Source organism: Dendropsophus ebraccatus, chromosome 3 (genome assembly GCF_027789765.1).
Source record: "Dendropsophus ebraccatus isolate aDenEbr1 chromosome 3, aDenEbr1.pat, whole genome shotgun sequence".
In the NCBI taxonomy this organism is placed as follows: domain Eukaryota; kingdom Metazoa; phylum Chordata; class Amphibia; order Anura; family Hylidae; genus Dendropsophus; species Dendropsophus ebraccatus.
Window position 1 is genome coordinate 108,237,059 of NC_091456.1, and position 117,062 is coordinate 108,354,120.

A 117,062-nucleotide genomic window follows, 5' to 3' on the forward strand; every position below is an offset into this window, starting at 1 on the left:
AAAGTCCAAAGTGTCTCTGCTGAACTGATGAGTCGGCTTGATGTTCTGATTGTTGTTATTCAGTTGCTTTATGAAATCCTCAAGATCCTGGCTGGTCCCCTGCCAAATAAAAACGATATCATCAATGTACCATTGCCAAAGCTTTACTTTCTCAATCTGTGGAACTGGAGAAACAGCAAAGATGTCCTTCTCCCACAGCCCCAGGAAAAGATGAGGAAGCAAAGCGGCACCCATAGCTGGTCCCTGGAGCAGTAGAAGGCATGGCAAAGGCTCTATCTGTACTGATTTTGTATATAATTTGTACAATAATGGGACAGTGCCTATTCTCAATGGAGATGTTGGCAGCCCATGTCACTCACTCACAGTCATGCATGTGGTATGTGGTGTTATATCCTATATCCCCCAATACACAGATAATTCATGGGCATAAGCTTGTGTACATAATAGCCACATATACACTTTTACTCTACTCTTTTACTGAATGTTATATCTGGTTTTATTACAGTTGTATTTCAGTGTAACATCAAACTCAAAGATCATCTGGTGCTATCCTATGACCAAGGAACTTGTACCACATCTAGAATATTACCACCCACGGCATAGAAGGAACATACTTGACTAATGTAATGAATGTAATCAGTGCTTAAAGCGGCCAGTGAACCTGCTGATATGCTCCTGCCGCTCTTTACCTCAGAATCCCCGGGCTGTCTTCTTTATTCCACTGTGGTCCGTTAACCCGTTGTTTTCGGCTAATTACTGATATGGTAATTAGCGTGCTCTGAGCATTTGGGGCGTTCCCCATGCTCCCCGAGCACCTGCTAGTCCCGCCTAACCTGCCCCCTTCCGGCCCGCACCACTATGCATATTAATATACGCATAGCTAGGCTGGTTGTTACGGCGAATGTGCAGGGAGCAGCCCGTAACAACCGGCCTAGCTATTCATATTTGAATATGCATAGTGGGCGGGTCGGGAGGGGGCAGGCTAAGCGGGACAAGGGGGAGCTCCAGGAGCATGGGGAACACCCAAATGCTCCGAGCACGCTTACCATATCAGTAATCAGCCGAAAACAACGGGTTACCAGACCGCAGAGGAATAAAGAAGACAGCCCGGGGATCCTGAGGTAAAGAGCAGCAGGCGCATATGAGCAGGTTCACTGGCCCGCTTTAAAGGGGTTGTCCAGCGAAAAACTTTTTTTCTTTCAAATCAACTGGTATCAGAAAGTTATATAGATTTGTAATTTACTACTATCAAAAAATCTCAAGTCTTACCATAGTTAATAGCTACTATATGCACTGCAGGAAATGTTGTTTTATTTTCAGTCTAACACAGTGCTCTCTGCTGACATCTCTGGCCGAGACAAAAACTGTCCAAAGCAGGAGAGGATTTCTATGGGGATTCATGGAAAACCGAGACTCGGCCAGAGATGTCAGTAGAGAGCAGTGTCAGACTGAAAGTAAAACCAACACTTCCTGCAGGACATACAGCAGCTAATAAGTATTTGAAGACTTGAGATTTTTTTTAATAGAAGTAAATTACAAATCTATATAACTTTCTGACACCAGTTGATTTGAAAGAAAAAGTTTTTGCTGGACAACCCCTTTAACCCTTTAAGGACGGGGCCAATTTTCGTTTTTGCGTTTTCGTTTTTTCCTCCTTGTGTTTAAAAGGCCATAGCACTTGCATTTTTCCACCTAGAAACCCACATGAGCCCTTATTTTTTGTGTCACTAATTGTACTTTGCAATGGCAGGCAGAATTTTTGCATAAAGTACACTGCGAAACCAGGAAAAAATTTGAAGTGTGGTGAAATTGAAAAAAAACCCTGCATTTCTTTTATTTGGGGGGTATTTGTTTGTTTGTACGCCATTCGCCCTGGGGTAAAACTGACTTGTTATGCATGTTCCTCAAGTTGTTATGATTAAAACGATATATAACATGTATAACTTTTCTTTTATCTGATGGCCTATAAAAAATTCTAACCATTGTTAACAAATATATGTCCCTTAAATTGCTCACTTCCCAGGCTTATAACGCTTTTATCCTTTGGTCTATGGGGCTGTGTCAGGTGTCATTTTTTGCGCCATGATGTTTACTTTCTATCGGTACCTTGATTGCGCATATACGACTTTTTGATCGCTTTTTATTACATTTTTTTCTGGATTTGATGCGACCAAAAATGCGCAATTTTGCACTTTGGGATTTTTGGCGCTTACGCCGTTTACCGTGCAAGATCAGTAATGTGATTAATAGTTCAGGCGATTACGCACGCAGCGATAGCAAGCATGTTTATTGATTTACTTTTATTTAAAACATGGGAAAAGGGGGGTGATTCAAACTTTTATTAGGGGAGGGGGGGGGCGTGGTTTGCCACTGAGGAGCTCGGACGCACGCTAGCTGAGCTCCTGCCCTTGAGCAACTTTTGAAGCGATTTTCCCCACAAAAGCCTTGATATTTTCCACTACTGGGACTACTACTGCAACATCCACCCTTTCTGAAATGCGGACGACTTTTAGAAAAGCTACAGCGGCGGTACGGAGGAAGACACAGGCGTCTCTCCCCTCGGCGGCTGTGAAACAAAATGGCGCCGGCAGCCTTTCAGATCGGCTCCTGGACTTTCTGCTTGCAGATGCCGGAGCAGCGTGGCATCAGGTGAGCCCAGCAACCAGGCAGCCAACTCCGAAATCAGCTAAACGGAGGAACCGGAGGAGAACGAACAAAGACATAAGCTCCTGTCAGCTGCGCCCCGCTGACAGACCAAGTCAGCAGTGCTGTCTCACCTCTCCTACTCACTCCCCGATCCCCCCTCCTTCTCCTCATGCCGCCACTGCGCTGAAGCGCTCTTACTCTGATCTCTGCCTCCCTGAACTATTTGGTGAGGGGACCTCCTCAACCTCTCGACCTTGGATCAGCCTCTTCTTTCATGGCAACGACTTCTACTGCTGGGAGCTTGCCCAGATCTATTTACCCACCTCTGAACTTTGATATCTCAGTGTCACCCGTGCAGGACCCCCTAGATGTTCTACTGAGCTCTGATGACTCCCTTACTAAGCCTTCACTCAGACTGATGCTACTTGCCCTTAGAGATTCCATAAGAGCTGACTTAGACCGCACCATTTCAGCCATGAAAGCCTCTATTAACACTTTAACTGCCAGAGTACAGCGTCTGGAGGAAACTATGTACAACGTCATTAATGAACACAACTCTTTGTTAAATTCTCACAAGCTTATGGAAAAGCGGTGGTTGATGACCGCTCCCGCAACCACAATATTAAAATGCGCGGCATTCCGGAGGCAGTCCCTCCTTCAGACCTACCTGACTTTGTTAGGGGCTACATTAAAGAAATGTTACCAGAATGCCGCCCAGACTATCTTACAGTGGACTGGGCACGACGTCTACCAAAACCCTCCCAGATCTCCCCTGATATGCCGAGTGACACTCTGATACGGATACGCCACCTACATGTGAAAGAAGCCTTCCTGACTGCTACTAGGCGTGGATGCGCGACCTCCCCTGCCTATGCCAAGATTTTGGTCTATCCTGATCTCTCAGCAGCCACCCTTAACATGCGCAGATCATTTATCCCTGTTACCTCTATCTTGAGTAAAAAGGGAATGGTGTATAAATGGGGGCGTACAGCTGGCCTTATAGCGATGACTACCTCCGGTCCTATTATACTTCCTGACGTTGAAGCCGGCCTCCAATTTTTACGAGACTGGAGTGCTGACCGCATACCGTAAAATACCCGCGATATTGCATAGCCTCCTCGGAAAGAAGCCACATCTCAAGGATCCCTGTTCCACTGTGGATGTTATTTATCTTTTTTTAGAATCTGCAGACCACTATTCGGTGGACTTTAGCTTCTTTTAGACGTATTATCCTCTCCTCAGTTTAAACTGGACTCATTACCCCCATTGTAGGTTTGCTGCTACACGACGGTCCGCATGTTGTGCTGTCGGTAGCACGCTGTTGTGTCTCTTCAATAGCACTGTTAACACTTCTTATGGGCTCTTTAGTTTTATGTCTACGTATTACCTTACATCTTTGCTATTGTTAGTATGTTACGTTTATTCTGCAACTAAGGTTCACTCATTTCAATGTACCGTATTTCCTGTGCGTCCACTGTGACTTTTTCTGTGTCAGTGTTGATCTGTCTTGTCTTCTTAGTATGTGTTGTTCGTTTCCTGCTGATCATACAATAACGTTAGGCACCTATCTTAGTTGTGGTTATTACTTGCTTACCATGCCCTCGCTCAGCTGTTACTAATTTTAGCGTTATCTCTGTGCTACTAATTCTGATATATACGTATTTACAACTAATACCCAGAGAGGGCATCGACACTTACTTATTACACCACTGTCTGTTCATTTTCAAAACCATTCTTTTACCGATTGTTACTCACATCTGATACTAATAATTGACTTATTTGACCCGCAACATGTCTATTATTGTCGCTTTCCTTTCTTTAACACGTATTAGAGAAACTTCGCAAACACACCAAGGATGGTTTGTCTGTTTGTTTTCACTTGTTGTTTGTCAGTGTGTTAATTTTCAGCTGTTAACAATTCAGCTTATATTAGTTTATTAGCTTGTTTATTCAACCTCCTTGTTTAACGTTATCTCGCTTAAGTATATGCAAGTTATGTTTGTCATAAAATATGAAAAAATCCTTTCAATAAATAATATTGAAACATTAGGGGAGGGGGCTTTTTACTAATAACAATACTTTTTTTTTACACATATACTAGAAGCCCCCCTTGGGGACTTCTAGTATATACACTTTGATCTCTCATTGAGATCTTTGCTGTATAGTTATGCAGCAAAGATCAATGAGATCGGCACTCGTTTGCTTTCGGCTGCTGCAGCCGAAAACAAACGAGTGCCAAGCCGGGGTCGGCGCCATCTTGGAGCGGACCCCGGCTGGCACAACACACCCACTATTTGTATAGGAAAGGAGTATCACTCAGTAGTGTGTAGAGGTGGAAAAGAGGTAAATCTAGTATAGATAATAATCCACCGGTTCCAAATGATGGAAATAAGGACAATATAGTCTTGAGTAATTAATTGCAAGTGCTTTTGTGCATCTTTTATTGCGTAACATTGATGAAAACAGACATATCCCGACGTTTCGGTGAATGCACCTTTCTCAAGGAGTCTATAAATATGGAATACAGAGATCAATATCAGATTTGTCGTATATGAATACAGTAGATATGATACACAATTAATGGTGGCATAGGTGTGCATGATGATAAAGATGTGGGGGAAAAAACCCCGTGGGAACATAATACATAAGCAATAAATGAGAAAAGGGGTCTATAAACAAAGAATGTACAGAAAGGACAACAATAGGATATGGAGGATGTTCTAGGTCTATGGATGAGTAGAGAGAGGGACGATGTAGTCCATGGCTACAGGAAAAAACATATACAGAAGATTAGTCATATATAAATATACAGGCATGTCAATATCCTGATAATCGCATGTACCGAGTAGAACAGTGCAAGGTCGGGGTGTAATGGTCAGAGGCGGAAAGGAGACAAACAGGGGGGAGGAGGTGAGAAATATATAGAGGAGAAGGGTAGTACCTGGAAATGGATATCAACAGGGAGTGGAAGGAAGATGGGGCTGGTGAGGCAAGGCTGCGCCTGCTGAGGGGAATAAGGTATATTAAATCATGAATGATGAGTGGAGAACCTGTATGAGTGTGCAGGGTAGGGTTATAAGTTACCATGAAGGAGCGGTTCCGGGCAGAATGTAGGCTTCCACACTCGTGTGTGATGAGGCACCGGACAGTCCAGCTGGAAGGGTAAGGGTGGAGGTAAATAGTGGTGGCCAATTTGGTAGGAAGGATATAAGGGGAAAAGTATGGTTACCTGGGCGTAGATCTGCCGAAGGGCTGGTGATGTTGCGAGGCTATGTCGCGGGCTGATGACGTAGTGAAGCTGCGCCGCGTCGCTATATATAGGAGCGGCGCGTGCGCAGTAGGTCATGGGAGGGGCTGGGTGACGTGCGGCCGTGGAGGAGCGTGAATGGCTGATGCTCCATGATGTGGATGAGATGGGCGGAGTAAGATAGGAAGGGGGCGGATATGCCGGGTGACTGTGGGCAGTGTGACGTATGAGTCAGGTGACGCTGGATATAGTAAGGCCGGGGAGGAGCTATGCTGATGGTGGAGGGGGGACAAAGTGTGGGCGGAATGTAACTGAGTGGAGGGTATGAGACGGAAACAAGGATAAGTAGAGAGGGGAGTGGCCTAAATGTGTAAACCACTGGGGACGGGGGAAAAAATAATAATCAGTATATGAAGGATGGGGCTGCAGAGGGTATATATATGGGAAAGAGATAGATCTATAGGGAGATAGTATAATATAAATGGAAAGTCAGAGAGGATCTGGGAGGAAAAAAAAGAGGGAAAGAGGGGAGGATAGAGAAAAGGCTGTCGGGGTATGCACTGTTCATACTACCTGTCAGCTGCAAGAGCGGGCATGGGTCAAACCTGTGAGGAGGTATAATGATGTTAGTAATAATCAAACCGCAGGGAAGTGATGGTAATAACATATCGCATCATAAGTCAAAATAGTAGAGGCATAGACAGATACACTAGGGTCAAGTCAGACTCTTTCTTGCTTAATTGTACATGAGTTCATACTCTCTGTTTAGTCCATTAGGTTCCAGTGTTCCCAAGGTGTGGATCCAGTAGGCCTCTCGTTCCTTCAGTCTCTGGATCCGATTGCCACCCCGGCGCGCCGAGGGGATCTGTTCAAGTACCTGGTAGCGTAGTTGGGAAATATTGTGTTTGGCTGAGATAAAATGGGCTGGTATGGGTAGCAGAGTGCGGGCGCATCTAATGGTTGATTTGTGTTGTGAGATGCGGTCCCTTATGTGTTGGGTGGTTTCACCCACGTAGCCAAGGCCACAAGGACACTTGATGAGATAGACGACATAGCTGCTATCGCATGTATGGAAGCCATTGATATTGAATTTCTTGCCTGTGCGGGGGTGAGTGGCATAAGGACCCTTAGAAATATTGGAACACTGGTGGCAGTGGAGACAGGGGAAAGTGCCTCTTTTCTGTGTTGCTAAGAAGGTCTGTTTGTTAAGTTTTTTGATTGATCCTATGTCAGCCCGTACTAGGCGGTCACGGAGGTTGGGTGATCTTTTGTGGCACATGAGGGGTGGGTTCTGAAATTCGGTAATATCAGGATAGGCCTGGGTCAGAATGTTCCAATGTCGTCTGATGTTTTGTTGGATGAGGGGTGAGAAGGGATGGTAGGTGTTTACAAATGCTATACGTTTGGTGTCTGATCTCACCCTTCTGTCCATGAAGTTGATCCTAGTGTGGTCGGTCGTGTGGTGTGGGTAGCCTCTGCAAGTAAATTTACTAGACATCTCATCCAGTCGTGTCTGTCTGGTAGTGGAGTTAGTAACAATACGATTAACCCTGCAGAATTGAGATTTGGGTAGGGAGTTTTTAACTGATCGTGGGTGACAGCTGGAGAAGTGTAGGAGGCTGTTCCTGTCAGTTGGTTTGACGTAAAGGTCTGTGGTGAGTCTGCCAGTGTCGTCCTTGAAGACCTGTGTATCCAAGAAGCTGATGGTAGAGGTGTCATGATGTATAGTGAATTTCAGTCCTGGTGTGTGATGGTTGATGTCATTGAAGAATTCTAGCAATGTGTCAGTGGAGCCTGTCCAGATACAGAAGATGTCGTCAATGAACCTTTTCCAGAGTTTGATATGGTGTGTCAGATGGTGTGTATAGACAAATGTATTTTCAAAGTTGGCCATAAATGCATTAGCATACGGAGGTGCCACGTTAGAGCCCATCGCGGTGCCAGACGTCTGTATATAGTACTGGTCACCAAACAGAAAAAAATTTTTTGTCAAAATGATACGGAGGAGTTCAAGGCAGAAGTCCTTTTGAGATTGTGTTAGTGTGTGATCGTTGTTAAGGAGAATACTGGTGGCAATGATGCCGTCGTTATGTGGGATGCATGTGTACAGGCTACAGACATCAAGGGTCACAAGGATACTATCAGGGGGCACCGGGCTGGCTATGTTTAGATGAGTCAAAAAATCAGACGTATCTAACAGAAAGGATCGTGTTTGTCTGACTAGGGGGGTAAGGATTTTTTCCACAAATATGGCAAGAGGTGACAAGATTGAGTCAGTGGAGGCCACGATAGGACGACCTGGTGGTTTTTGGAGGTTCTTGTGAATTTTGGGTAGGGTGTAGAACACCGGGGTCACTGGGTTGTTGTTCGTGAGAAACTCTTGTAAGTGGTTATCAATGGTGTTGTTATGGATGAACCTATCTAGGATGGATTGGATGTCCCGAGAGATCTGTGGGGTGGGGTCACTATCAATGGCCATGTATGTATTAGTGTCATTAAGTTGTGTCTGAATCTCAGAGATGTAGTAGGAGCGATCTAGGACTACAATGGCCCCGCCCTTGTCTGCCGGTTTAATAATGAGATCCTTGTTTTTGGCCAATGTGTCGAGTGCCATGCGTTCCATGTGGGGGAAGTTGTTTTGTAGACGGTAATGTCCCTTATGAATTTTGTCTATGGTATGATTAATATCTCTTTGAACTAGAGAGATATATGTTTCGATGGGGTGGTGGGTCCTAGGTGGGTTGTAGGAGCTACGATTGCGAAGACCGACCCCTTTCAGGGTGAACATCCCTGTTGGTGTTGGTCTTGCGGTATCTGTAGGTAGTTTGTCAAAGTGGGCCCTCAAGCGCAATGTCCGGAAAAACCGGAAAAGTTCTTGATCGAGCTTGAAGCTATCAAATCGTGGTGTTGGACAAAATGAGAGTCCCTTCTGTAGGAGAGACATCTCAGCTGGTGATAAAGTCTTAGAAGAAATGTTGTAAACAAGAGGTTCGGTTCCTACCTGGGAGCGGGTCTGCATCCTGGGTTGATGTCCTCTGGTGGTAGTCTGGTTGGTGCGGTTGCCCTGGCGGTTGCGGTTCCGTGGGCCGTGGAACATTCTGCCTCGATATGACCCAAGATCACTACCCGAGCTAATATTGAAACATTAGGGGAGGGGGCTTTTTACTAATAACAATACTTTTTTTTTACACATATACTAGAAGCCCCCCTTGGGGACTTCTAGTATATACACTTTGATCTCTCATTGAGATCTTTGCTGTATAGTTATGCAGCAAAGATCAATGAGATCGGCACTCGTTTGCTTTCGGCTGCTGCAGCCGAAAACAAACGAGTGCCAAGCCGGGGTCGGCGCCATCTTGGAGCGGACCCCGGCTGGCACAACACACCCACTAGACACCAGGGAACGGATGCCTACCTTATTAGCGGGCATGGCGATCACACCGTGCCCGCTAATAGCCGCGGTCCCAGGCTACTCGCGGCACCCGGGATTGCGGCGGTTCTGAGCGGGGCCGATACGTCATATGTCCCTAAGAGGTTAAGGCCGGGTTCACACTACGTTTTCGCAATCCGTTTTTTTCATCCGTATTTTGCAAAAAAACAAATGAAAAACAGATGAAAAAAACGGATGCAACTGTGTGCATCTGTTTTGATCCGTTTTTACATTGACTTCCATTATAAAAAAAAATAAAAATTGATCAAAACGGATTTAGCGTACACAAAAAAGTGGTCATTTTTGTGTCCATTAAAAAAAGGGTCCACAAACTTGTAAGCTCCCCTGTATGGCCTCATTTACACTGTCCATGCATGGTCCATATATTCAGTTTAGGTGTATTTTGGCCACCAAAGTGAATAGACCTTAATTGCCAAACATTTGCATTTTTTTGGCACACTAGGCTTAGTAAATAGGTTATTTACCTAAATCTATTCACCTAAATACTAAACCTCTTCTATTGTATAATACTTCCTTGTTTTCTAAGTGGAAAATTCCTAACCTAGTACTTTCATTTTCTCTTTCCTGCTTCTCCTTATGTCCTCAGCAAACAAATCTGAACAACATGGATATGTTTTCTCATTCAATAACTTTTAATAGCAGTAAGGAACTAAGTGAAAGGCAAGAAAAGGACCTAAAGCATTATTTTTCTTTGAGGAAAAGGTCTAATGGAGGAGAATGTGAAGTTGTCAAGCTAGGATCCTTCTTGTACAGCGTGGCCTTCAAGAAGAAAGAAGGTAAGGTGTGTCTCCTGTATTTGCAATCTTTAATCATAGCAGAAGGAAGAGATTGATGGTACACAATGTTTATTAGGGGCCACAGAAGAAAACACAATTAAATGTGGGACTGATAACCTTACTACAAAATAATATAAGTTATTTTTGAAACATACTTAAAAAGGAACGATTGGAATGAATAACCTGGTACGCACATAAATACAAGGTAAAAAATAGGCAGAAAAAAACAGGCACTACACTAAGATGTATAGGAAACATGCACAAAACCTGCAAAATAGAGATGGCTGGTGAAAGCATACAAAAGGAAGCAAGCATGATAATGGCTACTGGATATTGTACGTCCCCCTGAGACCGCACTGATGGCATATAAACTGTATAAATATATATGTTTAGGTATTACACAATTTTCTATGCATAAGGCCACCACCACACAGCGTCTTTTTTCAGCTGTTCCGGTGCTGTTTTTGGACGGCCGTAATTTTTTACCTTAATAACAGCTGTGCTTTTGAAATAATGGGCATTATTTGGGTGCAAAATGACGGCCGTCCAAAAGATGGCTGCGAAATGGCAAAAAAAAAAAAAAAAGATGTTTTGTGGTTATAGGCTAGTACTATATATCCCTAAGGAAGGTTCACCCTGTGTTTGTGTTTTGATTATGTTGACTAAATTATTGAATTGCATCCGTTTTTTGCATAAAATGTGATTAATAGTAACCAATTCAGGTGTGGTTTTCAATAAAAAGGAGTTTCCGTTGGTCAGCCTTTTTTAATATATTGCTACCGGTGCATATAAAAGAATAAACATTTTATCCTTACCTGTCTGCATTCCCTCGGTGTCTCTTATGGTGCTGCCGGTGTCCCCTGCCGACCACAGAGTCTTCACATCCAAGACGGAAATAAATCATAAATGGACGAGCACTTGGAAGGTCAATTCATAACCATAAACGACCATAACCATAAAAAACGACCACAAAGTGATCCGAAAAAAACCTTCAATTTATTGTGAATAAGTATGCCTAAATAACACACACACAAGTTAAAATAAGACATAGTTGAGTGAATTGTCAAGAAGTGACAGAAGTAGGTAATCGTATGGAGCAGGGCTGTGGAGTCGGTAAGCCGCAGCTCCGACTCAGACTCCTGCTCCTTCATAAATGGCCAGTCATATACCCGGGGAGTTATTTATCACACTGGATCAGCTTCTCCCTAATGTCCTACATGATCCTGGGGCAATTTCTGAAGGAATGAGGAAAGATATAAAGCAGCTTTTCCTGTGTGTGCAGTGGATGCAGCCAGTCTCCAGCCTCCATGTCCTGAACAACTCACCACTAGACTAGATGGAGCAGATGGTCTTTTTCTGCTGACAGTCTTCTATGTTTCTAACTAAATATTCACCATAAACACAGAAACACTGCTAACAATGCCAGATCCCTGTAATATAGAGGTCAGTCATAGTGATATAGAGAGGGGGGTCACACATAGTGATATAGAGAAGTCACACATACTGATATAGAGGGGTCACTGTGGGTGTGGGGGCACGCCATAGCACACACACACACAACCTGCTGCAGCCATAGCATACACACACAGCGTGCTGCAGCCATAGCGCACAAACACAGCCTGCTGCAGCCTTAGCACACACTCACACAGCCTGCTGCAGCCTTAGCACACACACAGCCTGCTGCAGCCGTAGCACACATACACACAGCCTGCTGCAGCCATAGCACACACACAGCCTGCTGCAGCCATAGCATACACACACAGCCTGCTGCAGCCATAGCATACACACACAGCCTGCTGCAGCCATAGCATACACACACACACACAGCCTGCTGCAGCCATAACACACACACAGCCTGCTGCAACCATAGCACGCACACACACACACAGCCAGTGGCGGATTAAATATACCCTGGGCCCTGGGCTGTCCACCCAACCTGGGCCCCCCCCCCCCCACAAGTCAATTCGCCCACATTATAATCCGCTACTGCGCCCCCCCCCCACTGTCCCCAATAAACACTGCCTGCCTCCCCTCCCTGCTGGCCCCAATAAACATGTTTGGTCCCTTGCTGGTACCTCCAGTAAGCATTGCCCACCCCACCTCCACTGCCCCCAATAAACATATTGCCACCTCACCTGGTCCCCTGATGTTGCCCCCCCCCAAGGTCACAGCAGCACAGTGGATGTCAGGAGAGGAGGGTACTGATCTTATAGGAGAGGTCCGAGCAGCACAGAGGATGTCAGGAGAAGAGGGTGCTGATCTATAGGGGAGGTCACAGCAGCACAGAGGATGTCAGGAGAGGAGGGTGCTGATCTATAGGAGAGGTCCGAGCAGCACAGAGGATGTCAGGAGAGGAGGGTGCTGGTCTTATAGGGGAGGTCGCAGTGCCCAGCAACACAGAGGATGTCAGGAGAGGAGGGTGCTGATCTATAGGGGAGGTCCCAGCAGCACAGAGGATGTCAGGAGAGGAGGGTGCTAATCCTATAGGAGATGGTCCCCCTTTATAGATGGTCTCCCTCTTTCCCCCTCTATAGATTGTCCCCCTCTTTCCCCCTCTTTAGATGGCCCCCCTCTTTCCCCCTTATAGATGGTCCCCCTCTTTCCCCCTTTATACATGGTCCCCCTCTTTCCCCCTCTATAGATGGTCCCCCTCTATAGATGGTCCCCCTCTATAGATGGTCCCCCTCTTTCCCCCTTATAGATGGTCCCCCTCTTTCCCCCTCTATACATGGTCCCCCTCTTTCCCCCCTTATAGATGATCCCCCTCTTTCCCCCTCTATAGACGGTCCCCCTCTTTCCCCCCTTATAGATGGTCCCCCTCTTTCCCCCTTTATAGATGGTCCCCCTCTTTCCCCCCTTATAGATGGTCCCCCTCTCCCCCCTCCCTTATAGATGGTCCCCCTCTCCCCCCTCCCTTATAGATGGTCCCCCTCTCCCCCTCCCTTATAAATGCCCCCCTCTTTCCCCCTCTATAGATGGTCCCCCTCTTCCCCCCTCTATAGATGGTCCCCCTCTTTCCCCCTCTATAGATGGTCCCCCTCTTTCCCCCTCTATAGATGGTCCCCCTCTTTCCCCCCTTATAGATGGTCCCCCTCTTTCCCCCTCTATAGATGGTCCCCCTCTTTCCCTCTTTATAGATGGTCCCCCTCTATAGATGGTCCCCCTCTTTCCCCCTCTATAGATGGTCCCCCTCTTTCCCCCCTTGTAGATGGTCCCCCTCTATAGATGGTCCCCCTCTTTCCCCCTTTATAGATGATCCCCCTCTTTCCCCCCTTATAGATGGTCCCCCTCTCCCCCCTCCCTTATAGATGGTCCCCCTCTCCCCCCTCCCTTATAGATGGTCCCCCTCTCCCCCCTCCCTTATAGATGGTCCCCCTCTTTCCCCCCTTACAGATGGTCCCCCTCTTCCCCCCTTATAGATGGTCCCCCTCTCCCCCCCCTTATAGATGGCCCCCCTCTTCCCCCCTTATAGATGGTCTCCCTCTTTCCCCCCTTATAGATGGTCCCCATCTTCTCCCCTTATAGATGGTCCCCCTCTTTCCCCCTTTATAGATGGTCGCCCTCTCCCCCCTCCCTTATAGATGGTCCCCCTCTCCCCCCTCCCTTATAGATGGTCCCCCTCTTTCCCCCTTTATAGATGGTCCCCCTCTCCCCCCCTTTATAGATGGTCCCCCTCTTTCCCCCCTTATAGATGGTCCCCCTCTTCCCCCCTTATAGATGGTCCCCCTCTCCCCCCTCCCTTATAGATGGTCCCCCTCTTTCCCCCTTTATAGATGGTCCCCCTCTCCCCCCTTATAGATGATCCCCCTCTTTCCCCCCTTATAGATGGTCCCCCTCTTTCCCCCTTTATAGATGGTCCCCCTCTTTCCCCCCTTATAGATGGTCCCCCTCTTTCCCCCTTATAGATGGTCCCCCTCTTTCCCCCTTATAGATGGTCCCCCTCTTTCCCCCTTTATAGATGGTCCCCCTCTCCCCCCTCCCTTATAGATGGTCCCCCTCTCCCCCCTCCCTTATAGATGGTCCCCCTCTTTCCCCCTTTATAGATGGTCCCACTCTCCCCCCCCCCTTATAGATGGTCCCCCTCTCCCCCCCCCTTATAGATGGTCCCCCTCTCCCCCCTCCCTTATAGATGGTCCCCCTCTTTCCCCCCTTTATAGATGGTCCCCCTCTCCCCCCTCCCTTTATAGATGGTCCCCCTCTTTCCCCCCTTTATAGATGGTCCCCCTCTCCCCCCTCCCTTATAGATGGTCCCTCTCTCCCCCCTCCCTTTATAGATGGTCCCCCTCTTTCCCCCCTTTATAGATGGTCCCCCTCTCCCCCTCCCTTTATAGATGGTCCCCCTCTTTCCCCCCTTTATAGATGGTCCACCCCTATTTTCCCCTTTATAGATGCCCCCCCCCGTCAGTAAATAACACAAAAATAACAAAATATAACTCACCTACCCTGCGTTCCCCCGTCGATCCTCTCTCCTTCTGCAGTCTCCGGCTGATGCGCGGCTGCCAGGAGTGTCCCGTCCTCTCCCCGGCAGCGCGCGCATCACACAGCTCCTAGTGCCGCCTGGGCCCTGACTTCCGGTACGTGCGCTCCCAGTACCGGAAGTCAGGGCCCCAGGCGGCACTAGGAGCTGTGTGATGCTTGCGCTGCCGGGGAGAGGATGGGACACCCCCGGCAGCCGCGCATCAGCCGGAGGCAGCCGGAGACTCTTGTGACCACAAGCGAAACAATCCTTGCGGTCACAAGAGCCTGCAGTGGCGGGGGGAAGGGGGCCTCCCGGGCGGCATTATAATGTGGGCGGCGTGGCATGGGCCCCCCCGGAGCCTCGGGCCCCAGGCGGCCGCCCAAACCGCCCACATTATAATCCGCCACTGCACACAGCCTGCTGCAGCCATAGCGTGTGCACACACACACACACACACACACACACACAGCCTGTTGCAGCCATAGCATACACACACACAGCCTGCTGCAGCCATAGCATACACACACACAGCCTGCTGCAGCCATAACACACACAGCCTGCTGCAGCCATAGCACGCACACACACACACAGCCTGCTGCAGCCATAGCGTGCACACACACACAGCCTGTTGCAGCCATAGCATACACACACACAACCTGCTGCAGCCATAGCGCACGCACACACACACACACACACACACACACCCTGCTGTAGCCATAGCGCACACACACACACACACACACACACACACACACACACACACACAGCCTGCTGCAGACATAGAATACTGAAGAAAAACACCACAATGAGGACAGAGGTTATGGCTACACTACTTATGTCTTCTCCTCCTCCGCTATATTACACAGGATATCTTCATATTACACTGCTGCTCATATACAGTCATCCAGCATCCAGAAAGAGAACAGCACAGGTCTCCCCCACACAATGGACTCTTCCAGCTCAGAAACAAACTGCCAAATAGTGACTGTCAACTTTTTCCCGACAGCCCTTATCTAATAGAGCCATTGTCCTTTTACTGATATACTCCCTGACCACCCTTATGTTATAGGGCCAGTGTCCTATTAGAATGTTGCTCATAATATGTATTGATGAGCAAAACTTATAAAATTCATATCGAAACTCAATTCTAAATTGTTATAAGATTTTTTTTAAAGCTAAAGTCGGAGTTGGTACTTTTTTTTCCCCGACTCCAGCCAAAACTAGCTCCGACTCCAACTCCACAGCCCTGGTATGGAGAATCAGAACATACAAGTTATCCAACCTGACTAGTTGAATTAGGACACTATGCCAATAATGGCCACTGGGGGTCAGTGTTGTTTACCAATTCTCAATATAAACAAGATGTAACTTTGTTCAAAAGATCTAGATTGCAATAACTAATTTAATATGAGTCAGGCTGCTATACAAAAAATAGCCACTTGAGGTCAATGTTGATCACAGTGTGTAGATCGCACTGGCTCCGTTCAAATGTATCTACACGTGCATCATTCATACAATCAACCCCTGCAACCACCTGGCCAGCGTCCAGTGCCTGTGGACACTATTGTGTGCTGATCACACTTACTTAAAGTAAATATATATAGTAGATAGCAGCAAACTGCATACAGACATGTTAATACCAAGCCTCAATATTCCCGTATAGAGCGAACAGGACAGTTTCTTGTCAGCCCCTGGAACACGGGCTGGGGCGTCATTACCTCCTATTTACGATCCTCCAGATAATAAATAAGGTAATAGGTAAACAGCGACTCTGCTGCAGACAGAATCACTCGGCTGAGCACTCAACTATGATTCATTAAAAACGCAAACAGGCCCCCTCTACATGTTTTGGCACCTATAGTGCCTTTGTCAAGAGGCTATATGCCCATAAAGTTACATCTTGTATATATTGAGAATTGGTGAACAACACTGACCCCCAGTGGCCATTATTGGCATAGGGTCCTAATTCACCTAGTCAGGTTGGACAACTTGTATGTTCTGATTCTCCATACGATTACTTACTTCTGTCACTTCTTGACAGTTTACTCAACTTTGTCTTATTTTAACTTGTGTGTGTTATTTAAGCATACCCATTCAAGATAAAGGTATCTTTTACTATTTTCAGTCACTTGGTAAATTAAAGGGTTTTTTGGACCACTTTGTGGTCTTTTTTTTTTATATATGTCCACTTCCAAGACAAACTCATCTCGGGAGTAACTTTCTGCTCTGCCAATCACTGGCCACGGGGCAGTCATGTCTAAGTCAGTGATTGGCTAAGCAGGCTGTCACTCACTCTATGGTCAGCCAGGGACACCAGCAACACCCGAGGAATACACTGAGGGAGAGCAGACAGGTCAGGATAATATGTTTATTCTAATAAATGCGCCAGCAGCAATATATTAAAAAAGGCCAACCTTTAAGCTCCATTCACTTTAATGGAACTGAGCTGACAACCCCACCCAAACTGGAGACAACACTCTTTCTCTGGAAAAAAGTGGCCATGTTTTTCTAACTCTGGATAAACCCTTTAATCTGTGGGGGGGGGGAAAGAAATTCCCATTTAATTACAAAATTTCTTTCTTTAATAGTGAGGGAGAGGGTGTTAAATCAGAAATACCACTGTGTGGAGTCACAGGGAGAAGTTATACATTTGACACTCAAGGAAGAGGAAGCAAAAGACCAGGTAAGGTAAATCAACCACACATATCTGTAAAAATGAAACAAAAATCAGATCAAACTCAAAAACAACTTCTTCTGTTAGAACATAGAGAGCAGAAGCATTGCTAGGGGTTCAGCACAAAGGGGGCAAAACACTTCTGGGGCCTGAGTGGGCCCCCAACAGAGCCGAGTGGAACGAAAAAAGAATCCCTGGCACACAAACCCCACCAACCTATGTACTATAGCACTTCATACCCCTACCAAAAACAAAAGGTGTATATATGGGGGGGGGAAGATTTATGAAGAAATATTAGGCCCGCCCCCTTTTCCCTGGCAAGTGTCACACGCCTTATAGGCAATCCAGCAGGGTGCCCGAACCTGCGCCCAGCGTACTAAATCTACACCAGCTTCCAGCAGGTGTAGATTTGGATCATGATTTACACCTGCGAGCATGATAAATGAGGCGCGGGAGGAAGCCACACCTCCTCCCCGCCTTGTCACCCCCCCCTCCAAGCTCCCCCTTCCCGCCCCTTCAGGCGAGCAGGGCATACGGCAGGCGACTCGGTCGAACGTTTCATAAATGTCCCTTTCCTTCCTTCTCTTCACTTCCCTTTCCACGTTCTGAAATATGTACACAATGCACCAATAAAACCAATAGTACTACAATCACAGGCAGAATACATGATTATTATAGAAGAGAACACAGCAGTGGCCGGGTGCAGTCACAGGTAGGATACATGACTGTTACAGAAGAGAACACAGTAGTGATTGGGTGCAGTCACAGGCAGGATACATAACTACTACAGAAAAGAACACAGCAGTGATTAGGTGCAGTCACAGGCAGGATACATAACTACTACAGAAGAGAACACAGCAGTGATTGGGTGCAGTTACAGGCAGGATACATAACTATTACAGAAGAGAACACAGCAGTTATTGGATGCAGTCACAGGCAGGATACATAACTACTACAGAAAAGAACACAGCAGTGATTAGGTGCAGTCACAGGCAGGATACATAACTACTACAGAAGAGAACACAGCAGTGATTGGGTGCAGTTACAGGCAGGATACATAACTACTACAGAAGAGAACACAGCAGTGATTGGGTGCAGTCACAGGCAGGATACATAACTATTACAGAAGAGAACACAGCAGTGATTGGGTGTAGTCACAGGCAGGATACATAACTATTACAGAAGAGAACACAGCAGTGATTGGGTGCAGTCACAGGCAGGATACATAACTACTACAGAAGAAAACACAGCAGTGATTAGGTGCAGTTACAGGCAGGATACATAACTATTACAAAAGAGAACACAGCAGTGATTGGGTGCAGTCACAGGCAGGATACATAACTACTACAGAAGAGAACACAGCAGTGATTGGGTGCAGTCACAGGCAGGATACATAACTACTACAAAAGAGAACACAGCAGTGGCCGGGTGCAGTCACAGGCAGGATACATGACTGTTACAGAAGAGAACACAGCAGTTATTGGGTGCAGTCACAGGCAGGATACATAGCTATTACAGAAGAAAACACAGCAGTGATTAGGTGCAGTTACAGGCAGGATACATAACTATTACAAAAGAGAATACAGCAGTGGCCGGGTGCAGTCACAGGCAGGATACATGACTGTTACAGAAGAGAACACAGCAGTTATTGGGTGCAGTCACAGGCAGGATACATAACTATTACAGAAGAGAACACAGAAGTGATTGGGTGCAGTCACAGGCAGGATACATAACTACTACAGAAGAGAACACAGCAGTGATTGGGTGCAGTTACAGGTAGGATACATAACTGTTACAGAAGAGAACACAGCAGTGGCCGGGTGCAGTCACAGGCAGGATACATAACTATTACAGAAGAGAACACAGCAGTGATTGGGTGCAGTCACAGGCAGGATACATAACTATTACAGAAGAGAACACAGCAGTGATTGGGTGCAGTCACAGGCAGGATACATAGCTATTACAGAAGAGAACACAGCAGTGATTGGGTGCAGTCACAGGCAGGATACATAACTATTACAGAAGAGAACACAGCAGTGATTGGGTGCAGTCACAGGCAGGATACATAGCTATTACAGAAGAGAACACAGCAGTGATTGGGTGCAGTCACAGGCAGGATACATAGCTATTATAGAAGAGAACACAGCAGTGATTGGGTGCAGTCACAGGCAGGATACATAGCTATTACAGAAGAGAACACAGTAGTGATTGGGTGCAGTCACAGGCAGGATACATAACTATTGCAGAAGAAAACACAGCAGTTATTAGGTGCAGTCACAGGCAGGATACATAACTATTACAGAAGAGAACACAGCAGTGATTGGGTGCAGTTACAGGCAGGATACATAGCTATTACAGAAGAGAACACAGCAGTGGCCGGGTGCAGTCACAGGTAGGATACATGACTGTTACAGAAGAGAACACAGTAGTGATTGGGTGCAGTCACAGGCAGGATACATAACTACTACAGAAAAGAACACAGCAGTGATTAGGTGCAGTCACAGGCAGGATACATAACTACTACAGAAGAGAACACAGCAGTGATTGGGTGCAGTCACAGGCAGGATACATAACTATTACAGAAGAGAACACAGCAGTGATTGGGTGCAGTCACAGGCAGGATACATAACTACTACAGAAGAGAACACAGTAGTGATTGGGTGCAGTCACAGGCAGGATACATAGCTATTACAGAAGAGAACACAGCAGTGATTGGGTGCAGTCACAGGCAGGATACATAGCTATTACAGAAGAAAACACAGCAGTGATTAGGTGCAGTTACAGGCAGGATACATAACTATTACAAAAGAGAATACAGCAGTGGCCGGGTGCAGTCACAGGCAGGATACATGACTGTTACAGAAGAGAACACAGCAGTTATTGGGTGCAGTCACAGGCAGGATACATAACTATTACAGAAGAGAACACACCAGTGATTGGGTGTAGTCACAGGCAGGATACATAACTATTACAGATGAGAACACAGCAGTGATTGGGTGCAGTTACAGGCAGGATACATAACTATTACAGATGAGAACACAGCAGTGATTGGGTGCAGTTACAGGCAGGATACATAACTGTTACAGAAGAGAACACAGCAGTGGCCGGGTGCAGTCACAGGCAGGATACATAACTATTACAGAAGAGAACACAGCAGTGATTGGGTGCAGTCACAGGCAGGATACATAACTATTACAGAAGAGAACACAGCAGTGATTGGGTGCAGTCACAGGCAGGATACATAACTATTACAGAAGAGAACACAGCAGTGATTGGGTGCAGTCACAGGCAGGATACATAGCTATTACAGAAGAGAACACAGCAGTGATTGGGTGCAGTCACAGGCAGGATACATAGCTATTACAGAAGAGAACACAGTAGTGATTGGGTGCAGTCACAGGCAGGATACATAACTATTGCAGAAGAAAACACAGCAGTTATTAGGTGCAGTCACAGGCAGGATACATAGCTATTACAGAAGAGAACACAGCAGTGATTGGGTGCAGTCACAGGCAGGATACATAACTACTACAGAAGAGAACACAGCAGTTATTGGGTGCAGTCACAGGCAGGATACATAACTATTACAGAAGAGAACACAGCAGTGATTGGGTGCAGTTACAGGCAGGATACATAACTATTACAGAAGAGAACACAGCAGTGATTGGGTGCAGTCACAGGCAGGATACATAACTGTTACAGAAGAGAACACAGCAGTGATTGGGTGCAGTCACTGGCAGGATACATAGCTGTTACAGAAGAGAACACAGCAGTGATTGGGTGCAGTCACAGGCAGGATACTTAACTATTACAGAAGAGAACACAGCAGTGATTGGGTGCAGTCACAGGCAGGATACATAACTATTGCAGAAGAAAACACAGCAGTTATTAGGTGCAGTCACAGGCAGGATACATAACTACTACAGAAGAGAACACAGCAGTTGTTGGGTGCAGTCACAGGCAGGATACATAACTACTACAGAAGAGAACACAGCAGTTGTTGGGTGCAGTCACAGGCAGGATACTTAACTATTACAGAAGAGAACACAGCAGTGATTGGGTGCAGTCACAGGCAGGATACATAGCTATTACAGAAGAGAACACAGCAGTGATTGGGTGCAGTCACAGGCAGGATACATAGCTATTACAGAAGAGAACACGGCAGTGATTGGGTGCAGTCACAGGCAGGATACATAACTATTTAAGATGAGCAACCTTTTTAATAGTTCGGTACGCTTGCTGAAGATTTTTAATCAAAGTTTGGATTTGTCCGAACCTTAAACGAACCACACTAAAAGAGCTAAGTAATTGCAGGTGTTAAGCTGCTTTAGTGCAATTCAGCAAGTTTGCTTATCACTAGTTACCTGTCCGTGCTCCCCCCGCGCTTATCTCTAATAACTATTAGGGTCAATACACCGGGAGTCTCACACACGAAATCCGCCGCTAATCCGCAATACACGTATTAATAATAATAAGAATAATACGTGTATTGCGGATTAGCTGCGGATTTCATGCGTCTGACACAGTGCTCTCTGCTGACATCTCTGTCTGAGACAGGAACTGTCCAGAGCAGGAAAGGTTTTCTATTGGGATTTGCTGCTGCTCTGGACGGTTCCTGTCTTGGACAGAGATGGCAGCAGAGAGCACTGTGTCAGACTGAAAAGAAAACACCACTTCCTGCAGAACATACAGCAGCTGATGGGAAGACTTGAGATTGTTAAATAGAAGTAAATTTCAACTCTATATAACGTTCTAAAACTATTGATTTGAAAGAAAACAATTTTAGCTGGACATCCCCCTTAAAGTTATGCTAAGAAAACTATTCTGGAACAGCTTTCCTTAGAACTCGGTTTCCTTGTTATTCCTCCTGGAAATCTATACACCGAAGAATGTGTAGAATGTCCACAGATATCATGCTGTTTCTTCAGCTGTAATACGGTTGGGAAAAAAAAAAATCCGAAAATGGTCTTTGTCTGGTTTGTTTTTAACCTGCTTTGTTAGTTGTTTTCCGAGCATCTCCTCAGAATATGTCGGACATAACCTATTTAGTAACACCTGGAAGCCAAAAAAACCTTTTTGTAGCTACCGACTGATGTTGTTTGAATACCTTATAAACTTTAGTCCAACATCTATCCATCAGATTAATGTAATGTTAGCAGGGCCTGCATTTGGCATTTGACAGTTGTAAAGGGGACAGAAGAGCATTTTTTTCTTTTTTTTATAATCTCAGGTGGGCAATTCTTTTAAACTTTAAAAATCTTTTTAATTAAAAGTTAATTTAAATATGAGAATGAATGTATTAATAGTAAAATAGTAGAAGCATAAGAATTATGTCAGCTGACATGATTTTATTTATTTATTTCACAGACAAATATGCAATCCCTAGAAGTGGCTGGTAAGTAAGATGATGGTGCTTACCGTTCAGTTTGCATACAAATTGCAGTAGTGTAGCACTAACAGCATTGTTTGATGTTTGTTTTGTTCTTGCACTTTGTTTTATAATGTAGAACAAATAGAGCTTACACATTCTATAATGGAAAGTTGAGTAACTCTCAAGATAATTGTATTATAATCACCAAAATTGATCAAGAAATTAAAGCAAGGAGGATATTAAAACACAGCAGAACATTTAATTCTATAATAATTAAACTGTACCTTAAAATTTCAATCTGAGCACTCCCTTTTAGGCTATGTTCATACAGTTCAAAATACAGCTGTAATTTTGAGGTAAAAATAACACATTTTCAATATAATAATGCGCTCAATTGAGGTGAATGAGAAATTGGTCGGCAGTGCACACACAAGGTAGGACTGGTACCTTGGGCCCACCAGGGAAACTGACTCTAGGGGCCCACCCTACATATACAGATGTGAACAGTGCCAAACTGTTGACATTAGCACACTTTGCATATAGCCATGTATGTGACCAGCAATGCTAGCTCACTGCCAGTCACTTGTACAATTGTTTCTGTGACACCATATGCAAACAGCACAGAGTGACACATACATTATTTGAAGGAGTATTCTCACATTCAGAAATGTAGCTTGTCACTGCTTTCAGTTTCTGGTTTCTGGTACAGTTAGAAAAACATTAAAGGGGTATTCTGACCTACTAAGTAAAGCAGGGTCTCTTATCAACCTTGAGAGGAGTTCCTTTATCTTTTAGTAAACTACCAGGTGTAGAGAATTCTCCTGTTTCTAATGCTGTATTCACAAGAAGAATTATTTTCTCATTCAATTTTGCCACACAATTTCTGCAGATTTACAGTAAAACTCTGCTATGAAAAAGCAGTGTGTGTATTATAGCATAGAGCAATGTTTCCCAACCCTTTTCACTTCAGGGCACCCCTACCAGAGAACCTGCCAATCAAACATTTTAGGCTCCACACTTTTCCAGCAACTTTCTCCCCTTATTTCCACCCATAGGGTAACCCCTGTATGTATGATCCACTGCTGTGCCCTCCATATAGTAATAATGCCTCCTGATGTGCCCCCTATATAGTAATAATGTCCCCTGCTGTTCCCCCTGTAGTAAAATTGCCCCCTGCTGTGCCCCCGATATAGTAATAATGCCTCCCGATGTGCCCCCCAAATAGTAATAATGTCCCCTGCTGTGCCCCATATAGTAATATTGTCCCTGCTGTGCCCTCCATAAAGTAATATTGCCCCCTGCTGTGCCCTCCATATATTAATGTTGCCCCCTGCTGTGCCCTCCATATAGTAATAATTCCCCTGCTCTGCTGTGCCCTCCATATAGTAATAATGACCCCTGCTGTGCCCCCATATAGTAATAATGCCGCCTACTATGCCCTCCATATAGTAATAATGCCTACTGCTGTGCCCTCCATATAGTAATAATGCCCCCTGCTGTGCCTTCCATATAGTAATAATGCCCCCTGCCCTGCTGTGTCTTTATTGTAAATGCCCCCTGCCCTGCTGTGCCCCCCATAGTATATGCCCCCTGCTGTAGTGTGTCCCCCATAGTATATGCCCCCTGCTGTAGTGTGCCCCCATAGTATATGCCCCCTGCTCTGATGTGCCCCCATAGTATATGCCCCCTGCTGTAGTGTGCCCCCATAGTATATGCCCCCTGTTCTGATGTGCCGCCAAAGTATATGCCCCCTGCTCTTCTGTGCCCCTATAGTATATGCCCCCTGCTGTTATGTACCCCCATAGTATATCTATCTTCTTTCTTCTTGCTCATTCCTTCAGCCTGTCAGCTGGGGGACAGATCCTCCAGCAAGCGTGATGATGTCACATCACCACACCTGCTGGAGAGATCACATCCAGTGTGAGAGTGTCTGAGATCTCACTGAGTAGAGCTGCAGTATCGATTAGAGGGGAGGGGGAAAGCACTATCCTCAGCTGTGTGGGACGGGGAGTGGGGGAGGGCAGCATTTGAAAATCTTTGCTCAGCTTAGTGAGGTCATGGGGGAGTTAACCCCTAGACGACCCGGGATGTACAGTTACGTCATGGAAGTCTTTCACCAGACGACCCTGGACGTAACTGTACGTCCTGGGTGGTTCTCCCGCTATGAAGCGCGCTCAGGAGCGGAGCGTGCTTCATAGGGGGTGGGGGACGGCTGTAGTGAGCAGCTGGGACCTCACCGGTAATGACATGCTGCAGCGATCGGGCTGCCGTGTGTCATTAACTCCTTAAACGCAGCGATTGCGGCGCGGCCGCGGCGTTTAAGTGTAAGTGACAGGGGGAGTCCCCTGTCACTTACCATTTGTTGAAACGGACCGCCGGAGGTCTTTCACCTGCCTCCGTGCGGTCCGATCAGCGATCTGCTACACTGAGCCTGCACAGGGAGGCTCAATGAGCAGATCGCCGATCACACTGATCAATGCTATGCCTATGGCATAGCATTGTACAGTGTGAGCAATCATAGTACTGTATGTAAAAGTCCCCTAAAGGGACTTCAAATGTGTAAAAAAAAAAAGTTCAAAACACTATTACACTACCCCAAAGCCCCTCCCCCAATAAAAGCCGAAATCATCCCCCCATCCCATTATATAAATAAAATATATAAAAATAAATAGATAAACATATACTATACTGTAGTGTGCGTAATTGTCCGATCTATTAAAATATAACAAGCATAATTGCAAACGGCGTACACGAAAAGAGGGAAAAAAGTGCGCGGATTACCGATTTTATGTTACATTATATATAAAAAAAAATCTATAAAAAGTGATCAAAAAGTCCGATCTTCACAAATATGGTATTAATAAAAACTAGAGATCATGGTGGAAAAAATGACACCCCATACAGCCCCGTAGGTGAAAAAAATAAAACCGTTATAAGAATCATAATAGGCCCATTTTATTAATAATTAATTGCCAAAAAAAGGATTTCATAAAAAAATATATATATATAACATTAGAGAATCTGTGTAACCTGCATATGGTTGTGTTCGGACTGACCTATAGAATAATGGTATCTAGGGATGGTCCGAACCCGCCGAGGTTCGGGTTCGGCTGAACCCGAACGCTCGGCATTGGATTACCGCTGTCTGCCCTGCTCCGTGCAGCGGGTGGATACAGCGGGAGGACCGCCTGGAAAACTGGGATACAGCCTATGGCTATGGCTGTATCCCAGTTTTCCAGGCGTTCCTTCCGCTGGATCCACCCGCTGCACGGAGCGGGCAGACAGCGGTAATCATTGCGGATGGTTCGGGTTCGTACGAACTCCTTACGAACTCGGTTCGGACCATCCCTAATGGTATCATGTCGCTTTTACCATATAGTGCATACGTAGACACATGAACCCCCCAAATGTTACCATATTGCATTCTTTTTTACGACCTATTTATATCTTCATAAATAATATATTTGGGGTTCCATCATACATGTTATGGTAAAATGAAAGACGCCATTACACAGTACAATTATTCCTGTAAAAAACAAGCACTTACATGGCTTGTAGATAGAAAACTGAAAGTGCCAGAGCTCTTAGAAGGGGAGGAGGGAAAAACGGAAACACTAAGATCAAAATTTGCACGGTCCACTGGGTCATTTTGGGCCTGGTCCTCAAAGGGTTAAGGGCAGGGATTGTTGGGTTTGGCTGCTATCCTGAGGTGAACACTACTGATTGGCACTGATTGAGGTGTGGAATAGGGGTTTGTGCTAACAGTGCCCCGGACCTTGACAGGAAGCCTCCCATTGGGGGCCCATCGGAGGGGAAAGGACCCACTGGGGGTTTCCCCGGGTCCCTGATGGCCCAGTCCGAGGCTGCACACACAGTATAGAACAACTGTAATTGATTATTTATGACCATCTAAATAATCATGCTCATTATTTACCACCTGCTTTTGGAAAATACAGACTTTTCTTCATCTGTTCACATGTTTTATTTCACTGAAACTTATGGCCATATTTAGCTTTGATTTCACTGTGTGTAAAGCCAGAAAACTGCATAAGCCACATGCTACATACTCTCAATATGCAGTGGTGTCAGATTGTTTTCTTTTTGACTGAGACAGTCCACTTGGTAGCAGATTATTTCAATTTCCCCCCCGAACCACTTGTACCATTTTAGCATGAAATCACTGCAAATGAGCACCGATCAATGTTTGACACCAGCCTTAAAGTATTTAGAGGTGTTTTTCATATTGACATGTTTATTCATAAAGTAACAAAGATTTAATACAAATTGTCTTATTTAATATCTGATTATTTATTATTATATCAGGGCCATCTAGTCTAAAGGTGAACTGGCTCACATTCTTTAACAGATGCAATATTTTTCATTCTGTATTAGGTAATTTAACAAGTTTAGAAGAATCATTTATACCTTCACAATCCACAGGACTGAAAGAGATTAATTCTCTTGTGCCCTTAGACAACAATTTTCAGTATGAAGTGGTCAAAGATAAAATTGGTGCCTTATGTCAAGCTTTTCCATCCTTAACAATTCAGTGTGAGAACAGGGAACTGGTATTGTCTGGTAAATTAGATATATCACAAATCAGAGCTTTACGTGAGAAGATCAAGAATATAATAAGTTCAGTTGAAGTTCGCAAAATTGAAATCTCAAAAGCTAAAGCAGATTTCCTTACTCTTTGGGAAAGTAAGGATATTTCCAAAAAGTTATTTGGTGACATACTTAAAGGCATGGTGATTTTGGATGTTTCCAGAGGATTTTGTCTATATGCTCCTTCTGTAAATCTTCTAAATGAAGCTGAAGCCATTTTGCAAAAACATCTTCTGCTTGGCAGTATGAGAATTCAGGCAAATGAGAAAGATATTGTCTCATCAGGACCTTGGAAACAAATGTGGGATAAACTGACGGATAACATACATATTAAAATAGGTTTTCAGCATGATGACAACACTGATGATCTAATCCTGACCATTGTGGGTTTTACTGAAGAAGTGAAAAAAGCTTTAAAGGAATGTGAAGATCTGTTACAGCAGAGAAAAAAGATTAAAGAGGACGTTTCTTTGAATAATCAGATTTTGATAGAAAACCTAGACGATTTGCTTAAATGCTGTAATCTTGGAGCATTATCAGTAAATGTTCAGATTTTAAAGGCCAATAGTCAAACTGTAACTTTGGTTGGACCACGTGAGGAGGTGGAAAGATCTAAAATTGTACTCCAAACATTGAGCCAGAAGCAGATTGATAAGTTTTGTATGACTAAGCATGGGGCAACACGCTTTTTTAATAACCAAGGAAAAACGCTATTAGATGATGTTGAAAAGAAATTTGGCTGCCAGGTCTTCATTTGTGACGCTGAAAACATAAACCAGAAGGCAGAAGGTATAGACACACCTAAGATGAAGTCTGGAAGCATCAATGACAATAATAAAGAAGTGAGAACACATGCCTCATGTGATAAGGGGGCTTACAAAGATGGAGACAGTCAGAAAAAAGAGAGTCCAATGGAAAAGCTACCAGATGTACTTCAGCTGATAGTGAGCCTTGGAACCCTTGAAAATAAAAAAGTAAGTTTGTCCATAAAAACCTGTTGCTATGCATAATGTGTAGCAATAACAAATGAAACGTTGGTGATAGAATTCCTTATACTGTATATGCATTACTATTTATATTTTATCAGTATGAGGCTATGTTCCCACTATGCAAAAACAATGGCCGTTATTTGGCGCTCAAAACTGCCATTGTTTTTAGTATCAAACAACGGACGCTGTGTTAAATAAAAAATTGCACTTAAATCTAGGGACAGCGGCCAAAAGCTATAGCCCAAAACACAGCTATTTGAATTTTGGACATATTTTGGACCATTTACAGATACAAGGATGAATAAACAGATGTATTTTGGGCAGAAACAGCTAAAAGAGGACAATGCACTTAATTTTACATTTGTAAAATGTATGGCTGTAGTTTTGAAAGCAAACACGTGTAAGCCAACTTTTTTGTAAAACCTACTTACCAGCAAAATATAATATAATCTAGTTTAAGAAAAAGTCTGTCACTGCTTGCTTAGGGATACCTAAGAGAGACTGCAATAAACTGAGAAGTGCCACAGTCTATTTCTCTTTGAACTGTATCTAATGTTAGACTAGTAGCTTTCACCTAACTTTGAACTCCTGCTTCCCATCTCCTGTTCACATGAAAATATAATTTCTTAAAAGCGCTTGTCACTCATTTTCCTTGACTAAAAAATGAAATGCGTTAAAAATGTTTTAGTGAACAATATACTATGCATCATATTCTGCAATTAAGGGCCGGAAAATGTCATAAACCCAAATAATCAGTATTTGGATTTGTATTTCTTTTATAGGCAAAGGCATTTATAGCACCTCTGCTTTCTACCAAACCACAACTTGAAGCTTTGAATGTAACAAAAGGGCTGAAAAATAAAGGAGGAGATAAGTTCTCCAAACTGTTTTCAGCAATTTTTGGTCATCAAACCAGTCTGCAAAGTGGAGAACATGTTGTGATGCCAGTTACTGGTGATAGCTACTCACTGAACTGTGACCATGTCATTTTTATTGCATGTCAGCCATGGGATGGACCTGATGGCTCATCTGTGAAGGTATGTTCTACATCATCTTTGCAGGGCCATATTTACCACTAGGCATCCGTGTACCGGTGCCTAGGGCAGCGCCTTGCAGGGGGCAGCACCAGGTAGCAGGGGGAAGGAAATCCTTGCCGAAGTAATGTATCAACAATAGTGTTTATTAAAAGCTTTTATCAAACACTATTGTTGATACATTACTTTGACAAGGCTTGATATCTACTACAGTCAGAACAAGCTCTCTTTTATCTGGATATTTACCTGTCACCTGCGCTGATCCTTGAGAGGGGTTTAGTCCGGTAATAGGGGTCTGTTGGCACTCCTCACCACTCCTTCCTCCTCCCTCTTCTTCAGGAATAATCAACGCTGCCCGGCCTCCTGCTCGCTTGGTTGTCAGCCAGTGTCTGATGGCAGATCAGTCCTCTGTAGGCAGTTTATGTCTGAAAGAAACACTCAGATATAGTTACATCTCTGAACCCAGATGTGTTGGAGTTGTGGTCTAGGGGTAACTCACCTGTCTAGAGATCTGCCAGGAGTTCATTCTCTATTTCACATCCCCTGATGAAAATGAAATCCCCCCCCCTTTCATTATTGTATCATTTTAAGGCTGTATTCTCACACTGTTGAAATTGAGTGGATTTTCACTTTTGCAGAAGATCCTCATTCTCTATGATGTTGCTAAATGACCCCTTTAAAAGGTATAATGTACTGTGCCCCCTCACCCCCAACTAGGTATAATGAACTGTACACTCTTAATGCAATGTACACTTGATGAAATGTAATATAGACAATACATAACACAAAAGTGTGAAGAAATTTGAGCTGATGATTCCCACAGAAAATAAAAGTCTTTACAATGTAAGTGATGTCTGTTACTTAATATTTGGCTATGTTCACACACAGTTTTTTTGCTCAGTACTTTGGTCAGTATTTTGCAACCAAAACCTATTGTGTGGGGTGACGTGCATTAGACCATTGCTTTCGTTATTGTGATTTCTCAACCTGTTAAAAGACCATGATCAGTAGACATTGTGCATGTTGGCTGATCGTGGTCTTTTAACAGGTGCTATTTCACTAAATGATTATTGGCCGGAGCATCGTCCTCATAGCATCATACACTTCGCCCTGTGAATATATTAGTGCCACACACTGTGCCCCTGAATATAATAATGCCACACACTGTGCCCCTGAATATAATAGTGCCACTTACTGTGCCCCTGAATATAATAGTGCCTAATCCCCTGACACCCACCCCCGCCGCCTCTGCTAACACTCCTTAATAATGAAAATAGACTAAATGCTGCAGCTAGTCTGCACACCGTACTTCCTCCTCCTGCTCCAGACAGACTCCCCCCCCCCCCGCCCCCCCATTGATCATCCACCTCAGTCCCCCAACCCATCACTTGGGACACAGCTTCAAGGTGGACCCTATGATTTTTGTGCATGTGCTTGTTGTATAGGTCAAATATGGATTGAATTAGTCTTTTAGGGTGCATTCACACAGAGTAAAATCGGTTGAATTCTGCGGAGGAACTCTCCACAGCGGAATCCCGTCTGCCATTTCTTTAAATGGGATGGCTCGCATGACATGTCAATTCTTTGAGCGGAGAGCGGCAGAAGCAGAGGCACGCAAGCCGTCCCATTGCAACAGACGGCAGGTGGGATTCCGCAGCAGAGAACTACACCCTGGAATTCCACGGATTTTACTCTGTGTGAACTGGCCCTAAGAACGTATTTAGAAAGTACTGTCTTTTGCAGGCTCTGAAGAAAGGAATTTGTGATACTCTCAACTATTGTCAAGCTAAGCAGTTGCATTCTGTGGCTATGTCAGTAATAGGTCCTGGAAAGAGACTTTGTTATCCCCCTGAGGCAGCCACACGTATCATTGGGGAAGAAGTGAACTCCTTTGTGGATAGAGAACCAAACACAAGTGTGAAGAAAATTGAGCTTGTGATTCCCACAGAAAATAAAAGTCTTTACTATGTAAGTGATGGCTGTTACATAATATTTATCTGTTTTTCTCTATAGTAAACTATAAGTAGTACTAAAACAAGAGTACAAATGTGACAATTACCAATATACTCTATCTGTAAAATATAGGTAATCATCTATAACAGCAGACTCAAATTTAATATAATTATATTATTTATTGTAATGTATTGTATAATATTCATAGCAAATACACCAGAAGATTATATGATTTCATGTTAATCTCTGTCCCAATTTGATAAGAATTGAAAAAGGTAAACATGTCCTGGATTAGCATTTGTGATGGACAGCACGGAGGGTAATAAATTGTGTGGAGTACAGTCAGTTCCTAACCTACTGGCTCTCTCCACACTAAGAATTCCCTATCAGTATATGTAAACCAAAGCCAAAGTTGGACCAAAAGTCAAATTAAACTGTGAACCCCATCTGTAATTTGGACCCACCCCAGGTTAATACTAAATAAGTAAATACTAATACAACATTCTAGCCTAAATAAGGCCTTGTGGAAGTAGTGGACATTGGGACAGTGAGAAAACCTTCTAGGTTTCCTGATGAATATGCAGACAAAGAAGTGACATTCTGGAGATATGTGCCTAATGCTCATATGCCTAGAAACAGGGACAGGGACAGATTCTTCTGTATCATAGCTTTCTGCACTCCCATCTTCAAATATACCTTTAACATGTACCTGTCATTATAACTTTCAAAAGCTAAATCAACAGTAGATGTGCTATAAAGCAAGTTTTCAATATACATCCCTTACTTTTTTTTGTTGTTATCATGCTGTAAAACAAAGCTGAACTTACCAGAAATCCAGGTCCAGTCTCCAGAAGGCAGATTTTCTGACTTGTGCTGGTTGAAAAAAAAAAAAAAAAAAAGAGACTAAACACAGAAATTCCGTCCAGTACAGAGAGTCATGGCTCAATATATCTGTCATTCATGTGACTGCCTTCTACATGTGGATACACAGGACTTCCTGTTTTCTGACTGTTTCCTGTTTTTTTTAGAAAAAAAAGAGTCAGAAAACAGGAAGTGCTGTATTCTTCATGATAGCTAAAAAAATAAATAATGAATGTAAATTGCAAACTTGCTTTATATCACATTTACTTTTAGTTTAGATTTTTAAAGTTATAACGACAGGCACACTTTAATATCATGTTAGTAAGCAGTTATTGTCTAATGGCAGCATTGCTACTTTTAGGCAGCTGCTATTTTATTTTCATGTTAAGAATAAATGAAGTAATTTATTAGGAATGTGAATTAATATCAGTGTTCTATATTTTACTAGGTCTGTAGAGAAAAACTGTTGGAAATGAATTTCAATGACCGCATTCACCTTTGCAATGAAGATGGGGGTAATAGTTTCTTACAAATTACAATGACTAAATATGGCCACATTCACACATCAGCATATTTTCAAAGATGAGATCTTGATCCGCAAATTTTTATCCACATTCGTATTGCATTTGAAGTGTGCTCCATATATTGCAGATTTATAGTGTGCTCCATATATTGCAGATCCACAAATTAAAGGGGTAGTTCTAAAAAAAAACGGGGAGGCAGAAAAATGAGCTTGGTGAAGTCACAAAAATGCAGTTGGTTTGGCAGATTGCACTGTGCTCTCCGCAAATTTTTCACTTTCTCGTAGACTTCTATTGCAGTGTCCGTTTCACAATTGCGGACTGCATTACAACCTTTTCTATTTTTTTGCGTTACGGATCCACAAATCTACAGGATATATGAATAGTGTCACAGAAATTAATGGGTTGCTAAGGATTTAGTATTTGCTGATCAGTAAATACTCATGAAAAATACTGACGTGTGAATATTTGGCAAAACTATATGATTGATACAATATAATGTGATAAGTTGATCTGGCCCAGATTACTAGCACCAGCACAAACAAAAAGTAGAAAATTCCACTCACTTAAGATTTGTAAGTGACTGACTTAAAGGGAAAGCTACAGTAAAAGGTGGTGTGAAAGAGTTACTTTGCAGATGCTTTCAACACCATATTTGGCAAGCGGTGACACTTTTCTGACACATGTCCTGAATATTGATTTTTTTTTTATAATCAATTCTTTATTTAAGAGTTTTATAGAACGAACATAAACAGTAAACTGTCAGGTATGTACCAATATGGGAAACAAAAAACAAATGATAGCATTATGGCAATCCAGTGATATATCCAGACAAATAACGTTATGGGAAAATAACAATCTGTTTGCGGAGTTAGGGAGGGGGTGGGGGGGGGGGGGGGGTTGCAGCATTGCAGGTCCACAGAGACGGATATATCAGTTTACATGAAGAGAAGGTACGCTGAATCATGTCATGGGTCTGTGGAGCCTGAGGCCTCTTGGTGGTCGCAAGAACCCTCATGTTTGTAATAACTAACAAAAGTGTGTGTATGTGTGGGGGGGAAGACAGACTTACTAACAGCACCGACAAACAAAGGGTGTGGGGTGGGGGGGTCAGAGGGTAGGTGAGGTTGGGGGGGATTCCCAGGTATCTAGCTGTTGACAGCTATGCCCTTCCATCACAATCCTTCTCGGCCTGTGCAAAGTGTGAGACTCTATACTTTAGCCAAGGGGTCCAGGTCTAGAGGTATTTGTCTCTTGTGTGGGAGAAATCTGATTTACCTTATCAGTCCATTGTTTTTCGGTGGGTGGTTCCTGGCTCAGCCAATGTAGAGGTATGAGGAGTTTTGCAGCTGCAATCAAGTGTGCCCCTAGGGACTGCTTATGCAGCGCTATATCTTTTGAAGGTTGGTCCATCATGACTATTTCTGGCGTTAGGGTAACTGTTGTGTTCATAACCTCCGTCATGATGCGCTATACCTTTTTCCAATAGTCTGCAATAGGGGGACACTGCCACCAGATGTGGAACAATGTGCCTCTTTCTGCTTGGCATCTCTAACATGGGGCCAAGTCAGACAGACCCATCCGAAAGAGATGTTCTGGCGTTTTATACCATCGTGATAGGAGTTTAAAGTGGTTTTTGCTTATTTTGATACATGTAGAGAATCCCTGAGAGTTCTTAAGTATTTTAGTGCGTTCCGATTCAGAAAAGGTTCTATTTAATTCCTTTTCCCAGGATAGAAGGTAGATTGGGGGTCTGCTAAGTTGGGTTTTTAATAACTGATCTATATATAAAGATAGTTTGTACTTGAGGCCAGCTCTGAATATTGATCTTTTTTTTTATGTAAATTGTTTTACATAACTTTTTGAGAGCATTTGTGAGTATTTAAGTGTTAATCACTTAACCCTATATACAGTAACCAAAAATGACCACTCTAACTATATTGTACTTGTGAACTCTGCCAGTTTCTTTAAATCGTAAAGTATAACATCAGTGCCTCAAGTCTGGTCTTTTTTTTTACAGTTGATTTTCCAAAAATATCTATTGGTGAACACTCTGAAGTGAAAATTGGAAATTTATCTTTATCTGTGACGTACAATGATATAACAAAGGAATCTACAGATGTCATAGTAAACTCTACAAACTTTTCTCACTGGAACAATGATAGTAAGTACAAGTTGTGCACATTACCAAAAGAAATTGTTAGTGTTTAACAGGGGCATAGGCACAAATAATACCACCACACCACCAAATAGTGTCTGAATATTATCACCATACTCTTAGTACATAAAAAACACTATCTGGGAGATTTGTCAAAAGGGGATTTTTCTGTGCACTGTATATTTCTTCTATGGCAAGAATAGGCTGGTCTATTGAAAGTGCCATTTACTATCAGGGGTAAGCCTAGTCTATTTTTTGTGGTTATTTGTCTCTGAATTGTCCCAAAATGGTCTCATACTTGTCAAGCTGACTTAGGCCCCCTTTCAATGTTTGTGCCAGTTTTACTGTCAGAAAATCCTGATCGAAGCCCTTGAAAGGCTTCAGGAAAGCATCAGAACTTACTGACAGTAATCTGATTTTACCTTCAGGAAATCATCAGGAATTGCCTTCAGTATTTCCTGATCAGGAAAAAAAGTATTTTCAATATGGTCTGGTATGCCAACATACATTTGCACATTAAAAAAAAAAAAAAAGCCTCAGTTCCCAATAGCCAGATATCCCTCCAGGGAGGGAAAACCTGTTGCCAAGGAGTGCCTCCCAGTGGGGAGATCACCAAACCACCCTGATACATAGTCCCCTCGCAACCGAGAAAGACTTTAAGTGATACTGTCACCCCCTTTTTGCATTCTGACTTCTCTGCACAGGTGTAAAGAGTAAATTTTGCAGTTTTTATACCTTATTTTATCATATGTCATGGTGCTTGTTTCAGTAAAAAGTGATCTTTTATCATCTGTGGATTGTGCTGCCTGAGCAGGGCTTCATGGCCGCAGCGCCACTTAGCCCCGGCCACATCGCCACAGTAGGTCCCACCTTTCCGTGACGTCATCAGTACATAGGCCCCATCCCCTCAGCAGTCATTATTGTGGGCGGGGTGGACCTGGAGGGGGTGAGTCCTAGACCTTTAGGCCCCCAGCTTCAATGGCCATCGAGGAGGCCTAAGTGGTGATGTGGGCGGGGCTAAGGGGGCAATCAGGCTCACCCCACCGCTGCTGTGGGGAGGGAGTTTGGGCAGGTTGAAGGATCACCGTGCTGCTGCTGGAGGGGGGAGGCAGGATGGATGATCACCGCACTGCTGCTGAAAGGGATGGGGCAGGATGGAGTATCACCGTGCCACTGCTAGGGGGGGAAAGTTAGGTCAGGATGTAGGATCACCACACCGCTGCTTAGGGGGTGGGTGTTTGGGGCAGGATGAATGAGCGGTCATGTATGCAGCACTGAGCGCCGGCCTAGATTAAAGGGGGGGTTGGGGGCTGGGAGGTACGCAGCACAGCACAATGTGAACTATGGCAGCAGTCCTCAGCGGCTGATTAAGCAGGCTGCTGCCATGGCACTGTTACTTTTTAATAAACTAAAACTTATTTATGCAGCCCAGTCCGCCAGACTGCGGGTCCTAGTGTGCCCAACACTAAGCAGCAATGTCTACACATCGCTGCATAGTGTCTGGCCCCATAAGAGTTAAGTGACAATGCTCATGCTCAGCATTGCCACCTAATTCTTTCTTGGCAGCCTGGAAAGAATTAGGTGGAAAGCCTTGGCAGCCCAGCCAGGGAATTTTGAATATCCCACTCAAAAGCAGAAGCTTTCTGTTTCTTGGTGGGAGGCTGCATAGAGCAGTGAATCTTGGCTTTATGAGGGGATTCCCTGGTCCTGTACAGTAAGGAGCGGTGTGCTATGCACTGCTCCTTACTGTACAGCCCCAGAAGGTAAGTAGTGATTCTATTGCATCACTACTTAAATGTTATGGATTGGATGCTATGCTTCCGATCCACAGAACAAACTGGCTCCACATTAGGTGGTAAAATACACTACCTCTAGTGTGGAGTCAGTTTGCGACCTGTGTGTGACTAATGTTTGATAGACCCCCCCCCCCCCCCATACACATATAAATATTGCCATACAGTGACCCTGTAGTGGTAGATACCAGCACTTCACAGGCTCTGCAGGCCATGCAAGTGATTACAGTGCAGTTACATCCAGTAACTCACAGGTCAGTTCACTTATCTCTGTGGAGTTTCTCATGCAGATGTAATGTATTCTCCCTCCACACAAACTTCCCATTCTGCTGTCCTATTAACAGTACTATCTTAGGGTGTGTTTACAGAGAAAGATATCTGACAGATTATTAAAGCCAAAGCCAGGAGCAGACTATAAACAGAGAACAGGTCATAAAGGAAAGACTGAGATTTCTCTTCTTTTCAATTCCATTCTTGGCTTTAGCTTCAATAATCTGTCAGATAAATCTTTCTGTGTAAACACACCATTATGCCTTCTGCTGCCCCTGGTGCCCTCATAACTATAGCAACCTTTAGTGTCCGCCCAGTAACACTGCTCCCAATTAAAGTGCCCTCTTAGTGCACCTACTCAAAATTGATGCCCCTTTTAGGGTTCCCACTAAATACTAATGCCCTCCTTAGTGCCTCCAACTTAGTTTTAATGTCCCCTTAGTAATGATGCTCTACTTATTGTAATAATGTCCACCTTCATACTTATGACCCTTTATGGCCTCTCTTATTACCGCAATATTACCCCCCTACTCAAGCATACTTATATAATGCCACAAGGAGATATGCATTATTAGTAATCATTTTAATATTTCACTAAAGGTTTTATGTAACATCTAGCCACAGAAAATGACAGAAAATGGACAAAAATATCCATAATTTTTCTGACGGAACAACATTAGTAAATTAGCCCCAATGTGTGTCAATGTATTTTTTGAGCTCTATACTAAAAATGTTGCCTTTCTAGCTGGGCTATATTTATGGCCTAGAGAAACATCTACAGTCTGTCTCAAAAGTTAGAAAAGCCATACCAACTGAAACTAGTTTGGCAGACGGCAATGGCATAACCTAAGTCAGTGGACCCCAGTGTAAAATCTGTCTGTGGTCGGGGAGACATGCAGACTTGCGTCAAGGCCGTGGAACTGCCAAACAGGGCTGTGGGTAGGCTAGCAGGGAGGAAGACTGTGACATCATGTACATTGGGGCCTGGCATAATGACAAATTATGTGATGGATGGATGAATGGTACCTGATATAGAGTACATGCAGACTGCTCTGGAGGTCAACTGACTGGTTTATGCAGTGTCAAAATGGTAGGGAACCCCTATTAATGGTAATTTAACCAGGGTGCCACAGGGTATACAAGAAAAAGGGGTGCCACAAGAAAAAGAGCCGGAAACCCCCCCAACATGTAATTTTTACCATATGGTGAACAAAAAAAAAGATTAACAAAAAAAAATGTATTTTGTTGCTTTCTTTTGCCCCACAAATATTTGCAATACATGATAAAATAATAAACCCTTATACAGTATAATTCATACAAATAAAAACACTATGGGTCTTAAAAGCTGAGGATTAAAAAAACTGTAAGCTAACAGTTGACTTGGGCTACTACAACACTAAATAAGCCTGCTCTGTCCTGGCAAACTTCAAGCTGATACTTAAAGAGTAAGAAAGGAGGATGGTACCTGGCTGAATAATTCTATATGTGGCTCCCACAAGTCTGTAGTACAAACAAGAAATAGTGAAGGAAAAAGGACTATTGTGGTGAGCCCAGCATATTATACAAAAAGCAAGTGTGCAATAGAGGTGTGAATGAGTTATTAAAAAAAGGTAGGGTGCTGTCGGGTAAGGTGACCCTGTTATACCCTACCTATACTAGTTGAGGGACCGCTGGGTAAGGCGTCCCTCCTCCAGACGGTTTCTGGCCCTGCACTGATTCGTCATATAGAGGTATGTAGGCTGTCAAGAAAGTATATATGTCAGATCGATGGCTTTAGTAAAATAGGCACCGATCGGTTGTGCAGTAAGGGGAGTTAGGAGACTAGGATGATGTCTCAGGTCAGTACACGGCAATAATGACTCATAACATTCGTATATGCTATCGTATGTGCTATCTACAATTCCTGTGATATTAGGAGTGTGTAGCAAGTTTCCACTTCTTCCAGTTACTCCGACGCGTTTCCCCTCGGTGGTGTACAGAGGTTCATCAGGGAGGTATCATGGAAGTGTTATGGTTTCGGTGGTCTGGAGGACCATCTTAGTGTGAAAATGGTCTTGGAAGCAGTTGATGTTCCATAGAGAATGTTGATCGGTCCTGATGTAGGTTATTAGAGTGTAGTGTAGACAATCTGATGATCAGGTGCAGCCTTTAGTCTGTGTTAGCAGAGGTCCCAGGATAGCTCCTAATGATAAGCTCTTTCATATATATTTGGTTGTGCAGAGAATCATATGGTGATATATGTAGTTGATGAACAATTAGCCTTAGGTCACAAATGTGGCGTTGTCATGCGATGTAAGGCACGGCAGCAAGGTTAGGACTTGGGAGGCAGGAGGGAATATACCCCCTTGTTTGGATGATGAATTTGGCAGATTTAGAAATGTCTTAGCATGTCAACGATGTGTGGCATGCCGTCGGAGCTATAATCTCAAGGGAAAGAGATGCTGTGTCCCTTTCTCAGATGCTCGACATGCAGGATCTAGTTGTGCAGAGGCAGCATCCTGTCCTGAGGGGCCTGGTGTTTTTTTTTAAATGTTTTTTAATAACTCATTCACACCTCTATTGCACACTTAATAATTGCACTTTCTATGTACTCTGCACTTTTTGATCATCTAATAAAGTAGCTTTTTGTATAATATGCTGGGCTCACCACAATAGTCCTTTTTCCTTCACTATTTCTTGTTGATACTTAAAGGAGAAGTTCGGAGAGGGAGGGGCGGATCATTTCTGTCTGTGGGTGGAGGGAACATAATAAAGAAGGTATATTTACCTTCACCGCAACCCGCTTCTGGGGTGGAACACCACTGCAGTCACTGATTGGCTGAGCGGGCTAAATCCCACCTTCAGTGACATGTCAGCCGGGTCATGATGTACCCAGAAGAAATAAACATTTGGTGGGCTTTGGGAGCCAGTGATGTAGTGCAGCGTGGGTATGAGGTCCGGTCAGGGCCGGCCTTTGGGGTGTGCGACCTGTGCGCTTGCACAGGGCGCCTCACTCCCGGCCAGCTAGGGGGCGCTCTGGCAGAGAGCTGCACAGCACATCTAACAACAAATAGAAGTTAGATGTGCTGTGTTTCTGCCAGAGGACACTGCAGAGATGCTGATGCTGCTGCTGCGTGGATTCCCGCCATCATCTCCTCCCTATTGGCCGCTGCACATTACAGCAGGTGACATGTCACTCCGCACAGCTCCCAGCCTCGGGTCACTGTGTCAGAAGCTGCATTGAGTGTCCTCCACCACAGGGGGGCAGTGTGTGGCAGGCCGGGGGCGGCACCATGTCTCTCTCATCCTCCTGTGAGGAGGCAGGAGGAGGGGGATCAGCGCTCCATCCTCACAGCCTGGGCTCCAAACAATGGACTACTGTGCCCAGCACTGCACAGCTCAGCACCAGGTACACCATCCGCAGTGGGGGAGGAGCCTCGGGCCGGCAGGGGGCTCTACAGGTATGTTCTGGAGGGAGGAGATGGAGCTCACCCTGGTAGGGCTGCAGCATGAGGAAGCTGAGATACAGGCTGCTGCAGGCCTGAGGAAGCTGAGATACAGGCTGCTGCAGGCCTGAGGAAGCTGAGATACAGGCTGCTGCAGGCATGAGGAAGCTGAGATACAGGCTGCTGCAGGCATGCTGAGATATGAGTAGGAAATATGAAGTCCATTGCTAGTAATTACTATATTATGTTTTCTCTTGGGTCTGCTGACCGCTCCTGCCGGTCACCCAGCTTTCCTAGTGTTCTGTACGGCCATTCTGTTGTTCCTTTCTTACTAAACAACCAGACAGAGTGTATATAGGAGGATATTGGCTGATCATTACCTGTCACCCAGCTTTCCCAGCCTCCTGAATCTGATGCAGCAGTGCTCCCCTTACCCCCTGAGGAGGATGCTGGGGACAGTGTTATGTATGATGTGTGTGTAGACATCACTTTGAGGGCAGCCATGATGTGTGTGATGTGAGCTTCCTCTCATAGAGGAGGCAGAGCTGTGCCTGGCTGGATGGAGGGGAGAGGCCCAGCAACAGGGGTATGGGGAGGCCTGGGGCCTTATATACAAGCCTGGCCTCTACACACATCATGTATGTACTGTATGTATGTGTATATACTGTGTCTATATATTTATTAAAGATGAGCGAATCGCTGGCGCAGCGCTCTGTTCTCCAAGCCAATTGCCTTTCAGCGCTGCTCCACTCCCCGTTGCTTCACCCTGGGTGCCAGGGAAAAGCTGGATCCAATCCTGAATTTTCCCAGGATTGGATCCAGCTTTTTTCTGGGAGGGGTGGCCGGGAGCAGAGCAGCGCTCACAGGCAAACGGCTTGATGAGCAGAGTGCTGAGCAAGTCAAGCACTTAGCATTGTTGAGATGAGCGTCTCTCTCTCTCTCTCTCTCTCTCTCTCTCTATATATATACACACACACACACACACACACACACACACTGGGCTGATGAGTGAGGAATGAGCTGATATATTAAATGAAACCGCTGTACCAGCTGCACTGCTCTGCTCTTACAGGGGTTGTCACACAGCTTTCCTAGTCTGCACTGCTCTTACAGAGGTAGTCACTCAGCTTTCCTAGTCTACACTGCTCCTACAGAGGTAGTCACCCAGCTTTACTAGTCTGCACTGCTCTTACAGGGGTTGTCACTCAGCTTTCCTAGTCTGCACTGCTCTTACAGGGGTTGTCACTCAGCTTTCCTAGTCTGCACTGCTCCTACAGAGGTAGTCACCCAGCTTTCCTAGTCTGCACTGCTCTTACAGGGGTTGTCACTCAGCTTTCCTAGTCTGCACTGCTCCTACAGAGGTAGTCACCCAGCTTTACTAGTCTGCACTGCTCTTACAGGGGTTGTCACTCAGCTTTCCTAGTCTGCACTGCTCTTACAGGGGTTGTCACTCAGCTTTCCTAGTTTGCACTGCTCTTACAGGGGTTGTCACTCAGCTTTCCTGGTCTGCACTGCTCCTACAGAGGTAGTCACACAGCTTTCCTAGTCTGCACTGCTCCTACAGGGGATGTCACTCAGCTTTCCTAGTCTGCACTGCTCTTACAGGGGTTGTCACTCAGCTTTCCTGGTCTGCACTGCTCCTACAGAGGTAGTCACTCAGCTTTCCTAGTCTGCACTGCTCCTACAGAGGTAGTCACGCAGCTTTCCTAGTCTGCACTGCTCCTACAGCTGTAGTGTGTACATGGGTGTATACATGTAAATACTCGTCTTGTAGTGTGTACACTACAGGATGTGTACATATACGTATACAGCTATGTACACACTACAGGACTTGTATGTAGAGGTATACAGCTATGTACTGCATAACTGTATCACGTCCTGTAGTGGCTGTATACCTGTATATACACTCCTTTAGTGTGAGCATAGCTGTATACCTGTGTTTATATTCATCCAGGTTTCTGCTGAGACCCCTTAATAATAACAAATAATAATAATGACTATAGACTAAATGGCACGGCCTTGTGTTGATGCTCAGTAAGTTCCTTTTTGGCATGGCCAAGTGGATGTGGCTTGCAAAAAAGGGTGTGGCTTGTTAAAAGGGGCGTGTCATAATTATTGTTCAGTTATCGTTACCGTTATGTTAGTTGTTTGGGGGGGCTGAGGGTGGTAGATGTGTGAATGCCGGGGGGGGGAAGAAGGCTGAAGGAGCTTTATGTTACATTAAAGGGGGGGGGGCGAAAAAAGGTTTCGCACAGGGCGCCATTTACCCTAAGGCCGGCCCTGGGTCCGGTAAGCATAATGTCTTTATGTTCCCCCTACCCTTGCCCAAATTGATTTCTCACCCCCCCCTCCCCGCAGAACTTTAAGTCCCCTGCAGTTATATTCATCCAAGTAGCACACACACCAACACCTGCTGCCAAAAGCTTGTAATTCTAAAAAGTAATTGGCTTCTTTCAAGCACAACATTTCTTTTCTTTACTAGTCTTTAATATGTATAAAATGCAGTAATTTTTAGTATTTGTGACTGTGTTTATGTTTATATTTCTATCCTTTTCAGCTGTCGCTCATGCTATTTTCTCAGCAGCCGGACAAAGTATTTTAAGCGCAGCTCGGCATGGTAAGCCTAATCAGAAGTATATTTGATTATGTAAGGCATGGCTAAACCAGTAACAGAAGCATTATATCATACAACCATGGAATACACAAGCAGGGTTAATATAATAACAGCATGGTCATACCCTGTAATCCCCAGGAATCACACACGCAGTGTCTGGAAGTTTTTGATGGAGCTTTTCAGCCAATGTGAGAAGTGGACCTGAAAATAAATAATTTTTAAGGTCTTAGAATTTATTATGGTGCTCAGAATATTTTAATTACACCCTCCTTTTATCTCTATGTCAGTGTCCGTCGTATCATCTCCCACAATTTACCTTCTCAGTCACCACCTCCCCTGTAACTCCCTTCACTTCCTAGAGATTGTAATTGTCTATGACATATCTCTGTTGGTTTAGCCTCATTCATTACAGGTGACATAAATCATATACATCCTACTGTACTATTTACAGACAGTATAGGAAGGGTCTCTAGAAAATCTTGCTTCAAGTCACACCAATAGTTGGGGTATACAGGAATGTTCAATTTTTAACTGATTTGTGATATAGACTTCATGTAAGATCTGGGCAATCCTGGTTATACAGTAAATTCAGCACCAAGCGGCACTTGTGTCAGGGTCCTATTACATAAGCCAATGGCCATCAATGTTGTAAACGAGCGCCGATCTGCTAGATCGACACTCATTTACTGGGCCTATTACACGGCCTGATAATCACTAAGCAAGGACTGTACAGACACATTTAGCGATGTCTGCGCCGCCCTTGCCCAAACAATTAATACTTTACCTGTCCACGCTCCGGGACCGCCGTGGCCAGTGATTGGCTGAGTGGCCTGTCGTCTCAGACAGCCCACTCTAAAGATGCGGGCAGTTCCAGGACACAAACAGAGTACAGGAGGACACCAGGAGCGTGGGGAGGTAATATATTAACTGTTTAGGCAATCGTCAGCTGTCTGCCATGCATCCCTATTACACATAGTGATGCGTGGTTGGCGGCCGATGATTTTAGGTCTGGGCAAAAAGAAACAACCAGCCAATGATTGTTTAATCGGCTGATCATTGTCTGTATTACACGGAGCAATAATTGGCCGAATCAGGCTGATTTGGCCAATTATCACTATGTGTAATAGGGCCCTAAGGGTCCTATAAGAGTTAGACTAAATTATTTTTAACGATTAACGATAAACGATCGCAAATGAGAGGTACCTGAAATCATTCGCCAAATTACACAGAAGGATAGTCATTAGTTACACTCATTACTACAATCGTTTACTCTATCTGATCCCAGCAAAAGTAACAATGTGTAATTACACTTAACGATTAGTGAACGGTTAGCGAACAAATTACAAACGAATGATTAGTAAACTATTACACAAATAGATTATTGTTTATATTTGAACAATATAGTGATTTTTTGAACAATAATCTTCCCGTGTAATAGGGCCTCGAGAGAAGGATGATGCTGAGCATTCCATTAATAAATAAAGAAAATACCCCATACATCCTCAGTTCAGCATACAGGATAATCCAGCAGTCTCCTTAGGAAAACATTGGATCAATGCCAAAAGGTGTTGTGTATTGTAACGCCTGGAGTAGTGGATCCACTGGACCGTCACCAGCGATGGCACTAACCTCACCAGGGAGCGGAGTCTAAGGGGCCGCTGGTTTTCACCAGAGCCCGCCGCAAGGCGGGATGGACTTGCTGCGGCAGGCGACCCCCAGGTCGCTACCCCTGGCTTGGTTGCTGGTGACGGCAGGCGAGGCGTGGCAGGAGCAGTAGGCAGGAGATGGTACTGGCAGAGGTCTGTAGGCGAGACCGCAGGTGACAGGCTGAACACAGGAACTAAAGTGTAACGGGGAAGCAGGAACCAGGAACAAGGAGTAGGGACCAGGTAGCGGACAGGAATCAGGAACAAGGACTAGGGACCAGGTAGCGGACAGGAATCAGGAACAACAGGGAGCTGGGGCAAACGCTATGGGAAGCATGTAGAGGCTCCAACCCAAGGGACAGGGCATGCTGGAATTTATAGGGAGTTATAGGTGCAATTAACCAATTAAGGGCGGACTGGCCCTTTAAATCTGAGACAGCCGGCGCGCACGCGCCCTAGGAGGCGGGGACGCGCGCGCCGGCCGGCACAGACGGAGACAGGAGCAGAGGAGAGGTGAGACGCCCCCAGGGGCCGAACTAGCAGCAGCGCCGGGTCCCTGCACAGGGACGCCGGCGGCTGCATGGGGCAGGAGGAGGTCGCGGCGGTGGCCCGGAACACGGGGACGCCGCCGCGGCCGTGACAGTACCCCCCCCCTTTGGCCTCCCCCTCTTTCTTGCCTGCAGAAGGCGGCATCAGGCAAATCTTGGTATTCTGCCGGTAGGCCGGACAAAGGCTTGGCGGGCTCGGGTGACAACATAGAATGCTTGGGCTGAGGTGACCTCAGACACTGGTTGGAACAGTCCTGACCCCAACTGAGAATCTTCCCGGTTCTCCAGTCCAGTTTAGGGGCATGTAATTGCAGCCAAGGGAGTCCCAGGAGGATGGTGGAAGAAGAATGGGGCAGGACATAGAAGGAGATCTTTTCCAGATGTGAAGTGCCCACCTGGAGGACTAGAGGTGCGGTCTGGTAGTGCACATGGTCGGTAAGAATCTCGCCCGTGACCGAGGAGATAGACAGGGGTCTGGCTAGTGGTGTCACGGGTAGCCGCCATCTCTGGACCAATGTAGCTGCAATAAAATTGCCTGCTGACCCAGAATCGAGAAAGGCAGTTGTTTGGTGAGTTTGTCCTGAGGGTGTCTGGATGGAAACTGGCACTGACAAACATGGAGAGGTGGCATTCACACTCAGGGAGTCCTCTCCCACCGGACCTAGGTGCTGGAGTTTCCCGGACGCTTGAGGGCGTTGGGGACATCTCAGCCGAAAGTGATCCGAACCACCGCAGTAGAGGCAGAGATTCAGCTCCAGACGACGAAATCTTTCATCAGGCATCAGGTGAGCCCGTTCCACCTGCATAGGAATCTCAGGAGTCGACTGGGACTCCGGAACGTCAGGATACTGGAAGACCGGCGCCAGCTGGTGATGGCGACGGGACAGGCCTAGTCGCCGTTCATGCCAGACCTCCTCCTCCCTCTCAGAAAAACGAGTATCGACCCTGGTGGCCAGTAGGATGAGTTCGTTCAGGGAGGTAGGTAGGTCTCGGGCGGAAAGCACGTCTCTCACCCGACTGGACAGACCCCTCTTGAAGGTGGCTATTAGAGCGGCCTCATTCCAGTCTAATTCTGCCGCCAGGGTGCGGAACTGGATGGCGTAGTCACCAACAGAGGAGCTCCCTTGAGAGAGGTTGAGGAGAGCAGTTTCAGCTGAAGAGGCACGGGCAGGTTCCTCAAAGACAGAGCGGAACTCGGCCAGGAAAATTCGGAGATTAGCAGCCACAGGATCATCACGGTCCCACAGTGGTGTGGCCCAGGCCAGAGCTCTTCCTTCCAATAGGCTGATAATGAAAGCCACTTTAGAGCGCTCGGTGGCAAACTGACTACTTAAAAGTTCAATATGCATGGTGCACTGAGTCAGGAATCCTCTGCACAACTTGGAGTCACCAGCGTATTTGCTTGGGAGAGCCAGTCGAAGTGTAGAAAAAGCAGCAGGAGGTGGTGTGCTCTGGGCTGTAGTATGCTGCTGTAAGGCGGCAGTGAGTTGCTGGATCTGCTGCGACTGTTGCTGGATTTGTTGCGCCTGTAGGGCGACCACTCGGGCTATGTCACGGATATCAGGCACCTCGCCGGGATCCATGGTGGGAGCCTACTGTAACGCCTGGAGTAGTGGATCCACTGGACCGTCACCAGCGATGGCACTAACCTCACCAGGGAGCGGAGTCTAAGGGGCCGCTGGTTTTCACCAGAGCCCGCCGCAAGTCGGGATGGACTTGCTGCGGCAGGCGACCCCCAGGTCGCTACCCCTGGCTTGGTTGCTGGTGACGGCAGGCGAGGCGTGGCAGGAGCAGTAGGCAGGAGATGGTACTGGCAGAGGTCTGTAGGCGAGACCGCAGGTGACAGGCTGAACACAGGAACTAAAGTGTAACGGGGAAGCAGGAACCAGGAACAAGGAGTAGGGACCAGGTAGCGGACAGGAATCAGGAACAAGGACTAGGGACCAGGTAGCGGACAGGAATCAGGAACAACAGGGAGCTGGGGCAAACGCTATGGGAAGCATGTAGAGGCTCCAACCCAAGGGACAGGGCATGCTGGAATTTATAGGGAGTGATAGGTGCAATTAACCAATTAAGGGCGGACTGGCCCTTTAAATCTGAGACAGCCGGCGCGCGCGCCCTAGGAGGCGGGGACGCGCGCGCCGGCCGGCACAGACGGAGACAGGAGCGGAGGAGAGGTGAGGCGCCCCCAGGGGCCGAACTAGCAGCAGCGCCGGGTCCCTGCACAGGGACGCCAGCGGCTGCATGGGGCAGGAGGAGGTCGCGGCGGTGGCCCGGAACACGGGGACGCCGCCGCGGCCGTGACATGTATCAATAGAAAGCGCCACTTTGTTTTTGTCTTTTTGCATGTCTTTTGATCTAATTAACAGATGCATAAAAAGGCTTGTTGTATTTGGCAGCAAACACTTACATACCTAAGTCTTAGGGCCAGTTCACACAGAGTAAAAATGGCGGAATTCTGCGGTGGAGAGTTCCTCTCCACTCAAAAAATTTACATTGTCAATTCTTTGGGCGTGGAGAGCGGAGGCACACGAGCCCTCCTATAGACAGACTGTATGACAATGAGACAGGCGGGATTCCGTGGTGGAGAGTTCCTCCGCAGAATTCTGCCGCTTTTACTCCATGTGAACTGGCCCTTAAAGAAGACTCTCCACTCATACAGGGGTAAACCTGGGCCTCCATCATATCATAAAAGCTTTATGGTGTTTCATCCTTATAGATATTTTACTCTAACTGATTATTCTAGATGGGTTATATGGAAAGTCCAGGGGTGGAGCCAATCAAGGGTAGAATCTTACTAGACAAGGACCTAGGTGAAGAGTTCATCACAGCCGCTTTCCAGCAAGCTCAGTAGCTCAGCAAGTAGGGCTGCTGCCTGGAGCACAGGAGACTTTAACCCTGACATTGTCATCTTAGTTTAGTCAAGTTTACAATTTTCATGTAATGTGCCTTTAAATGCATTCTGAGACTATGAAGCCTACTTTACTATTCTGTATTTGCAACAACTAAGTGCACATCCTTGTCAAGAAAATGAAGACATTCTTTAAAGGAGAACTCCGGCCAGACCCATTTTTTTTAGCAAGTGAGAAGACGAAGAAAAGAGGCAGAAGAAAATAAATAAAGTGTTGTTACCTCCCCCGCTCCAGCACTGGTGGCTCCCTCCTGTAGCTCCTGTCCCTGGCTGCTTCCTGGCCTGAGCAGGGACCAGGGTCGTGATATGTGAGGTCTGCTCAGCCAGTCAGCACCTGTAGTGGGGTCCCGCTTTGGTTGCTGTCTGGCTGAGTGGACCTCACATGTCATGACCCGGGTCCCCACTCAGACCAGGGAGCGGCCAGGGACCTGGGGACCAGAGCACTGGTACGCGGCAACCAGCGCTGGAGCGGGAGAGGTAAGAGCACTTCATTTCTTTTACCTTCAACAGCACTTGCTAAAAAATGGGTCTGGCCAGAGTTCTCCTTTAAGGGAAACTCTGTAAGTTCTTATCTTAGGGAGGACTCACACCACTGTTTGACTTTCTGTTGCATGCATACATTGGCTGCCTATGGTGCATAAATGGACCTTATTTACTTTAATGGCCCAAATGTAGTAAACTAGTGACTAAATTCGGGTCACTTCTTGTAACGGACGACCAAATCTTGGTATAAACAATCGCCTACATGCAGAGATCTGAAGTTTGCAGATGAAGTATGCAAATGGCTTATTTCTATTTTTATATTCTTCTAAGGTGCTTTTAAAGAAAAAGTGGTTATGACAGAAGCCGGATCTGGGAATTTAAAATGTAAATACATTATGCACTGTAATTGTAAGCAAGATGTGGGTAACATATCTGTTCTTGTAAAGGAAATTATAATGAAGTGTGAGGACGTGGGTCTACATTCTGTGGCAATTCCAGCCATTGGCACAGGTAAGTGTGTATGTGACTACTTGAGGGTGGAATTCTCTCCTCTGATTCCAGTTCCCCTCTTTATTAAAAGGATATTTCAGTTTGTTAAAAAATGTAGTGAGCTGGTTGGAAAACATAAAGAAAGCTATACTTAACCTCCCTACCTTCCACCGCTGTCAGTTCTCCCGAGGCCTGTCCCGTTGTACAGCTTTAGCTGTGTTTGGGGTTGGTCAGGGCAGGCTTCAAGTTTATGTGGCCTTAATGCCGTATTACGCATGCTATTGAGGAGGAAGCGTGGAGATGTTTTTTATTTTTTTTTTATTTTTTTGGGGGGGGGGGGGAGTAGGGTGCTCCATGGGGGAACAAAATGGCGGGGAATCGGTAGGGATAACAGGGATTGGAAGATGGGCAGGGAGCTCTGGACTGGGTGTGGTCCATAGAGGTGGTTAGGAAGCAGCTGAGGCAGGTTTACCCAGGGATCTGAAGTTTAGTACTGGTCCCAGATGAAACCTGTAACAACTGGACATATATAGAAAATCCTGAGGATATGAATAATAGTAAGGGTAGGTTCACACTGCGTTTTCAGCATCCGTTTAACGGATCCGTTTTTTTTAGCGGTCAAAAAAGTAGTGTCAACAGTACTTTATTGTGCGTAAAAAAAAACGCATCCGTTTTGATCCGTTTTTTTTTTATAATGCAAGTCAATGGAAAAACGGATCAAAAACGGATGCACACAAATGCATCCGTTTTTTGCAATCCGTTTTTTGCAAAAAACTGATCCGTTAAACGGATGCTAAAAACGCAGTGTGAACCTAGCCTAAGCAGCAAAGTAAGACCAGGCAGTCTTTGTTTTGTTACATAAGGCTACATTCACACACAGCGGGTCTGCAGCGGATTTCATGCAGCGAATTCGCAGCGGATCCCTTGCCTGTCATTTTCCCAGCTGGACTTCCCACTGAGCCAATCAATGCGCTGCCCAGCCGTAGCCACTGATTGGCTGAGCGGGACGTCCAGACGCCAGGAGCGCCCAAAGCAAGCTGAAACGTGGAGCAGGTTATGTATGTTCCGACCAGTGGGATTTCACTCTCCCTGACCTCTGCTGATAACCCCTGAGGCACTGCTTACAGAAGACACAGGAGACCTAAGTGTGAATTATTACTGGTCCTGACGCTGCCCTGCCTCACACAGTTACAGAAGTGGTTTACACTGGGCAGCTGACAGGAACTTTGTGTGGGGGCAGCCATGATTATGTTCAAAATCCGCACAGTCTCTTAATATCCTAAGAAGTAACCTTTTTCCTATGCAGGTGAATGCAAATTTGATCCAGAAACTGTGGCCCATGTTATGGTGGATGCTATATCGACACTTTCCAAGACTAGAAACATGACTAGTTTGACCTCTGTCCGTCTGGTTGTATTTCGGCCCTCTATCTTCTACATTTTCTGTGCAGAACTGAAAAAGTTGTCCAGACCTGTGCAGGAATTATCCTGGAATCCATCAGGTCAGTTTTTATTTTACTATATATACATATGTATACTCAAAAAAATAAAGGGAACACTTAGACAACACAATGTACAGTAACTACAAGTCAATTACACTTATGTAAAATCAACCTGTCTAGTTATGAAGCAACACTGATCGTGAATCATTTTCTCCTGCTGTTGTGCCAATGGAACAGACAACAGGTAGAAATGATAAATGAGCAGGACAACCCCTATAAAGGAATAATTCTGCAGGTGGTGACCACAGACCATTTCTCTGTTTTTGGATGTTGTTTTGGTCACTTTTGCATTTTGTCATTGCTCTCAGGCCTAGAGGTAGCATGAAGCAGTGTCTAAAATTCATATTGCTCAGGTAGTGCAGCTCATCCAGGATGGCACATCAGTGCAAGCTGTAGCAAGATGGTTAGGTGTATCTGTCAGCACAGTGTCTAGAGCATGTAGCAGATACCAGGAGACAGGCCGGTGCACCTGGAGACATGGAGGGGGCCGTAAAAGGGCCACAACCCAGCATCAGGACCGCTACCATCTCCTTTGTGCAGGGAGGAAGAGGAACAGTGCTAGAGCCCTGCATAATGACCTCCAGTGGCCACTAATATCCATGTGTCTGCTCAAACTGTCAGTCTCAGTTAGTGTGGTATGAGGACCCGATGTCCAAAAGTCAGTGTTGTGCTTAGAGCCCAACACTGTGCAGAGAAATTGGCATTTGCCAGAGAACACCAAGCTTGGCAAATTCAACATTGGTGCCCTTTGCTCTTCACAAATGAGAGCAAGTTCACACTGAGCACATGTGACGACATGACAGAGTCCGGATATGCCATGGAGAGCGGTCTGCTGTCTGCAACATCCTCCAGCATGATCAGTTTGGCAGTGGGTCAGTTATGGTGAAGGGAGGCATTTTACTGCCCTCCTTATACTAGCCAAAGGTACCCTTACTGCCATTAGGTACCGGGATGATATCCTCAATCCCATTGGGTCACAGGTGCAGTGGACCCTGGGTTCCTTCTAATGCATGACAATGCTAGGCGTCATCTGTCTGAAATGTGTCAGAAGTTCCTGCAAGATGAAGGCATTGATGCTATGGACTGGCCCACCCGTTCCCTATACCTGAATCAAGTAAAGCACATCTCGGACATTATGTCTCGCTCCATCTACCAACACTATGTTATACCACAGACTGTCCAGGAGTTGACTGATGCTTTAATTCAGGTCTGGAAGGAGATCCCTCAGGAGAACATTTGTCACTTTGTGCTGTTCTCCTCACTTATCTGTATGTTATTCAGATGTTTTTATAACTGCATTGTTTACATTCATTCCTTGTTGTATTCATTACATGTATTCTTGTTGTGCTGCCATCTGCTGGCCAAGAGTTTAGACTCCCCTCCATTTTCGCATTTTTTGGTTTGTCCCTTAGTGGGTGTGTCTTATAGCCCAGTCTCCACGTCACTTCCTGTAGCAGGCATTCTTCATCCTGCTTCTGACTGGAGAAGTAGTGCTTGCTTGGGCTTATCAGAGTCATAATCTTCTGACCAGAAATTACAAGTGTCAGCAAGGTATCTTCTAGGAAAGCAGCAACAGCACAATATAACTACTATACTGCATCTGTGACTAAGCTGTATGTGACGTTATTAAACTACGTTCTGCTCAACTTTCTACTCTACCTGACGCTTATTCTGGTTCCTGTCTGCCTCATATGCTGGAATACAAGGTAGGAAATCTCCAGTCAGGCCCACTAGTCAGATAAACCTTCACTCGCCGCATGTGGGGACAGAACAGTCAGAAGATTCACTTAAAAAGCCCCAAATCACAGCTAGAAATTGCCTGTAACCCAGACCAGTCAGAGGTCTCCATAGCAACAAGCACATGGTCAGCTAATCTGAGACAGCACGTCTGGTCAGGCCTCAGGACAAGCACAGTGTGTGTCTGCTGTATTCTACACCTGCATAGAAGTCTTCCACAAAGCACCCCAAGCTGTTTCTCATATCTTACATGAACCTTTCATCACTCAGTAGAAGGACAGATTTGTGTGTGAAGCTCCCTCTGACCATACCCCTCCTAAGAGACTTGCTGCATACTACCTCCCGTTGGTCTGGCCACCCAGACTTGAAAACCCCACAAATCACTCAAATAACGCTGGGAATCATATCGGGGTGTCCTAAAGAAGCTGTGCTGCGATTTTCAGACCCCAATTCCAAAGTTAATTTTCTTAAAGAGACAGTACACTTTAAATCAAAATGGCCGAAAAGCATCCCGAGCAACTCCCCAGTGATAAAACACAGCAAAGACAAGCTGATAGTGACGATTTGGAACAGCAGGAAGCAGAACTCACACTTTCAACAGACCAAGTTGTCCGACCAAGACGCTCTCTCAAACCAACACTAAAAGTAATTGAGAATTATCATACTGCAAAAAATGAGCTCTGTGATGACCTGGAAGAGAGATGGAAACGAGTTACCTCCCTCATGGCAAGTTTTCAATCCTTCAAGGGTGATGCCGAGAGTCAACAAGATGCTGTCGCACGGCTGAATACAGAGCATGAAAGATATAAGAGACTGTTTGCAAAGTATATCACCTTCTTAAAAGCCTCTAATATTGATGAAGCCTTAACAGAGCTGATCAAGGCAGAATCATCAGAAATAGAAAGAGATGCCATGGTGCAGAATGCTAAAGATAAAGCGGAGCTCCGTATCTCTCATCTACAAGAGACTAGATCGCACAAATCAAATTCATCTAAACGTTCATCACGGTCATACAGATCCTCGTGCTCAAGAAGCTCACTCCTGAGCGACAGGATACTAGAGGCCCGCATAGATGCAGAACAATCCAAAATAAGGCGTGCCTTCAGAGAGAAGGAAGTAATGGCCGAAGCTAAGGCTAAAAAAGAGAGTGCAGAAGCAGAGGCTCAGATAAAGATCCTACAAACAGAGATGGAAGAGGAAATTGCATTGGCCAAAGTAAAAGTACTTGAGCAAGCAATGAGCCAAGGTCTCGATCCAGTTTGCTTGCCACAAGAAACAGACAATCCTGTCGATCGCACCAATGACTATGTGCTGAATCAGTTACCTGCAGCCCCGACTATTTCTAGCACCATTCAAGCTGACAACACTGAAATCTCCAAGTCAGCTCTACCTGCAGCTACGGTGCCACCTATAGCACCCGCACAAACTGATGATCATCACCCAGATGTGCCTTCTCAAGGACAACTATCACAGGAAGATGGTTACCGAGTGTTTTCTGGCGTAGTCGCACAGCACAAGCAGCGGTCGTCAGAACTTATAGAGGCTAAACCACAGCTCAACCCTGCAGCAACATCATTCTACCCTGGAACATCTCACCCTTTCACGCCAACCAACCCATACGCCCAAGGGGTACAACGAGTCGACACGGCAACAAGAAGTGAGAAAACAGATATATCTGAGTTCGCAAGGTACATGGTTAGCAGGGAGCTGATCAACACCAGTCTCTCCAAATTTGACGACCGCGCAGAGAGCTACAGAGCCTGGAAAGCGACCTTCAAAGCTGCCATCGCCAACCTCAACCTTACCGCAGAGCAGGAGCTTGATCTCATGGTCAAATGGCTGGGCCCTGGCTCTACAAATCGTATCAAGAGCTTAAGGACTGTCTATGTGGGACAAGCTGAAGCAGGTCTTGCCGCTGCCTGGCAGAGACTTGAACGTACCTTTGGCAGTGCCGAAGCAATAGAGAAAGCCCTGTTCAAGAGACTGCAGAATATCCCAAAGATTAATCTGAAGGAAGTCCACAAGCTTCAGGACTTGAGTGATCTGCTCATGGAACTGGAACTTGCTAAAAGAGATCCTCGTCTATCTGGACTATGCTATCTGGATAGCGCCCATGGGGTAAACCCAATCGTCACAAAGCTGCCATACAGTTTGCAGGAGAAGTGGGCAACATCAGTCTCAAGATATAAGAGAGCACATGATGTCACCTTTCCACCATTCATCCACTTCTCCAGGTTCATCGATGAACAGGCCCAGATGAGGAATGACCCCAGTCTTGACTTCCTGGAGCTCAACATTCCAGCTGCATCATCATCAAGGTATGAAGGTGTCACACAGAAACACAGAGACTTTAAGAACTGTGCGAGTGTTAGAAAGACTAACCTGCCACCACCTGCAGCATCCACGGGTAAACACCAAACTAACTCATCAAGAGACAAGTCCTTTAATCGTGAATGTCCCATTCATAAAAAACCTCACTCACTAAACAAATGCAGAGGCTTCAGGTCCAAACCCATACAGGAACGCAAGAAAATCCTCACTGAGCTAGGAGTATGTTTCAGATGCTGCGCCTCATTGGAGCATATGGCTAAGGACTGTAAATCTGCCATTAAGTGTGAGGAGTGTCACAGCGACAGACATGTCACGGTTATGCACCTAACCCCACTCACCAGCGATTCATCGGCTGCAGTTACCAGTATTCCCACTACAAGCCATGGCGGGGAGCCTCAGAATCGTGCTAACTCTACTACTGATGTTTCCTGTTCATGCTCGGAGGTATGTGGGGAGAGCCAAAGGGACAAATGTTGTGCCAGAATATGTCTGATCAAGGTTTACCCAGAAGGACAACCAAAAAAGGCTCTAAAAATGTATGCAATCATTGATGACCAGAGCAACCGGTCCCTAGCCGGACCTAAATTCTTTGAAGCCTTTGGGATCGAGGGACCCACAAAACCCTATACCTTAAACACCTGCTCAGGCAGCATAGAGACTTGTGGCAGAAGAGCACAGGGATTCATCGCTTCTCCCATCAATGGAGACACAGAGATACCCTTACCTACACTGATTGAATGTGACCAAATACCTGATCACAGGGATGAGATTCCTACCCCAGAAGCTGCATTTCACCAACCACACCTAAGGCACCTGACCAGTGTTATCCCACCCTTGGATATGGACGCTGAAATTCTACTCCTGCTTGGCAGAGACAATCTAAGGGTACACAAAGTGCGTCAGCAGTGTAACGGTCCTGACTATGCCCCATACGCCCAGAGACTGGACTTGGGATGGGTAATCATTGGGAATGTATGCTTGGATCAATCAGGAATTGACTCCTTTAAGACTTACGTGCACAGGGACGGACGCACATCTTGCATCAAGCCGTGCCCTGACGTCATTCCCTCCCCCTATGCTGACAACTTGGGGAGATCAGTGTTCCTCACAACGAAGGATGACGATAAAGTAGCCTTGTCAGTAGAGGACAGAGACTTTGTCAAGATAATGGACAGTGAATTCTCTAAGGAGGAAACCAATCACTGGGTTTCTCCACTACCGTTCAGAGCTTCCAGGGTAAGACTCCCAAACAACCGGGAACAAGCTTTGCAAAGATTTAACTCTCTTCAGCGTTCCCTAAACAGCAAGCCTGAAATGAGAGAACACGTTGTCACGTTTATGGAAAGAATATTCCGGAACAACCATGCAGAACCAGCTCCATCTTTGAAGAAGAACGAGGAGTGCTGGTACTTACCTTCGTTCGGAGTATACCATCCCAGAAAACCTAATCAAATTAGGGTTGTATTTGACTCAAGCGCCAAACATCAAGGTGTGTCTCTTAATGACGTCCTTCTCACAGGTCCCAATCTGACAAATAACCTTGTCGGAGTCTTGATGAGGTTCAGAAAAGAGCCTGTTGCCATCACCGCTGATATTGAACAGATGTTCCACTGCTTCATAGTCAGAGAGGACCACAGGAACTTCCTCAGATTTCTGTGGTACAAGGACAATGACACCACCAAGGAGATGATGGAGTACCGCATGAGGGTACATGTATTTGGGAACAGCCCTTCACCTGCTGTAGCGACTTATGGCCTTCGCAGAACCGCCAAAGAGGGAGAGTCCCAGTATGGAAAGGATGCCAGAGACTTTGTAGAAAAAGACTTTTATGTAGATGATGGACTCAAATCATTACCTACTGAAGAAGAGGCAATTGATTTACTTAAAAGGACTCAAAACATGCTGTACCAAGCCAAACTACGGCTACACAAAATCGCTTCAAACAGCCTGGCTGTCATGAGAGCCTTCGAGTCAGATGATCATGCTCCTGGATTCAAGGACATAAACCTGGGTCAAGACGATCCACCAGTGCAAAGAAGCTTAGGCCTGAGGTGGGATCTGTCCGCCGACTCCTTTGGCTTTCAAGTAAGTCGTGCAGACAAACCCTTTACAAAACGTGGTGTCCTGTCAGTTGTGAACAGCCTATACGATCCACTGGGATTTGTAGCGCCCATCACCATACAAGGTAAATCCCTACTGAGACAGCTTTCTGAAACCATCAAGGATTGGGATGCCCCCCTTCCTTCTGATAAGGAGCAAAAGTGGGAAGCCTGGAAGCAATCTTTGTATGCTTTGGATCAGATCCACATCCCAAAATGCTATGTCAAAGCCTCACTTACTGCCAGCAAGGGGAAAGAACTGAATATTGGCACCAAGCCCATCCAAGATCAGCTGGCAGAGAAGGGTTGCACCTGGATTTTCAATCCTCCTCATAGTTCCCACATGGGAGGCGCCTGGAAAAGGATGATCGGGATCTCACGCAGCATCTTGAACTCTATGCTTATGGATGTGAATTCTTCAAGACTCACACATGAGACTCTGGTTACTCTTCTCGCTGAGGTTTCCGCCATCATCAACTCAAGACCCCTTGTTCCAGTATCAATGGATCCTGAAGCACCAGCTATACTGACTCCAGCTACTCTTCTCACCCAGAAAACTGGGAATCAACTGACGCCAAGTAGAGAGTACACTCATGGAAACATCTACCAAAAACAGTGGAAACGTGTACAACACTTAGCGGATTACTTCTGGAACAGATGGCGAAAGGAGTATCTTGTGATTCTTCAAGGAAGAAGAAAATGGCAACACCAGAAACCAAACTTGAAAAAAGGAGACCTCGTATTGATGAAGGAACAACAAACCGAAAGGATGGACTGGCCTATGGGACTAGTTACAAAAGTTCTTCCCAGCAAGGATGGCAAGATCCGGAAGGTGGAGTTGAAGATCTCCAGGAAGGGTGAGACCAAAACGTTTGCAAGGCCTATCAACGAACTGATCCTGATATTGCCTGTTGAGGATGTTCCTGGCGGATGAACAGGACTGAACTTTCTTTAAAGAACTTTATTCCTCAGTTATGAAACAGGATTATCTCACTGTTTATATTGCATATTAACATGTTTTGTTTCAGGTTTGCACTATATTTCATAGAAATTAGTTTATAGTGAAATCCCCCTATGGGAATTTCAGACGGGGAGTGTGCTGTTCTCCTCACTTATCTGTATGTTATTCAGATGTTTTTATAACTGCATTGTTTACATTCATTCCTTGTTGTATTCATTACATGTATTCTTGTTGTGCTGCCATCTGCTGGCCAAGAGTTTAGACTCCCCTCCATTTTCGCATTTTTTGGTTTGTCCCTTAGTGGGTGTGTCTTATAGCCCAGTCTCCACGTCACTTCCTGTAGCAGGCATTCTTCATCCTGCTTCTGACTGGAGAAGTAGTGCTTGCTTGGGCTTATCAGAGTCATAATTTTCTGACCAGAAATTACAAGTGTCAGCAAGGTATCTTCTAGGAAAGCAGCAACAGCACAATATAACTACTATACTGCATCTGTGACTAAGCTGTATGTGAAGTTATTAAACTACGTTCTGCTCAACTTTCTACTCTACCTGACGCTTATTCTGGTTCCTGTCTGCCTCATATGCTGGAATACAAGGTAGGAAATCTCCAGTCAGGCCCACTAGTCAGATAAACCTTCACTCGCCGCATGTGGGGACAGAACACACTTCATCAGAAGCATGCACAGGTGTTGTAAGTAGGCTATACAGGTATGTGTAGGCCACAAATACTACTGAGCCTCATTTCCTTGTCTTGGGGGGTTTTTACTGAAGTTTGATCAGCCTGCAATTTGATTCTCCACTTTGATTTTGAGCTTTATTCCAAATCCAGACCTCCATGAGATATTAATATTGATATACATTGAACACTTTTATGTTTTATTGTTCTCAATGCATTCCATTATGTAATCAATAAAGATTTACGACTGAAATATTTCATTCATTGAGATCTAGTGTGGTGTGAGCTGGTCGACTGGTCACTTGCCAGATGTTGCTGTGTGACGCCACTACTGTGGTGGTTGGTCGGAGTATAGCTCAGCCAGATGGTAGGTTGTCGTGATGCCAGTGCCGTTTGGGCACACAGGTATGGAAGTACACCTCCTTTTATTTTAGAATGGCTGGCTATACCCTTTCCCCTGTGCTGTGAGGGGTCCCTTGGGTACTTATCATGGTGGTCTGGAGTGGAGCTATGACCCACCCGGACTATTGGTACCGCCACCTACAGAAAAGGGAGATGACCCAAGGATGGCGTAACTACTGTGTAGGTGCTGGAGCAATACACACTGAGTTCCGCTATCATAAATAAACTCTTCTTTACTGAAGGAATGTTTTGGCATACAAGTTGACAAATGACTTTTAACTTGACTGTACAAATCTGTGCTAAAAGCTTTAGAGGAAAGATAGCAGTGCTGACTTGGTTGCGTGCTGAGAAGTAGAGCAAGTACAGAGTACAGAAGAGGAGTTTGTCTTGAGAGTTCAGAGTAGTGGAGTGGAGTTTGCCTTGCGAGTCCCAACCCAATTTAGTACTGTGCTCAGCCGGAACTTTAGAAGAAGAAGAAGTAGAATACTTGAGAGAACTTTAGAGTAGAGGTATACTTGTGCCCGTGTTTTGACCTCTGTCGTGATACCACCTATTGCCCTGCAGTGTCAGGTGACCCATCCTAACACGGTGACACAAGCCCCAGTCCTTGTTACCTAAATTAAGCAAGGTGGCCAGGATTACCCGGTTACACCTGCGCTGCAAGATAGAGTATGTAGGCTTTTAGCAACTTTGCTCTATCCGGATCAGTTCCTCTAACTTTAAGGTTACTCTCCTGCACTTCAAGGCGCACCACACGTCATTTGAGTTACACATTTTCTAAATTCTTTCCCTTATTCCTATTTCAGGGGTCACGTTGGTCAGGGGATTATTCTGATTGCAATTTTGGAGTCGGGAAGGAATTTTTTCCCTGTGATGAGGCTACTGTCGTCTGCCTCACGAGGGTTTTTTGCCATTCTCTGGATCAACACAGGTTGAATTTGATGGACACCTGTCATTTTCAACGTTATAAAATAATAATTGGCATAATACCCCCAAATAAATTAAAAATTGTCCCTTTTCCCCAACTAAATAGGCATGGCCCCCCCCATTAGAGGCTTGTTATGATGCAATTACAAAGCCTTTGTGTTGCCAGGACAGAAGAAACCCCCCACAAGTGACCCTATTCTGGAAAGTACACCCCATAAGGAATCTAACAAGGGGAATCTGCAGCGGGGATATGGCCCCCTGGTGACGGGCACATTTGTGGTGTGAAAATGAAAAAAATTGGCTTGACACAAGCCCTAGTCCTTGTTACCTAAATTAAGCAAGGTGGCCAGGATTACGCCATAATGACGCTGATCCCGGCTCGGCACTCTATTGCTTTCTGCTGCAGCAGCCCAAAGCAATAGATCACTGATATCATTGATCTATGCAGTATAACTGTACTGCATAGATCTCAATGAGAGATCAGTAGGGCTATACTAGAAGTCCCCCAGGGGGACTTCTAGTATTAGTGTAAAAAAAAAGAAAATGTTTTATTATTAATAAATAATCTCCTCCCCTAATAAAAGTTTGAATCACCCCCCTTTTCCCATTTTATAAATAAAAATAAACAAATAAATAAACATGTTTTGTATCGCCGAGTGCGTAATCGCCCAAACTATTAATTTATTTCATTCCTGATCTCGCACGGTAAACGACGTAAGCACAAAAAAATTCCAAAGTGCAAAATAGCGCATTTTTGGCTTCATCAAATTCAGAAAAATTGTAATAAAAAGCAATCAAAAAGTCGCATATGCGCAATCAAGGCACCGATAGAAAAAAGTGCAAAAAAAATGACACCTCACAGAGCCCCATAGATCAAAGGATAAAAGCGCTATAAGCATGGTAATAGAGCGGTTTTAAGGAACATATATTTTTTAAAAAAGGTTTTAATTTTTTAAAAGCCATCAAATAAAATAAAAGTTATACAAGTTACATATCGTTGTAATCTTACCGACTTAAGAAACATATATAACAAAAAATTTTTTTCAATTTCACCACACATTTATTTTTTTTCTGGTTTTGTGGTTTTGCAGTATACTTTATGCAAAAATTCAGCCTGTCATTGCAAAGTACAATTAGTGGTGCAAAAAAATAAGGGCTCATGTGGGTTTCTAGGTGACAAAATGCAAGTGCTATGGCCTTTTAAGCACAAGGAGGAAAAAGCGAAAACACAAAAATGGAAATTGGTCCGGTCTTTAAGGGGTTAAATCTTTTTGAGCTGTGTATACAAAAAATGCAATAATAATAAATACCTTTATTTGACAAAAAGCAATAGTACATTCAACATTAAAACCCCGAAACCGGGATACAATATAGTCTCTTCCCCCCTCCATCCACTCCAGGGGCGTTCTGACAGTGAAGGGAGGCGGGGAGATGCTCTAGGCCAGTGTTTCTCAACCTTTTTAGGCCAAGTACCCCCATGCGACGAGATGCTCCAGCAGAGTACCCCCAAGGATGTGATCGATTATAAACATTGCCTTAGGGTTGTTTCATGCATACGCTTCGCAGCGAAATATGCTGCCATACTCTGTACTGTTTTGGCCTATGGCTCTGCGCTGTAAAAATGTAGCCACTGCCTATTACATTCATTAGCCGCCGGGCCTTGAACAGATCCTGCTTACCTTCCCGCGCTCCCACCTCCTTCTCAGTCTTGCAGGTCCCTAACGGCTGCTCAGCCAATCAGTGGCTGCGACAGGACAGTGCACTGACTGGCTGAGCAACCATTAAGGAGCCACAGAAGTAGGCTGGAGCACAGACAGGTAATGATATGCCCCTTTCAGCTAGGTATGCCCCTGGAGCCAGATATGTTCCCTGCAGCCAAATACATCCCCTGCAGACTTACATATACCCCTTTCAGCTAGGTATGGCCAGGTATGCCCCCTGAAGCCGGATATGCCCCTACCCAGATATGTCCCCTTTAGCCAGTTATGCCCCCTGCAGTCACATATGTTTCTTGATGCCAGGTATGTCCCCTGTAGCCAGATATGTCTCTTCCAGCCAGATTTGTCCTCAGAAGCTGGGTATGCCTCTTACTGCCAGATCTGTCCCATGGAGCTTAATATGTATGTCCCCCTGCAGCCAGATACCTTCTCCCATTATACCTGCCCCATGTAGCCAGATACCTGCCCCATGTAGTCAGATACCTCCCCCATGTAGTCAGATACCTCTCCCATGTAGCCAGATACCTCCCCATGTAGCCAGATACCTCCCCCTATGTAGTCAGATACCTCCCCCTATGTAGTCAGATACCTCCCCCTATGTAGTCAGATACCTCCCCCATGTTGTCAGATACCTCCCCCCATGTTGTCAGATACCTCCCCCATGTAGTGAGATACCTCCCCATGTAGTGAGATACCTCCCCATGTAGTCAGATACCTCCCCCATGTAGTCAGATACCTCCTCATGTAGTCAGATACTTCCCCCATGTAGCCAGATACCTCCCCCATCTAGTCAGATACTTCCACCATGTAGCCAGATACCCTCCCATGTAGCCAGATACCTCCTCATGTAGTCAGATACCTCCTCATGTAGTCAGATACTTCCCCCATGTAGCCAGATTACCTGCTCCATGTAGTCAGATACCTGCCCCATGTAGCCAGATACCTCCCCATGTAGCCAGACAACTGCCCCATGTAGTTAGATACCTCCCCATGTGGTCAGATACCTCCTCATGTAGCCAGATACTTGCCCCATGTGGTCAGATACCCTCCCATCAGGGCCGGCCTTAGGGGTGTGCGAGCAGTGCGGCCGCACAGGGCGCTGTGCACTCCCGGCAGGAAGGGGGCGCCACCTGCATCCCCCTGAGGCCATATATCCGTCCCCTGCCTCAGCACAGCAGCCGAGGAAGCTCTTCTCCCCGGACATGTGACTGCAGCCTGGCCCCCCCATCCCCCGCCCCCCACAGCGTCTCCCAGCTCACAGAGGCCCATAACCCCGCCCCCTCCCCCGACGGAGACATCAGCAGTGTGATCCTCGGCTCTACCTGCTTCTCCTCATGGGCAGAGACTTCCTCCACTACTACTGCAGTGTGACTGTGAGTATATCTATATATCTCTGTCTGTGTGTGTTAGTGGAGTTTGTGTGTGCCCTGTGTGTGTTAGTGCTCTGTGTGGTAGGACAACATCTCCCAGCATGCCCCTGTGTGGTAGGACAACAACTCCCAGCATACTCCTATGTGGTTCTGTGTGGTAGGACAACATCTCCCAGCATACTCCTATGTGGCTCTGTGTGGTAGGACAACAACTCCCAGCATACTCCTATGTGGCTCTGTGTGGTAGGACAACAACTCCCAGCATACTCCTATGTGGCTCTGTGTGGTAGGACAACAACTCCCAGCATACTCCTCTGTGGCTCTGTGTGGTAGGACAACAACTCCCAGCATACTCCTATGTGGCTCTGTGTGGTAGGACAACAACTCCCAGCATACTCCTATGTGGCTCTGTGTGGTAGGACAACAACTCCCAGCATACACCTATGTGGCTCTGTGTGGTAGGACAACAACTCCCAGCATACACCTATGTGGCTCTGTGTGGTGGGACAACAACTCCCAGCATACTCCTGTGTGGCTCTGTGTGGTAGGACAACAACTCCCAGCATACTCCTATGTAGTGATGTCACAATACCAGAATTTTGAGTTCGATACCGATACTAACTTTTTTATTTCGATACTCAATACCAGTTCGATACCTAGTAAAGTATAAAAAAACAAAACAAAATACAGTGGTAGAAATATAATACCCCTGCACTATTACAGTGATACCAATTTTTGGACTATTTTTATTTTATTGTGTTAAAAATAAAGTTAGTGATATCTGTCTAAGACAGCTCTGCTACATCAGCTATCACGAAGACAGCTCTGCTGCATCAGCTATCACTAAGACAGCTCTGCTACATCCGATATCACTAAGACAGCTCTGCTACATCCGATATCACTAAGACAGCTCTGCTACATCAGCTATCATTAAGACAGCTCTGCTACATCAGCTATCACTAAGACAGCTCTGCTACATCAGCTATCACTAAGACAGCTCTGCTGCATCAGCTATCACTAAGAGCTCTGCTACATCAGCTATCACTAAGACAGCTCTGCTACATCAGATAACACTAAGACAGCTCTGCTACATCAGATAACACTAAGACAGCTCTGCTACATCAGATAACACTAAGACAGCTCTGCTGCATCAGATAACACTAAGACAGCTCTGCTGCATCAGCTATCACTAAAGCAGCTCTGCTGCATCAGATAACACTAAGACAGCTCTGCTACATCAGATAACACTAAGACAGCTCTGCTGCATCAGATAACACTAAGACAGCTCTGCTGCATCAGCTATCACTAAGACAGCTCTGCTGCATCAGATAACACTAAGACAGCTCTGCTACATCAGATAACACTAAGACAGCTCTGCTGCATCAGATAACACTAAGACAGCTCTGCTGCATCAGATAACACTAAGACAGCTCTGCTGCATCAGATAACACTAAGACAGCTTTGCTACATCAGCTATCACTAACACAGCTCTGCTACATCAGATAACACTAAGACAGCTCTGCTGCATCAGATAACACTAAGACAGCTCTGCTGCATCAGATAACACTAAGACAGCTCTGCTGCATCAGATAACACTAAGACAGCTCTGCTACATCAGATAACACTAAGACAGCTCTGCTGCATCAGATAACACTAAGACAGCTCTGCTGCATCAGATAACACTAAGACAGCTCTGCTACATCAGATAACACTAAGACAGCTCTGCTGCATCAGATACCTTGGCTGCCCACACAGCTGCTATCTGCACCAATCACCAAAATTGCTGAGGAAGAGGTCACACAGGATCGCACACAGACTATAGCTAGAGCAAGGCCGACCCCCCCCCCACCTTGTCACCCCCCACATCACTGATGTCTGCTCCTCACAGCCCCGTCCCCTCCCCCACCTGCCAGCCGGCTCTATCCTCACATGTGCTGCACATCCACCCGCCTCCTCCGTCCTCCTCTCCGGGACCTCCTGCTCTCAGTCTTCTCTCCCCAGCCGCCCAGACCTCTGTGCAGCTCCGGCTCCGCTGCATAAATCATTTCCCTGATAACAGAGTCTGGCCGAGCCGGACTCTATTATCAGAGAGACACCGGCAGCGGGGGTCTGCTACACACAGTAGCCACCCCTGCTGCATACGGAGTGGTTAGATGCCAGTGTGAGAGCCGCATCTACACAGTAAGTGCCGGCTATTTGAAAATGGCGCCGCTGGGAGCGGAGGGAGAGCCGCGCAGCGGAGGTGACCGCAGGGGGCAGGGAGAGGCATACAGAGAACACGGCCGGCACTCAGATAGCCGCCGGCCGTGTTCTCTGCACTGTACTTTATGCACTGCACTATTATGCAGCGTAACATGAAGTATCGATACCAGGAAATCCTGGTATTGAATCTTTTTTTTGCCCGAAATATCGATAGTAGTATCGATATTTCGGTGCATCGTGCATCCCTACTCCTATGTGGCTCTGTGTGGTAGAACAACAACTCCCAGCATAAACCTATGTGGCTCTGTGTGGTGGGACAACAACTCCCAGCATACTCCTGTGTGGCTCTGTGTGGTAGGACAACAACTCCCAGCATACTCCTATGTGGCTCTGTGTGGTAGGACAACAACTCCCAGCATGCTCCTGTGCGGCTCTGGTGGGACAACAACAACTCCCAGTGGTGGGTATGTGTGGTGTGTATGTGTATATGTGACTGCATGTGTGTCTGTGTTTGCAGGATATATATACTGTGTGTCTGTGTTTGCAGGATATATATACTGTGTGTCTGTGTTTGCAGGATATATATACTGTGTGTCTGTGTTTGCAGGATATATATACTGTGTGTCTGTGTTTGCAGGATATATATACTGTGTGTCTGTATGCGTCTGTGTAGGCAGTATATACACTATGGGGAAGATTTATCAAACATGGTGTAAAGTGAAACTGGCTCAGTTGCCCCTAGCAACCAATCAGATTCCACCTTTCATTTTCCAATGAGTCTGTGAGGAATGAAAGATGGAATCTGATTGGTTGCTAGGGGCGACTGCGCCAGTTTTACTTTACACCATGTTTGATGAATCTCCCCCGTGTGTCTGTATGTGTATATGTGACTGTATCTGTCTGTGTAAGCAGTATATACAGTGTGTGTCTCCAAGAGATAGGCTTGGGATGGCCTACAATCAGCCGGGGGGGGGGGGGGGGGGGGGGGGCGCCAAAAGAATATTCTGCACAGGGCGCCATCTACCCTAAGGCCGGCCCTGCCTCCCATGTAGTCAGATACCTCCTTCATGTAGTCAGATACCTCCCCCATGTAGTCAGATACTTCCCCCATGTAGCCAGAGACCTCCCCATGTAATCAGATACCTCCTCATATAGTCAGATACTTCCCCCATGTAGTCAGATATGGACATGGAGCGAACCCAGCGCTTCTGGATATGAAGGACCCCGTATCGTACCAGGGCAACTTTTTCCAGGTGACGTCCTGCACACAGGAAAGATCCCAGAAGAAGTGCAGAGTGTGCCGTAACACAGGATCAGGAAGGACTACATTTTCCAGTGTGACACCTGTCCTGATCACCCCGGCCTCTGCACAAAGGATCACTTCAAGGCGCACCACACGTCATTTGAGTTACACATTTTCTAAATTCTTTCCCTTATTCCTATTTCAGGGGTCACGTTGGTCAGGGGATTATTCTGATTGCAATTTTGGAGTCGGGAAGGAATTTTTTCCCTGTGATGAGGCTACTGTCGTCTGCCTCACGAGGGTTTTTTGCCATTCTCTGGATCAACACAGGTTGAATTTGATGGACACCTGTCATTTTCAACGTTATAAAATAATAATTGGCATAATACCCCCAAATAAATTAAAAATTGTCCCTTTTCCCCAACTAAATAGGCATGGCCCCCATTCCCATTAGAGGCTTGTTATAATGCAATTACAAAGCCTTTGTGTTGCCAGGACAGAAGAAACCCCCCACAAGTGACCCTATTCTGGAAAGTACACCCCATAAGGAATCTAACAAGGGGAATCTGCAGCGGGGATATGGCCCCCTGGTGACGGGCACATTTGTGGTGTGAAAATGAAAAAAATTGTATTTTTTATTTTCACACCACATGTTCTACATATGTGCCGATCACCAGTGGGGTTCATATGCTCACTGCACTCCTTGTTAGATTCCTTGAGTGGTGTACTTTCCAGAAAGGGGTCACTTGTGGGGGGTTTCTACTGTCCTGGCAGCATAGGGGCTTTGTAATTGCAACATGGCCTCCATCCTCCTTTCCAGACTCTAAATGGTGCTCTGTCCCTTTGGTGGCTTGCCCTGTGCCCATATGGCACATTATGTCCACATGTGGGGTATTTTCGTACTCAAGGGGAATTACCCTACACGTTTTGCGTTCATTTCCTTTTTTAACTGCTTGTGGAAATGAAACATTTAGTGAAATTTTAGTAAAATTTAGTGAAATTTTAGTAAAATTTAGTGACATTTTAGTGAATTTTTAAAATTTTTTTTGCACTAAATCATTGATCTTGTCTTGATTTTTTTCACTTTCACAAGGGATTAAAAGATTAAAAAAAAAACACAAAATGTGTAGAGCAATTTCCCCTGAGTATGGAACTAACCCACATTTGGGCATAAAGTGCCATGCGGATGCAGGGTAAGCCTCCAAAGGGAAGGAATGGATTTTGAGGGCCATGTTGTATTTAAAAGGCCCCTGTGTTGCCAAGATAGTTTAAACCCCCCACAAGTGACCCCATTATGAAAACTACACCCCTCAAGGAATGTAACAAGGGGTGTAGTGAGCATATGTACCCCACTGGTGACAGGCACAAATGTGCAACAATGTGGCGTGAAAATGAAATGTAAAATTTTTTACACTAGAATGTTGGTCTAGCCTTGAATTTTTCATTTTCACAAGGGGTTAAAAGAGAAAAAAACACACAATTTGTGTAGAGCAATTTCCCCCAAGTCCATAAATACCCCACATGTGGACATAAAGCGCAATATGGGTGCAGGAGCGCCATTTGGATTCTGGAGGCTGGATTTGGCCAGAATGGATGATGAACGCCATGTCGCATTTACAAAGCCCTTGTGCTGCCAAGACAGTAAAAAAAACCCACAAGTGACTACATTCTGGAAACTATACCCCTCAAGGAATCTAACAAGGGGTGCAGTGAGGATATGGACCCCTTGATAATGGCCCCGTTTGTGTCGTAAAAGTGGAAAAAATGAAATTTTTCACTTTCACGTCACATTGTTCCACATTTGTGCCCATCACGAGTGGGGTCCATATGCTCACTGCACCCCTTTTTGAGGGGTGTAGTTTCCAGAATGGGATCATTTGTGGGGGGTTTCCACTGTTTTAGCTGTATGGGGGCTTTGTATATGCAACATGGCCCTTGAAATCCATTCCAGTCAAATCCAGCTTCCAAAAGCCAATTGGTGCTCCTTCCCTTTGGAGGCTCGTACTGCGCCCGCTTGGCACTTTATATCCATATGTGGGGTATTTGCGTACTCGGGAGATACTGCGCTACACGTTTTGTGGTTTTTTTTTCATCCCCTTGTAAAAAAGAAAAATTGAAGGTTAGAACGTTTTAGTGGTACAGTAAAAAATTACCAAATATAACGGAGGCGTTGAAATTCACTAGGCGCTCCTTTGTATCTGAGGCTTGTGTTTGCTTCAAGTAGCACAATAGGGCCAAATTTGGAGTATTTCTATAAACTGTAGAAATGGGGCAGTAAATTTTGGGGTTCATTTATCTGGTAATAGGTTTATAATTATGAAAGATATTGGATTACAATAAAATCCCTGCACAGAAAATTAAAATTTTCAAATTTCTTACACACTTAGCTTTTATTTCTGTGACTCACCTAAAGGGTTAAAAAACTTTGGGGGGTGCAGTTTCTGAAATGGGGTGCTTTGCGGGGCTTTCTAACATACAGTCCCCTCAAATACACTTTCAGGCTATGTTCACACTACAAATATTTGAGGCTGTATAGCAACCAAAACCAGGAGTGGATTGAAAACACAGAAAGGCTCTGTTCACATAATGTTGTAATTGAGTGGATGGCCATAATTTAATGGCAAATATGTGCTGTTATTTTAAAACAACGGCTGTTGTATTGAAATAATGGAAGTTATTTACTGTTATATGGCGGCCATCCACTCAATTACAACATTATATGAACAGAGCCTTTCTGTGTTTTCAATCCACTCCTGGTTTTGGTTGCTATGAGGACCTGACATGAGGACCAAATACAGCCTCAAATATACATAGTGTGAACCCAGCCTAAACCTGAACAGGTCCCTAAAAAAATCAGATTTTGAAATTTTAAAGAAAATTTGGAAAAATGCTGCTAATATTTTAAGCTTTCTATTGTCTAAAAAATGTAAAGATAGTTTAATAAATGCCGCCAACATAAAGTAGACATGTTGCTAATGCTATTTAATATATAATTTATGTGACATAACCATTTTCTGTATAAGCAGAAAAGCTTCAAAGTTGGAAAAATGCAATTTTTCACGTTATTTTGTTTTTTTTTCCATAAAGATTTGTTATAAGTATTGACTCCAATTTACCAGAAATGTAAAGTGCAATATGTCACGAGAAAACTATCTCAGAATCAGCCTAATAGTCAAAAGCATTCCCAAGTTATTAATGAGGAAAGTGACATAGGTCATATTCATAAAATTTGCCTCGGGACATTTCAGGCCCTGTCCTTAAGGGGTTAAAGAATAGATACATAATAATACCATGTATCATAAGATATATCATATATCTGCTTTACTTATATTTTATTTTTACTGGTTTACTTATAATATTTTTAGAACACTTCTGGCCGAGCTTTTCCCCAGCATCCTGGGTGAAGTGGCAGGGAGCGGAGCAGCACTGAAAGGCCAGCGGCTTGATGAGTGGCGTGCAGTTTAAACGAGGCGCTGTGCTTTGTTTAGATCAGCGATTCGCTTATCTCTAGTCCTGTGTAAAAGGCCCTTAAGGGATAGAGTAGAGAGAAATATTGGGGCACATTTACCATTATACACCCCTGGCACCTTTTCCGTGGCTCTGTTCACCTGATGGGCGGATGGGGGGTTGGGATGTGTGGCCTTCTGCTATGCCTAACATACCATGGTTTTGTCCTGCAAACAGGCATAAACCATGTAGCTCTGGAGCAGGTGTAGATTTCTGTGCAAGCCCTGTGACAGGTGCTGTTCCCACCGACATGTGGCTCTTAGTAAATACAGTCAGTATCCTCCTCCACTTCAAGGAAACTTAATAAAGAGACTGGACCTGTCTCAAAACATGTTGTGACCCTGGCATAATTCTTTTAAAATGTTTTATATTTGATATCACCATTACCCCTTGGACTTGCACCTGTTTTACTTATCTTGGAGTGGAGGAGGATACTGACTGTCTTTAGTCCCTGTGGGGATTAGTCAGGAGTGGCTGCGGTTTATTCACATGCTATCAGTAAGACCTGTGTACACCAGCACAACCCACTCAGGTGAGAGTTCTATGCGCTTTCTTTTACCACTTCAGCCCTGTCTGAATTACGCTATGGAGCACTGTAAATACAACTGTATAATTCAGGACAGGGCTTTATTGAAGACTGCCGTACAGTACACCAGTATATCAGTCTTGATAAATATCCCCCATTGTTCTTTGCCCCTGATGATTTAAGGGTTTAGAAACAGACCTTCTTTAAAATCCCCTCTTGTATCTGACCAAAAAATGCCAGTAAATCAGGATGAAAACAATATTGCGAATTGTAATAGTTATAGTATTGTCAGTGCCTACATGCAGTTGTAGTTACATTTTCTTGAAAGACAGCAAAGATCAAAAGTATACTAACACTTATGCATGGCATCAGCACTGAACAATGAGCCTCCATAACACCCATTTGCTGTCTACGTTTTGTCTTTTGATTTTAGAATTGCTCACTTCAAGGCTACAGTGTCAATGGCTTCCAGAAAATGATGCGATTGCAGACCTTCCGACTCTTCAGCACCCACTTCTGCCTCCAACAACCCAGTTGGTCATTGTTACAGACAAAAAGGACAAAATGAAAGAAATCAAGTATTCTCTTGAGAAAGGTTTTGAAAATGCAGTAAAATATAGAGTGGAGAAAATAGAGCAACCACTACTGAAAACATTTTCCTTGGATGAAATTGAGATGATTTTCTCTGTTCTGAATGACCAATCAGAAGTTGGAATGATACTGGACCGACTGAATGACTGCATTATAATTGAAGGCTGTGAAATGGATGTTCTAAATGTGATAATGAAAGTCCATAGTAATCTCATGACTGTTATAACGGCAAGACTTCAACAGGAAACAAAAGAGAGAGCAGGCCTATTAATCCAGTGGGGATATTGTGACAGTAATCGTTCATCGCCATTCACAGTGGAGGCCAGCCAGTTACTTGAGCAAAGATACCAGGTTGAGAAAAAAGGATCTGTAGTTGTCAGACTTGAAAATCAGATGGAAGTTTTTGTTAACCTGGAAACAATGATGGCAGTAATTGAACCAACCAAAGAAAAGGTGAAGATTGTAAGGCGTGACTTGAAAACAGGTATGCATGTACATTATACTACTGATAGGAATATTAACCTTCAAAATCTGAATTTCCCAGATCAGCCCCCATCACCAGTGAGCTGGAATTCCACAATCTCTTGGTTAAGGGGGGCTTGTTTTTTTTTTTACTTTAGGTGTAAATGGCCTTCATTGCCATAATGCTGCATTCTTAAAAGCTGCCACAGAGCCAAAAAAACAAAACCAAACACCAGAGAGGAGAGAAAAACTCCAAGTATGTACGGCATTTCATAAAATACCATTGACTTACAACTAACATCTGGCTGCAGGTCTTTTTGCTGAAATAAACATGATGTTTTTTTTTTTTTTTTTTTCGCATTTTGGAGAAAATTTAAGGTTGTGTGAAACCAGCCTCAGGAGTACTGTTGCTATAAGGACCACATACTATTAAAAAGTTCTGTCTGGTCCTGTATGACTGATGCTATAATTTTTTTTAACCCCTTGCCTCCGCAGCCGGTTTTGGCCTTAAAGCAAGTCTGTACCCACAATCTGACACCCCAAATTGCTTGTACCATCAGATAGATGCTTTTAATCAAAGATCTGTCTTGTGGTCTGTTTGGCAGGTAATGCAGTTATTGTCCTAAAAAACTACTTTTAAACTTGCAGCCCTGTGTCAAATTGGCGTGGCCTAGAGTACCCATGCCCTAGGTCTGCACCGCCTCTTCGTCCCTCCTCCCCACCCTTCTTACCATTATGAACGCCCCTGGGTATGATTTTTCCTATTTTTCACTTGTCTGAACACTGCACAGGTGCCTTAACGATCCAACAAATGTGCAGTGTTTCAACAGGTGATAAATAGCAGAAATTGTTCTAGGGGCATTCCTAATGGTGAAGAGGGCAGGAAGGAGGGACTGAGAGACAATTCTAGGGCATGGGTACTCTAGGCCACAATACAGGGCTGCAAGTTTTAAAGTTGTTTTTTAGGACAGTCACTGCATCACCTGCCGAAAGGAACCAAGGACAGATTTTGAAATAAAAGCAGATTGGGGTCATAGAGTCGCTTTAACCTCTTAAGGACCCATGACGTACCGGTACGTCATGGATCACTGTCACTTAAGGACCCATGACGTACCGGTACGCGGGTCCTTTAAGAGGGTGCCGCGGACCGGCCACATGCGATCGGGAGAGATGGCCTGCAGAAATACACTGCAGGCCATCTCTTCCTGTCGGCATTGGGGGTTGTTAACCCCCCCCCATGCCGACGATCGTCGCTATTGGCTTATCAGTTCAGATCAGCCAATAGCGGCGATCAGAACCTTTCCAGGCCATCGGTGACCCGATGACCCGAAAAAAATGGCAGGCGGTGGTGTCCGAGGACAGCACTGACCGCCATTACTGTAAAAAGTAATGGTGGTCACGGTGCCACCAATCAAAGTCCCCAAAAGTTATAAATACCTGCTCTGGACCCCTCAGCTTGGCTGCACGTGGTTCATGAGGCAATATGGTTTGATCAAACTATATACCAACATCCTGGCGTTGGTTTTTAAATGTAGCCGAGAGGCATTAGTGTCAGCCATAGGTGTGAGGTGCAGCAGATCCTTTCTTTCCTTGTCAGTATTATACAGTGAAGGTATACAGGGCCCCCCAACTCTACACTACAGGTATACAGCACCTTCAACTATATACTACAGGTATACAGGATCCCCAAACTCTACACTACAGGTATACAGGATCCCCAAACTCTACACTACAGGTATACAGGATCCCCTAACTATACACTATGGGTATTCAGCACCTCCCCCAACAATACAGTACATGTATACAGGATCTCCAAACTATACACTACAGGTATACAGCACCCTCACCAACTATATATTACAGGTATACAGGATGCCCAAACGATACTCTACAGATATACAGGACCCCCCAAATTATATACTACAGGTATACAAAACCCCCCAACTATACACTACAGGTATACAGAACCCCAAAACTCTGCAGTATAGGTATAAAGGACCCCCAAACTCTACACTACAGGTATACAGGACCTTCACCAACTATATGCTACAGGTATACAGGACCCCCAAACCATACAGTACAGGTATATAGGACCTCCACCAATTATACACTACAGGTATACAAGACCCCCCAAAATATACAGTACAGGTATACAGCCCCCCAACTATACACTACAGGTATACAGGACCCTTAAAAACTAAACTCTTTAGGTATATAAAACCCATCCAACTATAAAGTACAGGTATACACAGATTCCACTGATTTACTTAGATGAAACAATATCTTTTAGATGATTGCAGTTTTCTATTAAGTATAATTTGCAATGGCTGATCACTGCAGGTGGCGGCATAAATCTGGATTCTGCATGTTTTTCACATGGACAGTTGTAGGTTGCTGCTCCAGAGTTCCATCAGTTAAAAAATCTTTATGTCTATGGACCTGGCAATAACACTGCCAATGTTGTATATAACCAGGCTGTATGTAACACTGCCAATTTTGTATATAACCAGGCTCTGTATATAACACTGCCAATGTTGTATATACCCAGACTCTGTATATAACACTGCCAATGTTGTATATAACCAGGCTCTGTATATAACACTGCCAATGCTGTATATAAACAGGCTGTATATAATACTGCCAATGTTGTATATAACCAGGATCCCTATATAACTCTGCCAATGTTGTATTTAACCAGGCTCTGTATAAAACACTGCCAATGCTGTATATAACCAGATTGTATATAATACTGCGAATGTTGTATATAACCAGGCTGTATATAACACTGCCAATGTTGTAGATAACCAGCCTCTGTATATAACACTGCCAATGTTGTATATAACCAGTCTGTATATAACACTGCCAATGTTGTATATAACACTGCTAATGTTGTACATAACCAGGCTCTGTATACAGTCTGATCACGTGACATCTCAGTTTGGCTAAAAGCTATTTAGGATGTTAATCATTTTTAGTTTATTTCTAACGTGCATAAGCTACAAGTTACATAAACAGTGCAGAACTGTCAGGGTGTATAGTATGTATAGGACTCCTGGTGATTTTCCCTTAAACAAAAGAACAATGGCATAGATTGGCCTCCTGGGCACTCTTGGAACAATTCTTATTAACAGACCGACACTTTATACCCAGACAGCGCCGGGTACATTTTTTAGTAGTTATTAAATAAGTTCACTGAAATAATATTGGGCCTCATATAGTCACTTTAAGGCATGTATGCATATAATTTTGTGGGGGGTAGGTAGACCAACAGTTTACTCAGCGTCCTAGCCATTGAGGCATTCTGTAGGCGAGCTGAACTTCTATAAAAGTATACAGCCACCCACCTATTTATTATTTTTGTGCTTGGATTTTTTAAAAATATTTTTAACCTAACATTTAATACCTATTATATGTTTATGAATTATTAACTATTATTTTCCAGAAACTCAATGCCCTCTTCATTGGGAAGATATGAATTGCCTCTTGTTCAAGCTTGTAGAACTGGATCCCAACTCTGAGGAATATGAAACCGTTAAATCCAATTTCAATCGAACTGTCAACTGTCCTGTTAAGAAGGTAAAATTAATATTAGTACCAGTAGGCATTAACATACACTAAAGGGGTACTCTGGTGACTAAAAATGAATTTCTAATAAAGTTATATATATAGTGATGAGCGAACATGCTCGTCCGAGCTTGGTACTCGGTCGAGTATTAGGGTACTCAATGGTACTCATTATTCGGACGAGCATCTCGCGATACTCGAGGTAATCTCATCATCCGTTTCCTGTAAGTTTCGGCGCTTTTTCTCAGCCAATAAACATGCAGGACATTCTTTGGTACATCCTGCAATCACGTGGGACCCATACATGTGGATAGCAGCGATTGGTTGGCCAGATCAGATGACCCTGCCATATAAAAAGCGCGGCCGGTAGTGCTCGCTTCAGACTATGCTGGAAGAGATTAGGGACAGAGCTGCTGCTGGTCAGGGAGAGCGTTAGGGAGGGAATTAGCGTTCCAGTAGGCAGGGAATACTAGCAAAACAACCAAACAGCCCTTGTAAGGGCTTCAAATCATTTTTAGGCTATGTTCACACTACGTATATTTCCGGCCGTAGTTTTTACGCAGCCGGAAACGTGCGGCTGAAACGACGGCCGTGGGAAAAAATAGACATGCGGCTGAAAACATACGGTCATTTACTTTGGAAATCTGGTTCAAATAAAAATAACAATTAAAATCTTTAGAAAATGATGCAAACACCTCTGGAATGCATCTGGGAAAGCAGGGAAACAGTTTACAGGAATTGCTATTACCGGGGTTAGCGATCCTCTGCAGTAATGCCGATGCCTCTCATGGTTAATATATTTAATTAATAAAAGACATTTTTGTTGTAATAAAGTCCCTTTCGTTGTTCAATATATATATATATTTATTTTTTACAGTATATTTAATTGCACAATGATGGATTCGTTTAAATTAAATTATTGAACAACGAAACTGATTTTATTACAACGAAAATGTGTTTTATTAATAAAATATTAATTAGTACAGGAAGCTCCATTAAGCCGTTAATTCATATTCCCGGTAAATAGAGCATTCTGTACTAATCAATACTTTGCTTTAATTAAAACATCAAATGTTTCTTCTAATTATGCTATCACAATAACATTATTAGAAGAAACATTTTGAATCATATGTGCGATCAGCTGATTAGCTGATCGCACATATAAAAGAGCCGTCCGCAAGACAGTGATTTCATTGTGACGGCGGATGGCGAAGAGACAAGATGGAAGAGAGAAGAGCAAGACATCGGAGAGTGAGTATAAAGCTCTCCCCAGCCCCTCCCCAGCACTGCACCCATCCCAGCAAGGAAGGGGGGTCACTTAACCCCTTCCTTGCTGGTATGGGTGCAGTCTGACATCAGTATGACCCCCAAGGGGTTAAGGGGGATGCAATACATCCTCCCTTAACCCCTTGGGGGCCAGACTGTAAACAGCGATCTGTAAAGATGCTGCATACTGTAAGGTGCACAACACCGCTCACAATGATGGGTGTTGTGCTCCTGTTTGTGTGTTTTTTGTGTGTTTCTCCCTTTTTGTTTTTCAGATATCAGTATCCAGTGGATTACGTCGGATTCGATGGACTACGACGATGACCAGCGTTTTTTTTTTTTGTTTTTTTTTTTTAAATAAAATGGTCAATGAGGGGTCTGGGGGTGTTTTTATTTGAATAAAATTTTTTTTTCACTTGTGTATGGTCTTTATTTCTTTACTTTATAGACTTAGTAGTGAAAGCGTCTAATAGACGGAATCCATTACTAAGTTGGGGCCTAGTGTTAGCCGGTATAAAATGGCTAACACTAACCCCCCATTATTACCCCAGTACCCAATGCCACCAGGGGTACTGGGAAGAGCCGGGTGCCAGTGGTCCCGGAGTGTCAAAATTGGCGCTCCTGGACTGGGGCGGCAGAAGGCTGGTAATATTTAGGCTGGGGAGGGCCTAAACCAATGGCTCTTCCCACCCTGGTGTTACCAGGCTGCTGTTGCTTGGTTTTTAACCCGGCTGGTTATAAAAATAGGGGGGACCCTATGCGTTTTTTTTTTTTAATAAATAATAAAAAAAAATGCATAGGGTCCCCCCTATTTTTTATAACCAGCCGGGTTAAAAACCAAGCAACAGCAGCCTGGTAACACCAGGGTGGGAAGAGCCATTGGTACCCCTGGTGGCATTGGGTACTGGGGTAATAATGGGGGGGTTAGTGTTAGCCATTTTATACCGGCTAACACTAGGCCCCAACTTAGTAGTGGAAGCCGTATAATAGACGGAATCCATTACTAAGTCTATAAAGTAAAGAAATAAAGACCATACACAAGTGAATTTTTTTTTTATTCAAATAAAAACACCCCCACACCCCTCATTGACCATTTTATTAAAAAAAAACAAAAAAAACAACCGCTGGTCATCGTCTTAGTCCATCGAATCTGACGTAATCCACTGGATACCGATATCTAAAAAACAAAAAGGGAGAAACACACAAAAAACACACAAACAGGAGCACAACACCCATCATTGTGAGCGGTGTTGTGCACCTTACAGTATGCAGCATCTTTACAGATCGCTGTTTACAGTCTGGCCCCCAAGGGGTTAAGGGAGGATGTATTGCATCCCCCTTAACCCCTTGGGGGCCAGACTGATGTCAGACTGCACCCATACCAGCAAGGAAGGGGTTAAGTGACCCCTTCCTTGCTGGGATGGGTGCAGTGCTGGGGAGGGGCTGGGGAGAGCTTATACTCTCCGATGTCTTGCTCTTCTCTTCCATCGTGTCTCTTCGCCATCCGCTGGCACAGCTCTTTTATATGTGTGATCAGCTGATCGCACATATGATTCAAAATGTTTCTTCTAATAATGCTATTGTGATTGCTTTAATTAAAACATCAAATGTTTCTTCTAATTATGCTAAGTATTGATTAGTACAGAATGCTTTATTTACTGGGAATATGAATTAACGGCTTAATGGAGCTTCCTGTACTAATTAATATTTAATTAATAAAACACATTTTCGTTGTAAAAAAATCAGTTTCGTTGTTCAATAATTTAATTTAAACGAATCCATCATTGTGCAATTAAATATACTGTAAAAAAATAAATATATATATAAATATACATTTATTTATATATATATATTTATTTTAACAGTATATTTAATTGCACAATGATGGATTCGTTAGAATTAAATTATAGAACAACGAAAGGGACTTTATTACAAAGAAAATGTGTTTTATTAATTTAATATATTAACTATTAGAGGCATCGGCATTCGGCATTATTGCCGGCTATTTTTTTAAGTACTCCGTACGGACCGCCTGTAAATCCACGGCCATGAATTTGCACAGTTCCGGCCGCAAACAATGGTCTTGTTCATTTTTTACGGGTCCGTTTACGATCAGGCCGTAGGCTCATACGTAGTGTGCACTGTGCAGCCGTATATCGTATACTTTCCAGCGTACGCATCAACCTCAAAACTACGGCCGAATATTCGCGGCTCGCACTACGGCCTTACATATATGTAGTGTGAACATAGCCTTAAATTGTATTACTACAGACTGCTGGCTGTGACTTGCAGTGCAGCTACCACGATTTCAGCAGCACACTGTGGTGACCGGCTGCTGGCAGAAAGGGGACATTAGGTGTTACATACAGACCCCTAAGAAGTGCTCAGTACTATTTTATTGGGACCTCTACTATATTTTCTGATTTCTGTATTTCTTACACAAAGCATATCTAAGTTCACTACTGCTTCCACAGTGTAAAGGGGGTGTCACAAAGTGTATATAGGTGCAGCCACCAACAGATTGTATCCCACAGCCCCCTAAAAACTAGTGGGCCCTCTACTATATTTCCTGATTTCTGTATTTCTTATGCAAGGCATACCTAAGTTCACTACTGCTTGTTCAGTGTAAAGGGGGTGTCACAGAGTGTGTATAGGTGCAGCCACCAACAGATTGTATCCCACGGCCCCCTAAAAACTAGTGGGCCCTCTACTATATTTCCTGATTTCTGTATTTCTTATGCAAGGCATATCTAAGTTCACAATGGTTCTCTGTGTCCTCACCGCCATGCTGTGTCAGGCTAAATTTTTGGGTGGTTCATATGCTACCTCTGTTTTTAATGGTTCTCTGGGTCCTCAGTGCCATGCTGTGTCAGGCAACGTTTTTGGGTGGTTCATCATATGCTACCTCTGTTTTAATGGTTCACTGTGTTCTCACTGCCATGCTGTGTCAGGCTGAGTTTTTGAGTGGTTCATATGCCTACCTCTGTTTTAACCAGGCTGTTGCTCAGAATTTGGCATAATGGTGTGATTAGGCTGCCTCAGAGGCATCCATACATGCTGCCCCTGCTGTTTCCTGTCCATTTCCATGGTGTTTCCATCATTTTCTGAGGTTGACAGGTTTTCACACGACCTTGCTCGAGTTTCCCATTGATTTCAATGGGGTTCGTTACTCGAAAAGAGCACTCCAGTATCGGGACATATTTGTCTCGAGTAACGAGCTTCCGAGCATTTTAGTACTCGCTCATCACTAGTTATATATAACAGTATTTAAAAAAAAAAAAAGATAGTTTATTTACATACTTGAGTGGCAGCAGTAAGAAGTGACATGGTCCCCTCTGCTGCCACCAACATTTTTTGGGGGGAACTGCAGGGCTATCTAAGCCTTTCAGTTCTCAATCCCCTGCTCTGTTCCAATACTGCCGCACATCACTATACCGAGCAGGGTCCGTTCCCTCTGTGCATTGTATATTCTTATATACAGAACACAGAGGGAGGCTGTCCGACATGATTGCTGTGTCCAGCAACCTCTGTACTGCAAGAAGTGGTTGCTAATACTGCTTATGTGCTAGAAGCCAGAAGCAGGGTAAGCTGTGATAGCAATCACAGCTCCCTCTGCAGAGGCTGCAGCACACAGCAATAATGCTGGGCAGCTTCTCCCCGGGTACTCTATATAAAAATATAGGGGGAGATTTGTCAAACATGGTGTAAAGTGAAACTAGCTCAGTTGCCCCTAGCAACCAATCAGATTGCACCTTTCATTCTTCACAAATGTTTTGGTAAATGAAAGATGGAATCTGATTGGGGCAACTGAGCCAGTTTACTTTAGACCATGTTTGATAAATCACTCCCATACAGTACACAGGGGGTGCAGCAGCACTTGAGCAGGGCAGGGGATCAGGGACTGCAGGCCTTACATAGCCCTGCAAATCCCCTCACAAATGTTGGTGGCAGTAGAGGGGGACAGTGTCGCTGCCAGTCAACATAAGTATATGTTGTGTCCCACAACGTGTTTTTTGTGCTTTTCATACACCTAGGCAAAAGGGTTTCTATTCAGTGTCAGTTAGGACAGTAAGCTGCTGTACTTTACTCCAACCACTAGATGTCACACTCTCCCACAGCACAGCTACAGTCAAAGTTTTTTTTTTTTTTTTTAAACTATTATTTTAGTTTTCCCATTAACAAAGAAAAAAAGTTGGAAAGGCAGTGGTCCTCAACAGCAAGGACAACTGTGTGACAAACAACTCAGTACATTCCACACAAATAACGGTACTAAATATCCAGCGGCAGAACGGAGCATCACATCTAAAGGTGATACACCGCTAAGAATCTCATACTCTTGTGCCAGACATAAACACATAAGAGGTATCCCTCCTCTGCTGCTGCCAACATATGTCAGTAAACATCCCCCTCCCTCCCCACCCCTGGAGCGGCAGATGTGAGAGGAAAATAAATAAATAAATAAATAAAAAATAAATTAATAAATAAAACACAAAAAGGAAGACAAAAATACACACATCCAGGGTAACAAATTATTTTAGGCAGATTATTTACACCCAATCCTTCCAAACAAACAGGTGCTTGCGAATTCCATCCTTTTTACTTTTATACCTCAGAAGTTCATACTGCTTAATCTGGGAAACTAAATTCTTCCAGGCTTCCAACACTGGGGATTGCTGTGACAGCCACCCCCTTATAATAAGCAACCTGGCACAGAATAGACATTTGGTATACAGCGCTCTGTTCTTTGGTATATCCCAGGACCCGCCCAAAATCCCAATTACCGCTAACCTTGGGATGTTCTGCTTGGTTATAAAATTCAGAGTATCAAAAACTGCTCTCCAGAAACCCTGGACTTTCCTACATCCCCAGATTATGTGAACAAAGTCTGCATCATCGCAACCACATCTGGGACAGTTCGCCGACTCTTTTATCCCCATCCCCACCAAAATTGAAGGTGAATAGTAGTTACGGTGAAGAATCCTAAATTGAACCAGCTTGTGAGCTTTATTCATGGAAACGTTATCCAAGTTTGCACATATATTCTGCCATGCCTCCTCCGCGAGATTGCCAACTTCCTGTTCCCACTTTACCTTCTTACTATCTAGTGCGACATACTTAATTTCATTAGCCAAAATTTTGTAGATCAAAGAGAGACCTCTTCTTGCCTTTCCCATGCCCTGTATCACTGAAAATATTCTGTGCTCATTAATCACGCTCAAATAACTCGCACCATCTGATGCTTTACACGCGTGCTCTAGTTGTAGAAAAAAAAACCTGTGCTTATCTTCTAGCCCATAACATTCCTTAACCTCTTGGAAAGTCATAAGCTTGCCACTCTGAAAAAGCTGCCATACCAACTTAATCCCTTTTACGTGCCAAAATTTCCAGTTGTGAATCTTCATAAATTCCAACAAGTGGAAATTGTTCCATAATGGAGAACAACTCATACTACCCACTATACCACATCTTTGCTTAGTGTAGGACCATACTTTATCGTATAGATTACATAGTGAATTGTTAGTTACCCCACCACCCCAGTAACCAGCTTCAAGCAATTCAAATACATTGTCATAATTACTAATCCCAACCTTGTGCTGAAGAGGAAAAATAATTTTCCATCCTGCTAACTACTTAAATGTGAAGAAATAAAATATAATCTAAGATCGGGCATGGAAAAGCCACCTAACCTTTTAGGGCCACTGAAAGCTCTGTATTTAAGTCTCACCCATTTCCTCCCCCAGATGAGGTTCCCCAGTAGGATCTCAATCTTCCTAATCCACCTATCACTCACCCATACAAGGGAAGCTCCAAAAAAGAAGAGTAGCTGGGGAAGGACGACCATCTTTACAATGGCAAGTCTATCTGCCATTGAAACTGGTAGCCTTTTCCACACATTATTTCTCTTTTCCAGTTTTTTAGCAAATGGCTTAATATTCAACTCACAAAAGTCACTAACGTTGGGCCCTACCTTGATACCCAGATATTCCAGCGGCTCCATGGGCCCTAAAACCCTTAACTTACCCGCGACCGCGGAGGAGGAGGAGGATCCTAAATTTAGTAAGGAAGACTTATCCCAGTTGATGGATAACCCAGACGGGATAATATACTCACTCAGTTCATCAACAATACGTGATAATTTACTGTCAGTGTCCTTAACCAACAATAGAATGTCATCTGCATACAACAGGAGTTTGTTCTTATTACCTTCTATACCGAACCCCTCATAGTCCAACCGTGTCCTGACCCACTGTGCCAAAGGTTCTATATACAGTGAAAATAAAAAAGGGGAGAGTGGACAGCCTTGCCGAGTTCCTCGGCCGAGCGCAAAGGGTTCTGAAGGGTTATCATTAATTAATAAACGGGCTATACGATCATGATACAGTGTTTTAATCTGCCCCAGGAATACCGGCCCAAAGCCAATCTTAGCTAGGACCTCCCAGAGGTACCCCCACTCCACCCTGTCGAAGGCCTTAGCTGCGTCCAACGACAGGATGGAGTGGGCCCCCTTCCCACACTCCAAGATAGCCGAATGGAGCTTAATGATGTTATCTTGCACTGTCTTATTGGGCATGAAACCCCCTGCTCCTCACCTATCAGCTGGGGGATAACTCTATTAATTTTCTTTGCCAGCACTTTTGCAAAAAGCTTGACGTCAGTGTTAAGGAGCGAGATGGGGCGGTGTGATTCGACCAATTTCAGATCCTTCCCCTTTTTCCCCAGCAAGATTATATGGGCTTCTCTCATAGACTGAGATAACATCCCCCCTTTACAGGATTCATTTAATACCTCGGCAAGTGTGGGCAGGATTACGGCGGAATATTTCCTATATATCTGGAAAGGTAACCCATCTGGACCAGGTGAGGTATTTCCTGATATAGATGCTAGAGCTTCCTCTAAATCTGACAGTGTGATCTTCCCCTCCAAGCGATCCCTGTCCTCCTCCGCCACCACGGGCAGCTCCACCTCTGCAAGCCGTCCGGCAATCCGCTCATCTTACCCTGAGGACTCGGAACAGTACAGATTCTGAAAAAAACCTCTAATAAAATTCCTCAGCAATACCTGACTCATCCACCACCAAACTCCTATCTCTACCAACAACTGATGCTATCTCCTGGTTGTTGGCCCTATTTGTCAAAATTCTAGCCAGCAATTTATTGGTTTTCCCCCCATGTACAAATTTATCTTGCCCAGAAAAAAACTATCTATGTTGCACTTTCTCCTTTATAAACTTCCAGAAGTCCTCTTGTGCGACTTTTAAGCTGTCCCAGCTCTCCACAGAAGCCCTTTCCGCATGCTCCATGGTTCTCTGGTGTACTGCCTCCTGCAACTCCACTTCCCTAGACGCAAACCCCCTTTTACACCTCTTGATATTTTGGATTAGGATTCCCCTCAAAAAAGCCTTAAAAGTATCCCACACAACTAATAATGATGCAGACCCCTTGTTGAAAGACCAAAACCCATTAATTTCCTTAACTAGGGCAGGGCAGGGGATCATGGACTGCAGGCCTTACATAGCCCTGCAAATCCCCTCACAAATGTTGGTGGCAGTAGAGGGGGACAGTGTCGCTGCCAGTCAACATAAGTATATGTTGTGTCCCACAACGTGTTTTTTGTGCTTTTCATACACCTAGGCAAAAGGGTTTCTATTCAGTGTCAGTTAGGACAGTAAGCTGCTGTACTTTACTCCAACCACTAGATGTCACACTCTCCCACAGCACAGCTACAGTCAAAGTTAGATTTAGCTACACACACACACACACTTCCCTCTATAGTCTTGACTTCCCTAAGTTTTAGTTACTTAGTGCCTGACTTCATGCCAGGCAGGACGTATATAGCCTGTTCTTTTGGTAGTGACTCAACCTTGCAGTAGTAAGTGCAGGGAAAAAAGCACTTTATAGGCATTTTCCGTAATAAGTGTATATTGGTGATTTGTATAACTTTTGGGGGGGCAATGCAATACTTAAATAAATTTTTTTGCCGTACTTCTCCTTTAAGGATCCACAGTGCAGAGTTGGAAAGGGTTAATAAGACTGGGTCTACTTTTACAAATTATCTTTTGGCTAACTTCTTTATTTTTTTTTTTGTTTCATTTTCTGTATTAAACAAAAATGTATTTGTTGGCAGATTCAAAGGATCCAAAACACATATCAACACACTGCATACTTGTTGAGAAAAAGCTATATTACAGAGAAAAATGGTCCCTGCCATGTGAATGAAAAACATCTTTACCATGGAACAGCACCACAGAACTGTCATTCCATCAACTACAGTGGATTTAATCGAAATTTTGCTGGAAAAAATGGTAAAATGTTTAAACAGTCATAAAACCTGTTTAATATCTCTAATTCATGGGCAGAATAATGCACTCATTCCATTTGGAGATTATTCTTTTTACTTGAGTAACCCATATAATGCAGACTAAATTATTAAGGCTGGTTTTACACAAGCAAATAGGAATATGCATGTCAATGGAAGTTATATCCCTATGTTATCAGTATTTCTTCAGTATTGCATTTTGTTTTGTTTATATTTTGTATATACCACAGGGTCCTAAACAGGAATTGCAAATACACTTTGAATAGATAGGACAAATCAGGCTGCTAATTTCCCACACAGTATTTGGTTAGTATTTTGCAACCAAAATCAGGAGTGGATTGAAAATACAGAAATGCTATGTTCATACACAATGACAATGACAATGGTTGTCATTTAATGGCAAATTATTGTTGTTATTTTGAAATAACCACCGTTATTTGCCATCAAATGACAACTATCCACTCAACTTCAACAGTGTGTGAACATAGCCTTTCTTTTTTTTTAATCCACTCCTGGTTTTATTTGCAAAGTACTGACAAAAATACTGAGCAAAATACAGTGTGGGAACATAGCCTGAGGTTGGTTTCACACATTGCAGTTTTTTTGTATTGCAGTTTTTGAACCAAAAGCAGAAGTGCATTCAAAGTAATAGGTAAAATAAAGGAAGCACTCTTATGTCTCCTACCTGCCAGAACCACTCCTGCCTTTGGCACAAAACCTGCAGTAGTAGTTTAAAAAAAAAAAAAAAAAACCCCCAGCAAAACTACTATGTTAAACCAGCTTAAGAAAAACGTGGCCGTGTTAGGGGAACGTCGTATACCGCGGAGACGCACACATTGTGAGAGCTATCACGTTGCCTCTGTCTCACCCATACACTGTCTAAAACTCTAAAAAGTGTACTATTTGAGGAGAGGTACACTTACATATATATGAAATACCCATGCTTTTCTCCACATCGCTGACCAACCACCGCAATAGCGTCAGTTGCTGTAACTCTACAACAGGCGGGAGCATGGTGTCAGCGGCAACCTGAGAACCCTCACCACTTAACACCCACAGTCACAGACAGTTGTTGACTTTCTCTCATCTTTTGGGAATGAGCTGAACTGGCGGGTTTTGTTACCAGGAGTTGGGATTTGACCTCAGAACAGCCCATATCCCTGAGATGCATCGGGGAGGGGAGGGGGAAACAGACTGATCATTAAAAAAAACCAAAACATTACATATGCATGAATTCACGTTTGGTACGACAGATCATAGTAAGCATCCCATAGCGTCCATATTTGCTCGCACTTCTCCATATGGTGTTCCTGAGCTGCTGTCATAAATTCCAGTCTCCTCACTTCCTGTATGCGGTTAACCAGTTCCATAGCCGATGGGATTAAAGTTTGTTTCCAGTATTTAGCAAGGAGACATTTAGCTGCGGTTAGAACGTGGAGGAGTAGCCTGGCCGAAGGCTTCGACAGGGTTTTAGGTGGGACATTCAGAATATATATCATTGGGTCTAAAGGCACCACTGTTCCCAGCACTACCGCTAACAACCCCTGTATTCCCCCCCAGTATGGTCTAAGCTTAGGACAATCCCAGAAAATGTGTGGGAGGGTCCCTACCCCTATCGAACACCGCCAACAGACCGATGGAGCTTCCGGGTAGAGGCGATGGAGAAGGTCAGGGGTGTGGTACCAAAATAGCAATATTTTGTATTGGTTTTCTTTGAAAGAGACACATGCTGATGACTTGGCCGCCTGCGACCAAATCTGCTGCCATACCGGTTGAGGGAGTTTCCTCCCCAGGTACGTTTCCCATTTCGCCATATAGGCATGGGATACCTCTTGACCTTCAGGGGGTGAGTTGAGTATAGAGTAGATGGTAGAGATTAGACCTCTGGTGGAGGGGCGAAATTTACAAAGCCTCTCAAAAGGCGTGGGTTTGGGGAAGGGGGCATAATCCGTCATTACTGCTGCTGTGTATGAGAGAGCTTCATGGTATACTGCTGCGGTTCGTGGGAGGTTTTTTCTCTCTCTCAACTGTGGGAAGGGGATGACCCGTCTAGAAAATGGGTCCACTATGTCAGCGAAGTGGAAAAGGCCTGCCTCTTGCCACGGAGCAATAGACTCATAGGTGCAACCATCAGACAGTAAACTAGTGTAAATGATAGGGGTAAGTGGGGAGGGTGTGGAGCGTAGAGGAAAGTGCGAACATGCCTTGGACCAAACCTCTAATGTGTGCTTCATAGGACCTAAGAGGGAAAGACGTCCCATGGAAACAGAGGGTGACCACAGTAATTCACATGGGTGGATGGGGGCCAGCCAAACCTTCTCTAGTTCCATCCATTTTGTATATGCCGGCCTGGCTGTCCAGCTTGGGATATTCCTTAAATGGGTAGCCAGGTAGTAGTTGTACATGTCTGGCATTGCCAGTCCTCCATTTGACCTCCCCGAGTGCAATACAGACTGGGAGATTCTATGCCGGCCCCCATTCCACACAAACCGGAGTAATGTTCTTTGGAACTTCCGGAGGGCTGAACGAGGAATGGTGACGGGGAGAGTCTCCACCAGATAGAGGAAACGGGGGAGAACATTCATCTTAATAGCATTAATTTTCCCCAGGAGGGAGAGGGGGAGTTTGGCCCATTTATTAAGATCAGTTCCCACCGCTTGAAATAAAGGGGGAAAGTTATAAGCATAGATTTCCCGATAATGAGGGGTAATATTTGTCCCAAGGTAGCGAATTGAGGTATCTATCCATTTATATGGGAATGTAGATTTAAGGGAAGTGACTACTGCATCAGGTAGATTCACTGGTAGGGCTTCTGTCTTGTGGGAGTTTATTTTGTATCCAGAGAGACCTCCGTAAGTCCCTAACAGGGAATGCAGGTTAGGCAAAGAGACTACCGGATTACGGAGCGTCAATAATATGTCATCCGCAAAGAGGGAGAGCTTAAATTCTCTCCCCCTAACCTGAATACCCTGCACATCAGGGGACAATCGAATTTGGGCCGCCAGTGGTTCAATACTAAGCACAAATAGTAGGGGGGAAAGGGGGCACCCCTGTCTTGTCCCGTTCCGAATCAGAACAGGTTCAGAGGAGGCATGTGGCAACTTCACCCGGGCAGCGGGGCCTACATAGAGTGCCTGTACTGCTCGAAGGAACGCCCCTGAGAGCCCAAAGGCCTGCATAGTGGCGGAAAGAAAGTCCCAGCTCAGCCTATCAAAGGCTTTTTCCGCATCAAGACTGAGAAGAAGCCCCTGTGAACCCGTCCCGTTCAGAACGTCTACCAGGTCTATGGTTCGTCTAGTATTGTCTCCTGCCTGACGGTTGAGTACAAACCCAACCTGATCTTTGTGAATCAGGTCCGGTAAGATACCACCCAGTCTCAGGGCCAATATTTTTGTAAATATTTTTAAGTCTGCATTCAGCAGCGATATGGGTCTGTAGCTGGCTGGATCTGTCGGATCCTTGTCCGCTTTGGGAATGACGGTAATAAAAGAGTTTAGCATTGTGGGAGGAATAGGTCGACCGTCCATGAAGGCGTTAAAAAGAGTCAGCAGGTGAGGGACTAAGATGGCGGAGAAGCACTTGTAATAAGCATATGGCAGGCCATCCGGGCCCGGGGACTTCCCATTTGGGAGACCCTTGAGGACCTCCACCAGTTCCTCTTCCGTGATCTGCCCATTAAGTAACGCCAGATCTTCTGCCGTCACTGTGGGTAGATGGCAGTTCTTTAAATATTCCCCCAAGAGCTGAGTCCGTGTATGTTCATCTGTAGGGAGTGTACTAGGGAGAGAGTAAAGGGTAGAGTAGTATTTGGAGAATACAGAGGCAATCCCCTCAGGATCGTAACGTAGGGTCCCATCTCTATCCTTTAAGGCGTACGGTGTGGTTTTCAAGGTCTCATCCCTGAGCTGGGAAGCTAAAAGCGAATGAGTTTTGTTGGCCTTGTCGTAATACTTATGTCTAGTGAAGGACAGTAGTTTCTCTACATGAGCTAGGGCAAGGTCTTTTAATTTATTTCGCAATGCCACTATTTCTCTAAGTGTGGAGAGGGAGGGTTTGTGAGCTAGAAGTGATTCCTTGGTCTGCAGTTGTTGTTTATATAAACTGGCTAAATGTGAGGTCGATTTTTTAAGGTGTGAGGAGAGAGCAATACAATTGCCCCGGAAAACCGCTTTGTGGGCTTCCCACAAAGTGGAGAATTCCGAAACACTTCCCTCATTATCCTTGAAGTAGTCACGTAGAGCCTGTGCCAATTTGTCCTTATTAACCGTATTTTTTAACAATGACTCATTGAGTCGCCAGTGACACACCCTACTGGCCTGTGCAGAAAGTTTCAAATCTATAGTAACAGGCGCGTGATGCATCCAGTGACATATTGACGACAGTGCTAACTGGCACTACATGGGACATACAAGAAGACCGTTTTTTTCTAATCAAGTATCCCCAAAGTCACTTCTCCTTTATTTTTGCCTCTGAATGAGGAATAACCCGACAGATTACCCCACATACATTTTACAGCTTCAGGCTGGGTTCACACTACGTATATTTCAGTCAGTATTGTGGTCCTCATATTGCAACCAAAACGAGGGGTGGATTAAAAACATAGAAAGGCTCTGTTCACACAATGTTGAAATTGAGTGGATGGCCGCCATATAACAGTAAATAACTGCCATTATTTCAATAGAACAGATGTTGTTTTAAAATAACAGCAAATATTTGCCATTAAATGGCGGCCATCCACTCAATTTCAACATTGTGTGAACAGATCCGTTCTGTTTTTTTAATCCACTCCTGGTTTTGGTTGCAATATGAGGACCACAATACTGACTGAAATATACGTAGTGTGAACCCAGCTTCAGGCTGGGTTCACACTATGTATATTTGAGGCTGTATTTGGTCCTCATGTCAGGTCCTCATAGCAACCAAAACCAGGAGTGGATTAAAAACACAGAAAGGATCTGTTCACACAATGTTGAAATTGAGTGGATGGCCGCCATATAACAGTAAATAACGGCCATTATTTCAATACCACAGCCGTTGTTTTAAAATAACAGCAAATATTTGCCATTAAATGATGGCCATCCACTCAATTACAACATTATGTGAACAGAGCCTTTCTGTGTTTTCAATCCACTCCTGGTTTTGGTTGCTATACAGCCTCACAAATACAGCCTCAAATATACATAGTGTGAACCCAGCCTAAGGTTGAATTCTAGCACAACTCTTTTTTCCTTACTTGTACACCAATTCCGTCTTGTGTACAGAGTTAATTACTACAACACAAATTATTTAAAAAAACAGCATTTAATCAGAAACTGACATTTTTCTCAAAGAAATCAGAGAATCAGCACAGGGGAGAAGTTTTAGTTTTAGTGTATCTTAGGGCCTTACTGGGCCTCTGGCTGTTCTGGCAAATGCCAGGGGGGCTGCTGTGATGAGTGGGCCAGTCTGTTCTTCTCCTACACAACCTCCCTGCACTTCACAGCCTGGTAAATCACTGGGTACAGAAGGCTGTGTAATGCAAACAATATCCACCAATCAATAAAAAAGAAAGCAGGTGATTATAGCTGTGTGTGCTGTGCTAACTGATATATGTTGTGTGTGTGCCCTGCTGACTGATATGTGTAGTGTGTGTGCCCTGCTGACTGATATGTGTAGTGTGTATGTGCCCTGCTGTCTGATATGTGTGGTGTGTGTGTGCCCCGCTGACTGAGATGTGTAGTGTTTATGTTCCCAGCTGTCTGGTATGTGTAGTGTGTGTTTATGTCCAGCTGACTGATATGTGTAATGTGTGTGCCCTGCTGTCTGATATGTGTGGTGTGTGTGTCCTGCTGTCTGATATGTGTGGTGCGTGTTTGTGTCCAGCTGATTAATTTGTGTAGTGTGTGTCCTGTTGACTGATATGTGTGGTGTGTGTTTCCTGCTTACTGATGTGTGGTGTGTGTGTGCCCTGCTGTCTGATATGTGTGATGTGTGTGTCCTGCTGACTGATATCAGTCAACATGACACACACAACACATATCAGTCAGCAGGGCACACACACACTACACATATCCAAACAGCAGGGCACACACACTACACATATCAGTCGGCAAGGAACACACAAACTACACATATCATTCCGAAGGGAACACACACTACACATATCAGACAGCAGGGCACAAACACACACTACACATATCAGACAGCAAGACACACACTACACATCATTCAGCAGGACACACACACACTACACATATCAGACAGCAAGACACACACACTACACATATCAGACAGCAGGACACAAGCACACATCACAAAATCAGTCAGCAGGACACACACTACACATATCAGACAGCAGGGCACACACACACTACACATATCAGTCAACATGGCACACACTACACATATGTGTAGTGTGTGTGCCCTGCTGTCTGATATGTGTGGTGTGTGCTGCTGACTGATTTTGTGATGTGTGTTTGTGTCCTGCTGTCTGATATGTGTATGTGTGTCTTGCTGTCTGATATGTGTAGTGTGTGTTCCCTGCTGAATGATATGTGTAGTTTGTGTGTTCCCTGCTGACTGATATGTGTAGTGTGTGTGCCCTGCTGTTTGGATATGTGTAGTTTGTGTGTGCTCTGCTGTCTGATATATGTAGTGTGTGTGCCATGCTGACTGATATGTGTAGTGTGTGCCCTGTTGTCTGATATGTGTAATTTGTGTGCCCTGCTGTCTGATATATGTAGTGTGTGCCCTGCTGACTGATATGTGTAATGTGTGTGCCCTGCTGTCTGATATGTGTACTGTGTGTGTGCACCCTACTGTCTGATATGTTTGGTGTGTGTGTTCCCTGCTGACTGATATGTGTAGTGTGTGTGCCCTGCTGTTTTATATGTGTAGTTTGTGTGCCCTGCTGTCTGATATATGTAGTGTGTGCTGACTGATATGTGTAATGTGTGTACCCTGCTGACTGATATGTGTAATGTGTGTACCCTGCTGTCTGATATGTGTACTGTGTGTGTGCCCTACTGTCTGATATGTGTGGTGTGTTTTTGTGTCCTGCTGACTGATATGTGTAGTATGTGTGTGCCCTGTTGTCTGATATGTGTACTGTGTGTGTGCCCTGCTGTCTGATATGTGTAGTGTGTGTGTGTGTGCCCTACTGTCTGATATGTGTGGTGTGTTTTTGTGTCCTGCTGACTGATATGTGTAGTATGTGTGTGCCCTGTTGTCTGATATGTGTACTGTGTGTGTGCCCTGCTGTCTGATATGTGTAGTGTGTGTGCCCTGCTGACTGATGTGTATTGTGTGTGTGTGTGCCCTGCAGACTGATATGTGTAGTATGTGTGTCCTGCTGTCTGATATGTGCTGTGTGTGTGCCCTGCTAATTGATAAGTGTAGTGTGTGTTTATCCTGCTGTCTGATATGTGTAGTGTGTGTAAGTAAAGTAAATAGTATGTGCCCATTATGTGCAGCACATGTGGTATGTAGGGGATATGGGTATGGTAGTGCACATGTGATATGTAGCGGGTATGTTAGTGGCACATGTGATATGTAGGGGGTATGTTAGTGGCATATGCGGTATGTAGTGGGTAGGGTTTTTTTTATTAAGAATATCTATGAGGGTTGTATACAGCATTTTGGGGAAAAGCATTGAAAATTGCATTAAAAAACACCTCAAAAAACATTGTTAAAAAAACCCAAAACATTAAAGGGGTACTAAAAACGTTTGGTATTGTGCTAACCTCCCCATATTCCTACTGTATCCTTCTGTGGTGTCTCTGGGTCCCAAGCTGAGTGCTGCCACAGCCACTTCCAAGACAAGCTTGTCTCAGCAGTAACAGCCGGCTCAGCCAATCACTGGCCATGCTGCTGTCCCATCTCAGATAGCGATTGGCTGAGCAGGCATTTGCTGCCAAGAGAAGCTTGACTCGGAAGTGGCAAGAGCAGCAGTCAGTGGGGGAACCAGAGGTTCTGCAGGTTTGCAGGTTGAAGTTTATCATATTTGATATAAGGGCAGCTCAATATCAATAGTTTTTAGCAAATTGCCAGGGCTAAATTTCAATACCAGTATGGTCAAGATGCTATATTGGACGTTCTCAACCCCACGACACTCCACTTTAAAATCTTCATCTACTGTCTACTTCAGTGTAAATTATAAAGCATAAAACAGTAGACGAAGAACAATCTAGCCACAAATTTTCTTTGGATCATATTTGTTGCTCAAGGACCAAATGAGATTTTCATCATGAAAAACAATTGAACAGCTTTTTGACTACAGATTGGTCTGATTGTGATGTCAAACATGAAGCTTAGTCTGGCACAAATTACATAACAGAATATCTAAGGGAAACTAGCAACAGGAAGACTCTAACCTGTTGTTATGTTCCCATAGGGTGCTGAGGAGGATATTTTTGTTTTACCCCAGTGCAAATCTTCACTTTATTTAATATGCAAATGAGTTTGGGAATTGGGGCAGCCCATCTTGATGTATATAGAGGAAGCGCTCTGCAGTGACATCACTCTAACGCTCATTGCTTTGGAGCATCAGCTGATTCATGAGGAAAGGCAACCAGCGGGCAGATTGGTTCACAGATGGTGGTAGCCCCACCTCCAGTGCACCAAACCGCCACCTATGCAAATTCATTAAAATGAGGGTTTACCTAGCTGTTCGATTTCATTTAAAGCATTCCTAACTACATTATTGCGGAAATCAGGAATGACATGAAGCAAACATTTGACAGATTTAATGCTTTGAAACAGTTATGTTCCCTGGTCAACTAGCATTCTAAAAGAGTCACAGAGGTTCTCATATACAGGTGATCTTCTCTTTATTATTTCTAAAAAGTCTCTCGAAAGAGAAGTCCCACAACATAAAAAAAGAAAGGCAGGGTGATGTGGGAACATAATAAACAAAGTAGGGATGGTCCGAACATGGTTCGTACGAACCCGAACCCTCCTCAATGATTACCGCTGTCTGCCCGCTCCGTGCAGCAGGCGGATCCAGCGAGAGGAACGCCTGGAAAACTGGGATACAGCCATAGCCATAGGCTGTATCCCAGTTTTCCAGGCGTTCCTCCCGCTGTATCCGCCCGCTGCACGGAGCGGGCAGACAGCGGGAATCCGATGCCGAGCGTTCGGGTTCAGCCGAACCCGAACCTCGGCGGGTTCGGACCATCCCTAAAACAAAGTATACTTACCTATCCTCATGGCCCGTTGTGCTGCTCCACAGCAGCTGCTCCACAGCTATCCAGCTGACAGCTGCTGGCCTCCTGCATCTCTTCCAGCTGCAGCGTCATATACCCAGGTGAGTGATCTCGCAGCAGGGAGCTGATTCTTGCCACTGAACCACCAATGATGCACGACCCAGCCAATTAAATGCTTCTATTAGTTTTGACTGTGGTATTTAAATGGTTAAATAGCCAGCATGGAGGATCCCTCCATGCCTGCTATTAGCAGTGGCCACCGGCTGCTATCAGCTGGGACATGCGTGCAGGGCTGTATTTACCACTAGGCACCCGTGGTCCGGTGCCTAGGGCAGCACCAGGGAGCAGGGGGACAGAAAAAACTAAGTTTTTTGTTTTTATTTTTTTAGTTTCCCTCCTCCCGTTCAGACTTGCCAGTAAATCTGGTATCTTTTCCAGGGGGGTGGGGGGTATGGTGGTATTGGTCAGGTCTGGTATCGCCAATTGTAGAAAATTGGGAGTCACCTGTAGTTTATGGCTCGCCTCAAGTAGAATGACATCGGAGGGGTTTCTTTATAAAATGTAGATTTATTGCTTCTTCTTTAAAAGTAGTGAAAGTTACAGAATTGTATAGAAATGAATATCAGAAAAATGTCTTACAGTCCTTAGGGTCTAGTGTCCATAGTTCATATAAGAGTCCTTTGAAGTGAAGGGTTTGTCTTACACGAGCTTCAAGCAGCTTTTTCTTCACTCAAGCATCCTGGATGACATTCCTTCCTTCACTCTTCCATCATGGATTCCCCATGCGACACAACCTTCTCCTTGAAGGCCCTGGATCCCTCTTGTTGCGACAGAGGCTCAAACCTTCTGTACAGCCCTGATCCCACTACCCTCTATCTTGGTGACTACCATTTATATAGGGTTCATGACTCACTGTCAATGTCATGTGTGGGTGTGTTTATTAAAATTGAGTGTGTGTGTCTGCACATATATGACCATAACAAATATAGAACTTATACTCTATGCGTTCGCATAACCTGCTTCCAGTTATGGATGTATAGTTATCGTGCTGTGTACTGGCATCACCACCCTACATACGTCATGGAATCGTGAATAGTGCTTATGTATCTATTTCCAACTTATACACGTCTCCTTAGTATAGAATATGATATTATGACAGTATTACAATTACTTTATACAGTGAATAGTGTTGTGCTATTATGGTGAGGTCAGCAGTATATATGACTTATATTATATTATACCAAGATATTGTTCATTGTAAAACACATCGTATTTGACACCAATAGGTGCGTGAAGATGGGGTGTCTTCAGGTTTAGTGCCTAGGTTAGCAGCAGCTGTTAATACAGCCCTGCATGCGTGTATAGAGAGGGGTCACATTTTGTTTTCTAAACAATTAATTACATCTTTAATTTGGAATGAGGAATTAAGGTAAAATTCTGTACTTTAGTAAAGAATAAAGAAGGGTAGAGAGATATAGGTCTCCTGAATTTAGTGGCTTATAGTGATGCAATATAAATCCATAGACACCTCCTGAATATTAATAGGCATACACCCCTCATTTCTTTAATCCTCAACAAGTTTAGATCTTAAGAACAGAGGCTTTCCTGTGATCACTCTTTGAATGCAATCCCTATTGGCAGGCTTCTCACTGGCAATAATACTAGATTTAAAGAAACTCTTTGACATTTCCCTATTTGGTTCAATGAGAAATCTTAAAATAATTTCAGATACTTTCTTGGTCTATCCTCCTGACATTGCAAACTCTACACATGGGAATGTACTAGCTCAATTTATATCTTCTACTTCACAACTGAATATCTCTTTCTCACAGTATGCACTTTTTTCTTCCTTATTCAAACGTTCATTGAAGAATTTAAAGTAGAAATCCAGCATTTAAAAAAATGTGACAGGCAGCAGGGACAGGGGAGAAAATAATAAGCAAGCATTGCTTACCTCTCCCTGTGACCATGTTGCGCAGTGTGACCGGCCCCGGGACCCCTACCGGAAGGCATATTTCACACTCCCATGCTTTTTGATATGATGTTTTGCCTTCTTTGGTCTCGCATAAAAGCAGGCTATAGATTAGAGAAACTGTCAAAGCAGTTTTGAGGTCACACAGTGGACTTTGTGCAAAGAGCAGAAGGAGTGCAAGTGCAGAAGTAACATGGTAGAATTTAAGAGGTTTATGAAGTGGAATGGTAAAAATGCTGTACCAGAGGTCCCTGGTCATAGGATGAAAGGTTCATTTTGGGAAAATATTGGTTGCAAATGGCAAACGTGATTTACGAGACATAAGGCGAAAGAGCATTGTCCAGACACGGGAGGCAGCCAGTAAGAGGCTGGTATTAAGTTGAAAAGAGACACTAGTCTGACCCATAGCTTCATGGAGGAATGGTAAAACCAGTCTAGTAAGCTAAGCGAAAAAAATGCATATCTGGAAGGGCCAAATTGCCAATGTTTTTGGGTCTGACTAGAGTCTTCTTAGCTATGCAGGGATGGACACACATCCAAACATAGCAAGTTAATAGACGGGAAAGTGATAAGACAAAGGAACAAGGTAGAAGTATAGAAATTGTTAGAAAGAAATAGAGGAGCTGCAGGAGTATGTTCATTTTGATTGTGTTTACCCTCCCAGTATGCACATTTTTCCATGCAAATTTCCGTTATTTTATTTCAAAAACCTGTTTAAAATGTCTTTCTCCCAGAAACAGCATCACTCTTGTCTATCTGTAAAAAAGGCCTTTTCTTAAAAAAGCTTTTTATTACAGAAAAAAAAACCTCATACATGTTGGGTATAACCACTTTTTTAACTACTCATGCTATAAAAATATACAGTAATTAAAGCGTAACTGTCATTTCAGTGTCATTTTTCTGAAAACATTAAATATCAACAGTACAAGCGATTTTAAGAAAATAGGTTTTATGTACTAAAAAAGTTTCCTTCTGTACTGAAAAAGCAATCTCCCAGCCTCCCCCCTCACATCAAATGAAGCAGGATTTCTGTCTCCATTATGTGGCTATGGAGAGGGGAGGGGCTGTTAGGAGTGACTGAGCACGGAGGATTTCTGCAAAGCACAACACCCTGCAATCTTCTCTCAGTAAGTTCATAGATAAGCACTGACCTTTCTGACACCTGAATTTAGCGTTTTAGGTGCCCAGAGAGTCTACAAACAGCTGACCTTCATGTCACCTCTTCCTGCTCCCTCATCTCCCTCAGCCCCTCCCCCCTTCATAGGCTTACAATGGGGAGAGCAGACCCCGTCTTCACTGGCTTCTCTGTAATGAAGACGTGTTTGCCTGATAATGCACAGATAAGAAGTCAGGGGGGGAGGCTGGGAAATTGCTTCTTGAGTACAAAAAGAGGCTTTTTGGCTGATAAAACCTATTACAGAGTTTCTTAAAATAGCTTAGACTACTCATTTATGCAATAAAAAACAGTTACGCTTTAACTTATTTCGTGTGGTGAAGAACATAACCTCCCCCCTCCAGAAAAAAAAAAACTATGCCAGGCTTCTTCTGTGGTGGTCCACTAAGTCTTATGTCACCTGGGTAAAGGTAACTCTCTCAGGTGTCACACAAAGGGGACGAAGCTGCTGTTAGGACTTTCACCACTAGGTTTTTTTCACTTTCCCCTAAACTGTTTGTATGGGCACAGCTGAAGGTAAAGGGTTAACTGTACACTATGGCGGAGATTAATGAAAGGGTGTAAATATACACCTGATGTAAACTGCCCACAGCTTTCTACCAACTACACATCTTCATTCTCCTCGCTCATACACAGCCCCACCAATAGGAGGTTAGACCCAGTCACCCCTATATAAGCTCAGTTAGTACCTGGTGGAAGGTCTTGTTAGTGGATGATGGAAAGAGAGACAGACAATAGAGAAGAGTATTTTAATGACTCTTGCACGGCTATCCTGGGAAGCCTGTTAAGGCAAGTTGTAAAGGCCTGAGGCTAGAATTACCCAACCTGGCACTATACGTCTATACGTGAGTATGAGTATTCTTCTTCTCTACTATCCTCTATACTAATCCCGGCAGAGTACACTTCTACATTGGACAAGGCCCCCAAGACAGTCCCCATACCTACTGCTACCTCAAGTCACACTTTTACTTCTCTCTACTATCTTTCTAGTCACTGCTGTCACCTGCACTTGTCAAGCTCTTAGTATTGTTCCCTGTATTTAGCTGAAGTTTTACAAATTAAGATTTATTCCTGGGTAAGGGTCCTATTTCACGGGCCTATGGGGGCCCGATCAACTATGTAAATGAGCACCGACCTGCGAGATTGGCGCTCGTTTACTGGCCCTATTCCACGGCCCGATGATCGTTGAGCGAGGACTACAGGGACATCGTTACCGATGTCCTTGCAGCCCTTGCACCATACATTACCTGGCAGGACTTCTCCGCTCCATCTTCCTCCCCGGGTCTCGCGGCACAGCATCAGCAGCTCCGGAGTGGCCTGACTGAGCTGTCATACCGCTCAGCCAATCACTTGCTGCGGCGGTCCTGGCCTGTGATTGGCTGAGCGGTCTGACTTCTCAGTCAGGCCGCTCCGGAGCTGCTGATGCTGTGCCACGTGTCCTGCCAGGTAATGTATGGTGCTGCTTCTCAAATCGTCGTTCACCTGCTGCGCACCACTATTCCACTGTAGCGATGTGCGGTGGGGGACCGATGATTTTATGTCTGGCCCTAAATTAAAGGGGTTGTCCGGCGATAAAAAATTATTCACAGAATAACACACATTACAAAGTTATACAACTTTGTAATGTATGTTATGTCTGTGAATGGCCCCCTTCCCCGTGTTTCCCCCCACCCACGCTAGACCCGGAAGTGTGGTGCATTATACTCACCGCATCTCGTGTCGTCCACGGTCTCCAATCCTCAGCAGTGACGTCTTCTTCGGGAGGCCGGCGTCATCAGCCGCTCAGCCGCGATTGGCTGAGCACAGTTATGCTCAGCCAATCGCGGCTGAGCTTCGGATGACGCTGCAGAGGGCGGCTGGCACTCGGGAAGATCCGCCGGCCTCCCGAAGAAGACGTCACTGCTGAGGATCGGAGACCGTGGTCGGCACGTGACAGGTAATGTATAGCGCACCACACTTCCGGGTACACGGGTGGGGGTGGTGGGACACGGGGAAGGGGGCCATTCACAGACATAACATACATTACAAAGTTGTATAACTTTGTAATGTGTGTTATTCTGTGAATAATTTTTTATCGCCGGACAACCCCTTTAACGATCAGCCAATGATACGATCATCGGCTGATCGTTTTCTCTATTCCACCGAGCAATAATCGGCCGAATCAGGCCGAATATCTCTCCCGTGGAATAGGCCCCTAAGTGCCGGACTGTGGTTTTTTTTTGCCAATGCCCCTGTACCACACTTGTGCTACCCTTTCAAGTGTCAGTGCCCGGGTGTCCAGGGGTGGGTAACACTGCTCCTGGCCACCATGACAAGTTAACCAGCAGAAACACCAGAGCCCACCAGCTGCATAACATCCTCAGAACCCTGGCTATGCCATTATGTTTGTCAGAATATGGAGACATAAAAACACTGGACTTTTACAGTGTTATTTCAAAAGAACAATTTCTGACATATATGGAAGATAGATTTTAAGTGCTATGTGGGGGTCCAATTACTGTGACCCTGACCAATCACAAAAAATAGGAGTACTCAGTGCCATTTTGTGTATTCCACAATCTATCCACTATCATAGTCAGACCCCTAGAATTTGTATTGAGTGGCAGTACACATACGTGGCTGCTGCTTCTCTCAAACAGTGGCACTCAGGGCCCCCATTTATGTGATAAGTTGTATTTCCAGCAGGACCCCTACTCTTATGACCAAGTAAAATTTAGCAAAAAAAAAAAATAGCCGGTGTATGGACAGGACTTTCTGTGTATGAATCCACTGCACGAAATCCTGAATGTGCCCCATGTGAACAGTGTCCCTTTCCGTGCTGTCACATAAAAGAGAACCCGAAGTATAATACAGGCCCCAGACAGACCCCAAATGTGACACAGGTCACAGTCAAAGGGTGTTAGTTGTTTCAACAGACGACACGATGGTGGTGTGAATGAGTGAAGAAAGCCTAATTTCCACTTTGGCCGGAAAAGATCTGTAACAGAGCTTCTTACAGTCACTTGTACTATTGATTTCAACAAAGTTGTTTGAAATGACAGCTACCAGATGAAATCTAAAAGCTGATTTTCAGATGATTTCTAAATATCCTAAATCTAAGGAAACTGTAACAAAAGAAAGCCGCAGCATTTTTAATGGCACTTTGCAGTGTATCATAGTCGTACTTTACTCAGTAATATATATATATATATATATATATATATATATAGTATATACTTATAATTAAGTGATCACTCTGTTGGAGGGCCTAAACGTTCCGAAAATGAATCCTGATCAGAAAACATTATTAAATAGGCCTCTAACGGTGGAGGAACTCCTCCATGCATTAAATAGTTTTCAGGGGCAGTCTGTGCCAGGCACTGATGGCATCCTGTTTGAGGTGTATAAGGAGTTCCATAGCGTTCTTCTCCCCAGGCTCTTGGAAACCTGGGAGGAGTCCTGTGTTGATGGCGTTCTCCCTCCCTCTATGAGAGAGGCGTGTATTATACTTATTGGGAAAAAGAAGAAGGATTTGTCCAGGATTGAGTCATTCCGTTCTACTGAATACGGATGGTAAAATTATAGCGAAGGCCCTGGCTTTTAGGTTGGCGGTAGTTGCCCCGGTATTGATTGGAGAGGAGCAAAAAGGCTTTGTCCCAGGGAGACTCATTCAGGAGAATATTTCTAGGGTCTTGGCGAATGTGCAGTTGGGTGGGGGGGCTTCTCACTCCATCCTGTCCTTGGACGCCACCAAGGCCTTCGACAGGGTGGAGTGGGGATTCCTTTGGAGTGTTTTGGAGAGGTTTGATTTGGGAGATAGCATCATTACCTGGATGAAAATGTTATATACATCCCCTACAGCGAAAGTTAGGATCAATGATGAGTACACTGACTGGTTCCCGCTCTCCAGAGGTACCAGGCAAGGTTGTCCCCTATCCCCTCTTTTATTTGTTTTTTATATAGAACCCTTAGCCTCTCTGATTAGAGCTTCCTCGGAGGTGGTGGGTTTTGGTCTTAAGGGGGCAGAGGGTAAAATTCTATTGTATGCGGACGATATATTGCTTTTCATTGGGGGTAGGGAGGACGCCATTCAGAGGGCCATGGATATTGTGATCAGGTTTGGGAGTGTATCAGGGTTAGAGGTGAACTGGGGCAAGTCTTCCCTCATGTCCCTGGAAGAGGCTGATATGATCTCGTGCCCGGGCATCCCTAATATTAAATACGGAGACGCCATGGAATATCTCGGTATCCAAATTTCCTCTAAGGTTAATAAATTTTTAGAGCTGAATCTCCTGCCCCTGTTGAAAAGGATTAAGAACAAAATTGACTTTTGGGTGCAACTCCCAATTTCCATGGCAGATAGAATGGCCATCATTAAGATGAATATTCTCCCGCAGGTGCTTTATTATTTATATGCAGCTCCGATTTGGATACCAAGATACTGGTTTGAGAGACTCACTTCTATACTTCTATTCTGAATTTTTTTGTTTGGGGGGGGGGAGAAGACCACGTTTGAAATATAAAAATTGGACACAGGCAGCTGGGGAGGGGGGGGGGGGGTTTGCGCTGCCAGATCTTTTTCTTTATTTTTTCGCAATGGGTGCACAGGACTTAAAAAAGGGGAGAGCTTCTCTTATGTTTTGATGGGAGTAGATTCAAGTTTTGGGAGTTATAATGGCTTGTCACATGTAAATAAGTATGTTAGAATTTGGAGGAGTATAAGATATATTTGTAAATGTTGTGGGAGTTTTGATTTTTCGGCACTTTGGGGGAATAGTTCCTTACCTGAGTTCGCCAAGATACAGGATTCGCAATTTTGGCGTAATAAAGGTCTTAAATTTATACACCAGTTGGTAACAGAAGGGGAAATATTATCTTTTGTGGATTGTAAAGCTAAATTTGGGGTTAGGGATTCTCAGCTATTGTGGTATGTGCAAATGAAGGAGGCATATAAGAATACTGATAAGGTCGAGTTATGGCACCCGGCTTCTCATCCAATTGTGGAATATCTGAAATCCCAATTGGGTGGTAAGAAAGTGTTGGCTATTGTGTATAAGAGTCTGTGGAGAGAGATTGATCATCCATTCTTGGACAGAATGAGACAGAAGTGGGAGCTGAGAATAGGTGATATCTCAGCGGCTAATTGGGAAATGATTCTCTACAACGTGAAAACAGCATCTAAAAATCCTTCCTATAGACTGATTCAGTTGAAAATCCTATATAGAGTGTATCTCTCCCCGCAGAAATTGTACAGCAATGGGTGGTGGGAGAGCTCAAGGTGTCCGAAGTGTCAGATGGAGAATGCTGATTTTGTTCATATGATATGGGAATGTCCCCGGGTGAAGGAATTTTGGAAGGGAATAAGAGAGTTTGCCGAAAATACAGTGTCAGGGTGCGTTCACACCTACAGGATCTGCAGCAGATCTGCAGCAGATTTGATGCTGTGTTCAGTTATTTAAATGAAATCTGCTGCAGAAAATCAGCTGCAGATCCTGTAGGTGTGAACGCACCATCAGTAAGGATTCTGGATTGCGTATGGGCTAATTTACTGGGAGAATATCCGAACGATGGGAGGGTGGGCGCATTAATTAATAGGATGTGGTCTGTAGCTAAGGTTCTTATCTCTCGCTCATGGCTCGGAGCCAACCCTCCTTCTGTTCAGGAATGGATCGGCCTTACAGACCGTATTTGTAAATACGAGGAGATTACAGCAAGGAAGGCATCTCCTAAAGTTCTTGAGAGACATAAGAGACTGTGGGATAAATGGTTGAATAGAAAGTAAAAATTGCCCCTTCTTTTTTTTTTTTTGTCCCTCCGGTAGGGGTGGGGGGTGTCAGGGGGGGTTGGTGGGGTTTAGTAAATTGTTGCTGTTAGATATAAGGTACCTGGTTATTGTTTGGATGTTTGCTTAATCTTTATTCTCTTGTTTGGTACTATTGGCGCATGTTTTTATGGCAACGGTGTGACTGTTGAAAAATTAATAAAGCTATTATAATATAAAAAAAATAATAATTAAATGATCACACGGAAAATGCACTTTTGAAGATCTGCCTTGTTTGAACACCAGATGGCATAATGTATTTTTACATGTGAACATCAGAAGCACCATAACATTTTCATCACGTTGTCAAAAAAAAAAAATCTTAAAATTAAATAACATATTTATCATATTTATTTTATTGCCTACTGGCATATAAAGTAACTACATACCAGGGTTTGCTACTGTGGCCCCAAAAGGCACATCTGTTCTTATAACACTTTTGAGTTTTAATGTTTTATAATGAAGCTTAAATAATGCTTTTGTTCTTTACAGCGGCTGCATTTGGCAACGGAGTATATTTTGCAGAGAATGCCAGCTACTCCGCTAATCGTACCTATTCTCCTCCGGACCCAAACACTGGAGAGAGGTTCATATACCAAGTGAAGGTGCTAGTTGGTCGTCATACCAAAGGGAAAAGTGGAATGAAAGCCCCACCTTGTAGAACAGAAAACGATCCCTTTGACTACTATGATAGTTTAACAGACAGATGTCCCAATCCCACCATGTTTGTTGTGTTTCATGATGATCAAGTGTACCCTGAATACCTCATAACCTTTACATAAAGCCTAGATTCATGTATGAAGCTCAGAATTATAAAATAATGGATGCATCATTGAACTTCTTAATTAGAATATAGGATAATTCTATTTAAAGCATTAAAGCGGCACTGTCATTAAAACATCTTTTAAAAACATATTTTAACAAAGGCATCAATAGCTAACATATGTGTAATTCACTTTGATTTAAAAAAAAAAAATGTTTTATGTGTATAATGGAAAGTTACTAAATAGGCCACTAGGTGTCACTGTTTCTGCTCATATGCCTGTTGTCAATACATGTTTTCCTCTAATCCAAGGGTTACATTTACACATTACAGAATAAAATAAATAAAAATACAAAAGGAGTGAGGGACCTGCTTGCAGAAGCTTACAGACTGGGAGGACTAGGGATGACACAAGAGGTAGTAAGTGATTTGTTTGCAGATGGTCCATAGAGTTGGAAAGTACCTGTAAGTGTTGGATGGGACAGTCACCCACCAATCTTTGAGTGCATGGAACTGTCAGAGATATAGAGTAAAAGGTGAGGGGACAGCAGAGGCTGATCAGCAGATTGCAGAGATAAAGAAATGCTTCACTTTACTATACTATACTTTAGTATACTATAGACCATGGGTGTCAAACTCAGGCCCTCCAGCTGTTGCAAAACTACAATTACCATCATGCCTGGGCAGCCAAAGCATTAGACACGTGTGCTAAAGACTCTGAAAAAAAAAAAAAAGAACCAGAACACAGGACGTCCAGTGTTTTCCATCATAACTAAAATAAATAAATAATAATACAACCTCAATTTCAAAAAAGTTGGGACACTAAACAAATTGTGAATAAAAACTGAATGCAATGATGTGGAGGTGCCAACATCTAATATTTTATTCAGAATAGAACACAAATCACAAATCAAGAGTTAAAACTGAGGGAATGTATCATTTTAAGTAAAAAATAAGTTGTTTCAAAATTTCACAGTGTTTACAAATCCCCCAAAAAAGTCTGGACCATGCCGTTTTTACCACTATGTGGCATCCCCACTTCTTCTTACAACAGTCAACAGACGTCTGGGGACAGAGGAGACCAGTTTCTCAAGTTAAGAAATAGAATTGCTCTCCCATTCATGTCTAATACAGGCCTCTAACTGTTCAATCGTCTTGGGCCTTCTTTGTCGCACCTTTCTCTTTATGATGCGCCAAATGTTCTCTATAAGTGAAGGATCTAGACTGCAGGCTGGCCATTTCAGTACCCGGATCCTTCTCCTACGTAGCCATAATGTGATTGCTGCTAAATGTGATCTGGCATTATCTTGTTAAAAAAATGCAGGGTCTTGAAAGAGATGACTTCTAGATGGGAGCATATGTTGTTCTAGAACCTGAACCTAGCTCTCTGCATTAATGGTGCCTTTCCAGACATGCAATCTGCCCATGCCACCAGCACTCATGCAACCCCATACCATCAGTGATGCAGGTTTCTGAATGGAGGCTTAATAACAACTTGGGTTGTCCTTGTCCTCTCTGGTCCGGATGACATGGCATCCCACTGTTCCATAAAGAACTTCAAATCGTGACTCATCTGACCACAGAACAGTTTTCCATTTTGCCACACTCCATTTTAAATAACCCCTGGCCCAGTGCAAATGGCCGAGCTTGTGGAGCATGCTTAGAAATGGCTTCCTCTTTGCACTGTAATAATAAAAATAATAATAATAATGCCTTTAGAGTTTCAGGTGGCATCGGAGGATGGCACGGTGGATTGTGTCCACTGAAAATGCTCTCTGGAAGTATTCCTGAGGCCATTCTCTTATTTCCTTGACAGTGGCGTTCCTGTTTGAGGCGCAGTGACGTTTAAGGGCCTGGAGATCACGAGCATCTAGTAGAGTGTTTTTTTTTTTTTTTTCAAAAATTTTATTGTATTTATCATAATAAACAGCCAGAGGTGGCAAAACACACCACCTTTAGATCAAAGTGTTTGTTTGTGTCATACAAAGAGATACAAGAATCAACAAAATGAAATGTAATAAACATATACAGCCCAACAACCCTCCCCAACCCCCCCCCCCCTCTTGCTCACGGCCTCCATGCGAAACATGAAGTATCCCTCAGGGATTTCTGCGCTCGGCATTAAAACGGTATCTTTAGTTTACCTAATGTTCCTGCTACGTCCTTTTTAAGGTACCATAAAGAGACCGTTCAAAGATCTAGTAGAGTTTTACGGCCTTGACCCTTACACACAGCAATTGTTCTAGATTCTTTGACTCTTTTGATGATGTTATGTATATGATAACTTGGAATTCTTTGCTATTTTACGCTGGGTAACACCATCCTGGTATTGCTGCACTATCTTGCTGCGAAACAATGGTGTAATTGGTGATCCTCTTACCATCTTGGCTTCAGAGAGACACTAACACTCTGAGTAGCTCTTTTATACCCAAACATGTTGTCAATTCACCTAATTAGTGTTGATTGGTCTTCCAGCTGTTCGTTATATGCTCAATGTCATTTTTCCAGCCACTTCTTGCTACTTGTCCCAACTTTGTTGGGATTTGTAGACTCTTAAATTTTGAAACAACATATTTTTCACTTAAAATGATACATTCTCTCAGATTAAACTTTTGATCTGTGATTTGTGTTCTATTCTGAATAAAATATCAGATGTTGGCACCTTCACATCATTGCATTCAGTTTTTATTCGCAACTTGTTTAGTGTCCCAACTTTTTTGGAATTGAAGTTGAAATACTAAGTGTAAATTACAAACTTGCTTTATATCACATTTACTGTTGAATTCAATTTTGAAAGTTATAATGACAGCAAAGAGAGTTTAAAGTATCAAAAGATTTGAGAGGGGAAGTAAGCTTGTTTGAAGGGCAGAGTAATAGGTTTTGAGAATGAATTTATAGTGTAGGAAATCTGCTGAGGTTCTAGATTTCCTCCACAGACATTCAGCAGTCCTAGAACACCCCTGAAGAAAGTGAGTTTTCCTGTGTGCCAGGACTACTGGCGTCTTCTATATGACGACTGCGGGGCTTTAAGAAAATACAGAGATACAGAATACAGGAAGTGTGGGTGGTACATTTAGAGCTCTGTGCTCTCTTGTGCTGTAAATCACAGTGCAGTGAGCCCAGCTGCACACTTCTTACAGAAGATTGTCTTAGATTTTTGTTATTATTACTTTCATGCTTTCCACAGTCATATCTTTTTTAATGCACTATTACCGCAATCACTGTAAAATAACACAATTTTTGCAGCGATTTCTCAAAATTTCTAAGAAAAAAATTGCTTCAGAATTTGAATTAAAATAATTACATTTAAGTCTCAATTTTGAAAAATAAAAGGCATGATTGTCATAGTACAACATAAAAATGGCATTTTCAGTGCTCTTTGAAAGCTGTTCACCCAATCTTCTATAAGAAGTCTACTGCAGTTCACTGTACTGTGATTGACAGCACAAGAGAGCACAGAGCTCTGGATGTCCCACCCAAAATTCCTGTATTGAAAACAGGTAGAAGAGCAGAAACAGTGACACCTAGTGGCCAATGTTAAAACTTTCAATTACACAGAAAACATATTTTTTCTTTAAAATAAAGTGATTTACAAATATTGATAAAATTTAGATATCGATATCAAAATAAGCAAAGTTGTTTTTAATTTAGCACAACATTCTTTAGCTTATACATAAATAGTTATTAATGACAGATTTAGGCTATGTTCCTATATTCAGCAAAGATGGATGTTTCGTTTTATAGCTGGCCACTAATAAAGCCCTGATTGGCTGAGCTTGCTGGAAGCCATGTGATGTGCTCCAGCCAATGAAAAGGCTGACGGTGCGCATGCGCACCAGCAGCCTTTTCTCTTCCATTCACTGCACCCGGACCCGGAAGTGAGGGCGGCCACTGAAGATGGCGGGGACGCGGCTGGTGGGAAATTAGAACGTTGAGCGTCACCGGTGGGATGGTAAGTATATTTTCTGTGTATGTCTATGTTTTGTTTTGTTTTTGTTTTGTTTCTTTTTTTTTTTTTTTGGGGGGGGGGGAGGGGGGGCACACTACCCCTTTAATTGTACCACATAGGGTCTGTTATCTGCTATGTATACTTTTCATTTGTAATATATATTACAGTAGCTTATGTAGTGGATTTTTATGTTCAGTTTATAACCATTAGACTAACGGCCATATGACATGAGGATTGGAAATAAGGTGTTACTATATCTTTTATTCTAAATAAAATCATACAGAGCATTCTAGGAACTGAGGGAATGCAGCATATGATATCAATCTATATCATAAAAATCAAAGTCTGTCTGTCTGTCTGTCTGTCTGTCTGTCCTTCTGTCTGTCTGTCTGTCTGTCCTCTATAGACTTCCAAACGCCTGAACCGTTTGACCCCAAATTTGGCACACAGATACATTGGGTGCCCGGGAAGGCTATTGCGAAGGTCCCGTCCCCGCCAGATGTACAGGAGGGGAGGGGGAGGGGAAAGACAGGCGCCCCATAGAGATGAATTGGAAAATCTCCTCACTGCAAACACAGGTGATATAATTAGCTGCAGCAGACACGGCAGTTGGAGCCTTAGCAACCAATAGGATTACTGCTTTCATTTTCACAGGGAGCAATGGTTGCTAGGGAAGCTGCCTCACAACATCCACAGTAATAACTGGTAGACCCCCTACTCCATCTATACAGTACATATATATACAGGGCCCCCTACTCCATCCATACAGTACATGTATATACAGGACCCCCTACTCCATCCATACAGTACATGTATATACAGGGCACAACAGGTATACCAAACTGTGACTGGGTAACACTGCTACACCAGACCTGACCAATACCGCCATACTGTGACTGGATAACACTGTCATACCAGACCTGACCAATACTGCCATACTGTGACTGGATAACACTGTCATATAAGACCTGACCAATACCACCATACTGTGCTGGATAACACTGTCATACCAGACCTGACCAATACCGCCATACTGTGACTGGATAACACTGCCATACCAGACCTGACCAATACCGGCAAACTGTGACTGGGTAACACCGCCACACCAGTCCTGACCAATACCACCATACTGTGACTGGATAACACCATCATATCAGACCTGACCAATACTGCCATACTGTGACTGGATAACACCGCTATACCAGACCTGACCAATACCACCATACCGTGACTGGAAAACACCGCCACACCAGACCTGACCAATACCGCCATACTGTGACTGGATAACACCCCCATACCAGACATGACCAATACCGACACACTGTGACTGAATAACACTGCCATATGGGTAAATATAACCCTGCAGGTATACAGGACACTACAGGTATACAGGACCCCAAAACTATACACTACAAGTGCACGGGACCTCCACAAAACTATATACTACAGGTATACAGGACCCCAAACTTTACACTACAGGTATACAGGACCCCAAAACTATATACTACAGGTATACAGGACCTCCACCAACTATATACTTCAGGTATACAGGACCTCCACCAACTATATACTACAGGTATACAGGACCCCAAAACTATACACTACAGGTATACAGGAACTCAACCAACTATATACTACAGGTATATAGGACCCCAAACTATACACTACAGGTATACAGGACCTCAAAACCATACACTACAGGTATACAGGACCTACACCAACTCTATAATACAGGTAAACAGCACCTTCACCAACTCTATACTACAAGTATACAGGACCCCAAATATACTACAGGTATACAGGAACTCCACCAGCTATATACTACAGGTATATAGGACCCCAAACTATACACTACAGGTATACAGGAACTCCACCAACTCTATACTATAGTTATACAGGACCCTCAAACTATTTACTACAGGTATACAGGACCCCCGAACTATATACTACAGGTATACAAGACCTCCACCAATTATACACTACAGGTATCCAGGACCCTCAAACTATAAACTACAGGTATACAAGACCTCCACCAACTATACATTACAGGTATACAGCACCAACTATATACTACAGGTATACAGGACCCCAAAACTATACAGTACAGGTATACAGGACCTTCACCAACTGTACACTGCAGGTATACAGGACCTCCCTCAACTATACACTATAGGTATAAAGCCCCCCCAACTATGCACTACAGATATGCGAGACCCCTAAAAACTATACATTGTGGGTATACAGAACCCCTCCAACTATGCACTACAGGTATATACTAATTCCACTGATTAACTCAGATGAAACAATACCTTTAGCTTGGCCTCCTGGGCACCTTAGAACAAATCTAATTAACACACTGACACTTTATACCCGGGCAGCGCCGGGTACATTTTCTAGTAATCTATATATCGTCCTCATACAATATGGTCCTGATACTTTTTGCAGCTGTCCCTTTTTTTTAGCAGTCATCTTATTATCATCATGGGCAGGATTGCATAAAGTGTCATCTCATAAATGTAGACCAATAGTAAAAGATTACACCGTTGGGAAAAGGGGAAATCCTCTTAGGGTGCGTTCACACCTATAGGATCTGCAGCAGATCTGCAGCAGATTTGATGCTGTGTTCAGTTATTTAAATGAAATCTGCTGCAGAAAATCAGCTGCAAATCCTGTAGGTGTGAACGCACCATTAAAGTGTTTTTCCAGGAACACTTATCCCTATGCCTCCCTGTGAACAAAAACATCAAACTTCCAAACACTTACTTTATCTGCAATCCTGGCACTGCGGTTGTCATGTCTTCTAATGGTTTCTCCTGTTGTGTCCTTCCTTCTTCCGATGACACCCTGCTCCCCACTCTGCTCTGTGATGGCACACAAGGCATACAGAAGATTTTCTACATTATTCTAAAATAATAGCTTATGATGCACTAAATAAGCAATGATAATACATTTCAAAGTGCTTCTTTAACCGCTTCATGTCTGCTCCATACATGGTTCTTGCTGGCTGCTGACACCTGCCCTTAATCATTGACATAGGGATCACACTGATGCAGGTCATTTAACCCCTTGTTTTACATTTGGGGGCTAGGTTCACACTATGTAACTGTGCGGCTGTATTTTTTATGCGGCTGTAAATGTGCGGATGAAACTCCGGCCGTGGGGAAAAATAGACATGCGGCACAAAACATACGGTCATTTACTTTGAAATCTGGTTGAACTAAAAATAACAAATAAAATCTTAAGAAAGTGATGCAAACACCTCTGGATGCATCTGGGAAAGCAGGGAACACAGTTTACATGAATTGCTATTACCGGGGTTTGCGATCCTCTGCAGTTTTCCGATGTCTCTCATGGTTAATCTATTAAAATAATAAAACACATTTTCGTTGTAATAAAGTCCCTTTCGTTGTTCAATAATTTAATTCTAACGAATCCATCATTTTGCAATTAAATATACTGTTAAAATAAATAGATATATAAATAAATGTATATTTATATATATATTTATTTTTTGACAGTATATTTAATTGCACAATGATGGATTCGTTAGAATTAAATTATTGACCAACGCAACTGAATTTATTTCAATGAAATTGTGTTTTATTAATTAAATATTAATTAGTACAGGAAGCTCCATAAGCCGTTAATTCATATGCCGGCAATAGAGCTTTCTGTACTAATTATCACTTTACTTTAATGAAAACATCAAATGTTTCTTCTAATTATGTTATCACAATAGCATTATTAGAAGAAACATTTAGAATTATATGTGCGCTCAGCTGATTGGCTGAGCGCACATATAATGAGCCGGTCCGCAGCACAGTGACTTCATTGTGCTGCGGACCAGCGAAGAGGCAACATCAGCACTGCACCCCTCCCAGCAAGGAAGGGGGGGTCCGTTAACCCCTTCCTTGCTGGGATGGGTGCAGTCTGACATTAGTCTGGCCCCCAAGGGGTTAAGGGGGATGCAATACATCCTCCCTTAACCCCTTGGGGGCCAGACTGTAAGCAGCGATCTGTAAAGATGCTGCATACTGTAAGGAGCACAACACCGCTCACAATGTTGGGTGTTGTACTCCTGTTTGTGTGTTTTTTGTGTGTTTCTCCCTTTTTGTTTTTCAGATATCGGTATCCTGGGGATTACGTCGGATTCCGTGGACTACGTCGAGGACCAGCGTTTTTTTTATGTTTTTTTTTTATAAAATGGTCAATGAGGGGTGTGGGGGTGTTTTTATTTTAATAAAATTTTTTTTTTACTTGTGTCTTGTCTTTATTTCTTTACTTTATAGACTTAGTAGTGGAAGCCGTCTAATAGACGGAATCCATTACTAAGTTGGGGCCTAGAGTTAGCCGGTACAAAATGTCTAACACTAACCCCCTATTATTACCCCAGTACCCAATGCCACCAGGGGTACTGGGAAGAGCCGGGTGCCAGTGGTCCCGGAGCGTCAAAATTGGCGCTCCTGGACCGGGCGGCAGCAGGCTGGTAAGATTTAGGCTGGGGAGGGCCTAAAACAATGGCTCTTCCCACCCTGGTGTTACTAGGCTGCTGTTGTTTGGTTTTTAACCCGGCTGGTTATAAAAATAGGGGGAACCCTATGCGGTTTTTTTAAATTATATATTTAAAAAAAAAACGCATAGGGTCCCCCCTATTTTTATAACCAGCCGGGTTAAAAACCAAACGACAGCAGCCTGGTAACACCAGGGTGGGAAGAGCCATTGTTTTAGGCCCTCCCCAGCCTAAATCTTACCAGCCTGCTGCCGCCCGGTCCAGGAGCGCCAATTTTGACGCCCCCACACCCCTCATTGACCATTTTATAAAAAAAAAAAACATTAAAAAAACGCTGGTCATCGACGTAGTCCACGGAATCCGACGTAATCCCCAGGATACCGATATCTGAAAAACAAAAAGGGAGAAACACACAAAAAACACACAAACAGGAGCACAACACCAATCATTGTGAGCGGTGTTGTGCTCCTTACAGTATGCAGCATCTTTACAGATTGCTGCTTACAGTCTGGCCCCCAAGGGGTTAAGGGAGGATGTATTGCATCCCCCTTAACCCCTTGGGGGCCAGACTGATGTCAGACTGCACCCATCCCAGCAAGGAAGGGGTTAATTGACCCCCCCCCTTCCTTGCTGGGAGGGGTGCAGTGCTGGGGAGGGGGTGGGGAGAGCTCTATACTCACCCCGATGTTGCCTCTTCGCTGGTCCGCAGCACAATGAAGTCACTGTACTGCGGACCGGCTCATTATATGTGCGCTGAGCCGATCAGCCAATCAGCTGAGCGCAAATATAATTCTAAATGTTTCTTCTAATAATGCTATTGTGATAACATAATTAGAAGAAACATTTGATGTTTTCATTAAAGTAAAGTGATAATTAGTACAGAAAGCTCTATTGCCGGCATATGAATTAACAGCTTATGGAGCTTCCTGTACTAATTAATATTTAATTAATAAAACACAATTTCGTTGAAATAAATTCAGTTGCGTTGGTCAATAATTTAATTCTAACGAATCCATCATTGTGCAATTAAATATACTGTCAAAAAATAAATATATATATAAATATACATTTATATATATATCTATTTATTTTAACAGTATATTTAATTGCAAAATGATGGATTCGTTAGAATTAAATTATTGATTAACAAAAGGGACTTTATTACAACGAAAATGTGTTTTATTAATTTAATATATTAACTACTAGAGGCATCGGCATTCGGCATCATTGCCGGCTATTTTTGAAGTACTCCGTACGGACCGCCTGTCAATCCTCGGCCGCATCTCCAGCCGCAAACAATGGTCTTGTTCATTTTTTACGGGTCCGTTTACGATAGGGCCGTAGATTCATACATAGTGTGCACTGTGCAGCCGTATATCCTATACTTTCCAGCGTACGCATGAACCACCAAAAATACCGCCGCACAATTACAGCCGCAAATACAGCCTGTGCGGCTGTATTTGCGGCTGTAATTGTGCGGCGGTATTTTTGTTACATAGTGTGAACCTAGCCTTAACTTGTTAGCAAAAGTACTGCATTGAGCTGTATAAGCAATCAAAAAAGGACCTTGTACTTAAAGTGATTGTCCACAGGATAGGCTATCAATTGTTAAAGGGGTTGGCCACTTTATAGTAAAATAGGTCAGTACAAAGTATTAGTAAGTGTACTCACTGTATATACTGACAGCAGCTCCCTGTGAACCTCATAGCGCTAATATCAGACTCCCCTTCACCAGGCTGGGCTGCCCTGCTCAAAAATGGCTGACATGGAGGAGCATGTGACCATGCCCTGTCCCCTGTGTCCTCCATAGACATATACAGGCTCAGTGGTGGACACTGGGGGGGCATGGTTACATGCTCCTCCATGTCAGCAATCTTATGGACCAAAACACCACAGAGCAGGGCGGCCCAGCCTGGAACCTTCTTTCAAACATTTATTTATATGAAATTTTAACATTTTCATACAGACCATGCATGATAAGCAGTCTAGTTACCTCCCTTACCTCCCTGTAGAGGAGATGAAGGGGCAGAGCATGTGCTCCGGCGCACGCGCCTTCCTCTTTGTTCTAGTGATCAGCGAGGTTCTCAGCAGTGGGACGCCGACCGATACGCACTCCTGCACTCCTGGCATGTTGCTATGACATGTCAGAAATTTTTAAAAATGGTAGTTACACTTTAGGACCTTATTCACACGCCTTATAATCTATGCATCCGTATTTCCATATTCAAGTTAGTGCACATTGTTGTCTATTGGGCTATTCACACGATCCGTAAATTACAAGGACGCAAACCAATGCTGAAAAAAAAGGGGGGGGACCCAGATTTATTTATTTATTTTTTTAAATCCCCTCTTAGAAATCAATGGGATCTGCTATTTTTTACAGATTGTCATCTGTTTGGCATCCATATTTCCATCAAAAAATACAGATGAGTTATTATTGACATGTTAAAAAAATAAAAGATTTACAGAAATACGTATGAACTACATACTGTATGCCCAATCCGTAATTTTTAGTGGATTGTATGGGTGTATAGTGGGAGGAATCTACATGTGCAAAAGGCCTAAGGGTCCAAAATTTTTTTTTCATGGACAACCTTTTTCATTTTATGGCCTTACAATTGCAGGCATAAGATTTTACAAAATGGTATTTAACCCTTTCCCGCATATGGACGTACCGGCACGTCCAAATCTGCATACAGTTCCTGCAGATGGACGTGCCGGTACGTCCACGGGATGACAGGGGCGCAGGAGCTGCACTCCTGTCATCCTCGGCGGGGCCCGGCTGTCAGTGATAGCCGGGCACCCGCCGCAACTGCCGAGATCCGTGCCGTGCCCGGATCCCGGCAGTTAACCCCTTAGTGGCCGCCGATACGGCGGTTACTAACGTGCCGGCGCTGTACTGCATTTCATCTCCCCCCACCGTGAATCCACGGCGGGGGGAGATGAAATAAGTCAATCAGACCCCAGATCAGCCCCCCTAGTGGGCTGGTCACTAACCCTCTCCCTCCCCGCGGCGGCCATCAGATCCAAGATGGCCACCGCAATCACTGTGAACAGACTAATGTCTGTTCACAGTGATCAGAAAATAAAAATGAATGAAAGCCCCATGCTCTCCGCCACCGGAGGTAGCGGAGAGCATGGGGCAGTCATCGGGACCCCCCCTGTGGGGTCCCGGTACAAGCGATCAGCGGTATATACTATATACCGCTGATCGCTTGTGCCATGTGGAACCCGGCACTTTTTATAAAAAGTGTCACCGTGACCCCCCCCCCCAAGTCGCCCCCCACCCCCCCTGTCACCCTCGTCCCTCAGTCACCCCTCCCTTCCCCATATACTCACCGGCTCCTGGAGCTCCTTCCTCCTCGACGTCCAGGCTGGTTATGAAGTGCGCATGCGCTCCACAACCAGCCAAGCTCTGAAAATTTAAAGTGACAGAGACCAATTTGGTCTCTGTCACTGAACTATGATTACTGTGATAGAAAATATCACAGTAATCATAGTAATACAGTGAAAATGAATGTATAAAATACAAAAAGTGACAAACATACAAAAAAATAAAACACACACTTTTTATTATAGTAATAATTGCAGTTTACTCCCAAATTACCCTTAACCCCCCCAGATTACCCGTAACCGCCCCAGGTTGTCCGTAATCACGCCAGATTGCACGTAACCCCCCAGATTACACGTAACCACCGCATGTTGCCCGTAACCACCGCACGTTGCCCGTAACTACCGCACGTTGCCAGTGACCCCCTCCAGATTGTCCATAATCACCCCAAATTACATGTACCCACCCCAGATTACCTATAAACACTTCAGTTTATCCATAACAATGCCAGATTGTCTGTAACCCCCCCCCAGGTTTCCTGTGACCACCCCAGGTTGCCGTAATCATGCCAGATTACATGTAACCCCCCCAGATTGCACGCAACCACAGCAGGTTGCCTCTGAACACCGCAGGATGCCTCTGACCACCGCACGTCGCCTCTGACCACCGCACGTTGCCACTGACCACCTCACGTTGCCACTGACCACTTCACCTTGCCTCTAACCACCCCAAATTGCCAATGACCGCCTCCAGATTGCCCGTAACCACGCCAGATTACAGGTACCCACCTCAGATTACCTATGAGCACTTCAGTTTATCCGTAACCACCCCAGATTGCCCGTAACCACCCCAGATTGCCCGTAACCACCCCAGATTGTCCGTAACCACCCCACGTTGCCTGTAACCACCCCACGTTGCCCGTAACCACAGCAGGTTGCCTGTAACCACCCTAGAATACCCGTAACCACCCCAGGTTGTCTGTAACCACAGCAGGTTGTCCGTATCCATGTCACATTGCCCGTAACCACCCCAGGTTGCCCGTTACCACCCCAGGTTGCCCGTAACCACCCCAGGTTGCCCGTAACAACCCCAGGTTGCCTGTAACCACCCCAGGTTGCCGCGACCACCCCATGTTGACCGTATCCACCTCATGTTGACCGTATCCACCCCAGATTACCCGTTACCACCCCAGGTTGTCTGTAACCACAGCAGGTTGTCCGTATCCACCCCACATTGCCTGTAACCACCCCAGGTTGTCCGTGACCACCCCATGTTGACCGTATCCACCCCAGATTACCCATAACCACCCCAGGTTGTCTGTAACCACAGCAGGTTGTCCGTATCCACCCCACGTTGCCTGTAACCACCCCAGGTTGCCGGTAATCACCCCAGGTTGCCTGTGACCACCCCATGTTCACCGTATCCACCCCAGATTACCCGTAACCACCCCAGGTTGCTTGTAACCACCCCAGGTTGCCTGTGACCACCCCATGTTCACCGTATCCACCCCAGGTTGTCCGTATCCACCCCAGACTACCAGTAACCACCCCAGGTTGTCCGTATCCACCCCAGATTACCCATAAGCACCCCAGGTTGCCCGTAACCACCCCCAGACTGTCCGTAACCACCCCAGACTGTCCGTAACCACCCCACGTTACCTGTAATCTCATTTTTTTTATTGTATTTTAGTAACTGCGCTATTCTAATAACCATTACTAGCTGCGGTTTTGCTCCAGCAAATTGGCGCTCCTTCCCTTCTGAGCCCTGCTGTGTATCCATACAGTGGTTTATGCCCACATATGGGGTACCGTTGTACTCAGGAGAACCTGCGTTACAGATTTTGTGGTACGTTTTTTCTCCTGTTTCTTGTGAAATTTAGAAATTTTAAACTAAATGAACATATTATTGGAAAAATTCGAGTTTTTCATTTTTACTGGCCAATTTTGAATACATTCCTCCAATACCTGTTGGGTCAAAATGCTCACCACACACCAAGATGAATTCTTTAAGGGGTGCACTTTCCAAAATGGGGTGACTTATGGGGTGGGTTCACTCCACT

At 44.3% G+C, this 117,062-nt stretch overlaps 1 protein-coding gene and 1 long non-coding RNA gene across 4 annotated transcripts; one reads left to right on the forward strand and one right to left on the reverse strand.

Moving 5' to 3' along the window:
• Positions 1-5,059: 5,059 nt before the first annotated feature.
• On the reverse strand, positions 5,060-8,979 carry LOC138787270 (uncharacterized). Its single transcript, XR_011362331.1, has 3 exons — positions 8,895-8,979; positions 6,467-6,498; positions 5,060-5,410 (listed from the first exon to the last, which is right to left on the reverse strand). It is a non-coding gene; the product is annotated as an uncharacterized lncRNA (long non-coding RNA).
• A 946-nt stretch (positions 8,980-9,925) lies between these two features.
• On the forward strand, positions 9,926-103,372 carry LOC138787271 (protein mono-ADP-ribosyltransferase PARP14-like). Of its 3 annotated transcripts, XM_069964493.1 has the most exons (15): positions 9,926-10,120; positions 17,168-17,262; positions 22,621-22,648; positions 27,017-28,203; positions 29,001-29,255; positions 30,996-31,220; positions 32,515-32,581; positions 34,608-34,751; positions 42,791-42,850; positions 48,766-48,945; positions 50,231-50,425; positions 70,557-71,198; positions 74,619-74,752; positions 84,131-84,308; positions 102,943-103,372. In XM_069964493.1, exons 1-15 carry the CDS (start codon positions 9,949-9,951, stop codon positions 103,230-103,232), a joined length of 3,852 nt encoding a protein of 1,283 aa, XP_069820594.1. In that variant the 5' UTR covers positions 9,926-9,948; the 3' UTR covers positions 103,233-103,372. The 3 variants fall into 3 exon arrangements, with proteins under 3 accessions (XP_069820594.1, XP_069820595.1, XP_069820596.1); XM_069964494.1 differs by lacking the exon at positions 48,766-48,945; XM_069964495.1 differs by lacking the exons at positions 84,131-84,308; positions 102,943-103,372 and adding an exon at positions 71,335-71,432 and having other exon boundaries at positions 74,619-74,743.
• The last annotated feature ends 13,690 nt before the right edge of the window (positions 103,373-117,062 follow it).

Coding starts and splice junctions, on each gene's coding strand:
- LOC138787271 (XM_069964493.1), top strand. CDS start 9,949: ATGGATATGTTTTCTCATTCAATAACTTTTAATAGCAGTAAGGAACTA. Junction 34,752..42,790: donor TTCTCACTGGAACAATGATA/GTAAGTACAAGT, acceptor TATCCTTTTCAG/CTGTCGCTCATGCTATTTTC. Junction 74,753..84,130: donor TCAACTGTCCTGTTAAGAAG/GTAAAATTAATA, acceptor ATTTGTTGGCAG/ATTCAAAGGATCCAAAACAC.